Source organism: Molothrus aeneus, chromosome 4 (assembly GCF_037042795.1).
Source record: "Molothrus aeneus isolate 106 chromosome 4, BPBGC_Maene_1.0, whole genome shotgun sequence".
Taxonomy (NCBI): domain Eukaryota; kingdom Metazoa; phylum Chordata; class Aves; order Passeriformes; family Icteridae; genus Molothrus; species Molothrus aeneus.
Window position 1 is genome coordinate 2,311,099 of NC_089649.1, and position 105,117 is coordinate 2,416,215.

The 105,117-nt window shown below is 44.6% G+C and overlaps 2 protein-coding genes across 3 annotated transcripts; both read right to left on the reverse strand.

Moving 5' to 3' along the window:
* Positions 1–19,888: 19,888 nt before the first annotated feature.
* Positions 19,889–24,163, reverse strand: COX18 (cytochrome c oxidase assembly factor COX18). Of its 2 annotated transcripts, none has more exons than XM_066548899.1 (6): positions 23,885–24,163; positions 22,666–22,766; positions 22,292–22,455; positions 21,323–21,435; positions 20,890–21,000; positions 19,889–20,199 (listed from the first exon to the last, which is right to left on the reverse strand). In XM_066548899.1, the coding sequence occupies exons 1-6, from the start codon at positions 24,161–24,163 to the stop codon at positions 20,017–20,019; spliced, it is 951 nt and encodes a 316-aa protein (XP_066404996.1). In that variant the 3' UTR covers positions 19,889–20,016. The 2 variants fall into 2 exon arrangements, with proteins under 2 accessions (XP_066404996.1, XP_066404997.1); XM_066548900.1 differs by having other exon boundaries at positions 22,666–22,770; positions 23,885–23,940.
* A 1,701-nt stretch (positions 24,164–25,864) lies between these two features.
* On the reverse strand, positions 25,865–96,290 carry ANKRD17 (ankyrin repeat domain 17). The gene is made up of 34 exons (XM_066549402.1): positions 95,782–96,290; positions 60,204–60,357; positions 59,460–59,616; positions 58,019–58,166; positions 57,607–57,754; positions 56,286–56,519; positions 55,251–55,345; positions 52,066–52,303; positions 51,731–51,922; positions 51,253–51,362; positions 50,467–50,554; positions 49,784–49,911; positions 49,245–49,388; positions 48,497–48,599; positions 46,241–46,996; positions 40,942–41,090; positions 39,740–39,851; positions 39,467–39,612; positions 38,324–38,466; positions 37,655–37,868; positions 37,121–37,296; positions 36,712–36,874; positions 35,879–35,974; positions 35,568–35,684; positions 34,916–35,087; positions 34,236–34,683; positions 33,995–34,150; positions 33,644–33,793; positions 31,508–33,159; positions 30,371–30,568; positions 29,539–29,787; positions 27,612–27,787; positions 27,357–27,521; positions 25,865–26,457 (listed from the first exon to the last, which is right to left on the reverse strand). The coding sequence occupies exons 1-34, from the start codon at positions 96,148–96,150 to the stop codon at positions 26,398–26,400; spliced, it is 7,806 nt and encodes a 2,601-aa protein (XP_066405499.1). The 5' UTR covers positions 96,151–96,290; the 3' UTR covers positions 25,865–26,397.
* Between the last annotated feature and the right edge of the window lie 8,827 nt (positions 96,291–105,117).

The window sequence follows — 105,117 nt, forward strand, 5'->3', positions numbered from 1 at the left end:
AGTCCCAGGATGCACAGCCTTGGCCTGAGGCATTCCAAAATCCATCTGCATTATTGTACATTACAGCTGCTGCTCCTCTGCTCCAAAGAGCCAGCCTGAGCTGTCTAACAGAGAAAAGTTGCCTTTTTTTGAGATGCTTGTCTCAAAGAACTTTGAGAGAATAAGACACAGCGAGTATTCAGCCCACATTAAATCATTTTGGCAACAAAACTGATGAAGAAAAACACAATAAAGATGCTGCAAAGAACTTTTCCAAATGTTTCTTTGAAAGAATTTGTACACAGCCAAGAGCTGCTGGTTCCACACCAAACTCCTGGGCCAATCTGTTATTTCTTTCTTTTCATTTTCTAAAGATTTTATTGGTACCTCTAAATTTTCAAGCTTTTTATACGGCAAAGAGCATGTCTTGCCAATGACTCTTCCTCTACAACTCTGCAAGTTTCGTTGCCAGTGTTTTACCATTATCTTGAAGTACTTAAGGTTGCGACATCTTCAGATTTAGCACCATTTAACTGTGGCAAGTCTCTGCTAAATGTCTGATATGGCAGTGAAAGAGTTATCAGCTTAATTATTTACACAAAGACTGTAAGGGAAGAATCACCAATTAGAAATGAAAATCACCTACCTCAGAATCCCAGGACTGCTCACTTCCACTCGATACCACGGAAGGCAACTGCAGTTCCTGTTTCTTAAAAGAGAAATGTGTTAAAGATTTCAATTTCACCTTTTCAAGATGGGAGAGGCTCCAGTAAGGTTGATTCATTCCAGACCATCTCACCGATATTATTGCTAGTTGTGACCTATGTCCTTCAGGTTCATTTTAGGCAATTGAAAGAGCAATTCCATGTTTTAAAAAGATAAAAATGAAGCCAAAAACTTTCAGCTGCTTAAATCTTTCTTGGCTGTTCAGTTCCAATGAGAATTTCCTATACCTGGGTTTTGAGAGGTAATAAAACTATCAGGAGTTCATCAGAAATCTGATTCAATTTTGTCCCAATAACACTTGCCTTTATTTCTGTATGAAACAGGACAAAAGTTTTCAAGCTACATTTGCTTCTAGGAAAACTATTTTCTTTTCCTTAGCACAAAATAAATATCTGCTTATTGCTATTTTATCTGAAAAAAATGTTTTCAGAAAAATGCTTGGGAAATATTCAGGTAATGCCATGTAAAGTAAGACTTTTCCAGGGTATCCTGGAAGTTTCAGAAAGCTCCAAGCTGCTCTGGGTCACCCAGCCTCCAGCAGGCTGTGAAATGTATACAGGGAAAGGCATCATGCATGCAGTGCTGGGAAAGGTTAGCCTTTAACCACAGTGCAGGATGAGGACAGGACAAGCAAAATTCATTTCAGAAGCTAAAGAGATGAAGTCACGTCACACTTGAGCTGCACTCAACTTCCTCAGCACTTTTGGGAGCTGTCCTGACCAGTCCCTAAGCTGTGTGTGCCTTCCCTGAAGCAGTTCAGAAGTTCTTCACAGGACCAAAGACATGCTCATACATTCCCTTGAGACTGGGCTCAAAGAAGTGGAATTCTACTCCCTCCCCATAAATCCCTGATGTACAACAAATGACATCTTGCAGGGTTGGGAAAAAATCTTTTTTTACCAAACAAATTCTATTGTTTGTTTGATTCTTGTGGTTTCCTGGTGCTGGCTGGAGTATGGGGACAGCACTAATTCCACAGGCTCTAAATCAGCCAGTTGCCTGGCTTGGAGGCTGCTCTTGCAAGGGCACCAAGGAGCCTCTAACCACATTCTAAAGCAGAAACTCTTTTACACAAAAAAACACTTCAAACATCAAGAATGCTTTCATTAACACCCTGTGTGCTAGACTGAATTCAGGCTCTCTCAAAGATTAGGAATGCCAGCAAAATTCCATAACAAATGCTGGAAACCAGCCAAGAAAACTCCAGTGCTGCAAGTTGATACAGTAAATCCGTAAATTCAACACATGTAAACACAAACTTTTAGTCATGCAACAATACAAGCTGCAGAAACACTTTCTCTGGAAGTGTCCAAGGACTGCTTGGACAGGGCTTGGAGCAACCTGGTCTAGTGGAAGGTGTCCCTGCCCATGGCAGGGGGGTGGATTGGGATGATCCTTCAAGGCCCCTTCCAACCCAAACCATTTTCTGATTCCATGATAGAAGTTACCGCTTCTATTTCCTTGGAACTTGCTAAAAAAAAGAAGAAGCTGGTAAACATTTTAAAATTGGGTCAGCACAATAAATACTAATTAAATTAATAATGGTCCTGTTAGGCAAACATGACACTAACACAGAATTTGAGTACACTACTCCCAGACCACGGCTATTTCTCTAGAGAATTGTTAGTTTTGGAAGCACTTACGATGCCAGTCGTATTTTTCAGAAACAGAACAACATTTCTTCCATCCTTTATTGGAGGAGACAAAAAAATAACAATCCTAAAGAGGTGGGGCCATTAAAAATCATCTGCTATCTTTGGCTAGAGCATGAGGAGGCAGCTCCAGCAATCAAGCCAGGTCCCCAGAGTGGAAAGAAGAATTCTGTCTCTTATCCATTTTCCAGGTTATTCCAAATCCCGAGTTCTGGCAGATGCAGTAAAGAACTGCACTTGATGACACCTGTAGTTTTGAAGCCAAGTCTCCTCTCTCTGCTACATCATAACTCTCCACAGCAGGGAGAAATTCCTGACTCTTCACTGACATCTGCCAATTCCTTGTCACCGATGGGCACATACATTGGTACTAAATCATCTCTAAGGCCCCTTCCAACATAAACCAGCCTATGATCTTAAGAAATAGCTTATTTTCTATACAAATTTACTGCTATTAAAATAAATTTAAAAAAACCCAAAAAAACAGGAAAAAAATCCCCAACAAAATCTCTCACTGAAATCCTCATTTGACTATGTGTTTACACCAGCTATTGGCCTACAAAACAAACATCGCTGAACTTAATTTTAAGTTTTGAACTGAATTCTGAACCATTTTAAAACATTTAAATGATTAAGCTAGTGTCCTGGTTTGAGAGGAAGTGAGTTTTTTTGGGATGCTATGGTCAAACCAATAGATGCTCAGATTTGAATATTGGCACCTGGTGTGGCCACTGAGGACATGGATACACCTCTGAGAACACAGGAGGTTAAAAGCAGAGAACTCCCAGGAAAACTTTCTCTTGGGTTCTGGTGGTGAAAGAGTTCAGACCCGTGAACATTGGAGAGTCATTGGGCAGCCCCCCAGAAGAGAGAGAGAGAGAGAGAGAGAGAGAGAGAGATAGAGAGAGAGAGAGACGGCGTCTGTGCCAGTGAGAAGGTGCCCAGCAGAGCCTGAGATTTTTAACCCTTTTCTTGGATGATGGAAAGCTTGCAAACGCTGATCCTCCTGGAGCTGAATGAGAAGAGAGATAGAGATGAGATAAGAGGAAATGGGCCACGAGAGAAGTGGAGAAGAATTGTGGGTAGGTGGAAGTGATGGAGTGGCCTTTGGCTGGACTTTTCTTGTATAGCCATGGACAGAACCATTTTTCCTGAGACACAGAGACTGCATTTAGGGGGAAGGCAATGGCTTGGAGCCAAGAGAGTGCAGTGATGTTATGTGAAGGAGTGCGTGAACAGAGACAACAGGCGAGTAGGGTGATGGTGCCCTCTGTCTTCAGGGAAGAAGATCTCTGTTCTTGAGACCCTTTGGCCCCAGGGGGTGAATTTGGGGGGGACAGGTGTCCCAAAAGTGAGAGTCTGTGCCTTTTTTTGGAACTGGGCAAAGCATCCTTAAAAGGGGAACCCTAGAAGCAGCTCTGGTCCATGTGCAGTGGTGAGAGCACTGGACATGGAAGGAAGATGTCACGATGGCAAATGATCTCCAGGCAGTGCCACATGTGACAGGAAACACACGAGGTTTCAACAGTGTTTCCAGGGGAAAGGCACAAGAGGGACTCCTCACTCCTTGATGAACTGAGAATTGATTATCTAAAGGATGGTGATGGACTGAGAGTTGATGCTCTGAGGGGTGGATGTATTGGACATTTGGTGGGGGGAAGGAGGAATGTTTTTGGAAGGTTTTCATTATTTCTGTGTGTTTCTTTTTACATATAGTTGTAGGTTAATCATGTTTTTTCTTCTTCATTCCCAAGCTGGAGCCTGCTTTGCTCTATTCCTGGTCACATCCCACAGCAGACACCAGGGAGTACATATTTTCATGGGGGCACTGGCATTGTGCCAGTGTCAAACTGTGACAGCTTGACAACATAATGTATATAAAGAAATACAGAGCACCTTGGACCTGTTTTCTCCCCTTTCAATGTATATCAAACTGTTCTTCATTTGCAACTTTTATTATCTCCTCTCCTTTTTCTTAAAATCTGCACATCTACCTCTCGGGCAGGTTCTTTGTCCTGCTGAAGTCAGAAATATACTGACTAGAAGGTCCTTTCCAAGTTTCTCATTCCCCATTAGCTGCCATAGCCTTTCCCCCAAGATACTCATTTATTTAGAGACATGTGAATCACAGCACTTCACAGTGCTTTAAATAATTGTTACTGCAGAGACATCAGCCAGACAAAGAGGCAGAACCTTGGCTGGGATAGTTCTGACTCGTCAGGATAAGATTTAGTTGCTGTGTTCTTTCTGGACAGTTGTAAAAGCTTAGGGCTGGAGAAGGATGTAAATATCTTGTCTGGCTGGCCCAAGTACTGATGTAGAATACATTTGCTAAATGTTCTAACAGAGGTTAGAAAATTGCTTGGAATGGCTTAGAAACCACCCTGAATTAGAGAAATGTTGTTATTATATTGCAAAAGTTCTATTGTCATCATATTGCAAAGGTTCCACATTGCTAGAGTTTGGTTCCTCCTTGATGTTTCTCATAGGCAGCTCTTCTAGGCACTGACTCTTCCTTCTCGCAGCAGCCAAGTGACTCCAGATCCCCTCAACCAACCAACCCACTCTTTTATAGCACTCTTCTTATCAGCTACAGCTGTGGCCTGTTAAAGTCAGGCCAGCTCCCTGAGCCAGCTCTTTAATAACTGGCTCAGCTGCAACTCCTTAAGGGGTAAGATTACTTTCTATACTACCTTTATTTACATATATTCTATGCCCCTACAATTACCCCTTTTTCTTTTAATCCTGGAGTTGCAGCATTTCTAGAAGGACATGTTCAAATAAATTAACATTATGACACATTCATGTATTTCATTCAGAACTAATAGTTATACAAACGTTCAGACAACACACTATAGCATGAATATATTTCTAAGCGTTAGTTCAGTTTTGTAGCTTTTCTTCAGTTTACAAAGTACTTATCTTCAAAATCTTTTATACTCATGCTTAACAAACATTAATAGCTGCAATTTATATATTTCACCAATCAATAAACACATTGTACTAAATAACAAAACTATTCCTTTTCCAGTTCTTACAGTTGCTTTAGTAAATTCTCTCCTTCCTCTTTCAGTTTTATTGCTTTTCCTCTTTCAGTTCTCTACCCAGATCACCATGGGATCACGTTGCTTAATGTTTAAGTCTTCTTTCCTAAATCACCATGGGATCACATTGGTTGATACTTAAGTCCTTTTTCCAAATCACTGCAGGGTCATATAGTATTTGAGTCCTTTTTCCAAATCCCTGCGGGGTCACATAGTTTAGTATTCGAGTCCTTTTTCCCGAATACATGGGGTCATACAGTTTAGTATTTGAGTCCTTTTTCCCAAATCCACAGGGTCATATAGTTTAATATTTGAGTCCTTTTTCCCAAAGTCATGTTGGGGTCACCATTTGTTGTCATTATATTGCAAGAGTTCTATTGTCACTATATTGCAAAGGTTCCACAGTGCTAGGGTTTTGTACCTCCTTGATGTTTCTCATAGGCAGCTCTTCTAAGCACTGACTCTTTCTTTTACTCGCAGCACCCAACTGACTCCAGATCCCCTCAATCAACCAACCAACCCATTCTTTTATAACACTCTTCTTTTATTGGCTAATAAAACAGCTGTGGCCTGTTAAAGTCAGGCTGGCTCCCAATCTTTAATAATTGGCTCAGCTGCAACTCATTAGGGGATAAGATTACTTTCTATACTATCTTTATTTACTTATATTCTATCCCCCTACAGAGAAACAGCTTCATGATTATCAGAAAAGTGTTTACATCCTTAATACATGAAAATACAAGAAGCATGACTTGTTCAGAAATAAAGCCTGCAATTTCAATTCATTTATTGACCTGTCCTGTAAGAGACTATTTTTTATTGCAGCATTCACAGCCAGGTGACACATAAAACAAGAGCATGTGTCAGTACTTCCCCTCCAGCTGTTTTCTGTCCCTGTTCACCTCGTGGCTGGCTCCCTGCCTATCTCCTCGATCCCTCCCACCTCAGACAGCCTCTCCATGGCTTTCTCCTCCTGCTGCTGCACCTTCTGCCCACCCTTTTGCCACCTGAACAAACACAGTTTCTTTCCATCCTGCAAACTGTCAGAATATCTCCTGATTTCTCTACTTGTCTAGAGCGACTCAGGCAGGAAGCTGATCCTGGATGCCCCAAATACATCCAAAGAAAGGCTATAAAATCATGGTGCTGCTTCCACAGATACAGAGCAGCCAGCACTGAGGCCTCCTGGAGTGAGCCTGTTCTCACCTCAGCATGAGGGCTTAAGAAACCTGGGTTAGAGCTGGGATAACTGGGTAGGCTCCTGAAAATTCCATGTGAAGTGTAAAGTGGAGTTTTCTGGTGGTGGATCTTTTCTTTCATAAATATTATACACACCTGATCCTGAAGAGGAGACTCATGTCATCAAAAAAACTAGTACATGCCTAGAAATTGTCAAATTTGTGATTATCCAGGGACGTGCAGCAATTCAGCAGTTGGATTTTCTTCACAACTTGGCAGCAAACACAGACTACTCAAACATGATGTTTCAGGATCTTCCCCCTCCCCTGAAAGATTCACCACCAGGACCATCACTTTGACCAACCAACTTTTGAAATACAACAATGACGTGTCATTGCTGGATCCATGGGTGGGGATATCCTTCTACTCTTATCCTTTCTTTCTCTTCATTACATATTTCATTTGATTATGTTCTTATGCTTTTATATTGCTACATTTCTACAGATAATAAAATGGCTACACATCTCCTTCCCACTGCAACCAAACTGCTCTAAAATAAACCCCACATATTTATATTTATATTATTTATATTTATAGTTACATTTAACACCAGTCATTTCACTCAAATCCACCTCAAGGGATCTATTAACAACTTGGGTTACTCCCACCTTCAGGGGCAGGTCATAACATTAATAGTGGCTTCACAGACAGGATTACTCCAAGAGTGATGAGGAGGTTTTTTTGTGGGGATAACAGTGGTGGACAAAGAAGAACTGATTTACGGTCAAAGCTGGAATCTTGAGCAGAAGCTGAACAGAACATCTGTATTAACGGGACTTACATTTTTGATTACAGGAATAGCGCCTGTCCGCTGTAGGACAGTCCTTTCCTTTTTTTCCTCTTTCTCCTCTCTTTTTTCTCCGTCTTCTAGGTTAGGACCAGCATCACAGACAAAAAGGCCCCATCACTGAGGTCCTGGTCACTGCTGAGAGTCGTGGGCAACCAGAGGAATGGCTGAGTGGCTCAAAAAAGCCAGGTGGGAAGCAGGGCAGGGGGGCACAGGCCAAGCTCTCTGTACATAAGGCAGGCCCAGCTCCACCCCGCACCTCTGAGCCACTGTCAGCCTCTTGTCCACACCAAAATGGCTGAGGCTGACTGCATGGCCTGCCCCAAAAAGGCAGATTCATTTGTGACCTGCCCCTAAATGGCAGTGACTGACCCACAGCCTGTTGAGAGACACAAAATGGCACCAACCCACAGCCTGCCGAGAGCCACAAAATGGCAGCTGCTGACCCACAGCCTGCCAAGAGCCACAAAATGGCTATGACTGACCCACTCTGCTAAGGGCCACAAAATGGCGGCTGCTGACCCCCCAGACTGCCACAAAATGGTGGAAACTGACCCACAGAGACTACTTAGAGCCCCAAAATTGTGGGAACCAACTCACAGACTGGCAAGAGCCCCAAAACGGCTGTGAATGACCCTCAGAGGGCCACAAAAAGGTGGCAACTGACCCACAGACTGCTGAGAGCAACAAAATGCAGCAAATGACCCAAGGCTTGCCAAGAGCCACAAAATGGCGGTGACAGACCCACATGCTGCCAAGAACTACAAAATGGTATTGAGTGACCCACAGCCTGCTGAGAACTCCAAAATGGCAGGAACTGACCTGTGTCCTTATACAAAATGGCAGTGACTGACCCACAGCCTACTGAGAGCCACAAACTGGCGGCTGCTGGCCCACAGAGACTGCTTAGAGACCCAAAATGGCCATACCTGACTGCATGGGCCCCACAGTGAATATTAAAGTGCATCTGTGCCTGGGGGAGGCCCCAGGAGACCAGAGCAGATAAAAGAAGTGACACATGGGTTAAGGTACTCCACTGCCATGGATTTAGAAGCAGCTGAGACCACATGGGATCCTGGGGTGATCAATATATATCTTTTCTCTTTTTCTTTCTTTCCCTCTTTCATCTCCTACCTTCTTCTTCTCAAAATAGAATATAATAAAATACAATGTAAGCCAGACAAAAAAAATCCAGTCATTACCTTAGCAAGTGCCTTGTTGTGTCTGGATAAGTTAAAGTTGGCTGAGTTTAAGTTTGCTAAGTTAAAGCTCGTGAAGCATCTTACCTTTGTCTGGATGTTGTTTTAAAATTCGCCTAGTACCTTCTTATACCTTTGTAAGCTTGAAAATAAATTTGTTACTGAACCTCTCGAGAACTTGCCTTTTTCTGTGTACTGCCAAGAGTAAATCAAACTACTTTCCCCTAAACACAATGAGCAGGTTAGGGCATAATAATCTTAAATTCCAAATTAGTTCCTTAAAAAACACAACAAACCAAACCAAACCCAGACCCCACTGAAAGGAGATCTCATTTTTTATATGGCTCCTGATAAAGAATTGCCTTTTATCCCACTCTAGTGCTACCAGGTGCATTTTACTCCTGGCTCACTTGTAGCATGAAGCACTTAGAAGATGGGTTAGTGGTGTCCCTGTCAGTGCTGGGGGAATAGGGGGACTTAGACCTTGAATGGCTTTCCAATCTCAAAACTCTATGAGTCCATGACAGAAAAAAAGCAAAATTCCCATGTACCCCTTGGGAACCCACCTGAAGGCTCCTTTGGACAGGGTTGCCCTCTCCTGAGCACTGACTTTGGACTCCAGCTGGAGTTCTCTACTTCAAAACTTCCCCAAACAGTACTGCAGGAAGAAAGAAAAGGCAAATCACCTGCAGCTGGCTCAGAGAATTCTATGAAACAGTAAAAGGCACTTCAGACTACCAGCTTTGGGAGAAAATAAATAGTGTTTCTGAGAAAAAGCAGTTAGAAAACACTTATAGGGAAAAAAAAGCGTTTTGAGGTACCACAAAATATTTGGAAAGCTGCTTGTTTCAGTGTGAAAACTCCTGAAAGTGACACAGAGTCCAACAGATGTGCACATGTGGCAACGTGTGAGCTCACACCTGTGCCAGCATAGCCCACTTCCAGTGGATAAAAACAGTGCAGAAATGAGGCAGCAGCATCTTAATATCATCAGCCAGGAGCATCAGCAACTTTCATCCACTCCAAAAAGATGTAGGTTGATTGTGTTTTTTTTAAGGACCCAAATTGTCTCACTAGAGAGAAAACCAGACTCTGTGATTGCTTCAGCAATAATTTCTCTACCTCATTAATAATCTTAGGAGGCCAACTAATCACCACCCGAGGAAGAAGCTTTAAGCACAATGTGTACTTTCCTCCCGCCTATCACTTACCACAACACTTTGCTGCCTAGGTTTAGCTCAATTTCAACAAAGAAGTGTCTGAAATTTGGAGGTCAAGCACATAAAAGTCTAAGCTAGAAATCAAATTTTTTATTATAGCTTTATATTAGGGGCTCAAGTCATAAAGGACCATAAGAACTGCAGTTTTTCCAATACTCCAGCAGTATGGAAAACTTTTTAAAAATTCAGGAATGCTTACTGAAAATCTGGATTTGTTTTTTCTAGGCAGTAAAATACTTGGATCAAGTGTTGCTTACAAGACAAACATATTGAAAACAAATCTGAGAAAGCACTTGAAAGTCATTACAAAAAAGCACTTAGAAAAGGCTTGAGAGCAATTATCAAAATTACCAAAATTTTAGAATGAAAAAAAAGGATAAATGTATGAAGTATTTTGAAGCTGCCATTTACCTTTCTTTACAATAGCAGTTTTCCCTTGCAGTTCTGATTCGAGAGATGAGTTTCCACACCTATACAGTTAAAAATCACATTTTTTTCCTGTTACAGACAGAAAACCACCTACTAGATCAGCAGCAAAACTGCAGATTTTCTTAAGGCTCACACATGTAAAAGACAGAGAGACAAGTGTGTGTGTACACGTGTATGTGTTTAGGCACTAGAATATACTTAGTATGCCAGTGTTTCCAACCTTCATTTAAAGCCCAGTCGTGTCCCTCTCAGCAATGAGAAGCTTTAGCCACCCTCCCAGGATGTGCTATTAAAAATGGTGACATCTCTTTGCACAAAAACAATGTTGGAATGCTCGCCCAGCTGAGGGATTAATTTTCCTGAGCACTCAGACGTAGCTAACAAAGAGATTAATTCACCACCGGTATAACTGCAAGGACTGCAGTACGACAAAAAAAGCTGAGCACGTTTCAAGGTCAAAATAGTTTTTTTTCAGGACTTTACAAAACAACTTTTTGTCATCACCTGGGGTTTCTCTCACATGAAATTATCACATCCACTGTCTTTTTTTTTTCCCCAAAAAAACCTGCAAAACACAGCAGCTTTAGCAGGTAACTTTCCTGGGATAAGGGACAGAACTGGCTATTTTCTGGCCATTTCAAACATGCATCATTGCTTCTCAGTTTGGAGCAGTGGGAATGTTCTGATGTCACTGAGGTACCCAACGAGTGGATCCTAATTTCTCATAATCATAAAAATCCTGTGTGAGTAAAAAGTACTAGTCCTGAAAAGCAGCAGTGGAGTGACAGAGCTGCCACACAGTCATTTTGAATATTACTCCATAACTACTCTCTTCAATGCAGGCATCATTTTTTTAAATTTTCCATATTCAAATTCCCTTTCTTATGTCATTTGCCTCACTTGCCCAGGTGATGTCTCCAGGAGGAGAGCCCACACACTGACACATAATTGTTCACCCTGGTTCTTGCCATGTCAGCTATCCCTCTACAGAATAATGTCCCAGCATGATTCAGGAAACCTCTCCTAACAAGACAGCTTTGACACATCTCCATCAATCCACAATAAAACACACTTTTGTTGTTAAACCAGGGTTCATATTTGCAGAGCATAGGATCTGTCAATAAACAGGGTGATAAAACAATCAGTATCATTCTGACCCCAAGGAAATGGTGAGGAGGCAAATAAAGTTAAGGGCAGATTCCCTTCAAGTGTTTCTATGATAACTGAAATCACAGGAATCAGCAAGGGATCTCCCCCCATGTCTCAGCAGTGCCCCTGATTTTCCTCCTCCTTCAGCTTTACATAATCTCAACATGAATTTCGTGCCCACACAATCAAATAATTGCATATGAAAGGGCAAGAAAGAACATTTAATGTAAAAAAAAAAAACAAACCAAAAACAACCAAACCAACACCTCTCTGGAGAGATATTTCACTTTCCTATTGCTTGAACTGACATGAGGCAGCCCAGGAAAATCAGCCCTCAACCTACCTTGCTGGATCTGGCAAGAGTCTGTCTGCCTTTTTAGGGAAAGAAATCAGTACAAATGTTTCCTAACCTGATGTTTTAATGTGGAATTTACAAAAAAGTGAGGGGGTTTTCATGGACTTGAGAGAAGATAAATGCCTTTGAGAATTTATTTGCTTAGCAAGTAAGACAGAAACCACCAAATTACTGTGGAATTTTCAGTGAAGAGAAATAGCTACACACAGAGAACACAGAGCCTTCCCTCACACCTGCCATCTCCACCATGTCTGGATGCCTGAAAAATCCCAACAGCAGAAAGTCAGAGTGTGGAAGCTCAGCTAAATGTTACCTCTGTCTACCTGAAAACCTAGTGTGCTGGGGTTTGGGATAACCCTCATTAATAGGGAGACAGGGCCATCAATGGGAACTAATCCATACTGCCTGTCTCTACATGATGCTGTATCCAGACTTTTAAAGCAGTTTTACTCTTTGGAAATTAAGAGGATCAATGCAAAAATTTTAATACTCCAAAGAGAAGAAAAAATTGGTGCTGTGCTTTTTCAACTTGCCAAGTTAAAGGAATGTTGTTGAGGACTCTCTTACATAAATGTTCCTCGACCTCTGAATGAACCAACAGGTCTTAAAAACTGCATTAGCCAAAGAAATTCCCACAGCAAATGAAACATTCAGCCGAGAGTGCACTGGACTTTCCTACGAGGAGCACAAAGAAAACTCCAAATGGCAAGTTAGCGTTTCCTGTTTGGGTCTAAAGGAGCCCAACAAGCTCGTGAGGAGCAGCTGCCAGCACTCAGACAGTAAAACCACACCACACTGACTCTTCCTAGAAGATGAAGCTGAAGCTGATGGGAGCAGTTTAAGGCAAGGAATGCAATGCCTGAAGGCCAGATGGCTGCTAAACAACCTATGGCTCCTCAAGGAAGGCAGAGAGCATTAGGACAGCCATCCTAGAAACCTAACAGGGGGGTCTCATTCCAACTCCATCTCCCACAGCACATTCAAGAGCCTCATGCAGTCCCCAACCCTCTGAACATCCATTACCCACCCTGTGCACTGAGGCACAGCTGCCAGCACTGAAACTTCTGTGGCCATTTCACAGTGCTCTGTGACACACAGCCACAGGCACGAGGAAATAAATGGCAAATAAATGTACATCCCTAGGTCACATACCCTCTTTGTGTCTGCATACAGACACACATGTAGTCTTTAAATAAAAAAAAGGTATAACTCTACAGAAACCAAGCTGTAGCTGGTTATTAAAGAATCTTGCCACCATCCAGATGCACTGATCCAGGGTGATGGTTACATGTCTCTGGAGGTGAATTCATGCCACATGTAACACTAATGAGGTTCCCTGAGTAAATTCCTTAGAGCAAAAATGTCTTCTGCATGCAAGAAAACAGCTCTTAGGAGTCAGGTCCTGTTGTTTCCAGGGCTCAGTGAGCTCCTATGACATGCAATAGAAAAACCTGCCTTTTGGCTGTCCTCAGGGTGTGAAGGAGCACAAAACCCATACACAAAACCTGCATTTCCAAATTCCTTCATCAGTTTTGTTTATATTTCCCTACACAAAGCCTTTATGGCTTGAGAATCAAGCCTTTGGGGTGGAATATCCTTGGGTTCACAAAGATATTCAGCATTCCAGCATCAAATTTTAGTAATAAAAGGCAACAGAGGCTGCAAGCTTGGAATAGTAATTAGGCTTGTTCCCAAAAAAAAAGCAAGAAGTCTACATAAAATAAGCTGAGGGAGGGGTTTAGTCAGTGATAAACTTCAGACAGAGCTCACACAGTTGACCCCTCTGAGCTTTTCTTTTGCAATTTGAAAGATATTCTAAACTTGGAGAGACCTATGATGAGGAGCAGTTTATTTGCTCAGCTTCCTTTCATAAACCAGAAATATTTAGATGGAAACAGTCAGAAAGGATCCTACCAAGCATGCTGGAATGCTCAGCCATAACCCATACACTGTGGAGAGAAACAAGTGTTGGGTGCTAAATCATTTCAGTATTTTTGGCAGTCATGTTACAGATAAAAAAGGAGACATGTTCCTTGTCCGCTCATGTGTCCAAATCATGGCACAAGCAAAGGGTAAAAAAGAAACAATCTTTGTATCATTCTACTCTCAGGAGGAAGGAAACAGAGAAAAGAAAGAAATCTTTATTCCACTGAAATCAGTCACAGAACTGCTGGCAGCAGCAGGTTTGAGACTTCAGAGACTCTCTGAAAGGGTGAACTTAGATGGATTCACTCAAATGAAGCATAAAAATAACACACTTGGCCAAAACTTGGAAAAATTTTGGCCCACAACAAGTCCCAGTGATGCTCATCCAAAGAGCAATGAGGAAAGACAGAAACCAACCCAAATCCACAGATGCTGACAGCACAGGAACATGACAGCTCCTCAGCTCAGCCCTGAACCACAAATCTGTGTTTTGCATAATTTAACAGCCTTAGAACATCCTCTCACCTCACAGAACCTGGGGAGAACTATTATAAAAGGCTAAAGCACCAGACAGATTTCATTTGGCCAGAGTAGTGGAGTTACTTTTCCCTGTATTCAGTATTTCCTATCTTTAGGGTTTTTAGAACCTGCTTAGTAGTCAAGGCCTCACTTATGCAGTGCAGCACCTCCCAGATTTCAGTCTGATTTTCCACCAGTATCTTCAATCCAAATTCTGCATTGCCACAAGAGCAAACAGCTTGTGGCAGCAACCACCATGATCTAGACCCAGAGCCGAGCCAGACTATTCTTGGAGGCAGTCCTGGGGGAGCTGGCAGCCCTGGAAAAGCACACACACTGCAGCTCCAAGCCCTCATGGTCTGTCAGCTGCACTCTGCTCCACTCTGACATGCCACAGCAACCCTGCCACACTGCAGCAGCAACGGGAAATGCTGGGAAACAACCAAACACAGCTCAGGGAACTGCAGTTACCTGCAGGAGCAGCTCTCAGGGTACAGCTATGCTGCCTTAAAGCAGCTCAAAACATCTCCGCTCCTCCTCTCTCTCAACTTCTACCATCACTTCACTCGAAACAATCTGCATCTGAAGGGGAAAAGGTCACCATATATTTTTTTTAAGATTGTTGTCATGTACATAAGTCAGTCTCTGGGGACTTGCTTCTGAAATCATGACTGTAAATATCTCCAAATAAAGCTTATCTCTCAGCCTTCCAGAGAGAGCATTTAAAGTGGAAAAATGCAAGACTAGCAAAAGTTTTATTAGCAAATTAATCTGCGCTTGTTTACTTTGTAAAATACAACAGAATTATTGGTTGCACTCTGGAGCAAGCACTTAGGCAGTAATGAAATAACAACCATGAACTGCACAGTGATTACAGAGGAAAATCAGGGACTCCAGGCAAATGGCCCCACCTGGGAATCCATGGACCCACTTGCAGTCCCTCTCCATTTCCCTTCTGACAAAGCTGCACCTTCTCCACTTACAAAAGTTAATAAGGACCTAGTGCTCAACTGTAACTCTGGTGATGCATTAAAGGAATTCCTAAAAACAAGAAACAGAAATATTTCCAAACAGCTAAGTGAGTATCAAGTACCTCTTTACAGACCCTTCAAAAAAAAAAAAACCCAAAAAACCTTTTTTCATTATGTGGCCAGCTGGACTTTAACAAAATGCACAAAGAACTTGAGTTCTAAACTAAACCTAAACTAAAATCCCTTTAGTTGTACCTACAAGGTTTAAGCTCCATTGATATGAAACCTCCAGAAAGTTGCTGTCTGCCAACTTTCAATCTCCAGCTCTTCCTGAAAGCAGAAATTACGTGCCTAGAGAGTACCACCACTATTTGTATTTTATTAGCTACATTTCTAAGCAACTGATTTCCCCCAGTAGAAGATTTTATCATTTATTTTCTAGACAGAGAGGGCTCAAGGTCAGGAATTCATCCAGAAGAACGTGTTCCCTGCCTGCAGCAGCTCCCACTGAGGTATGCCTGATAAACCTCTGTCAGCAGGACAGAGGTCAGTTTTCTGTTCAAACTCAGGTGCTGAAAGAAAATCACTGCACTTGAGTGTTCTGGTACCTCCACTAGACTTCTCAAATCAAATCCAGCCTTTCAAAATTTCCAGGAAATTCATATTTTAAATGCTATCCTGTCAGATAAGGTTCACAGTTCACCATTTTCCTACACACATTCCCCAAGTGAAAAGCACACACAAGGACAAATGGGAATCCATCACAGCCCTAAAGCCAAGCAGATGATCTGCCCTGCTCAAATTTAAGTATTTCTAAACTTACCATGTCCCTGCCTGAAGATTCCTGGCCCATCTCAGGTAATCTTAAAACACCAGAGTGGAAAAGCACTTCCTGGCTTGCTTTACTTGCCTGCCAAGAGCATATTGTAACTACAATCCACAGACCTTCTTCCCCTCTTGCACTTCCAAGGATCCATCACTCACCATGGGCTGGCATTCCACCCTCTCTGGAACAACTGCACACCCCTGACCAACAGCTCCCCAGAACACTCCAGATAAACACACTCAGCCCCAAACTCCTGAGTCCACAGGGCCATTTTCCTCAGGAATGGATGATGTTGAAGGCTGGCATTTGTTTCCAATTAACATTCTTCCCATTACTGCCTGTGTGGTAGCCACTGATATTCCAAGTGGCTTTCCAACCTCTCTGTCCCCTCCATTTCACACATTTGAGCCTTGGACTCCTAAAGCCAAAGTCAATCTTGTGACAGCATCCCAAATTCTCTGCTGTTCTCAGTAGCAAGTACCAAAACCACCTTTCTACTGCTCAAGTGAGAACACAGGAGTGTGACTGCCCTGCAGGAAGGAAGGCAGGGTACTTGGCATAGGGAAATGCTCTCCCTACCTCTCTCCAGGCCTGAAAAGGCCAGGTAATATTAAGCCTCAGAGCACACAGCACAATCCCTCTTATTTTCATGAGGGATTTGAGTATGAGAGCTGGAAGATTTCCTCCAGAAGCCCAGTCCCTACAAATAAGGCAGTAGTGGTCTCTTCCACTTTCAAACAAAAGCAGGGGATTATATTAAGTAAAACAGGCTAAAAAAAGTTACTTACTATTACTCCAACTGCAAAGTTAATTAAGGCAATCAAATTATGAATAGGTATCTTGACAAATGAATCCACAGACCTCAACTGCTTAAATAAAGAAACATAGGGATGTGTGCACTCACCTTAATGATGAACCTAATTTACAGAGGCTTCTTCAAACATCCCTACCCAAACCCAAAGCCCATAATCACAGTTTTGTGCAGCAAAAAGGGATCAAAATCATCGAGGCACCATTGATGTGAAGCACTAATCCCTCATTCTCAATTTTTCTGTGATCCCTGAAACTCAGAAAATAGAACAGAACACCTCACTCAGGAAAGCAGCAGCTGCTGTTGCTTTTTAGCACTATGCTGAGCTTCAAAGGAATGGCGAATACCTTATTTACCATTAGAAAGCAGTCGGATTAATTAAATATAGGTAGGTTAATAACACCAAGTGAAAAAGGGATCCTGCTGGCAGCTGGCCACACGGCTGCAAACTTTGGAGGGCTTTGCAAAGACAACCAGAGATTGTTCCAGACATCTGCCTGCTTCCCTTGGGCATCCTCAGCCACAAAGAGGGAGCAGCAAGAAATTCTTCCCATTATTTTCAACTCAGCAGTGTTGAGCACTGGGTTACTTCAAAGGGGCACAGCAGTGAGGTGGAAATGCAGTGTACACTGTGAAGGACAGCCTGATTAAGTTGTGAAACAGCACCAACATGAAAGACAGAGGAGGAAAAAAGTTTTAGTCCAATGCTTGCCTGTCTGTCCTGGATTTCAGAACCCAGCAGCCCTGCAGCTGACAGGAGCAGGAGCACCCCCGTGTGTACAGCAGTGCACTCAACAGTACTTCAAAGATTTTTACTTTCCAGAAACCATGGAACCGTGCCAGAAATGACACTCAGTCCAGGAAAACAAATTCTTGCACTTCAAGGAATCCATCCTAGTAACTGAGCTTTGGATGAGGAGTTTGGATTCCCCACTAAAACAACCCCGAAGAACCACCAGGTGGACTGGCAAGGTGTCAAATTCTCTGGCAGACAGCAGCATCCCCTCCACCTGCCTGTAAAAGTTGTTGGATCATACTGATATCTCATTCCTCAATGGGACAGGGGCCAGCTCATCTCATTTACAGTGTTTCAGGCTAATAATCAGAGGGGGGCTAAGAAGGAAACTGCCCTCCTTTCTAAAACCACAATTATTTTTCACTACTGGGTTTTGCTCATTTGCTTACAATCTCTTTGTTTTCAGCAAAGCCAGAACAGGAAGCAAACAGGAGAGGTGGAGACACAGTTAAAACAGAGCTATAAACCATATTACTTAAATAATAAAGGGTCATTCACAAAGAATGTATTGTACAGGCTTTTTTAAGACACTTCAGCTGGGTTTCTGAGAGAACACAGCAACAGGTTTTTCTGATTTCTTCTCCAGAAACCTCCCTTAGCCCTTCGGCAGTCAAGGAGCATTCATTTGACCTGACACACATCATTAAATGTATCTTTGCTCCATCTTTGTCTCATCGACATGGACTGACAACAGAAAAACTGCATTACCATAAAAAGGCAAACAGCAAATCTCCGATCCTCTTTCCTAGAAAGAGCATCTAACACTGAGACAAGGATTTTAGTCCAGACAATGTATTGGAACAGAGTCATTACTATGGCTGGGAACAGAGGTAAGCTTTTGTGTAAACAATGTCTTTTTGCATGGCACAACCACAAAGACAACAAGCATCAAGTTCTCCAAGTTCACACTGCATCTTCAGCACAGAGGATGAAACAAGTATCACCCAGCCAGGATATTTCAGCACTTCTGAACAGAACCCATTCAGGGAATCTGGATTGCCTGACTTCAGTTCCTTAAGCTTAGGGTCCATCCTAAGTCCATGCAGTATTCCAACAACCCTCTTCCAGACCTAAAATAATGCTGTGATAAATCCACCACCAAATACACTCACTGGAGAAACCTTATTCTCTTTTATCTCGCATTGGCAGGTCTTGAGTGTAATTTTATAAGGTTAAAATGGTGTAAAACAAACGTAAATAAATGGAGAACTGCAAATCTAGCAAAGCCAGTTTCCTGCATTGAACATATGGGGTCCCAACAGAGCTGTGAGGCATTTTTTTCAGTGACCAGTTTGACAGCCCTCTTTATGTTTCCCAAAAAATATAATTTTATTTTTTTACTGGACACAAGACGTAGCTGTTGCCAGCCTGCCCTGTTCCCAGGCTGGGAATGTGAGCCCCTCTCAGGTGAGACTGCTGAGCAAGGAGAGCTGACTTCCCTTAGCACTGCATGGAGCACCAGCTCCCTCTACCACCAGCTTGCCAGACAAAAACTCACTCCCCTTTCCACAGTCTTTTCTCAACACCTTCAGATGAGAGAAAATGACAATATTCATTCAGAGAAACTTCTAAGACCCCTTAAAAATCTTGAACATTATCTTACCTGTAATGCAGACCTGGAAAGGGCTTTATCATATACCTTCTCATCTCCTTACCTGTGGGTTTTGAATTGTTAGACACCATTAGATGAGATGTTTTTGGCTGCTTTGCCTTCAGTTTCACACCTGTTTTGGGAAGTTTTTTTGGTACAAAAACATCCTGGCAGCATTCAGACATAACTATCACTGATGTTGTGAGACTCCTAACAGTGAAAACAGTGGAAGACCTCAGTGAAACATCCCTACAGGTAAAGTGCAGTGTTGTGAGTCCAATGACATCTGCACTTTTTCTTCTAAACTGTTGGTTTTAGTCAGCCCTATCTGTTAAGTTCCACTAGGTTATCACAACAACTCAAATAAATGTTTACAAGTCTGCATTAAAAATTTCTGCTTCTGAATTTTTGTTAGTTTACATCACAGTAGTAGCTTGGAATCTTGAAAAAAGTTAGGGTAAATAATTAATTCATGATCATTTTAACAAAAAAAAACCAAACCTTTTCGCCTTTAGGATTTAATATTATAAGAGAGGAGCTGTACATGAGTCACAGCTTTATTTAACACTCAGCTGGCCAATTTCTTATGATAATTCAGGAGACCAACCTGGATTTCTGAACTACTGCAGCTACAAAAGGACTCCCTTGAAACAAAGCTTACCAGTAAAGACACATTTTTGCTGACCAATCCTTCCTCGTGGCCAGCCAGCATTTTATTTGGAAAATAAATATACAGCAAATAAGTACATCTCACTAGAACAGCATGAATTCACTGCTGATGCAGCTCCTCCTGGAGCTCAGAGGTGCTGTTTCCTGAAGCTGTACTTGGTGGCCAAGGCAGCCAGCATGTCCCTGTAGGGTGTGTCCGAGTGGGACGGGGTCCTGGGGATGCGGCACAGGCGGCGGAAGGCAGGAGAGCGCAGCAGGAGGTTGTGGGACAGCCCCACCAGGCTCGAGGACAGCCAGTACAGCGCCATGGACTGCAACAACACAAGCACACGTCAGCTCCCTGGAGGCAAGCAAAGCACCAGCTTCAGGCAGCTCCTCCTGAACCACAGCTGTGGGCTATTCCCAGGGATTGATTAAAACAACTCACCTAAACCACTCCTCCTGCTCTCATCTGCAATAATGGCTTCCATGTGAAATGTAACTGTCTGTCTCTGCACTCCTCTGGGGAAAAGTGCCATCTACACTGATGCTTGACAGCTCTTAAAATAATTCATATTAAGCTTCCTTCAATTTCTGTGTTTGAAACTATAATTGAACCAAACAACCAGACACTTTATTTTTACTAAGAACACTCTGCAGTAGAAAACCTGGTAAAAATGATAAGCGTTTGAAGAAAGGAAGATGTGGAAAATTTCCTAATTTAAGAACTACACTGGTTTCCAGTGAACAAATATTCGCCTGTGTGTCTTGACAAAAAGCTTTCCTCTCCTTTTGCAGGCTACATGAAGGACATTAACACCTTTCAAGTTTGCAAAGTCTTCCTCCTTGAACAAAAACATCCCAAAGGCAACGAGATTTAAGCATACACATAGACAGAACATGTGACTTTTCTTAAGCACACAGCAGTAGAGACATGAAACACGTGAGGCCTTTGGGCTGTCCTTGAAGCACCAGAACAGCCCAGGCACAGGTGACATCCCAGAGGTCACTTGGGTACTTACAGAAGGCACTGTGGCAGCAATAGGGATCATCACCACGGACACCGCGCGGAAGAAGTTGGTGACAAGCCTCTGGATCCATGAAATTGGCATTTTTGTTTGGGAAGCAAAGATCTGAAAGGGGAGAAACTCACAGTTACAAACAAACTCTTTTTGAAACTGCTGTACTGAGGATTAACACCCAGAAATCTCATCAGAGCAGCATTCTAAAAGAAACTGCAGTCAAGACTAATATTACTGAAGCTCAAATAGATCTGAGACATGTCCCATCCGACCTGGAGGCCTCTGAACAAAAACACCTAACACATTAAAATACACAGAGCAAAGAGATTGTTTTTCACTTCTGCCCAGTGCATTTGAAGCAGTGATAATCTGCAGCCACCTTTACGTGTTAGCCCTCTGCAGTCACTGCTGCTCGTTTATCCCACCAACATACCTCCACCACCAGCAAATTCACCAGCCCCAGGGACACTGGCAAAATCCATGTGGAATCAGGTGTTGTGAGGTCTGTGAACCACAGTGCTCCTCCTGAGGAAAACTGTTCTTGCACTACAGGGAAAAAATTGAAGAAAATACAGAACTCAGTGTAATTTGCTGTCTCAAGTGAGCCAGAACTGTACCATATGTTAAATCAGAGACCAAAGTTTCTAGGTATGTTTTATCCACATGGTAAGTACAATTAAAGCCAAAATCTTTGGTCTAACACTCTGCTACCAATATAAGTAAGAAAAGTGAGAGATACAAGCTGAGACCTGGCTTAGCTCATGACAGCCACAGACAGGTAAATCTGCAATAAAAAATACTTCAATCTCAAATACTTTACAAGTCAGTGAGGAAAATAGGAATGCAGTAACCTATAGCGTTTATTTCCTGATTTTGTGAAAATGATATTCTTCTTAGTAGCTGTATAACTAGCCATATCTTTGCTTAAAAGAACAAAGTATAAACTCTTGTCTAAAAAATCAGTATATTTCTTTTTAAATTTAAAAGACCCTCACACATTCACCTTGTCTACAGTATTTCACATGGAAAGAGAATGGAAAGAGAAGAAAAACAGATTAACAGTGAGTGTAGTGTGGCACGTGTAATAGGATTTGCTAAACAGGATTGTCAGACTACATTAAGTTTAGAACTCATTTCAAATATTTATTACTTATTATTGATATTAATTAATTAATTAAGTTTAAACTATATTAGGTTTAAAACCTGAGTAGCTGACTGATTTTTATATCAGCTTGTACACCAAGCTTGGGACATTGGGCTCTTTAACCAACAAGGTGCCTGTGAAGGCAGCAAGTGGATAAGAGGTGACAGTGAGAGAAGATTTGTGTCCACGTACAGCACCTATTTGTGGGACAACACCCTTTTTCTGACCCCAAAACCCTCCACAAGTGCATTTCCCCACCTTCAGAGCCCAGGGCACCGACGCTGCAGTTGCGCAGAGCCAGGGACACGCACACCCACATGGGCACCTGCACCCACAGCAGCAGGGTGGCCTTGAAGGGGTGGCAGTTGTCCCGGATGTACAGCTCTGTGACAATCCTCCGCATGTTCCGGGCAAAGTGGGACCTTTGGGAGAGGAAAGCACAAGTCTGAGCTTTGACATGGACAATGGCTGAAAGGCAACAGAATAAATAAATAAATCACAGGCAGGGAAAGAAAATCTAAGCTGTGGGCCACGGCAGAACCTTGCTGCCAAAGCGCTGTTTGTGGGATCTTCCTTCCTGCCACACCCCACTCCAGAATGGATTCAGGAGGTGTGGGCAATCCCCCTCGTACCTGGCCACCTTTTCAGACCACCCCAGCTGCTTTCCACGCACTGAAACTTCATAGCGAAGGCGCTGGGCAAGCTCCTTAATCTCAGGCTGCAGGTTTTCCAGCTAGCTAAAGAAAAGGAGAACTGGTTGGGCACAGTGGCAGGTAACACTCCCTCCCTCCCTCACCTCTGTTGTTACTTATCCCTAGTAACTCGACTCCTGAACAAGTATTAGACTTATTAATTATCACTGTAAAATTTAATATCTGTACAGGAATTAATACATATTAATAATGTACAGGAATTAATACACATTGCCACTGTAAAATTCAATACCTCAATAGGTATTACACAAATTAATCACTTTCTATGGTTTAATACCAGCACAGGCATGAAACGTATTCATTACCACTGTAATTTAACACTTGTAGGGGTAGGAAACACCTGTGAGGGAAAAGGCATCTTGTTAACGGCTCGCTCAACATCAGTAAACACCTTTCATCCTTAAACAAAATAACCACGCGAAGATAACAGTGACAAGTAATTGCAGTAACAATCAAAGATACTCTCTTACTACTGCATGAAATGAAGACAGAATTTTAATCTTTTTAGATTTTATACTTTTTAAAGAAGAAAGTGATTTCTATTACAGCTGAAACCAGGGCAATTCTTAACAAGCATCTTTTTGCCTGCATTCAGGACTTGTAATCAGCTACTCCACTTAAGAAGACCCAGCTGTAATGGCACTTCAATGTTAAAAAAAACCCAAACCGACAATTAAAAAAACTAATAATTACATACAAATATAAATATATAATAAAAGAAAATACATATATGTTTAAGAAAAATCTTAAATTAACAAAACAAAACCACTACAATATAATATAATAGAATGTCTCATTTACAATATACTGTACGCAGTTTACAAATATATTGTGTTACATATGATAAAATTGTATATTTATATATATATAAAGTGAAGAATAATAAATTAAAGGCCATGAGGACACAACTCGGCAGTGAACAAAGTCACCACCCACAGCATAAGAGACCTTACTACATGAGAGTGCAACACACGCTCACTTCTACAACCAAAAAAAACACAAACCGTAAAAATTCCTTAAAAAAAAATCCCAAACGAACGCCCCCAAACCCGCTGCAATAAAGGAATTGCGATGTTCATTCCACGGCCCCCTCAGCCCCTCCACCGGTCCTTCCCTCAGAGTCCCCCAGCGCTCGCACCTTAGCCAGCAGCCGCCCCTGCTGCGCGGCCAGCGGCAGGGTCACGGCGGTGCGCAGCAAGGCGGCCCCGCCGGCGATGGCGGCCCAGCAGGGCAGCCCGGTGGCCTCCTGCAGTGCCGCCAGCCCGCTCTCGGCCCAGTGCACGGGCGGGGACCGCGCCGCCCACTCGTACCAGCCCTCGGTGCCGCCGTGCCCGCCCGGCCCCGGCCCCGCTCCCGCCGCCGCCAGAGCCGCCAGGGCCGGCGGCGCCCGCGCGCCCGCCCGCGCGAGCCGCCACATGCCGACTGGCTCCGCCCCCTCCGCCGCAGCGCATGCGCCGCCCCGCCCCATGGCGGCTGAGGGCACTGGGAGGGCGGCGCCTGACGGCGTGCCCTGCGCTGGGTCGGAACCCGGCTGCCCCGGGCCGGGACACCTCCCGCCACATCACAGAGTGTGTGCTGACTTGGACAGGAAACACGGAGTCCAACAGCTGGCCCTGCACCGGGCATCCCCAGGGATCACACCGTAGGACTGGCAGTGTTGTCCAAACCGGCTTTGAGCCCTGCCGGGGTTGGGCCACTGTCTCACCCCTCTTCCAGTAAATACTTTCTCCCAATAGCTAGTCTAAATTTCCCCTTTTTCCACTGTACCCATTGCTTGTGGGCGTATCACTGCAGTTCCTGACAGGAGTCCCTCTTGGGCCACTTCAGATACTGGAAAGCTGCGGTGAGGAGCTCACACAACCTTCCCTTCTGCAGGCTGAACAGCCCCAACTCTCTCAGCCTGATTATATTCTACAGTAATTAATCATAACCAAACACTTCATCATTCCACATGAGGAATGTTCTCCTTCCCAGCCAGGTTCTGACCTGTCTCCTTACCCCTTTCTGTGGCAAGGAGAGGTCAAAACATCCCTTAGACCATGCACTGCACTGTGTTCTCTTCCTGTTCTAACCCTGGTTCTGCTCCTTTCCCCCAAATAAACAGCACCTGCCCGCTCCCAAAAGAGTGCATTGCTTGGTTTACTGGACAAACAAAAAGCATTACACTGTGGGGGAAAAAAAACCCAAAACTATCTGGAAATAAAAATGGTCCAATTCCCCCCACCCAGGATCTCCTGTACCCAGCCCACTGCCACAGTGGTGGCATCAGGCCTGTTACTGCCCCAGGCATGGATGTAACTCTCAGGTCAACAAAATACTCTGGAATTCATGGTGCTAATAAATATTGAGCACTATTTCTCAGTAGGATTAATAATTAGTAACCCTAAACAGCACTAAAGCCTGCAGCAAATGACTGCAGCAGCAGAGGGGAAGGGCACTCACCCACACCTTGATAAGGTGTGAGATGGAGTTTCTTTTTCCAAGCAGTTCCTCACTCTGGCATCCATTTTGCTAGCACCAGATCTTCACAGGATGTATTTCAGGAGATCAGACTGCTGGGAAAAGGAACTTGCTTTTATTCAGAGCAGCACCTAAGGACAGGTATAAAGCCTTGGGTATGCCAAAGGTTTGGGGACACCTCAAATACCACAATAGTTAAAAGGCAGTAGTTTCTGTGGCCAGCTGAGGTGTTTGCTTGGTTTTCTAAGGAGGAACGATAATAAAACCATATAATACTTCCTAAATCTGAGCAGTAGATCTCCTTTGAGTGCTCTCTAAGGGAGCTGTACAGGGATCCTGACTGGATCTGTGTCACTTCTCCACAGCCCGGCCTCACAAGACCCACCCTCCTTCATCTCCTGCTACCTCTGCCCACAGGTGACAGATCTGAACAATGTACACGGGAATTCGCACTTGGACTCTTCCAAATAAACCTACATGGGCCTGATTCTGGAAGAGACCTGCCTCTGGAGCCTTCAGCAAGGAAGCTCTCCTCAAATGTCAAACAAAGAATGTATGTTTTCTCAAAAAAATCCAACACACATTTGGAAAAGGCCCTCTGATAATGCCTGGGGTGTTTTTCTTTTTATCACTTATTTAAATTACACAAGTAGAAATGTTATGCTTATTAATAGTTTAATGTATGAAGGAAACATCCAGATTTCTGAATATGAAGGTACATATCTCACATTAATTTAAGTCTACATAAAGTAGAGCCTCTATAACTGACATATTGAAATTTACTTTCTGCTTAGCCATTTGTTATGTAAACAATTGTACATTTATTTGCCATTCTAAAACTTCAGGATCAAGTTTACATAATTTTGCTAAATTTCTGTGTTTGCTCAGAAGCAGTTTACAGTACTAAAACCAACCAGCCAAAGAACAGCTTCAACAGAAAGTTATGTCAAAAAAAAAAAAAAGAGGAGAAAAGGAAAGAAGAAAGTCTAACTAAGTTGAAACATATGATGGTGGGGAATGGGTGGTCACAATGTTCACAGAAAAAGGTCAGTTAGTAAGTTCTTCTGCAAAAAGCCTACACACTTCAGTCAAGCACATCAGTAGAATGATCTGGGAGCACATAAACTGTTTCTGCCAATTGTGGTTTCCTCTGCAAAAAAAGGAATCTCAAGGCCAGCACGTTGATCCCACTCAGCCCAGTTGGTTCATATGCACACTGTTCATGTGAGGTGTCCAGGTTCCAGTCCACACCTGCAAGAGAAACCCAGGTTAGCACCGTGCTTTGGGCTGCTCCAGGAGGGCACAGCTCACAGGGGCTGCAGGGTCACACTTCTCCTGGCCAGGACCATGAACAGGGCTCTGGGGGTGCAGCAAATGATTGCTCAGCCCAGCTCCCAAATCCCTCCACATCCAGAGCAAGGGATGTGCACTCTTCTTGACCCTAAGTTCAGACAAACAACAAATTGATTCCTGCCACCTTATCTTCCCCTAACAATTTCAGCTCTGGGGAATCCCAGGTCTAACCCAGTAAAGCTTTCTTTGGGGGACAAAGTTTCCTCATGAAACCAGAAATCACCTTGCAGGGACAAGAAGCCACCTCAGAGCAATACCTAAACTGTGGCCAAATCCCCTCTCCTTCACACCTATGGCCTAGCAGAGCTGGGAGTGCTCCCCACAGCTTGAATCATTCCCAAGCGAATTCAGCCCAGAAACATCTTTATTTAGTAACACTGTAACAGGGATCACTGTCCAATTAAACGCAATCACAGGATACAATCTAACCAGAGCTACTGATGTTCCATTATAGTATTAGTTCCTGAGTAAGAACAAGAGGTTTAGGGGAATTAATCCTTCTGCCTAAATTATATTCAGTGGACAAGCCAGGCAAGATCAGAGCAGCAAAGAGCTACTTACTCCCTTCCTTGGGGTGCTCCTAATGCAGTCACAACATCCTCAACTACAGAGCCCAGCAGCAGCCCTGTTGTTGTGTCCCCTTTTTGGGAAAGGAAAGCTCAACTAACAGCACATAAACTGGCTTTTTTGTATGAAATTTTGCCCCAAGATTTGTCTTCCCAAATGTCTAACTGCACAGACAGGAATCATGATACATTTTGAGTGAAATACACAGTGCAAAAAAGCGGAGCAATTACCGTCTGAGGCCCATTGTTTTCTGTGGAATTAGAAACCATCTTTATCAGCGAGTTCCAAGATGGGTCAGCAGCATGAGGCCCGTTAAAGATGGGGCCTCCAGTACCATCTGTGATGGGGGCTACAGGAGGAATTATGGCATTCCCATACACAGAAAAAGGCATTCCCTGGGGGGAAGGAAAGGAACAGTCACAGGATGATTTAATGAATGCCGCTGCATGGCCAGCAGGATAGAAAGGAGCCAAGGAGGTCATTACCCCAACTTTTGGGAAGTCCATGTATCCTGCAGGGACGGGCTGATGGAATGTACCGGAAGGCGCTACGATGCCCGCACTGTCTCTCTCCATGGCTTGGTGCGAGAAGACGCCTGGGTCGGACATGGGCCTGTGGATCATGTGGCTGCCCATGCCGCTGTGACACCAGTCCACTTTGTCTGCCAGCAGCACAGAGACACGGCGTTAGCCACAGCACCCCTGCCCCTGCCAGCCCACAGAGATCAGCCCCCACCCGCTCCACAGTGCAGGAGCACATGGCATGGATGGACGGATGGACGGACGGATGGACAGCACCAGGAGTGCCACCTGCAGGGCCAGGAGCCCTGAGCCGCTGCCAGGAGTTTGGGACAGTTACCTGCAACCAGAGCGCTGCCCCTGCAACTTTCCTCCATTTCAACAGCAAAGCTGGAATTTGGGCTAACTCTCCCTCCTCCAAAAACCTCAGATCCTCCAAAAACCTCAATTCCTCGTGCCTTTGGTGCTGTGGAGAGGGTATGTACACTATGAAGACTATTTGCTCTACTTCACTACCATTCTTCCATTAATTACTTCGTATTCTAATGGACACAGAAGTATCTGCGCAAACCAAAACCAGGAAAGGCCCAGCTGCAGATATGTGCTCATGTACTTATTCTGTGAATTCAGAGGCAGCTTGGTATTGGTGCTACAGTTAAAACTCCAGACATTCAAAAAATCCAATTTTCAAAACAAAACATTAAAAAAAAATTATTTGGAGAAGGGGTACAGAAACATTTCTGAGGCACTCCAATACTCAAGTAGAGAAGAGCCAATCCCAATGTGAACTGAAAATCACAATGTTGAAGTCATTGACCAAAGCAGAAAGAAAGCAGCATCCCAAAAGCCAAGAGAGGTACAAAGGACAACTTTCACAGCTACACAAGGCAAATAAATAGTGAATTTCTAAAGCTTTATCTGGGAAAAGACCATCAGTGAAGTAAAAAAAGAGTTTGTATTTGGGGAAAAATTCCAGCACAGTCAGTCAGTTAAAACCTTCAGCTGTCTGGATTCAGTCAAGGAGCAGAACAGATTGCTCTGAACGGTGGAGCAGTTCCAGTCCTTGCAGGTTTTCCAGAGCAGATTGGATAAAGCCTTGAGCAATACAGGCAGAACTCATGGCAAACCCTATTTTGTGCAGGAGGCTGAGAGGACATCCAGAGGTCCAATCCACAGCCTCAATATTCATACCCCCCATCCAAAGCAAAAAAACCCTAAAGAAATTAAAAATAAAACTTCCCACAAAAAAACCCCAATTAATATGGGAAAAGTTAATCAGTCTCCCAGAAATTGCATCCAAGACTCCTGACAGGTTTAGTAAGAAAAGCTGTAAGATCACTAACTGAAATTGTTAATAAAATCAAAAATACTAGATTCTATGTGACTCCAGGAGAGCCAAGAGCCTTGCGCTAGTAGAAGGTGGATGGCTGAAAAGAATAAAGGAAACTCAAATGTGGAATTTTATCACTTTATAAAAGCACCATCCTCAGCACAAAAAGTTCTACCTTAGCTACAAATTAAATATTAACTCCTACCATACAAACAACCTCTTCATCAACAAGAAACTCCAGACAGTTATCTTGTGACACCTCCATTTCCCCTCTTCCTCAATTCAATGTTCCTCACTGTGTTCATGCCTGGAAGGCCTGTTTATATTTTTCCTGCTCCTACTTGGGAGTACCAAATCTTCATAGCCAGGACATTTCAGAACCCCCAAGGGCTTCAGAAACCTTGTTAAAACAATTAAGTGGACAGAAAGGCTAAGAAAAGTCCTTGTTCCAAAGCCTTTGGAAAGAACATTTCTGTGTTTTCAGGCACTCACTTTGGCATGCTCCTGTGCTGAAGACAAACACAATGGTGTGATCAACTCAAGTGCACCTATAACACCACATACCTTGACTGCCACCTATACCTTCGAAGGACCAGATCCCACTGTGGCCCACCGGAGCAGCCAAGTTGCTCCCAATTACAGAAGGAGTCGACGTTCCAGTTTGTCTAATGCGTGCAGACCGTTCAGTCCCAATGGGAACAGGAACTTTTCTGTCCTGAGAAACGTTACTGGGCTTTTCTGATCCCAAGGACACTGCTGAAGGGGTGGGAGAGGGTGCTCGTACTCCAGAGGACACGGACTGAGCAGGAGATTCTGCAAGGAGAGCAACAGGAGCACTTAGTGATGGCAGCCAGACCCCACAAACCTGCCCTCCATGTCCAACAACTGACAAGGGGAGCTGGTTAATGCCACATTCATCCACCTCAGGATCATTTTATTTCCAGAGCACAGAGATATTCACCACCATATAGCCCCTTATATAAAACACTTATCATGCCCTGGTAGCTCAGCCACTGGAGGACACACACCACAAAACCTTAACTAAGCATCACTGCCTATCAGAAACAGAGGATTTGAGGATTATATCCTGAACCAGAGCTCAAATAAGCCCACATAAACCTGCCTTTGTTGTGTTTGTTTTTTCTTTTTCTTTTTGATTTGTTCCCTGGGGTTTATCATTGTTTTTGCCAATAAAACAGATTAACACATTCCCTAAATTAGCCAGCACTCCACAGCTTGTTTTCTGTCCAAAAAATTCCTAACTGCAGGGGCCAAAGGTAGAGGAGGAACCAGAACCTGCCCTAAGGATTTTATCCTGGAACTCCTTATACAGTTCTGCCAGACAATTTTATTTATACAGCAGCTTCTCAGCAGCTCCCTGCTGACCAGAACTCACCATTTGATGCTGATGAACATGGAGGCAATAAACTAAGAGGGGAAAAATGCTGTCTGTTGAAATTAGCAGCTGCAGGCGCGCCGCCCAGCGGTGTCCCGGGCGCGTAGATCTGCCCTCCCGACAGGTTCGAGGCAAAGGTCCCCAGGTGTGTAGAAGAAGGTGTTACAGAAGCATAGGGAGAATCCATACTGACAATACCTATGAGAGAAAGTGGGCACAAGTGACTCCCACAACTCCAACACTCCAGCAAGAGGTCCCTGGTAGCATGGAAATAGAAAACTTTTATCCAATCCATTTTTAGGGGCATGTGTTACAATTTTCCAAAGGCAACTGGAGCATTAAGCTTCACACTCCACAAGTCTGTTCAGTGTGTGGCAGTTGTGCTGCACACCTAAATCGAGAATGATATCCCAAATAAAAGAATTACTGCTCCCTTCGTGTCCTCTTCAATGAAGAAAGGGAAAAATAAAATCTTAGGGATCTAAGACTTATGCATTTCTATATCTTAGGGGCATACAGGGCCCTAGTAAAAATGCTGACTAGCACATCAAGGTGAAAAAATTAAAACACCATCATATTCACAAAATAGGAAAGAAAGTGCTACTCTATCTCTCAATCTATTAGCACCTCAGTGCTCCGACAAAAACAGGCAGAGATGGTCCAAACTATCTCTGGACTTTCTGGAAGCTCTGTAACAGGTTCTGTGACAACCTCTTGGCTTCTGTTTTGGGCAGAAAGCAAAACGTCTTACTAAAAAATGCAGGCAGTCAAGGAAATTACATTTTTTGGATCAAATTTAGTAATTAAGAGAAGACACCTCCTGTAAGTTACAAGTTCACTTTTTTACCACCCTAGCCCTTGGAAGATGCTGCACATTTTTCTGCAGCCTCAGGACAAGGTATCACAAACTGGAACAGTCACTATCTGGTAGGGAAGGGGGGTGGAAATAAGAGTGTTTTATCATCTCATTTATTGGGAGAGGAACAGACTGGAATGGCAAAAACCCTCTTATATCAAGCCCATCAACTGCCAAACAGTTACTAGATTTGACAGGGCACTTAAAATGAACTCCACTTGACTTAAACAACACAAGAATGAACTGTATTACTATGGAATGGACACATGCCAGAGGCTTACCTGAGGGACTTGGAGCTGGCCTCTGTAACGGTGGCCTAAAACCTGGGGCTTTGGAAGTATCAGACTGATGTAACGGATCTGAATTTGGCAAAAACGAGGACTTAGCTGAGAGCATGGACTCCGGTGTTGACTGAGAGGAAACAACGGAGCCGCCCCAGAAGGCATGAGCAGACGTGGGGCTGTTCTCGAACAACGTACTAAAGGGCCCGAAAGGCAGGGTAGCACTGAAGTTGTTCCCCATGGGCTTGTTCGCCGCGTGGGCCGAATTCTGAGAAGCACTTTGTGTACTTAAGGTAGAAGGAAGCTGCACTGAAGAAGGAACGCTGTGGGGCCTTTTGATGTGGTTAACGTTGAGGACTGCGACGGGGGAGTTCTGCACGGGAGCTGGATTCTTGGGGACGCTGCCAGCGCTGTGGACAGGTGGTCTGATGGCTGGGGTTTCCATCTTGGCTGCGGACTGAGCTGAGCCCATGGCTGGCTGGGACACGGGGTAGGTCATGGGAGTGCCGCTCGCACCGACTGCCGGAGTGGATGAGCTCGTCGCCGCTAAACTCGGAGGCACGACCATGCGAGGATCTGGTGCGGGAACCTGAGGTTGCTGGAGAGGGGGCCTGGCCTCTGGCAGAGGAGCTCCCGGGGGCTGCTGATGAGCAGGATGCACGGAGGAGCTGCCAGTCCCGGGATTGGGCTGCCTGCTGCCGGTTGAGCCGCCCGCATCCACGGCGGGCGGGCTCCCCGCGTCCGGCTCGGACGGAGGTGCGCCTTTGTTGGGAGAGGCGGCCGTGGCGCAGTCAGGAGGACTGCTCCTGGAGACGCCCGCTGGCTGCGCAGGAGGAGAGGGAGATGAGGGGGAGGATGCAGGGTAGTGTTCTTTGGCAGTAGGAGTCGGATACGTGGTGTTGGTGGGCGCCGTGCTCGTGTTGCTCGCCGTGGTCGTCACGGTGGTGGTGGTGGCGTTGGATGTCTTCACCACGGTGACGAACAGCTGCCTCCTCACCGAGGGGGAGCTCGGGTTGCCGCTCGCTGAAGATCCAGGCACAGTAGAAGCCACTGAAGTCGTCGTGGCCGTGGGGCTCGTCGTCAAAGAACTCGCTGCGTTGGCCTGAGCGCCGCCGCCGCTCTGGCTGCTGTGGCGAGGCACCATGTGAGGTTTGGGCGAGTTGGTTGCACGGGCGGGGCTCAGTGGCCTGACGGGGAACGGGCCCCACGTGGACTGGGCCGGCGGGAAGGTGCCTCCGAAGTGCGTCATGGGCAGCCGCGGGGGACGGATCTGCTGGAAGGTCTGAGCGGCCAGGAGCGCGTGTGCAAACTGCGGAGGAGGATACGCCAGCGGGAGGGAGACCTGGAAACCGGGCCGCACGTTGTTCACGGGGTTCTTGATGCTCTTGTGAGTGGATGCCGAGGAGATTGCAGGCACAGTGAGTGCGGAGGCCGTCTGAGATGTCGACGAAGCAGCTACGGTGGTCACTTTGATGCCCACGAGAGAACTGTTAGCAGCTGTAGTGGTGGCAGGTGTCGAGGACCCTATCTTGGAATTTACAGTTGAGCTTTTCAAACGGTTCTTTGGAATAAGTTCATCGATTTCCTTGTCTGGATCCTTAATCAGAGCATTGATCAACTGCGTGGCCTGTCTGGTTGATTCTGTGCCACCCCTACAGAAAGGAAGGACAGGGAAAAGTGTATCCAAAGCATTTACACACATTATACCCAAAGCCCTCCCACACAGGATCCAGCCTGTCTTCTATCACCCTAACACAAACAGGAAAATAACTCTCTGTTCAAAAATTGAACCTAGCACAGTCCTGCTGCAGACAATTACTCAAGAAATAAAAGTTTAATACTCCAAATCCCAAAAAAAAATCAAATGGTTAAAATATTTGCTTCCCTAAATATTCTTTCATATTTCACCATGTATTAACAAGCCCAAACACAGAATCCCAACGTTTATTTTCTCACAAGCCGTCTTGTGTACCTGCTGGTGCTTGTACTGTTTCCCCACTCCTTTCATCTTCCCTGCTTTCAAGGGATCTTCCAAGGAACAACCAGATCAAGCCTTTAATTTTCCTATGCAGACCAACTTTCTAAAAGGAGAAAATACCCACAGGACAGAGCCAATGCAGGATCTTGCTCACCCACCTTATGGTGATGATTCGGTCTCCAGTTTTATCCTTTTGTTTGTCAATGTCTATGTGTGCTCCCGTGCACTCCCGGATCGCGTTGATGTTACACCCTCCTCTGCCAATAACTCTGGAAATCACAGTTGATGGGACAGAAACCTTCTTGGATCTACACAAAAAGAGAAACAGTATTAAGTAGGAAACACTTGCAGAGCAAGAAGCTGTGGGCAAGCTGGTCAAAAGAACACTGTATTTTCTAATTCAACTTAGGCAGCAGCAGCTCAAACCCACTAAGAAGGCCATTCAGTAACTCCAAGGAAGGCCACACAAAGACAGCACCAAATGGAATTAGGGGAATTATTTTGCTTACCTTCTCACGACTTCCTTCCAGCCTTCTTCCCTTTTCTGACCACGTTTAGGACTAGCAATGGTTAGCTTTCCATTTGGAGAAGAAAGGGGAGAAGGAGCGGATTTTGTGCAAGTAGACAAGGAATTACTTGTCACTTCATTAATAACTTCAGACAACCTGCAAAAGAAATTAAATGCTACCATTATGTGGGGGAGAAAAAAAGGATGACTTGCACTTAGCATTTGTGGTCACATGAACTCACTTGATGGATGACTTGCCAGGCACTGCTTTCCTCTCATCCTTTGGACAAGTGACGAGCACCGACGGTTGCTTTTTGTTGCTCTGTGTGTTGGTGACAGCTGTGGAGGAATGATTGTCACTCTTGTGGCTGCTGTTGCTATTGCTGCTCTCATCGCTGCAGCTGGAGATCCTCATATTGTCACTGTCACCACTCTCACTAGTGCTGCTGCTCTTGGATTCCCCATTCACCTTCTCAGGCTGGCTATAGGAAATGGGAAGCTGATCATCAAATATAATCTGAACGTTATCAGGGGTTACTTTGTTTTTCCTGTTTTTCCTCTTTGAGCTCGTGGTGGTGATGGTGTTATTCCTCTTCCCGTGAGAGCCTGCTAACGTTGTCCAGGTTGCAGATATACCTATGGTGGTGGTGGTGGTAGCACTGGGAGGCTCCATTGGGACCTCGGGATCATCTAATACAAGAGGAAAGAAAAAGCAGGAGTAACTTAACTGGTTTGAGGAAACCTGAGTGTTTTGCTTTCCAAATCACGCCTGTCCTATCAAAAACCTTTAGGACTAACTTTTTTGCAAAGCTCCAAGAAACACCCAAAACCATTGACTATGAGACATCCATAAATCTATTACAGATGTCATACCAGCTCATACCAAATTTCATTCTTTTCTTGGAATAATTGCAGTAATCACCTTCAGCTTTTAACTTCTCCTTCTCCTGAGCAGCTTGGAGTTCGAAATTCTCTTTATTTTTTGCTTCTATTTCTTCTAGTTTTCGTCTTTGTTCTTCTTTTTTCTTCCTCCTTTTCTCTTTTCTCTTCTCTCTTTTGGCAGCCAGAGCCAGTCTCCTGCTTTCTTCCCTTAACTACAAGTTAAGCACATGGAACAGCATTACAAGATGTCCCATGCATTTCAAGAAATCCAAATGCTTTTTATTTCCTTTGATTTTTCTGTTTTATTTCTACTACAGTACCACGGCTTTTAGTAAATTAGTTAATTCTTTTACTATTTAGGACACCAAATTTGGTTTAGACCTAAAATCCATATGAGTGTGACTAGAAAATGCCACATTCTTTTTTTTTTTTTGACAAATCACATTCAGAAATCCTTCTTTTGGTACAGAGAAATAGTTATATTGGCATTTCCTGATCCAATGTCTCTGAATAACAGCAAAGTCCAAAGATGACCTGAACAGCAAGATGCTCAGCTCTGGACACTCCAATTATGGTCATTACACACACTCCTGTATCCCAATAACTACTTTTACTGACCTTATCATCTTGAAGGAACATGAAATAGGAATTTTAAGAGAGAAATATTCCCAGCTGCAACTCTTTGCACTTGCCTTCTCCAAGTCCAGTTCCTCTAGAAGAATGCTTGCATTTTTGTTGGCCTCTGCAGCCTGCCTATCTTTGGCTTGAACAATTGACTCCATGCACAGGTGGCACTTCTTCAGCATCTCCTGAAATGACAAAGTGCATTGAGAACAAAGTGCCAGTGTTCTCATTTCCTGCTGCTTTTCCCGAAAAATTCCAATGGGACTCATGCTGTGGCTGAAAGCTGGTGGCCAATGCGCTGAAGACAGGTCAGATCACTGTCTCTGAGACTGAGACAAAGTACTGTTCCTTGTCAAATGTTTCCTTGCCCCCAGCTTACCTTATCAGTGATGGTTGCAATGTATCTCATGCACTCCGAGTCTGAGGGGAACTGGTTCACCTCTTTCACCAGGTAACGCACCACTTTCACATGGCCCTGCAAAACACAGTGCAAGGACAGCCCTTTCCATCAGACCAGCTGCCTCTGGCTTACTGAGAAACACTTCAGCCCAGCACTCCTTGCAAAATATTCATTTCCAACTCCTCACCACATGAAACTCTCAATGCTTTTTCTGAGATCTTTCTCACCTTCTGAACTAGTGAGGCACATTTCTGCCATCAGAGAAGGCAAGTAATGACCTCTCATCAGGCTGCCCTTATTCCAGAAGTACTTGAAAAACTTCTGCCTTTTTAGGGCAGTTTTCAGATGCCCATCTCTAACAGCTTAACAGCTACGGGCTTCTACAGTCATCTGCAATTTTTCCAGTACTGCAACACCTCAACTACACTCCCTTACTAACAGAAATCATCTGTAGACTCAAATCAGGCTGAACTGCACTTTTTTTGACGAAAGTCCTCACCCTCTCTTGCTTAAGGAACCAATCCTATTTCCCCCCACTTCTATCACACAGAAACACTGCAAATTTCACCCCTCACACACACGAAAACCAGACTCACTACATTGCCTATAAAGCAAATTGCAATTAGAATTGAACACAGGCATTACACAGGTGACACATGTACCTGTTTCTGAAGCTTCAATGCCAAATATTCAAATTAACTGAGATATATTATTAAATATGTAGCTTCTGTCAGTATGTTCTATTTCTAACAGCTATGTAGGGATGAACAGGCCAATGCTAGCTAAGAGCCAAGCTGAACTCCACCACCTACCTTTCGGAAGGCTGCCATGAGAGGAGTTATTTTCCTGTTATCAGCTGCATCCACGTCAGCTCCAGCCTGGACCAGCAGCTGGACCACATCAAGATGCCCCCCATTTGCTGCCAGCCACAGGGGAGTATTACCCTTCTTGTTCCGCACATCGATGTGAGCTCCCCTACAAACCAAACACATGCCATCAAAACCCTGTATTTAGGCAACAGGAAGCACTCTGACCCCAACAAGAACTTCATTTGAGTCCTTGGGATAAATTAAATTATGTGATAGCAGTCAACAGACACGCAGAACCTTTCCCATTTCCTGACCCCCTGCTGGCTATTTGGAAATATGATTGTACATGGGGACAATGGAGCCTAAACACAGCCAGGTTTCCCTTGAAGCTACTCACATACCAACACCATACCTGCTAATGAGGAGCTCACAGAACTTGTAGTGCCCCTTGTCTGCTGCAATGGTTAAAGCTGTGTCTCTGGATGAAGGGACTGGGGGAGCGTTGACATCTGCACCTTTGTCCAGCAGGACCCTGCCCACCTCTGCGTATCCCCCAGAGGCTGCTTCCATCAACGGAGTGAGACCAGTCTGGGACAAGCAGACAGAAGCCATTAGTGGGGGGGAGAGTGGCTTACCTGAAACACTGTTTATCTGACTCACAAACACCATGGGTTACTGTCCTTATGCTTGTAAGCACCACAAGATGAATCAACACTCATTTGAAGAAACACATTTTTTGATGAGCTTTGCAACCACCAAAATCTTACCCCTTAAATGTAGCCTTTTTTTTTTCTATATGATATCTGGTTCAGTTCAGTTAACTGGACTGGAGAACTGAACTAGAGAAGTTGACTTGCACAAAGGCAAGAAAATCAAGTACCAATGCAGACACCATGACTTACAAGCACCTCCTTTCTGGAGCCCCCTCCAGCTGTTTGCTCTTTACCTTGGCTCTGTGCTCCACGTTAGCTTTTCTATCAAGCAGCAGGCTGACCACCTCAGTTCTTCCCTGGAAACAGGCAAGCGTCAGAGCTGTATTCCTGTTGGTCTCAATCTGGGCGTTTATATCAGAGCCCATGTCCAGTAACAGCTTGACAGCAGCAGTGTGCCCATTCATGGCTGCCAGCATCAAGGGAGAAATGCCCAATTTGCTACCAGTTCTGAAAGAGAAGAAAGAGAAAGAAAGAGAAAGAGAAGAACCACAACTGTTTTAAAGGTCATTTCAGAAATGTGACTATAATAAACTAATGGAGGCAGAGAATTCACACACTGAAAAATCAGCTGCATACCAACTTCTACTGAACCTACAAATGGTTCTCCACAGCAAGTATGGTTTACGACAAGAGTTTCTACTTTAGAGACTCCACTTTTACTTTCTGATGGCTTCAAATTGAAGGGCATCTCTTATGAGGTGTGCTTATGACTTACAGCCTCTGCTTGGCCCTTTCCTTGTACCCCTGCAGCTCACATGTGAGATGTTTTCTACCTCCCAACAGATGCAAAAGCATGGCATAAATGCACATACACAGAGAAAACTACACAGGGAAAACACACACACTTTCCTCACATAACTCACAACCAAGCACACGAGATAAGGGCTGTGAAAGGAACTTGCCTGGAATTGATTTCTGCCCCAGCATTCAGCAGAATCTTGATAATGTTCACGTAGCCACCCGAGGCGGCGAGGCTCAAAGGTGTGTAATCAGACACATTCCTGTGCTCCTTGTTTGCCCCTCGAGCTAGCAGCAACTCCACCACCTGCAGTGTTTCAACACACAAGATCTGGTTTGCTCCCAAACTTGCAAATCTAGCCAACACAAATGCTTTTTAGACCTAAATGTTCTGTTGGAAGATGTCAATGGTAAGACAGGCGCTTTAATCAGTTGCTTTGCTATACCCCTTGCCTTCATGAGGCCACACTTGTGTCCCCAAAGCCACTGTAAAACTTTCTTTTAAAAAAAAAAAATCTATCATGGCTGCTCATGAATCTACCAAATTCAACAGCAGAGTAAGAAAAAGCAGATCTCCTCATGATTATTTCAGCCATCTTTAAAGCGTGCCAGACCCAGAGATTTAGTTTCAATATGGAGTACAAAGTACTCCTGCTTTTTGTCCTCTCCTGCAGAGGACATGACCAGAAACTGAACTGTCTAGCAACTTAAAATCACAGTGTACACTGAGGTGAAAACCCATGGTGTCACTTCCAGTGCAATATTACATTTGCTTCACTTTCAGGTTTTAAGCATTAAAAAAGTTTAGATCAGACCTGCACAATTCTCAATCAGAATGTTTTCCCATGAAATCACAGAACAAATACACTGTCAAACCCAAAATTTGGGCAGGAGGGTGTTCTGACATCATCTCTGCCACCCAAAGCCCAGCTTTTTCCAATTTCTTCCTTCAAAAACTATAATGCTCATATATGTAACCCATTTGTGTCTAACTCCTGATTCTCAGCAAGAATACTCATGATAGCGGTCACTTTCATATCTACATTTAATTATGCTGATAAAAGTCCCGTAATGGGGCACTAATGACTGCACTCATGAGGACACCTGCACAGCACCAGTCCAGTTATCAAAAGAGAAAAAGAGTCTAGATGAGACACGTGGTAACGTGTAAATTGGAAAATGTGAAGCTCTTTGCCCATTTTTTAAACACGCATCCTGTGTGACTATCTTTTCTGGAAGATTCTTGTACTGTACTGACACAGTATGTCATTCACACACTGCATCTCAAGATGTAAGGTTTACTTCACCTCTTGCCTCCCTCCTGAACAAGCCAAAGACAAGGGAGTGTCCTTGGTTCTCTCAGACTGGGCTTCAATATCAGCTCCATTATCCAGTAAGATTTCCACAACCCCCACATGGCCAGCTGTAGCAGCCAAAATGAGCGGAGTAAACCCTGAAACAGAAAACATGACACGAGTTACAGCACCAGAAGAGCAAGCCTGAAGGTTTACTGGGGATTTATTTAGTGGGACACACAGGCAAAGCAGACAGGGTTCATACTGCCATGGTGAGACACCCACCCTTCTTGTCCCTGTGCTCAATGTTAGCTCCTCTCTCCAGCAGGGTTTGTACCAGTTCTTCATGGCCACCAGCACAAGCCAGCGTCAAGGCTGTGTCATGGTTACTCTCAGTCTAAACCAAACAGACATACACACAAGATAAATACTTGCTTTTTCAAGTACAGCCCCTGTTATAGCCAAAACATAACTGTACCCATGCCAAAGGAAAAGCTTCCATAAGCTAAGAGCATGTTTATGGATGCACCCCTTGACAGCTGTGTGCAAGTTCATGACAGGATTCTACCTCTCAAGGCAGCTCTGCTGGGAGGTTTAAGAAGAAATCCTGACAAGAACTGAGATTCTTCAAGAACTGAGCTCTCATCTGTACTCTGCTAACCAGATTAACTTCTTTACCACTGCTTGACTGTGACCTTTACATGGTATAATGAAGGTAAGAATTCTGTCTTTAATGCTTGGCACTCCAGCCAAAGGCTTTATCAGGGCACAATCCAAGCCAAGTGCCACAAGCAACTAAGTAGCAAGGGCTGAGTTTCCAGAACTTTCTCTCCTTTTCTCCCCAATGATCTCATGCCTTTGCTCTGCTCCACGCTGCCCATTCTCAGTCACGTTATGTATAGCCCAGAGCTGTGCATAGATATATGCCAGTTAGTATGTGTATGCTTTTTGCTGATGGCTAGCTAGCTCCAAGTCAAAATAAAGTTGCCTTTTTAACAGTTATTTTCATACAGAAAAGCCTTTCCCTTAGTGGAAACGAGAGCTTGAATTATTTCCTCTTGCTAAAAAAAAAAATCACAGCAATTATTACTTTCAAGACTTGCATACATCCATGATCTCTGGCAAACAACTTGGAAGCACAACCAAAAACTCTGTGTGCAATGCTTTAAGGATTATTTTTGTCTTAGGATACCAGGCCAGAAAACATTCAATTTCTGTCAGTAGGCAACTCTGCTGTTTCTCATGCCACTGACAACAAAGGAATAAGAAATGCAAGTGTTTAGTCATTCAGAGACCTTTTTTTTGTTCAGTGTGAGCACAGAGGAAAGTGGGTTGTGACTCTCAGGGGCGTTGCTCTGCCTTTCCAAAAGCAGCAAATCCAGTCCCCAGAGCCAAATCCATTATACAGCAGAGCTGTTTGCCACCAGTGAATTATTCAGGATGCAGGAAAAAGCGGCTTGGTGCATCTGTGGGAGTGGCAGGCTCACCTGGGCATCGATGTCTATAGCAGGGTAGATGGGTAGCATAGCTGAAGGAGAAATGATGGGACTCGGAGTCGGTGTCTGAGGTTGGGACACTGAGGTTGCAATGCTGTGGGTAGGAGTGTTTGACATTGCAGATGCTCTTCCACTCACTGCTGTTGGACAGAAGAACCACACTAAGTCAAAGCAAAACACTTCCCAATGTAATGTGACAATAAAGGGACAGCGGGATGAATTCCCACCAACAGATGGAACTCCTCAAAAACTGTTGTTTTCCACAAATATATGTATTCTACACATTGAGCTCAACCTTTGATACTTTAACTCTCAGAATTTGAACTATGAAAAAGGTTTACTGCATTCAATCAAAGAAAGAGTTAAGTATGAGACTGACATGTATTCTAAAAGCCCACCAAAAGTTTTTTGTTTTTTTTTTTTAAACCCAAAGATCTTTCCTACAACAAATCAGCCGTAATTTGGACCTGGAGCTCCATACCTTTGGAAGCAGGGCTGCAGACCAAGTCCAACCAACGGGTACCTACGCAATTTTTCTTAAAACAGTTTAAATGTTTTCATGTAGAAGTCTGGTCAGCCTTCACCCCACCCCTCCATAAACATAACAAAAAAGCAAGAGGGCAGGATGCTCACATGGCAGAATTTGCTGAAACCAGGGAAGTGGAAGCTTTGGAACAGCAGGCTGCAGAGAGTTTGGTCCAGGTGTTAGGTAAGCAAAGGTAACACCAGTGACAGGGATAACAGTGTATGGACACGACACAGATAGCACCGACTGCCATGCTTCCCAAGGTTCATTCTGTGCATGGCACGTTCAGGAGTACACAGCAAACCTCAAGACCCTTCTTCCTACTTTTCCTCAGAAGAACTCACTGTTTTTTCCCTGTCACTTCTCCAGTGTTTCTCCAGCTGCTTCTCAGGTGTAACAGCAAAGAAGAAGGTGAAGCACCACACACTTCTGTCCAGCTGACAAAAGCAGTATAAACTGCAAAATGGAACAGTTTCCAACTGATGCCACAAAACCTGTATCCTAACAGGCCCAGTTGTGTGCTCCCACCTCTGCAAGGCAGCTGTATTTTACACCCAGAACTAATTTAATTTCTGGACTTCCTACACAAAATTTCCTACCAAAGTCAGAATTCAGAATTCCAAGCCCCTTGATCTAGATCTTTGAGTGCCTTTTGAAAAGTTATCTCACAAATCACACTAAGGTATGGATTAAAATTAACATACTGAAGATGTGCCAAAATGTTTTGACATAAGGTCAAAAACTGCACATGTTTTAAACAGCTTCTAAGAATTCCTGCTCAAATCCCAAAACGGAGACTGGGAAGCATCTTCACTATTACAGGAGACATTAGTAAATTCTCAGGCAAAAAAAAAAAAAAATCAAGTCAGTTAAGAAGGTCTCAGTTCAGATAAAGTCTACTTTTTACATTTGTAGCAAGGGGAGAAGAAACAACAAAAACCCCCAATTACTGCCCCCCTCACCCCCAAAATACAAAACAAACCAACCCAAAAAAAGAAAGACGTGCTCCAGCAATAATTCACAAATTTAGTTCAGATACCTACAGCACAGTTCATTGGACACAATATCCACTTTTATGGGTAATCACTTTGATAATATTTATTTCAACATCACCTGAGAGGAGTTCAAATTTCTAATGAACACGCCAAGGGTGATTAGAACAGAATTTTTATGGTGCCCAACCTAAAATATTCAAAGTTTTCAATAACCCAAAAGGTTTTCAGAGCAGTCTGGAGCACTGAGAGGAGTAACCAACTTGATTCTACATGCTAAACACACTGACACAAATATTTATCTCTGCACTCTGCTCCTTGCCCTACTCTAATGGCCTAGTGGCAAAGTGAACTCAAGTCTGTACCTCACCGTGGAAACATCCTTATTTCATGCCTGGGATAACCAAGTCTTCCAAGTTAGGTCACTATTGGAATATTTAGTATATACAAGACTTGGTATAGGAGCACCTACACCTTCATCAAGCTTCTTGGTCAGAAGACATCACCAAGCACCATTTGACTACTCCAGTTCCAGTCCTGGACATTTGCTGGGCTAGCAAGACAATCAGTTTTGTGCTTACTGATATTTGGAACAGACCTGCTCTTCATCCTGATTTTCTTCTGTCCATACCTCAACTCTCTCTTAGCTTGGATGAAGAGAGGACACCCTCAGAGCAGCTACCTCCTCCCCCATGCCCACTGGCCTCACCAGAGTGACATGCCCTTGTAATCTCACTTCTCCTCATGTGGCCATCACATGTCCCACAAGTGCTGTCCTGTTGTGAGCACAGCATTGGTCTTATGCACTGATTCCTTGTCTCCCGCACTGTCAACAGCAGACAGATAAAAACTGTTCCACATTACACAGCAATGAGGCAAGATGAGGGACGGAATAAAAAAATACTTTACAAGAAATGTACGAGACATCAGCCTTTTCCAGCTGGTTTCAAGCCAGCTCTACAGGCTTGTTCCACATCAGTTCCTTCTCTACCCCCAATTCCTCTGTAGTACCTCAGTTATCACAAACCATGTTGGTGCCACACAGGATTAAAATCACTCTAGAGCACTTGAGATGCAGAACATGCCTTGGACTGTAACAGTGCAGGTTATGTTCTGAATTCCAGCACCAACACTGGGCTGCTGCTGTGCAAGAAGGGCTCCTTGGATGGAGCCTGAGAACCACTGCACACCTGCAGTCCTGGTGGTTATTAGTTAACAATGTGCAAGGCAGCCTAAGGCAGGCCAACCCCATGTGAAACCACCTCTCCTGCTCAGGCCCCAAGTGGGACACAACCTGATTTTCCTGGGATGCTGGCACTCTACTGTTTGGTTTTTTTTTTCGGTATTGAGTCTCTGTGAAAAGCTTACAGCTTGCTTTCTAATGTTTTAATTCAAACAGCTGCATTTCCAACTGACTCAACCCACAAGGTAGCTTCCAGGAATGCATTTTAGCAAGAGCTTCAAGATTCCTGAAGTTCTTTGCAAAGCTCCGTGACTGGACACAATCCTTGGAATGGTTCCTACTTTGTAAAAGGCTTGCTATTAAAAACAAGGTGATTTTTCTCCCGAGATCTTTACCACACCACTTAACAGATGCAATGTTTCCATACAAGCCTTACCCAACTAACCCTAAAAAATACTACTTTTTATGAGCCTCACAGCAAGCAAAAAACTTGCCTGACATCTGAAGCTCAAGAGCAAACCTTTTGCTTGTCCTCAACTCCAGCAGGATCATAAAGGAGCCCAAAGGAAAAAATTAACTATTATTTACTACTTAGCCATTGTTTTCAACTAATAAAGCACAGAGCTGCACATTAAATCAAGTTTGCACAGCCAAGGTGAAGCTTTGTTTCTGCAACTGGTGCTGCAAACACAGCTCTGCAATGGAACTAAACTCAAGGCATCTCTGAAACAAGAATTTACATCTCTAAGAATACTCTAGAAGCGTCTTTTAAAGCAGTACATGGAGTTATTAACCAAATATTTAGTGGCTACTTAAATGTTGTGTGCTACACTGAGCCCATTTCAGCTCCACATTTTAAACTGTGATTTGTGGACTCACTACAGGCTAGCACTGAAGCTCTGTACTCAGGCCTGTGTCTGTTCTTGCTAAAAAAAAACACCCTATAATCACAGGCACTTGACAGAAAATTAATTCAGACTTCCTTCTCAACTGCATGTGTGCATGCATTACTAACAAGTGGGGCTGAGCAGAACCAGAATATTCCCTCCAATTCCCACTGGAAATACCTGACTGCTCAAAAAGGCACAAACAGGCATTCAGGTATGCAGCAGGTGACCTGGAATCACACCTGCTCAGGATGTGACATGCAGCTAAACATAGGTCCCAAACGTCCTAACTCCAGGTTCAACTTGCATTTAAACACAACTCAAGTGCATTGCACAGATTCTTTGTAAGTTACCAACAACAGCAAACATCCCAGCTTTTAAATTCATGTTGTCCTGCACCCCAGCACTTCCACGAGAGAAACTGTTACTGTCAGTGCGTGCTATATGTCATTTTATCTATTTTTTCATGCCTACATTTGTGTTTTCATCCACTTCCAATCTTTACACCTATGCTTCAATTCTAACACGAGATTTCCAGCAAAGAAGTTTTTGTCACCTTTAATGAAGCTTTGCCTGGACACAAGGTCACTCATCAAGTGTCTCACCTCAAAAGTGGTGTTCCAAGTGCTTTAAAAAATCACCACCTGGTAGTTTTAATCAGTTACCACACCTTCCACGACTCTGTACTACTACTGTGCTCCAAAACTCTGGCAGTACATGTAGGACCAGCTCTGGGCTAACACCTTCTCTGAGACCTGCCTTCCTCTGGCACACATCCCTCATGCTAACAGCTTTGCAAAGCAGACTTGTTCAGATGGACAGCACTTGCAAAAATGACAGTGCATCAGCTTAACCAAGAGCATCTGGTACCTTTTCATCAAGTGACCTTTTTTTAAGACTGTGTCCTACCAGTTCACCTGTGTTCAGCTAAGGGGTATTTCAATGACTGCTTTAGCATGGAAAGGGTTCAGATGAAGCACAGCTGAGTGAGGTGTAAACTAAAACAGCAGTGACAACTCGCATTTAAAAACTGCTTCATTCTCCTGTTTTACTGCTTAAGGCCTTAGAGCATTCATGTCACCGGGCAGAGAATTCTCTGAAGCAATGACAAGAGTTTGGTAGGGCTAAACATGCTTTCTGCTGGCAGCCATTTTTATGAGGAGATGTTTCAGAAAGTCATAGGATTATCACCTTTTTTTTTTTTCCCAAGCAGAAATAAAAGCTTCCAATAAGTAGACTACATAAGGCCAAGTGGAGCAGCTCTTATTCTGAAGAATAACCCATGGGTCCCTCACATTTTACAGGCTAGTTGTGGTGCTGCAGCTGCTCAGCCTCCTACAAGTCAGCTCTCAGCTAGCCCAAAGCACTGCCCAGCACCATCATGGTGCTACTCCTGAGCTACAATCAGGCCAAAATAGAACTGCCACATGAACTTTAATATACCCTTCCCCAAACTATGACGAGTTAAAAATGCCCCTCCACCATACCAACCTGACCAACAGGCATGGCTCAGCTCACCCTGCAAACTGAAAAGTTAAAAGCTACTTTTCCCAACTCCTTGAGACAGGGATCAGAGGACGAGTGGTGCTTGCCGTAGAGCTCGTGGGAATACACAAACACACACACACATATAAAAAGAAGTGGACATACCCTCGACTGGTCAAAGCAAATATTATACCTGCTCATAACAATGTAAACCCACCTGCCATGATGTCATCCAGCGTGTCATTGAGCGTCTGAGCAGGGCTGGCTACCATTAACCCTTGCTGTGTTTCTGTCAGTATTCCTTGCCCCAGCCCTGCTAGTTGTGCTTGGCCCAGCACTGGCTGTCCAACTATAACACCTTGCAGTTCTGTAAGATTTGCGATGGACCCTGGAGGTAAGGAACCTGCTGCCAGAGGCAAAGCTTGTGGCATGGCCAGAGGCTGAACTGGTGCAAAACCCGTCTGCGCAGCAGCTTGCTGAGGGTCATCTTTGAGCAAGATGGGGTCCACTTGCTGCAATCGTGCATAGTCTCCCTCTGAGAGTTGTTCTCCTACCCCAACGGGAGTCAGTAGTCCCAGATGCTGGCAAGACTGCTGCTGCTGCTGCTGCTGAAGCTGAATTCTTTGCGCTTTTACCTCTAGATATTGCTTTTTTAGCTGCTGTTGAGTTTTCAGCTGTAACTCTCGCTCCACTTTCTGCAGTTCCTCCAAAATCTTTTGTTTCTTCTGAATTTGCTCCTCTCTCGTTTTGTTCAGCTCCTCAATCTTCTCTTTGGTGAGCTGGTCGGCGTGTGCCAATTCCAGGGACTGCAGCTGAGCGTTCTTCTCTATGGCTTCTTTTATCCTCTGCTCCAGCTCTGTCAACTTGCCCTGAGCCTCTTCTACAATGCTCTCTGGAGACTGATTGGTGATGTAACCCTGTACATCCTGGTTGTTTGTTGGCAAATGACTGCTGGACTTTTGTTTAGAAGCAGCTGTGTGAAAAAGAAACCCCCTCAGAAGCAATGGAAGTGCATACCAACGGCATCCTCATTACAGAGCTACTGCTGGGCCGCTGTGTGGCACGGCACCCGTGGGAGGTCAGCGTGTCCCCAAGGCCCTCCAAGGACACCTGCCAACGGGTACCCAGCAGTCAGACTGCAATTTAACAGGCCACACCAGTGCACATGCACCCCACAGAGCCCTGTGCTACGGTGACAGGGCTGCTCCAGCAATCGGCACGCTTTTGCCAAAGGAAGCGATTGTCTTGAGCTGCTGCTACCGAGTGCTGCTACACGGAAACTGGGAACAAAAAGCAAGGATATGCTGCCTCTTTACTTGGTGTTCTGTGTCTGGTATGGTGTTGGGACATAAACAAACGTTTACAGCCCTCAAAGCGCAGCCCAAGGGACACAAAAACACCTCTAAGACTGGGACTAGGCTGCCGGCTTTGCGACCAACTTGGTAGGCTTTAACAAGTGCTAGGCTCTCTACAACTAGGCATCCTTTCACTCCAGGTATCCAGCTCTGCTCAGGTGACAAAGAGTGCCAGAACCCAGGACTGTCATTTACATTTAGCAGGACCTAACAGGGTGTCTTTAGCCACTAGGTTTTATCCATAGCAGACACGATTTTGCCTGTGTCAAAGCTCAGCTCTCTGTCCAGGCAAGGCAAGTATTTCAGCCTTCCTGCAAGAACAAGCGATGGACTAATCCAACTGGTGTTTTATGCAGAAGTCCCCACTAACACAGCTGACATGCTCTGCCATACCAGGTGGAGAAGCAACAATCGGTTAATTTTGAAGGGCGAAAGGCAACTCAAAACTCAGGATCTGAGGCAGTGGAGGTGCCCAGTTTCTTCCAGCCATCCTCGCTGTATCTCCAGAACAATACAAGTGTACACACAGGATTAATTTTAGGACATGCACGCCTGTATTTGCTACTGCTGATGCTTGATAAAAATTGGTTTTTGACGAGAATTCTTAAGTACAGAAAGCATTAAGTGTCAAAATGGCGAGAGCAAAATAGATGCAAATTTAGTCCTAGGAGGACCTGAGCCACATCAGACTAAAGATTTTACTGCACAAGAAATTCCGCCTTCAATCCAATTAGTCAAACCCACTCCCAGACTACTACCCTAAGGAAACACAAGTTATCAAATCAACTATGATATGGAGATTAACATGGGTTTTGCAAGTTCCATTATCCAATTTCTAGATTTCTGGGTAACATTCTGCATTAATTCAGTGTGTCAGACTAGAGATTTTAACATATTTACTTAGGCAGATTTCTTGATGTTTTATGATTACAGGCTTAGATGACTGACTTGGTGGACAAGCAAATCCTTAAAAAAATAATTAAAAAAAAATCAAAATTGCAGTTTCCTTGACTGAATCCATAAACACTCTTCATAGGAGCTACTCTGCTACAAGTGCAAGCCTCTATCTTCTACCTAGGAAGGATATTTAGAAAATAAGCTGCAGAACTAGGACTGACCTTTGTTTCTGATGGGAAGGGTTGTGGCGACATTAGCAGGGGGTTTGTCAGGCTCCTGGGGTGGGACGACCATGGGCAGCGCCTGCACTGGTACTCGAGGAGCCTAAAACATCAGATACGAACAGATTACTTTTCTCATACTCTGTGCTAGTTACAATTCAACAGAAGGCAAACAAAATCTGTTAGAAAAGTAGACTGTAATGGTGACTAACAACATTCAATATAGTTTTTAATATGCACAGTTCAATAATTAACACCTGCAGATCACGTGATCTCCACATACTTTGCATTTTTAACCTAAAAAATTACTTGCAGAACTATACTCAGCCTGGTACAGTGCTGTACTGTAGTACAGCAAATACAAGCCACAATGGACCATAAATTCAGTTCTGTTGAGTTTCATTTAAGCAGATCTTTGCACTTACTGGTTTTGTCCACCCTCAGTGTTTTTTTCCAGCATACTTAGAGAACAGTAAGAATGATGAGAGCACTACATCATAACATTGAAAAGTCTTCCCCAAAAGTAAAAATCAGTTTACCTCCATCATCTTAATTCCATTACAGCACACCAAACAGACTGTCAACTATCTGATACGTAAGGAATAGAACAGATTTGCAGCTCTAAGTAATTTTAAGTGTGCTCACCTACAGTTTATGATAGGACATGACTGACTCTTCTCTCACCTTTAAACTCCTGAGTAACCAAGTGCAAAAAAAACCATGCGGACCATGAGCCCTGGAATCTTACCCTGTTGAGGTCATGGGATGGTGGGGTCAGCTGAGTGGCATCAGGTGGAGGAGCAGAAAGCAAGTTGTTTGGGTAATCTAGAAGGTAACAAACCACGCTGGTGTGACCGCCTTTGGCCGCCTCGATCAGCATGGTCGATCCATCCTGAGAGGGAGAGAGCACACAGTTAAAACAGAGCATCATGAAAACAGCACTGCAGCATTTTGGGACACACAACACACTACCTATGGGACTGCTTTCTGTTCTAGTAAATACTCCATCTCCACAAGCTCACATCTAAACTTACAGGCTTGATGAAGTATTAAAAAAAAATAAATAAATAATACTTTAAATTTTTTCCCCTTCCACAATCAGCACTTCATATTCATGATTGATCAAGAGACCTGCACTACAACAACACATACACGAGCAGAACATCTGCTTGTGCAAACTTCCATTTAAATCATCACAGGCTGGGTGAGTTGTACAGAACACAAAAGGAGACAATCCAGCTGGGTATCCTGAATTTCAGAGGAAAACAAGTGAGGTGAGGGACAAACCTTGAGTCTGTGTGTAGGATCAGCACCATGAGCGAGCAGTAGCTCCACCACCGCCAAGTGACCTCCGGCACAGGCCAGCGACAGCACTGTGTGATCGTTGTTCGCTGTGGTCCTGTTCACGTTTGCTCCTGCACAAACACAAGGGCAAACATCAGCTCAAACTGACTTCAACAGGTAGCACCTCTATCAAATGTAACACAATTAACTGCTCTGCAATCTACACAGGGAAAACTCCATCCTGCCAGATGTCCTACTCCATACAAGGTAGGGACAAGATAACTCATGACAATCAGCCCAGGAGAAGGAAAATGGAAATTCCTGGTTTGTACTGAAATGTCAAGCAAACTACAGTCAAACTCTGGAAACCAAAAGGGACTTGTAGTTCAATTGCCAAATACAGTGCTCCAAAGCTGCACCATGGGGCATGGAGACCCCAGGGATCCCTACTAATGCTGCTTTTACTAGGAATTACAGACTGAAACACACTATTTTTACAACTACATGCAGTTCCACTAATCTCAGCAGAAACCACAGATAATCATTACATGCCTAGTTGGAGAATCAATTGCCTACTGGAGCTAGGACATTTAAAACAAGTCCAAGGAAGTTACACTAGCTCTGACATGTTCTTAACTTGAAGTATTTCTAATGTCAGGAAAACCCAAACCATTCCACATTCTTACCTTTGCTAATCAAGAACTGAACAGTGCAAACATGACCTGCCCTGGCAGCTTTCATGAGAGGGGTTCTTCCACCTTCTGATTCATGCTCCTAGAGCAGATAAAGAAAGGCTTCAAAATCCAAAGTGGCATGTGAAAGAAGGCAAGCCAGCCTCCTGAGTTTTTGAATGGAAAGATGCTAGACATGGAACATCCTTCTGTACTGTTTCACACAGCCATAAATATTCAGCTAATGTTTGAACTGAAGGTATCTTGAATGCAGGTGAACCATTCACCACCTGTCTCTGCACAGGTGGGACTTCTGGACAAAAAGCATTCAAGGCACATGAGGGGGATTTTCGTTAAACAGGACATCTTCTGACATGCTTAACATCACTTTTTGATAACACACTGGTGTACTGAAAAGGAAAAACCAGTTTACCTCCATCATCTTAATTCCATTACAGCACACCAAACAGACTGCCAACTATCTGATGCATAAGGAATAGAACAGATTTGCAGGTACAAGGACTAACCCAGAATCAACTCAACAATTTGAAGCTGAGTACCACATCAAAAGAATCAAATTCCCTATTTTCTTGTCCAGGCAACCTTGAATGGCTTGGAAATGCTTTAGACATCAATCACCAGAGGACTGTAACTGACCTCTGTACTTTGGGGTAATCTAACAGCCCAAAATACATTAAAGAACGTGCAAATTTTCATCAATGAACACAGAAACAGGAAGAATATCAGATGCTGATCATTTAATATCCTACTGACACTTTTTAAGGAAGGTAAATGACTTACCAGATCTGCACCTGCCTGAAGTAAGACATCTGCTACATCAGTGTGACCATTCTCACAGGCGTACGTCAGTGCCGTGTCACCTGTTGCTGTTGTTGCATGCACATTAGCCCCTGAAACAGAAAGGACAAAACACTGTAAGCTTTATGATGGGCATTACAGAAAACATACAAGCCTCCACAATCTTTACAGGATCGAACAGCAAATGAAGCTTCCCCCTTCCAATCCAGCATCTATTAAACTGATAACCTGACTGTACTCTAAGAGGAATAAAAACAAACCGCAAGTTAACTCCAAACAAGTTTACATCAACTCAATCTTCAAAAGCTAAATTAGAGTCCAACCAGTAAATTACTTTGGGCTTCAAAGACCTTCACAGTCAAGTTCAAGAAGCTGCTAAAGAAAATGTAATGACTATCGGACAAAGTATTTTTCTCTTTAGATTAAGCATTTACAAAGCATTAACAAAATGACTCCATACCTGCAGCTAATAAATATTTGACCAGCTCCAAATGTCCCTCTTGAGCAGCCTCCATCAAAGGTGTGGAACAGCCAAGTTCTATGTCAGCTCCTGCTTTAATGAGAAAATCGGCCACCTCCAGAAACCCTCCACAGCAAGCCAGAGTTAATGCGGTTTCCTGCGTCTCCTCTGTCTGAGCGTTGATGTTTGCTCCTGCAAACAACACAAAACACCGGTTACAGAGGGCAGGATCACCACACAAACCACCTCCACATGCACAAGGCATCTTATAACCAAAGAAAACAAAAATCCAAGCAGCTCAGAGCTTCTCCCCCAGCCTGCTGAGCAGCAGTTACCTTGCCCAAGTAACAGTGCCACCATCTCCTCGTGGCCTTCCCGAGCTGCCTCCATCAGCGGCGTGTATCCCTCATCATTGACCTCTTCCAAGTTAGCTCCACGTTCAATCAGCAGAGCTGCCAGCTCCACGTGCCCACCACAGGCTGCCAGGGTCAGCGGGGACTCGAAGGAGTCCGCAGGCATGTTCACCTGAGCTCCGCTGTCCAGGAGTAACCTTGCCACTTCCACGTGACCATCCTGGAAAGGCAAAAAAAAATAAGATCAGAAGACTGACCAAGTGGAAAAACTGCTTTTCTCTATGGTTTTGCCACAGACTCAAATTCCCTCAAAATACACAAAAAGCCATGAGGGAGTAAAATGAGTCCAAAAATATAATGAACAGTTTTTCTGAATATTTTCCCTAAGTATTTGGATAAAGCATAAGGTCTCCTACTGAACAAGCTCCTGTAGAAACGCTGAGCACATTTTACTAAATATGTGCTGTGAACCTCATATCAGACCTCTCTGTCAATGGTGTAAGCAACAAACTGGACAACTTCGTATCAGACTCCAGTTCAGGTGTTTGGGATCTACTTCCTTGGGGCAGGGGGGAACTCCAAAATAAGGCCCAGAAAGTCAAGAGGGAGCTCACAACTATTTTAGAAGCTTGTCTCCTCCACAAGAACAATAGTGAGATTATTTTGCTTCCTCCCTTCCTTAAGAAGCAGCTATGCACACTGACCTGACTTGCCTCATGGCTCCTGCAAAACTATTTCAATGCTCAATTTAACAGCACAGTCAAGACTTACTTTCTCCCTCCAAGTGAAAAGCCAAAATGAGACCACTTGTCAGGGGTTCCTTACACATCCCAGGAGCCACCCACCCGAGCAACAGCTTTCCCTTGGCAGCATTCTGGCAGGGTTTTCCAGACACCGTGATCATGCTCCACTGTGATCAAACCCCTTCTACCACAAGGCAGCTCTTAAATTTGCTTTCTTCCTCGCAAAATACTTCAGCACAGGATCTCCGTCACATTTTCAGTATTCCATAAAGTCAGGAACTATTTGAAGTGGCTTTTCAGCTCCATGTTTACACTGGAGGCCTGACAGTGACACATCCAATTGCCATTCCACGCTGCTTTGTTCAGACAGAAGCAGTGCCTGGCTGGGTCGCTGTGCTCCAACAACAGCAAGAAGTCTCCAAGCTGGTTTTCTCCATGAGGAGATGGCCACCATTCCAACTTGAAGGAACCAAAATCTGACAAACAAAACACTGGAGGGCTGCAGCAAATAAACAGCCACTCACCAGGAACACAAGACATTCCCAAGGTTGTCACTGAATGAGGTAAGTACACCTTGATTTCAGATTAATTCCTAAGAGGCAGCAAATCTCATCCACAGCCATCCTTGCCAAGCTGGAAACCACAACTCCAAAAAGCTCTTTTCCAGACAAAACACCAAACTGCATCTGACATTTTTCCGCTTCATTTTCTCAAGTGTTTCATACCTTATTCTGATATCCAGGGAGCAAAGCACGGCTTCCTCTTGGAAAAATATCTAGGACATTAACTAGGACATATTCACCTTTTACATGAAATGACAGTACTATTTTAGGGAAAAACTCCAAGCCTCCATAAAGAATCTTTCCTCAGGGAAATGCAGAGACGGTGCCTCATCCATCAGGCTCTGGCAAGACAGCTACCTGCTCACCCCTGCTCCACGCTGAGGATGGCACGACACAGCACCCAGGCTTGCTTCAAAGCTTCCTATGTGGGCCAAGCAGCCTGCAGGAGAACTGCTGGAGCCCCACCACACAAGGGAACTGGATCCATGCTTTAATAAACCCTGCAGTGGGGTGGGGCTGCTGAGCTCTCCTACAACAGCCAGGAAAAGCCTTCCAACTGCTAAGGGATCAGGAAAAGTCACCTGAGCAACCTTCACAAGAGCATCAGCTGCATTTTAAAGCTGAAGCTCTGTGGGCAGCAGTCCTTCAGCAAGAGGAAATACCAACTAGATCACCCTGCTTTTTGCTCCCACAAGGCAACTGCCACTGTCCAACACCTCCTGTGCATTAAATCAGTATTAACTGCTGTCTGAAAAAACTCTCAGGCACCAGTCTTCCTGAATCCACAAGGCTGCAGAAGGGTTTAAACCTGCACTGGCTACGCCACAGACAGACAATTCTGTGAGCACACATTCAAGCTCAAAGCTGTTCCAGAGAAGGAAGTTTTCTTGTGCCACTGAAGAGCAGTAACTGTTTCTGCACAAAGAACATGCTGAGATGGAAGTCCTTGCTCTGCTTCATTTCACACTGCAAGGTTTTTAAATACTGATAGAGAAAGCTGCTCCTTCTGTTGTCAACAGAGCTGAAGGTATGAGACTGAACTATCTGCCAGTTCTGAGCACCAGCGTGGAACTGCCTCCCTAGGAACAGTTTCCTGCAGGAATAAGGGAGAAGAATATTTTCCTACTGCTCAGTAATTTTTAACAAAAATTAGGTCTTAACATCTCTGTGGGTCTGATAGAAATTTTTTAGTCTATTAGAAGAGTTAAAAGGGCAGAAGAGAATGACAAGGAAAGGAAGGCTTGATCCATAGCTTCACCACAAAAAACATCCTGATGAGAAGGCAACTGCAACATTAAACAAGGTCATTTTACCATCAACTCCCAGGAACTGGCTGCAAGGCCATGGCCAAGGATATTCATGTGGCTGCTCTAGTAAGATTTCAGGGTGAGATAAAGGACAGCTTGAGTTCTGTTTACCTACGTGACTTTCTTTGGAACAACTTTCAAGAAGTGTAATGGTTTCTGTTAATCATTCCCCCATCTGAAACCATTAACTTCTTTCAGCAGACACAACTGGCTGATTTAGAACCATTGCAGCTGTTTCAGGGAAGGGCAGACAAAACAGGGATTTACTGCCCTCCTCTACAGCCACGGGTTCACAGAGTGACATTACACAAGTCTAATAATGCCATGAAAATCCCAACACATGAGGAATCTATTTGGAGAGAAGGATAAAAAGAAAATTTAAGAAAATAATTCTCAGTTTAACACTAAAGTTAACTTCCCATGAAGCAGACAAGAGAACCAAAACATCACAGTTAGATTCTGTACCAGAAGGAAACTCAAAGGAACCACTTTCTCCATCTTCAGCAAGAAAAGAGAGCCCACAGACCTCACTGCTCGAGCCTTACATCTCTTACCATGCATGCCTCCATGAGAGCAGTGTGCATCTCATCTGTCTTGTGCTCCTGGTCTGCACCAGCTTCCAGCAGAAACCTCACCATTTCCAGATGGCCTGTGTGGAAAAATAGTTAACAGAAGGAAACTGCTTGACAAAGTGCATTTCAACACTCATAGTGTTCTAAAGCATATAACGAAGGTCATGGATGTCTGTGATACCACATAAAGAGTCCACTCTGGAAAGGTGTGTTTGTATCTCTGCCATTTACGTGCTTATCAGTGTAGCTGGTAAAAAATATACATGAAAGACTAAGACCAACTTCTACACAGGTGCCACACAAGAACCTCTGTTCCCAATATCAACTACTCCATAATGGCAAGGGCCTAATAAAACATGTCCTAAGTGACTATAACAGCAGCTGCTGGCCTGTAGGATCAGATTTTGCCTCTTAATTAAACATCTTCATCCCTTTCTGGGGGGCTGCAATTTTGCTGCCTAATGCTTTAAGGGAGGAAACAAAGGCCTGTTGTCCTCAGCACTGACACCTAAAAGGCAAGGTCCTAAACCTTCTGTGATTTGCCAGTGCCAGTCCTTTAAAACAAAATATCTGCTGTATTTAAGCAGAGGTACCTGGCATAAAACAGCTGTAATACAGAAAGTTTAGCTTACTTTTTCTGTAATCTAACACATTAGCTCCTTGTCTCTTCATTTGTTTAACAGAGTATCTTCTAAATAATCATACCTCAGACCAAAGTTTTAGATCTTGATACTCAGACTCTGCACACAGATGATTTTGCACATAGCACAGGCGTGCTGTGTGGTATCACAGCCAGGACAAGAGCAGCACAGTGTGCTCTCACACCCTTTCAATTCCGCAGGTGGTGGGCAGCAAGGCTGAAGGAATCCACGCTGGCCCTGAGTGGAATCACAGCCAGGACAAGAGCAGCACAGGGTGTGCTCACACCTTTGAATTCCCCTGGCCATGGGCAGCAAGGCTGAAGGACTCCACGGACTCCTCGCTGTCCCTGACCCCTGTGCCCACTCAGCACAGTACCTTTGTAGCAGGCCAGCGTCAGGGCGCTCTCCTTGAACTCGTTGGAATGCGTGTTGATGCCCGCCCCGTTCTCCAGCAGCACCCTGGCCACCTCCACGTGCCCGGCGCTGCCCGCCTCCATCAGCGGCGTGTGGCCGTTCTCGTTGTGCTCCTCGATGCTGGCGCCCGACTCCAGCAGCACCTTCACCACGTCCACGTAGCCCCCGGCGCAGGCGTACGTCAGGGCTGTGTTGCCTTGGGCCAGAGAGAACAGGGGTTGGGAACACAACCTGATGGCCTTCCTTCACCCAGAACTTCACCTGCTGCTCCATTCCTTCCCTTCTAGCTGGATACCTGATGGAACAGGGCTTTTCACACTACAGATGAACAACTGTAGGGAGGGGGAAATCAGTAGTGGCACCAAGCAGCCTGGTGCTGACAGACTGAGTGTCTGACCTCCTTGTGCCTGCACTGATGCACCTCTCTTCCCATTTCTAGCCCAGTCACAAACCCCCATCCATTTTCCTGTTAATCAGCAGGAACACGCAATGCTGTAAAATGAAAGCTCAAAACCAGGAGTAGAATTAACTGCTGCTTCTAAATCAGGTCCTAAACACCTGCAAGGGGCTGGTTCCAAAATGTTCCCAGTCTTTACAAGGAGAGGAAAAAAACTTCGGTGGAAAAAATACAAAAACATGGATCTGCACATAACAGCCAAAGAATCTGCCTCTGTGAAAGACACCTTGAAAAATGTTACAGTTCAAGGCCATATTACCACTGAGAAAACTGCTTCACTGAAAAAAAATTTAAAAATAAATAAGGTGTCTTCTGGTATCCCCCTCTCCCCCTCACTCAGGGTCAGCTCTCCATTCATCAGGTACCGCTGACTACACACCAGCTCTCCACTTCCAGGTTACAAAAACTTACAAGATTTCCCAATCTGGTCCCTTCAACACAAATTGCTAGTAAATTACCACGGGAAGAGTGGAAGGGGAGGCCCTCTTCTCACTTTTCCCCTTGGGTTTCCTGATCTGCCACCAAATAACTTTTCCACATATACACAAATTTACCAAAATGTGCTTAAAATGTGACAACAAATCCTAGGTACTCAAACCCCTTCAAGTTACTAACTGACCTTATCCACCTTTTTATGTCTCCATAATACTTGATCTGCAACCAACAATACTTCAGAGTTCCACTTAGAAAAGAGAATTTAAATGGCAAAACCATAAGGAAGCATTCTGCCTAGCTGGGCTGAGAGCTATGGCTCCTGAACTTGCACACCAAGTTGCCTGCACAGAGCAAATCCCAGCTCTGCAGTGGTTCACAAGAGTCCCTTTACCTGTGGATGACTGTGCGTTCACATCAGCACCGTGAGCTAGCAGCAGCTTGACAATTTTGACGTGCCCACCGTTGGCAGCAGCCATCAGAGGTGTGATGTCTCCCTTGATTCCCCGGTCCTCCACATTGGCATGCATTGCCAGGAGAACCTGCCAAGAGACACTGATCAACAACACCGAAGGACAAACCCTGCCCCTGCACTACCAACCCCCACCTTCACCCCAGTGCTGGGTGAGCAATCCTGGCACAAAATAGGCACCCAGAATGCATCAGCAACATTTAGTGTATGTGTGAGATCGTCTGCCATTTCTCAATACCTTAACACCCCTTCCAGGTGCACAAAATGCTAATAGATTGATTTAACATCTCTTTATGTACAACACACACATGGTACAAACAGCCAGGAAACCAACCTGTGCAAGCTCATAATACCCCGCTGAGCAGGCCAAGCAAAGGAGGCTTTCCCCTTCCTCTGTGTGCTCGTTCACGCTGCGGCCTTCAATGAGCAGCTTCCGCACAGCATTCACGTCTCCTTCGGAACAGGCCTCGGCCAGGCTGCGGCTAACAAGGGGAAAGCATTCAGAGTGGCAAGGGACTCTGCCTCAGCTCCAGTGTGCCATGAGGACACATCAGCAAAAAAGGAAACACCAGCTAAAAACGTGCCAACTGCTAATTAAACAAGTGCCAGCTTTACACTTGAGGTTTCCCAGCTAACTTGTCTGAAAATTAAGCTGTGTCCATATCCACTCCTGCTATTAATTTTTAATAGAAGTTTTCAAGAAAAATAGATGCAGGATATCCCAGGACCAGAGGACATGGAAATCACCTGTCAATCTTGAGAAAACTTTATTTACTCAGCACTGTAACTATTAATTAAACTAAAACAAATCACCAACATCAGTGTTCTTCTGTAGGAAACTTAACCACTTCCCTTCTCTCCTGTGCTGAAAATACCAGACGAGTCTTGTAACCAGACATAATTTTAATACATGGAGAATCAGTTCTGAAATGTGTCTCTTCACTACGTGTTGACCTTCTTTTTTAATTTCCAAGAACCTCTGTTTTTATAACAACTTTGGCAACTACCACCATTCCCAAGAAAGAGGTGCAGAGGAGAAGAGGGGATGCAGACAGAACAGAAACAGACATAACCCAAAATTATACAGCTCTTCAAGCTGTTCCTATAGCAAGAAATCTTTCTTTAGAGTTATTCCGTATAGAAGGAACAAACTTCTGACTAGCACAGCACCCTTGGTTGTCCCTACTAACACTGCTTCCACTGCACTGAAGCCTTATGGCAGCCTGGAAGGAAAAATCCTTCTTCTTTCCCTCCTGAATACCCCAGTGGAAAAAAATGCACATGTGAAGCCACCAAGTCCAGTACAAGACCAGCAACTCCCTGGCTGAGGCGACACTGACTACTGTGGAGCTCCAATCCTTAGCGGCTGTTTCCCTTCCTCAATTAAAAAGGCACTCTGAAATTCCCTAAAAGATTTTTTTAATCTGAAATCTTGTTTCCTGCTATCACTGAATGACCCATGTGGGGATTTACAACTGTCTGGAACAGTTCTAAGGCCTATACCATTGAAGAGCTTAGAAATGTTTCTACAGCTGGTCACTATAAACTCCTTGGAGTTTCATTCCATAATTCTGAGCAGCATGAATTGCTTCACTCCCTACTGCAAGACGTGCCAGTCCACAAATATTTAAGCAGGAGAAGCAAAGGTGATAACTTGGCACCAACTCCACTTGAGTAAGAGTTTCATCATGCCCTCAGTGCAAGTGCTAGAACAAGAAAAACTGCTTCTAGCAGGAGCAAAGGGCTGAGAGGCTCCAGGCCTAAGGCTGCCTTACTTGTCTGTCTGTCCTGCACTGGCCGTGCTCTCGGCTCTCATCCGGGTCAGCGCGGCGGCCGCTTCATCCAAGGCGCAGCTGACAGACGAGGTCAGCCTGCGCAGCACCTCGGGGTCTGCAAACGCCTTCCCATCCGCCGTCGACAGCTTCCCTATGCCTGCCATGCCCATCCGCAGCCCAGGGGGACGCGTGCCAACAAGGAGAGAACACACAAGGTCAAAGTGAGCCTCTGAGAGCTGTCGGCAGGAACGTTCCAAGCACCATCAACTACAGCTTCCAAAACAATGGCTTTAACTGTTCACAACACTCATTCAAAGCTGCACGTGACTGAAACCCTCCAATCCACAGAAGGAATCAGTTTTCAGCTACTGAAACTACGTAATATACGCAACTATGAAAGCTTTTCATACAGCAACTACTACAAAATAAAACCTATTGAGTCATTCAGGGTTTGACATAATGGAACATGCCAAAGTCAGGTGTCAATTTTGATTCAGGCTTTTAAAATGCCAACATTGGAGAAGTCTGACTGGAAACATCTTCACGTGAAATTCTGATTTCCCAGACCTTGGGAGTACTCAAAAATGAACTTGTTTCTCTTCTGTGACACCCTTGCCAAACCCCACCCTGTCAGTCATTTCACAGCTGTATCCTGCTCCCATGGATTAGCCTTACGCAAGCGATTCCAGTAGGGACTCCTGTAAGGGCTTTGGGGTTAAACCTGTACGGGACACGAGGACTTACCCGCAGCTTCAAGCAAAGCTTCTAATCTCGCCTGGGTTTCAGGATCTACTGTTCTCAGGTCAGCACCATCAGCAGTACTTGACAGCAGCAATTTAGAAGCTGTTTCCAACATAGGGTTTTCGAGATCATCCTGGTCCAAGATAAATGATTCCACCTGAAAAGTAACAGACCTGGTTTAAGAATGATATCACTGACCAAAACAGACTGAAACCAGAAAAAAACTACAGCTGAAGTTATTATTTAAGCATTTTATTTTTAAATACTTTGTTGGCTTCAGGTATCTCACTTCGGGTCTGATGTCTCCTAATCCAACATCCAAAGAAAAGAACCACATGGACAAGCAACACCTTCCACATAATTATCAATGCCACTATAAAATTACTTTATGTCACAGCATTTCTCAAAAAAACATTTTCTCGAACTTGATCTATAGAATATGCAACTGTTTATCTGCCTTTTTTAGAAAACAGATGCTGAGCTGTCTGAATTCTTCTGAAGACCCTACTTTTCTGTGCTGTCCATCTGTTTTTGCTGTGAAATAAGTAGAAATTTGGAACGAGATGAGTGCTTTAGAGAAGAAAGCCCTAATACTCATTTGTGTTATCCTGCCTGCTAGAGGACAAGTAGTGTAGAGAAGACAGTTCTCTGAGAGTTCCATGAGCTCACTCCACAGCCTGTGAACTAGTCACCCAAACAATTACAAAGCTCAACAGCTTCCAAAATTCCTAGTTTCAAAACCCTAATCCCAATCCCAATACAAAATCAGAATCAATTTAAATGCCACTCTGCCCCTCAGAGAAACCACATGTGCCACCCCTACAATAATTAAAAACTGCAGTCACCTCTGGATAAAAGTAGCCACTCTCTGAATCTGTTTCCACATGGAATATACCTCGTTGAAACAGAAAATTATTTTATTCTTAAGCTTCATTTATGTTTCCAAAATTTCAAAGCAGTCTCATGAGCATCACAAGTTCAGATTCCTGCAGATAAATTCCCCAAGAACCCATCTATGTGGGCAGACAAACCAGAAGAGCAAGCAGGTCATCTAAGGACTCCTGGAAGGTCCCTCCACCCTCCCCCATCCATTCTCTTGTCACAAGCGGGGAGCTCGCACCACTTTTGCTTTCTGTCTCCCACTCCACACTTGCAGGACACATTCAGCTTCACCCCAAATCCCTTGTTCGCTAAGGAAGGCAGGCTGAGCACTACTTCCCCATTTTCTTCATTTTATCCCTTTAATACCACCATTGAGAAACAAAGCCTCTGGCCAGCTCTTGGCAATACCCAACCACACATCTCAAGGGCACCTCTAAAGGCTCCCTCTGCTCTTTTGCAGCCACACTCCCCTCCTCCTCCAAATCTGAGAACATCAAGCTGAAAGGGAGGACTTCCAGCTCCAGACCAAAGTGGCTCTGATGCCAAGAGCAGGGCAGTCCAGCAGCACTGCCCATCACTCCTCAGCAATGTTTTCTCCAGCCATACTCACACGGGCTGCTCTCTGCAGTTTGGCAAACTGGTGAAGGCAGCTCCAAGTTTGCTCCCCAGTCCTCGGGAACCCTGTCTTGCCAGGGTCCTCTGCCCAGCACCGCTCTCTGCACCTACACAGGTATTTCAGGCCTGCTGTGGTTCATCTGAGGACATGCCATTTGTGTTCTTGCAGAGGACAGGCAGCCTGCTGCGGCAAGCCAGAGGAACCGCTGCGCTGCTCAGGAGCCCAGCGACAGCTCTCACCCCTGGAAAGGCAAACTTCAGAGCTGTGCAAGGATTCTTGGCTCACCCAACACATGCAAAATCCCAACTGCTCAGACTGACTGAAAAAAATCTCCTCCAAGTGAAATAATGAACAGCTGGTCGTGGTTCCTCCTAACACTATGAAATATTTGCTAAGAAGAAAGTCAAAATAGGAAAACTAGTCTCCCCCACACATCTCTCCCCAAAATTAGGTCTCTCACGCAGTTTAAGTTTCAAATGGAAAAATCCTCCCATCTTCCTTCCAGCTAAGAATATGTGCATGGTGTGATTAAATAAACAACCCAAGGAGAACAGGGAGAAGCAGAAATCCACCCACAAACACAGCACCGAGACCCCCATGAGGGACCAGCAGAAAACATCCTCACAATAAAGTTTGGGGAATGATTATACTATGTGCTGTCACTGAAAACATTTCAGAACAGAACAAGAAATTAACTAACTGGAAAAACACTTGACACTATTTTTAATATTAAATACAGAGTAAAAATCTTTTCTATTGCAAGGTAGAAGAGATCCACCTTCAGCCTGCAGCTTCAGAACTTCTCATCTCCTCTGCAGTTTCAAAACTGTTATTTACCTACAGGGTTTCATTACAGTCTTGTCTTTTTAGTTTTTCTACACAACACCAAGTACCATACAGGGACAGTGATAAAGACATGGTGTACCAAAGCAGGGAACAAAACCCTATTTTGGTAGAAGGGAAAACTCTACTTCTGCTTCTCAGAAAACCCTGCCTTCTCCACAGAAGCTGCAAATGAAGACAAAGCATTTCCATGTACCAGGTCAAGTAAACAGACATTTCCTTTAAAGGGCTTCAGACGTATTTTATTTCCCTTGACTAAAAAAAGTGTAGAATAGCATACAAATGCTCCACCTTACATATCAGAATATTTCATCTGCATGCTCCATCACCATTGCTCCAATCCAACAATACTCTGACATAACCCAATTGTTCAGGGCCCCAGCATCAGCCCTTTTACAAGATTTCTCCTACCCTCTCATCCTGCAGTAAGAATCTCATGTTCTGTCCTGGCCTAGCCTTACTTTGTTCAAAACAATTTTTAGTATATTTGATACTTCTACTATCAAAAAGGTGCCAGGAGAACAAAACTCCCAGGTTCTGGCTGCTCTCAAACAGGACTCATGTCTGCACACCCTGATGACAGCCCTGTAAGATGCCAGTAAGTTTGTTGTGACTGACAAACACCAAATTCTGAACATGCATTTGAACAAATGCCAGGTTAGGACAGGAAGACAAAGCACACCCGAGTTGCCCTAGCTGGTGTGCCTCTGCCACCACATAGTGCTGAACCAAACAGAGACAGAATTCAGCTCTTGATCCTAACTCTGACTTCATCCATCTCTCTCCATCAAGCCACCCACACACAGAACTGCCATCAGCACAGATCCCACGGTGGACCCAAGCCTCCACAACATTTCACACAGATGTAAACTAAAAGGTCAAAGAATCAACTTCCTCTCAGAGTGTCCCTCAAAGTAAGAGACACAACAAAACGCCAAGTAATTACACACACATAAAAACTCCAAACAAACAAACAACAACTCTCTAGCATTAAGGACTTGAAGAAAAGGTTTGGGTTATCTACTGATTTCAAATTTGCTGCTTTTAAGGCTAAACATGGATTAGCATCTTACTAATTTTATACCAGGCCAGGGAGGGAGGGAGAGGGGAAAGTACATCCCACCTACAAACAACTGTCTCTTCACACAATCTCCTCCTAGGAGGAAGAAATGCAGTACCCAACACCAAGCAGCTCCTCTAGAACCACACCATCAGCTAAGGTACCAAGCTAGGTAAAGTCCCAAAATGAGTATACAGTACCTGAATTAACACTGCATGTTTAAACAACAGCAACTCCAGCCTTACTCCCAGCAGAAGAACCTGCCACCAAGTTCCATTACCTGAGAGCTTTAAAATGAACTGAGCTCTACCAGAATAAAACCACCTCTCAAACAATCACTTTAGGAACGAGGCAGAAAACACTTGGTTTTCAGCACCCACCAGCCTCACTGCAAATGCCACAAGCTCAATTTTTCATCCACCGAATCAGTACATGGCTCTGCTCATTTACAGAGCATCTCTAGCATTTGGTTATCACTGAGTTACAGTTTTCCAAAAATGACATCTTTGCTCTAAGGACAACCCCGAAGCATTGAGAAAAGGCTGTAAAAAAAGCAATGTTCTCCTTCCCATCTCAGGTTCCCTGTCTGATTCCAAGAGCCCATTTTGCTGATCCCATTCCCTGCTCCTTCTCCTTCAGGCCATCCTGCATGCACCCAGTGCTGATGTGCTCCTGCCTTCCAGCACTGACTTGGAGCAAGCCGGGTAAATCCTGTGTAAACTACAAAACTCTGTCTAAACTACAAAAGCTAAAATCACCTCTGTTACGTGCCACGTGGAGGCAGAGCAGCAACAAGTGTCCCAAATGGCACAATTGGGCACTCAGTGTCACTAGCCAGCCCAAAGCCTTGCTCAGAAGAACTTGAGTGGCACCTTGGGACAAACACTCAGTGCCATCTCACTGGAAGCTGCCTTTAGCCATCTGTGAGACAGCAGGGTCTGTTGACAGGGTCAGAGCATCAGTGTGGAGCTCCTGAGGCAGCACCAAGGCAGCAGAGCACTGCAGTGAAGGTCTGGCAGCCAGGCTGCACACAGCAGCTCTGCATGGTTGGGAAACAGCCAGTCAGGCTCATTAACCTAACAGGATTTACTTTTTAAGCTTCAATGTTTTTAAGTACCGCAATATAAAACAGCAGCACCTGAAACTGCATTTGGATAAACCACACCAGCTCAGACAAAAAAATTCCACCTCTCAGGAAAAAATTATTTTGCTTATTTTTGGGGCTGGCCCCTTATTCTCCACATACTTCATGTCTCAGCTTTTCTGAATGAGGACTTTTATCTTCTATTAGGCAAGGAAAAAAATTTAGAACTTGCTAAATTTTTACCTTGGCATTTGGGCCTTTGGTGTTTGACACCTAGAGGGTACCAAACAAATCCTAAGAGGACCAGAGCAAAGCCCTTCAGAAGAACTTTAAGGACAAGAAACATCCAGTGGCCATTACCAGGCAGCAAACTGTACCCCCTAAGACAAACCTCACCTGACACTCCTTTAGGATCAGTTCTTTGTGAGGCACTTACTGCCAGTTAGCAAGCACTTGAACAGTTGATTTTTCCAAGCTCCAAAACTTCTGGAGAGTAGCAGAAGGTTTTTAAAAACAACAATAAATTTAGCAAGAATTGTCAACTCTGTTTGGTGTTGCAAAGCCACCTTCAGAGCAAAACCACAACTATGACCAGGTCATACTTAGTCCTACTCTGCAGACTTCAGCCCCGCTTCTCTGCTTGAAGAGCAAGGAAGTTTCAGATTCTTTCCTTACTCAGCTAAAAATGATCCCTTCCAGTGAGCAGTTTTAATCCTGATTTCCAGGAGGAACTCCTCATGCCTGACCTACACCCACACTGCTTTCCCTAGTGCTCCAGCAACTCCCATCCAAGATAATCTCAGCTTTCCCTCCAGAACCATTTCAGCTCTCACACCTCCAAGACACTGCACTGAAAAACAATTTATCTATCTATCTATCTACACTTCGTACATTACTGAGCATTTCTTGACAGCGTATTTTCCACTGTTCACTTCAGGACTACACTTGAAGTCTGTTTCACACAGAAATAGCAATGTTTATACTATTACCTTGCAAGGGGAACACACAAAGGAAATAAACCCCCATTCCCAGAGCAAGAACAAAGTCCAGCTCTGACTAATAACAGGCTAAGTTCACTTTGCAAGACACTGCTAGGGCTTTTTCATGCTTTATATCTAACCATTTGATGCACATCAAGGGATTCATGAGGCAGGAGTGAATAAAAACAAAGCAAGGATCATTTGAAATGTGACAAACTGGGCCAAGTATTTTGAGCACCAAGTTTTCACTTTGGATCCAAAACACACTATTTAAATTGGCAACCCAAAACCTCTGCAAATTGCAAGATACAACATCCCATACTACAGCAAGAACTTCATGTTTGCTCTCCCACACCCTGCTACCTTTTAGCCTTCAGAATACCAACTCTGATATTTTCAAAATACCTAAGCCCATCACAGTGTAAGGACAGCTTACTGGAAAAAATACTTGGATTTGAAACATCGAGACAGAGAAATTAACTTACACGTGTCTTCAAACACAATAGTGAGAATGGATTTTGACTTTCACAAACTAGCTACTGAGGCAAACTGTAGGTTCTGCCTTTTCACCTACATGTTTTCAGGTAAAACCACCACTTAGTAACACAGGTTTCAAGGCCCTTTGCAGATCTTCACAACATTAATAATGCATTATAGAAAAAATTCCATCCAAGGCTTTACTGAAGCCAAGGCTCTGGCAGTGCCTGTCATTTCTATGGGTCAAACCCTCAATACCATCCCATTTGGATGACATACCCTGAAGTGTAAGTGATGGTTTTCTGGCTCCTTACACAAGACATAATTTTTTTTATTAGATAGAGATCAGCTCCTGGTCACTGCAAGGGAAAGCAGACATGGAAGCCAAGTGCAGCAGATGATCAAGTGCCCACTCCATTTCAGCTCTGCAGATTTTGTGTGTTTTCCTCAGATGTATTTCCTAAGAGGAGCAAGCTGTGCGATTCTCACTTGCCCTACCCTGCTACTACAGCAGCACTGCCAGCACAGACAAGTCTGACAGCAGCACCCCTTCCCTGCATGGTGAGGACTGCTCCCCCTGATCTCGGATACACAATCACATCCCTTGTCTTCTCAACGTGCACTGACCCTCCCCAAACCAAAATGCCTCAATCAGCACAAATCCCAAGGCTGGCAGATCTGGAACATCTCAACAGTGTCTTCTTTCATTTTATTCCTTTGACTGTACTCTCCATTTCTCTTGCTGCTGCCACAAAAATGGAAAGGGGGAGAGGAGAGGAGAGGAGAGGAGAGGAGAGGAGAGGAGAGGAGAGGAGAGGAGAGGAGAGGAGAGGAGAGGAGAGGAGAGGAGAGGAGAGGAGAGGAGAGGAGAGGAGAGGAGAGGAGAGGAGAGGAGAGGAGAGGAGAGGAGAGGAGAGGAGAGGAGAGGAGAGGAGAGGAGAGGAGAGGAGAGGAGAGGAGAGGAGAGGAGAGGAGCCTGCTGCTGAAATGGCATAACACAGTCCCCAGGACTGGCACCAGCCGAGTCTCTGCTGCAGGGACACCTGCATTAGGACTGCAGTGTGCTTCTGATGACGAGACAGGTGCTGAGGTATTCACAGGAAAATTCCCTCCTCTCCTCCGCACGCTGCATTCCCAGCAGCATACACAGCAATAAAAACACAGGGACAGGCATACTGAAAGCTGGAGCTATGAGAAGGTTGTGAAACTGCAAGGAATAATATTCTTTTCCCATTTCAAACCCTCATTCCAAGCACTTGGCATACTTCCACATGAAGCAAATTCATGCATTAACTGGTATTCAGCTGCAACCGTTCATGCGAGAAAAAATTCATGCCAGTGTAAAAATAGCAACACCTCATCTCACTATCATTTTAACTTCCCTGCCCAAATTTCACATTTATGTGGGGGGAAAAACACACATTTTAGTCTCTGACATGAATAACAAGATATAAACATCTCTATAAAAAAGCCACTGAAACACACACTCATGTGTCTGAAAGCTGAGCTTCAGACAACACTGTTACATCAACAATATAAAGCTGCCACATTTTCAATCCAAGCCCTCAACACAAGTTCGCATCTTCACCCTCCTCCCAACCCTCCCTCAACCAGAACTTCTGACAGAAACCCCTTCTTTTGGAGCAGCTTTCAAAGAACTGACCTCAGAAGCAAAGCTTTGACAGTGTATGCATAACTCCTGTGTATCACTGGGGATGGATGTGGTGGTCTGCATCAGAGCCACAGACAAACAGCAGCACCTGTAATAAAGGTTCTTCCCATGCCATTGCAGAACCAAAATGGAAACCAATCCCTGCAAAAGACCCAACAGCTGAGGGCTACTAAAGGGACAGCTTGAGCCTATGCAGGCATTTTTTGCCATCCTGAGCAAGTCACCTGTCAAGTCTTCCTCACTGTTACATCTATTTAGCAGAGACCAAGTAAAGGGATCACATAACCATGAAGAAGGAGATGGTACCATTGAGCTTCCCAGAATCACCCTCATTGCCAAAATCCCCAAATGTCACACCTGAAGAACTGCAGCCCCTAAGACTCTCCCTCAAGTACCTGAGGTAAGCACCACCTAAGCTACTTAACAAATTACTTACAGGGCCACTCAAACAAGAGCTGCCTCACCACAGCCCTGAAAAGCTTAGAGGGGTTACGTTCCCTCTGACCCCCCAGACTGTGCCACAGGCTCGGTAACAAGAGCTACAGAAATAGCATTCTGGAGTTTTCCTGAAGGACAGCTCAAGGACTCTAAACTTCCTTTGTGGTGGTTTGACAGGAAATGTGTTTTTTGGGATGCTGTGTTTTTGGCCAATGGATATTCAGACTTTAATATTGGCATTTAACCTGGCCATTGGGACATGGACACGCCTCTGAGAACACGGGGTTAAAAGCAGAGCTCTCCCCTGGGAGGGTCCTCTTGGGTTTCCGGCGGGAAAGAGTTCGGGTCTCTCCCCCGGCCCAGCTGCTGGCTGGGCAGGGGGAGGGGAAAGCCATGAGGCCGAGAGAGGTAGGCCTGAGCCCGGGGGTGGAAGGGTGGAAGAGAGAGAGACCGGGAGCCATCGGGCAGCCCCCCCCTGAGAGACACAGAGACACAGAGACACAGAGACACAGAGACACAGAGAGAGAGAGAAAGAGAGCCGCTGCCTCGGACTGTAACCTTGAAGCTTGATAAACATGGGCCTGTGCCGGCAGCACGGCTGGGACGGAGAAGAGGGGGGGGGTTCAGCCGGCCGCTTGTAGGAGCTTTTAACCCGTTTTTGGAGAATGAGAACTTTACAGATCATTGACCTCTCCTGGAAGATAGAGTGGAAAATGAAGAAAGAAATGGGCCAGTGTGAGAGAGGTCTGGGCGAGTGAGAGATAGTAGAAGAATGGAGAAGAATCCTAGTGGGAAGAGATGATGGAGTGGCTTTTGCTGGATTCTTTTTGTATAGCCATGGACAGAACCATGTTCCTTGTGATACAGAGACTGCATTCTAGGGGGAGGCAATGGCCTCAGAACCAAGAGGGTTCAGTGTTGATGCCCCTCGGCCCCAGGGGGTGAAAATATGGGGGGGACAGGTGTCCCAAAGGAGAGATTGTGGGGACAGGTGTCCCAAAGGAGAGACTGTGCCTTTTTTGGATCGGGACAGAGCATCCTTAAAAGACAACCCTAGAAGCAGCTCTGGTCCGTGTTCAGTGGTGAGAGCACTGGACATGGAAAGGAAGAAGTCACGACGGCAGATGTACTCCGGGCGGTGCCACGAGTGACACGGAAACACACGAGGCTTCGACTGTGTTTCCAGGGGAAGCCCATGGCACAAGAAGGACTCCTCTCCTCTTGATGAACTGAGGATTGATTGTCTAAAAGGTGGTGCTGGACCGAGAGTTGGTGATTTGAGGAACCAAATGTATTGTGTTGGAAATTTGGTGGGGGGAGGAGGAAATGCACTTGTGAAGTTTTCATTTTCCCTGTGTGTGTGTTCCTTTTTATCTGTAGTTGTAGAGTGTTAATAAAGTTCTGGTTCTTTTTTTTTTTCCCTAAGTAGGAGCCTGCTTTGCTTATTCCTGGTCACATCTCACAGCAGAAACCAGGGAGAAGGTATCTTCATGGGGGCACTGGCATTGTGCCAGTGTCAAACCATGACACCTTGTATAAGCACATCCTGAGGATCATCACCAGACTCAGAAAGATCCTTAAACATGACACAGCCAGCTCTGACTGATTCAGCAGCAAGAACTGAGGAAGACAAAGAACACAAGCAGTACAGGACAATGTAGTTCTGCAGTAGGTGCTACATGAAGTTGTTTCAACTTGGTCAATTCAGTAATTAAAACCTGGGAAGCACACGAAGCATGACTCTGCTCTGAACAGAAGATTCTAGCCCTCTACCTGAAACACAGCTCACTGGCAGCAGCACCAGCATCTGCAGACAACCCGTGCACTGCTGAGAAAGGACTGGAGTCCTGCTGTGCACTGCTACGTCCTATTCGTCGCTGCCCTACTTTCAAGGGACTAATTATTCTCTTAAGCCTTGTTTAAGGAAGGTGAGCTCCCAAGAAAGAGAAAATCCTTCTCTAACAGTTAATCACGTTCCTTGTCCACCGGACTCACCTTTTGCCTTGACTGTCCAAGGATAGATTTGGCTAATTCTCAATACAAGACACTCGTAAGCATGCCATGAAGCACCTACACTGACAGATCCACAGGGACTGGCTTGGATCCTTGAAGCATCTTCCTTTAAAATGACACCTAAGGAAAAGGTGAAGACCTAAAAGAAACCCCAAAACCCTCAGCTCTTAAAAACACAAATGCATTGTTTCAATCTTATCTCTACAAGAGTCAAGGTTGAAATCCCAAAGATAATTTATTATCTTTATCAATGATTAACTTGAGGGGGCTTTTCCACACGTTACTTGCCAGCAGAGTCTTCAAGGAGAAGTATCTTGAGCCCTCTTCTCACAGCTCAATAAGCAGCCATTTCTATGTCACACTCAGATTTTGCTGCAACAGACCTCAACCCTTCACTCATCTTTTGAAAAGGGAGTTCAGCTTTGCACAACTCAAGGTGGAACAACTTCTCACAAATACTTTTTCTGGAATATTTCCCCCATTCCATTTGCCCAGCCTCATGCACTGTGTCCAAGTTTCAGCTCAGAACTGTGCACACCCATCCATTTCCAGCTGAAACAAGTTGTTTTTCTAAGGATTGTAGCTCAGCACAGCTGAACAATGGAAACACCACATCCCAGCTCCTAAGTGGACAAAGCCAGCAGCAACAAAGCTCTGGGCAGACTGAGCTGTGGGGCCTTGCCTTCACCCACATTTCCTAACAGCACAGCTGAAGTGTGTCCATGCAGGAGCAGCTCTCTCCCATCTGAGCACATGATCCTTCCTTGCAGTGCAGCCAGCCCTCGGATCAAAGCAGCTCCTCCAGAGCCCACGCCAAGCAAGCTGCTGAACTTAGCAACCATGCAGATCCAGAGGAAAAAGAGGACAGGCATTTACAGGTCATCATGCCAGTCACAGGCAAGACCACCCTCCTACCCCTCAATCAGGATCATCTATGGCCATCCAAACTCAATTTCCCAAAAGGAAGCCTCTGCATGGTGAGTTTTCCCTGACAAAACATGCTACATTTTTAAGGTTAAGAAGAGACAAACCACAGACTTTTCCAGTCTTCAACAATAAATGCTCTAAATTTTTACACTGAATGTGCCAGAAAGCATTTCTCAGCCAGCACAGACCTTCAGCAACCAGCCTGGTCAACTTGGCTGCGTTCCTCCTGCATCCACAAGTGACTACAGCAGAAGTACAGCAGCTACAATTCCCATAAGGAGCTTACTCCTGGTTCCTAACTGTTGTCAGATGACTTATTTCTGTCTGTTTCCCAATTCTGATCCTAAAGTCAAACTCATAGTCAAAAGAGAGGACAGCTCACATGCTCATTTACACCACAAAGCTTTCAAACAGAAGACAGACCTCCATTCCATGGAAATCTGACAGCAGACAAGCTATCAAGTCAACAGTATTTCACTTCAACAGTATCAGAAGGCAAGTAAGTAATCCATGTTTGTCCACATTTCATCACCACACACAGATATTGAGATAAACAGATTGGTCAGACCACAGGACAAGAGAAACAACGGGAGCAGAAATAAAGGATCTGGTATCTTGTATAATGAAGTCATTCTGATTCCGAATGTCCTCTCCTATGGACTCAAACACTGCATCTTAAAAAGCTCTAAGGAACTCCTTGCCCTCCCCACACCTTCCAAGGTAACAGCTCTGTTTTCTCCTGGGATGAGGCCCTCCCTACAGCATTTGCAGAAACCCACCACCAGCACCCAGTGGCACCCACCTGTGCAGGGCCAATTTACTACTCAAACTGGATGTGGGGTACACACAAACCTGATGCTTCAGGGAATTCCCCTTCCCAACCACAAAGCCATTCAGTTACTAGCAAAACTAAGAAAAAACACCTTCACTGCTTCATGGACAAGTAAATTTTATTTTTGTAGTAGCTCTTTGAACATTTTCTCATGCCCAAAAATCACCTGGAGAGCTTTCTCTACAAGAGCTGTCACCCAACACTGTGGTGTCTCAAAGCTTTAACAACTCCTGTACAACATCAGGTTAACATCAAGCAAGAAACAAACACACATCCACTTTTTTTTAGCCACTGAAAGGATGATATACCAATCCCAGGATAAGAAAATGGCATTTTGCAGTAGGAGCACAGTGGGTTAATGCAGTGCTGGAAATGAACTGTGGCAAAAAATATTGTCACCCAAGGCACTCACATGCCCTGTCTGTCCCCTCCATGGCAGCAGACTGCCTCCCTGCCTGTGCTCAGGCAAACTAAGATCTACTTGGGAGGAAAAGACATGTCAGTGGCAGACATCCATCTCTCCCAGCATTGCAAGGAAGAAAAGCTGTTCTCCTCCCACTCCAGTCTGCCTGCTTTGCCCACTATGTATAACCCACACTCCCCCTAGAACTGTGTTTCTCCCCCACAAGACAACACTGCGGATTAAAAGCCTTCAAACACAATACTGAAAGCACACCCAGGCAGCATTTCTTCCTCCTTGCTCCTGCAAAAAGAAAATCCTCTCAGAGTCTCAATTCTGATCACTCCTGCGCACACCCTGCCATGGCCGTTTCAGGCACCAGGTCCACAGTCACCCTTAGGACACACAAATTTATTCAACCATTCACTGTGGCCACTGAGCATAAAACACAGCGAGCAAGTGGCCTCAACTGCACAGCACCAGCTGGGTTTCAAACAGAAATAGTTTGAAGCTGCCCACATGTTTTCTTACACAAATTTGGCAGGCAATCTTTCCCTTCTGTAAGTGGTTTTGGTCGGCTGCTCCTCACAACAGCAAGCAAGTGCTCTGCTCTGAAGGATGAGGCAGCAGAAGGGAAGGAGGACATGTGGAGGAGGGACAGGATGAACACACAAACAGCTACTCTGTTCCAGTCCAGCTCAGAATTCCCTTTGGCATGAATGAAACACTGACGTGTGCATGGGCTTCTCACAGCAATACAGCATCTACTGCTGAGCAGATAGATTAAAAAATATAAAAAAATGGCAGGAATGCAAGAACAAATTTTTTCATCAAGCAATGCCACATGTAGCTTGGCTTAGTCAGAGCTTTCCTGTGCCATCATCAAAGCAATTAGGAGCACCAGTTCACTGAAAGGACACCCTAGGAGAGCACTATCCCTCTCTTCACAGTCTTAATGCCAAACACAATTCCAAGGTCTGAAAAAGCCAAACAAATGTAGTTTCTTTGCCCCACAACTCATCTTTCTTGAGACCAGGCTCCTTATCTCAAGCCATGCTATGCTAGGTGACTGATGGACAGGAGGTGTAGACTCTAATCCACATCAGAAACAAAAAATACAACACAACATGGCAGAAATTATTGTTACCAGAAGGACTGAGATTTCAAATATCTAATAATAAAAAAGATGTTGCAGACATGTGCATTTTGCTTGCAGCCTCCCCAAAACTTAAGTGAAACTGTGAAAGCTTCCAGCGTATGAAGGTTTAGCTACCACTTCCCTCACCTTTACTTCCCAAGCCAGGAAACAGCAAAGACACCAGCAAAGCTGCTACTGCCTGAAATTCACCATCACAGCAGAATCTGGAGATCAAACCCTACGTAAGATTCAGTTTATGGCAAACTACAGAAATCCCCTTTTTCTTCCTGTGCCGATGACTTCCATCAGAACTTGCTTTTATCCTGCCTCCACAAGTTCTGCCGCTCACATCCAATTTAACCTATCAGGATTGGGGAGGGGACAGGAGAAACCAGAGGTCCTTAGAGGACATCTACATTTCTTCATGTAATTATCTTGCTGAAATAATTATTGATATTAAAAAGTGCTGATATCCCTCATCATGCAGCATAACCAAGTTCACATATTAAGTAGAGACATTAATAATGTTAACCAAATATAATTTGGGAAGATATGGCTAGTTAGGTCAAGAGCTTTGAAATTACTTCAAGTTATTCCACTTTAATTCATTTGTATTTATTCCTGTTCTATAAAGTCAAATGAAGACATGGCTGTGCCACTGTCCCAAACCACCAACCACACTCACACACACAAAAAATGAACCCAACAAAGGAGTGAAATGAACCAGCTGAACCGTAATGCAGATTTCCTTCCCTTTTTTGGCATTTACAAGGCAAGTATTTTTTTCAATGAAGGAACCAGTATGGCCTAGTTCACCAATCTTCTCTTACGATGAGAAGTGAAAGGATAAAGTTACAGCAGGAGACAGTTGGGTTCAGTATCTGATTAGAATTCCTATTGTTACTGCCTGGGGAACTGAGCACAGAAGGAATTATTTCTAATAATTTCAACTCATTTGGTTAAAATTCTGACAAGCTTGACAGTCCCTGAATTCTTCCTTCAATACAAACCACTGTTAGGCATATCTAATAAATGAGTTACAATTTTTTTTGCTCTATTTGGCACACCCAACTGAAAGCTGCAGCATGTTGAAAGGGTTTGAACAGTTTCTAACATATGGTGAATGAACAGACTTGTGAAGGTAGTTAAAGCAAGACATGAGTATGACTACGTCCAAATATATCTATTTTTCCCATCTTATCAAAAAGAGGTTCTATTTAAAAAAAGTAAATCAATGTTTAAGGGCAAAGACAACAAGATGAAGTGGAGTCTTGGCTTTTCAGTGTTTGCTTCCCATGTTAGATATAAACATCACGTGCCAATTTCCTTGCAGTCAACACAACAATTTTCATTTCTAGTCTCTCTTTAATGCTTCCCATCACATCTGTTCCATGAAGATATTTAATGTTATTTATTCCATATTTACATGGCCATTAAGTGACACAGAATCACTATTTATACCAGGCAGTTCCCTGGATTTCCTTCTTGCAGGATTCTGATGCCAAGGCAGTGCAACAGGTTGTTTGGAGTGTGGATTTCAGCTTTAGAGCATGTGACTTCCTATCAGTCAACACAGCCAGCAAATTCCAGGGAGGCAAAGATCTGAAGAGATTTCAGGCACATGCAGGAAAAAAGTAACAAGCACCTTGGCCGTGGAAACAACCTCTTTAAACATTTCTATGAACATTTAAAGACAGGATGTATGAAGAGGTGGGAAAAACCAGAAAAAATCTAAATAAATCCATCTGTCTGAAATATCCCTCTCAATTCTCTCACTGGTTTTTGATTAAGGACTTCATTTGAACCAAGAGCTTAAAAGATGAAGAGCCTGGGTCCAAAGAGACCTTTGCTGATCAAATGATCCCATCTGCTAGTCAAGTCCTTGGCTAAGACTTCCCAGCTACTAAGACCCTCACTGGCAGACAACCATGGAATGATACTGATCTTTTAAATAGTTCCCCTGTATGAAATCAGTTACTTACAAGTTTCTCACACAATAATTGCATTTTCATATTACTGTTACTGAAAGAGATACAGCAATAAAGCATAAACAGCAAGAACAGCTTCAAATTATACCATTAAGTCTGTAACCTCTCCCTGCAAGTCAAGAAGAAACAGGTTAAGACTCAGAGGAATTCTATCCATGAGATTTTCTGTCCCATTTGGGGCTGGGACTAGATGTGGCCCAGACTTAGTAATGGTGCCTCAATGAAAGGGTTACTACAGCAGGGCTCCAACTTACTTGGAAATAAGGCATAGAGAGCCTGTCCTGACAGCGCATGAAAAACTGCAACAACTCAGCTGGATTTCCAGCTGGACTTCAGAGGGGAACCTTCTGAGTCCCTTCCAACTCAGGAGATTCTATGATTGAAATCACCAGGAAATACTGGAGCACACAGCAGCCAACACCGACTTCATATGGGAAATCTCTTTTTAAAGACAAGAAAACAGGTAAAAAGTAAACCAGACAAGATTACTAAGAGAAACTGTGAGAAAGAAAACAAGGAAAGGGTTTGCCTGTTTAAGAGCTGAAACATGGGAAAGCTACTAATGCCCAAACACAGCAATATAATGCTGATTTTAATCTTCAGACCGAGAGACTACAATGTTCATAAATATTAAAAGACTTGGCCTGGTAAAGAAAAGAAAAATTGCCTTGAAGAGGCCTCCCTGACCTCTGAATGTGCAGTGCAGACACGACTCTGCTACTCAGTGTTTGCTGTCCCTCCCAGCAGCGTTCCATGGAGCACCTGTGTGCTCAGGCAGGGCAGTCCCTGCTCTGTGTAAATCCTGTGGTCACCACCTGAACTGTGCTCTGCTGTCCTCACTGTGCTTCAGCTACACAATCCAAGGTCTAACACCTGATCCTTTCATATCACCTCACCTCTCACCTGCACCATTGGCAGCCACATACAAAGCAGGATCTTGGGCATTACTAAATTATCCCCATGACTCCAGTATGAAATCAAATTAAAAAACCCCTTCTGCAGTCAGGAAATACTCCCAATATCACAGTAACAAAGAAAGTTTTCTCACAGTGATTTTAAGTTCCAGTTCAAAGCAGGTGAAAGATATCCACCTTAAGCTAGAAAGGTGAAGGACACAAAACACCGAGTAAGGACACAGAGCAAGCCCCACGTGTGGGCCTGTGCTAGAGCCCAGCCTGTCTCCCTAAAGCCAAGCACAAATGAGCTTTCAAAGGACCTGAAGGTCAGACCACATGGCTGCTGCTCTTGAAAAAGTATCAAACCAACACAGGGAACATAAATTTACCTCTCCAATGTCATAAGCTTCCTAAGTGGATTTCTGAGCTATGAGCCTCACAACACAGACCACATCTTCATCTGTCAGCACTGAACCTCCTATTCTCCCACCCAAGTACTGATCTTGACTAATTCAAGCACCAAAACCACAACTACAGGTGTACGCCATACCAAGGTCTGCTGTCATGTCACTACTCCTTCCTGGCACGTGCAAGCCAAAACCTGAAAGCTTCAACCCATGCAAAAAGCCTTGTGTCAGTAAAGCCCCACATCACCACACACACATGGTGAGGACACAGGAGCCAAAGCACCAGGTGAGCAGCAGTGAACTGCAGGGTAACCCCACAGTGCTGCCCTCTGATTCACCTGCATCCCCACACAAAGCTTTCCATGCCAGATTCGAGTGACAGAGCTGAGACAATGCTATATCTGCTGAGAGCAGCAAAGCCAGCTCCACTAGTGCACCACCTGCACCTTCTTCCAAGGTGGCCTGAGCACAGGGCAGCCAGGACACTGTGTGAAATCCTCTGGGCTGACAGCCACGTCTGCCTGCAGCTGCATTCCATTTGCTGAAGACTTACTTTTGTTTTAGCATTCACAAGTGATTTTGGCCTCAGAGGCAGCCCTTGCAGGAAGGACCTCTAACACCATCTGAACCTCAGTCTCTTTGGCAACTGAACATACCTAGCCCACTACAGCAAACACCTTTTTTCTGGTTTTAAATTATAAGCAGCTTAGAGGGAGAACATTCTTAAAGATTTTATGAAGACGCAAGGCCTGATGATCACTCCAAACTGAACCAAATACTAAGCAGCACCAATTATTTTCAGAACAACAGAGATGACAGATCTGCTGCCCAAGCAAGAGCAGTTCTCTCCATCTCCACACTGCTGCCTTTGAATGAGCACCAGAAACTGCTCCATGGGAGAAAAACAAAAAAAGCCCTGAAATGGGAAAATAAGACACTCACGGTAAACACTGTTGGAAGTCACAACAGAAACAAGCTTGGAGGGAATTATAAATTGTACTTCAGGACATGGCTTCCAGTGATGTGCTAAGAAACCATCAATAGACTGCACTGGTACCAGAGTACCTGGGAGATTCATGAACTGACTCAGCCATACATCACACACATCTAAAGCCAGGCAGGCCATGCCTGACTCCTGAGGGTGTTTTTTACCTGGATCCAGCTGGTGTTGAGAACAGGAAGTGAATGTGTGATAAAACTGTCAAAAAGAAAAGCCATCACATCCCACTGGGGAGCAAGATGTAATTGCTCATTTCACGCAAGTCCAAATTCTGTTATAGTGACAAAATTAACTCCCCAACTGCCCTTCCAAACTGGACTATAGATAAGCACCAGGTACCTTATTAATTTGACATACTATGAAGTTGCATATGGCAACTGTGGTTAAAATAAAGAACAAAAAAAAAGGAAAAGCTTTCAGTATGCAATGAGGCAAGTGAAGTACTGAAACATTTATTTGATGGCACAAAGCCCAGTTCACAATTGTTCTTCCTACCTCCCCACACAAACCCAGCCACACACACAGATATTGGTGAAAATGTCTTGCTCATACACCTGTGCCAGTTTATTCAGCACAAAGTGAACAGCTGAGTTAATATTCTGGATGTAATTATGTTTAAGAGTTCCAAAGTCCACACCGAAGTTAACAGCAGTATTCCTATTGATCAAAAATTTTAGGGTAACCTAAGTGTAGCTACTACAGGAAAAAACCTACAGGAGAAGCACTGGTGGAAGCACTATTTTGTCAGAATTCTGACAGCAGCTAATAAGGTTGTGGCTTCTCGTTTACAATAAAGAACGCATGCAAATATTCTGACAAGTCATCTGGCAATGTTTTTGCTTGCAAAACCTGAAAAACCACAGGAACAAGAAAAAGGTATTTCATAAAATGGTTTGGAATATCATCTCGCTCCAGCCCCTGCCATGGGTAGGGACACCTTCCACTATCCCACGTTGCTCCAGGCCCTGTTCAACCCAGCCTTGCACACTTACAGGGATCCAGGGGCAGCCACAGCTTCTCTGGGCAACCTGGGCCAGGGAACATTTCCTTGAACTATTACAGCAAATATAACCTGTAATACAGACCTGCTTCACTCTATGACTTCTGGGCTGGTCCCTCCATTTGGCTGAAAGGTTACTTCCAGCCTACCCTCACAGGAAGAGATTATGCCATTTATTTCATAATAAATTACTGCTGCAGAGGGAGATCTACTTCTGTAGAGGAAGCAAGAACAGGCTACATTTAGACAACTGGAAATGCAGTAAGAGGAATTATATGCTGCAAGAAACATGCCTCTCTGCTCTGCTGAGACCCCACCTTGAGTCCTGCCTCCAGCTCTGGGGTCCTCAGCAAAGGAAGGACATGGAGCTGCTGGAGAGACTCCAGAGGAGGCCACCAAGGTGATCACAGGGATGGAGCCCCTTTGCTATGAAGAAAGGCTGAGAGAATTGGGATTGTTCAGCTTGGAAGAAAAAGGCTTCAGGGTGACCCAATTGTGGCCTTCCAGCACCTGAAGGGAACTTGCAGGAAAAAGGAGGAGACACTACTTACAAGAGCGTGCAGTGACAGCACAAGGGGGAATGGCTTTGAATTGACTGAGAGTAGATTTAGGTATCAGGAAGAAATCCTTCCCTGTGAGGGTGCTGAGGCCCTGGCACAGGCTGCCCAGAGAAGCGGTGGCTGCCCCTGGATCCCTGGAAGTACCCAAGGCCAGGCCGGACAGGGTGTGGAGCAGCCTGGGATAGTGGGAGGCGTCCCTGCCCACAGCACAGGGCTGGAATGGGATGATCCTCAGGGTCCCTTCCAACCCAAGCTATTCTGTGATTCCACAATTCTATGGAACGGAAACACTGGCAACAAAGATTAAAAGAGAGAGAGAGTTATGGCAGGCAGTGGCTGAAATCACCGCTAATGTGACCGCAATGTCACCGCCGGGGCTGCGCGTCCCGCACCCTCCCGCCGGGGGGGCAGCGCCGGTGCCCGGCCCCGTCCGCCCGGGCCCCACCGAGCGCCGCAGCCCCAACGGCCGGGCCCGGGGTGCCGGCCCCGCGGCCCCCCGCCATCCCCGGGCCCCCTTTGTTCGCGGCCCGGCCGTACCTCCAGGATGTCCTCCAGCACGTACGCCTCCATCGCGGCCGCCCGCGCCCCGCCTCACCGCGCCGCCGCCATGCCCCGCCGCCCCCTCCCTCACGGCCGGGCCCCCCCCCGCCGGCGGCACGGGAACAGGAAATGGACCGTTCCACCCCGTGCGCGCCCGGCGCCTACCACCGCGTGCGGGGGGGCGGGGGGGGGGGCGGCTGCGCGCCGCTCCCCAACGCCCGCGCCGCGGGGACGGACACACCGAGCAATTGAACGGAAAAAAACCGAGCAGAACCAGCTCGTTTTTATATGTCCCGTGGATCATTTCACCTCCTTCCCCGCCGCGAACTCGCAGAAACCTCAGCCCTTAGGTTAGGCAGATCCGTGGCATGCCACATTTGTTTCTGTGCTGTGACCTGGCTTCCCATTAGACCAGACCCTCCCGGAGCTCTTCCAGTGCTGCTCCATCAGCTGCACGCACCCCTCCCTCCTCCGGCCAGCTCCCGGCTGGCAGCAATTCCAGAAACTGGCTGTGACACCGGGAGAAAAAGGTGCTGACCGCACGGAGCAAGGTTAGCACCTCTTCCACAATGCAGCTTTGAGAAACATCATCATCTACCCACCCGGATGAGCACCTACTTCTTACCTACACATGTCTCTGCCTAACCCAAACCATGGGCCAAAAGATAATATCTTACATATTCCACAACCCTAGATGACAGTGAGACCAATTCTGTACGCTGCAGGTCAAAATCACTGAGCAATCATATCTGCAGCTCTCAAAATAACTAATTTTCCAGTTCAAAACATCCAGCATAATAATCTTGTCAATCCCCCAAAAATCTCCTCTCTCATGATGTCATTTCAGCAGAGCACAAAGGAGTCCAACGGCCAAAAGAATTAAATTCCCATTTTTACTTGAAGAAACACTCATAGTAATCACTCAGTTAAACGATCTTTTTCCAAAAAATACTAATTGCTAAAAATACTTGCCTAGCAGCAAGAATATTCTCACCTGGATTTAAAAAGCTGACCAGACTGGCTAGTAACATCACAAAGAGAAATTCCACTTGATCATTATAAATTTTAGGCATAGCTGCATTCTTCCATTTCAAAATGTTATTTAACCACCAAAAATGGGAATTACATCCTACTTGCTTATTACAAAGGCCCTCATTTCACACAAACTCAACACCTGCCCAGGCTGTCCATTTTTCCATTCTTTTTCCACTCATTTTCCACTTCAGAGAACAGCCCAGATTCTACAGTTTTACTAAGAACCAATTCAAGGAAGACTCACAGAACAATATTCCGCTGTTCCTCTGGAGTCATGCTTTTAGGGTGGCATTTCCAACATCCCCAGGAGCCCCTTGCAACTGTTCCAATGTACATGAAATCCAGCAATAATGCACAAACATTAGCCCAAGTACAAAGCTGTCCCTGACAGCTTGAAGGATTTCTTTGTATATATATAATAAAAAGGAAAAAACCAGCCACCACCTCCCACATAACACTCATGTCTCCAAAGACAAGTTATTCAGTCTTCTGAGCCTCAGAAAGAATTAACAGATACCTTATATACCACCAAAAAAAAAAAAAAAAGGAAAAAAAAAGGAAAAAAAAAAAAGAAATAAGCTTAAAGCACACAACTTAGCATGGAGCTAGAGACACTTCACACATGACACCACAGAAAACATTTTCAAATGCAAAGGCAGCATTACACAGGAACAAAAGCAGCTGTCTGCTCCACACAGGGCAAACTGCACAGCATGGGCTCCCCCAGATCCAGAAATTAAGCACCAGATTTTCAGGAGAAGAAGGAACACCATCACCTTCAGAGCTGAACCATTTCCCCTTCTGCTGGGGAAACTGCAGAGCCCTGCCTGCAACAGCATCACTTCAGTTACAAACCCTAACTCAAAGAACAATTCAGAGCTTCCCTAGCACCATGAGAGATGGGAGGACTCTACATGTGGGCTGTGTGAAAAACCTTCCTGGCACTGAAAGCAAGTCACCCTCAACATTTGTTCGAGGGCAGCAAACAAAACATTCCAAATTTCACACTCAGAACCTCAATACCCAATCCTTCCTCCTCTCCCCTGGCCCACCTGAATCTGCAGCTCTCTGGTGCTGGCTTAGAAAGATGCAATTGCTTGCAAAATGAGATCTCAGACTTTCTTTCATACTTCAAAAATATTTACAGTATGGAATACCAAATTCTAAAAAGCCCATCCCCAGCTCTTGATGTTTTACTGAAGATCTCATAGTGGTGTAAAATAAAGGCTTTAACACATGCTTCTGTTCCTGAAAAATAAAGGACAAAAGAAAAACAAGCCAAAAAAATTCGAGGGAAAAAGCAAAAAAATATTTAGACCCTTATGATTAATTTCTACTATTTAATTTTTCTATTTCTACTGTGTGATTTTGGGTTTCACACACAGGTCAGGAAATACATCTTCAATTCTGCACAGGTAAACACAAACCCATTTCGTCCTCACCTTCAAGTCCAGCTCTAGGAATTACTTGAAGCGTTGATTAGGAAAGATAAAACACATTCTCTTCAAAACATCTCAGCTCCTCCTTGAAAGCTAACAATCTTTATTTAGCCTTATGCTGAAGGGCATGATCCACTCAGTGTCCTCATTGTCACCATCCACTACTAAAACTCAGCCTATTCTCCTGATAAAGAGGAGCCCAAAAACCACGTAGCTGTCTGAGGTGTGTCCATCCATCACCTCTCCCATACACTCTGTGAGCCTAAAACACACCAAACCCTCCTGTTCCCCACAGAAGGTGGCAGATAAAACATCTGAAGTGCAGCTTGAGGAGATAGATTTAAAAACAGTGAACAAAAGCCCTGTTTGCAGCCCCATGAAGCGTGTTAAGCTAAGGGGAATCCTCAGAGTGTTCCGAAGGATGGGTATAAACCAAGGCTGGTTTGCTCTGCCCTGTGCTCCCCACACAGCACTGGTAACTCTGTGGAAATGAGCAAGGGGAGAAAAAAACCCTCCAGAGAATCCTGCTGCTCATGCAGAGCAGAGCTGGGCATGCCCAAGAGCTCACAGGCAGTTTTTAGGAAGAACTTCCATCCCAACCTTGTGGTAGCACGCAAGCCACCAGCAATTCTGAGCTGGCATCATGTCACCCTGAGGCACAGGCATTTCAACCACTGATCCCAGACAGATTCTGGCACCCAGAAATGTGAGCATTCAACAATTGATCAGACAATTCCCACTCTCATATCACAAAAGCACATTGTTATCTGGTTCCAGCTGATCGAGCAGTACTGGTCACCAACTGGCCCAAAGCACATAAACACACTTCTCTGTGTGTGCTTTCAGAGCACAGTGTCAAGGTTGAGCTCTTTAAACCCTGTCCCATGCAGCTGCTAACACCTTACTCAGCAAGATCACGAGGTGCATTAATTACTAAAAAAGCCAAATCATTCTGAGAAGAAAAAAAGGAGAGTTGCAGACGGGCCCTCAATACAGTACCAATGATCAGTTATACCCTTCAGCAGGCATTCCCCAGTATTTCCCTCTCCAGAAGTAGGTACACAGTCAGACAGAATCATAAAGCTCCCGAGACAATTAAGATCAAAAACCAGAGTGGGTTTCCAGCTGAAATTTTGTGTCATTCTGGTTATCTGCTACAGTGCCAGGAAGAAAACCCCCACAACTGTCACATGGAATACCCTGAAAACTGAGGTACCTATCACAATGAAAAATCCAAACAAGATACACAAGACGGCATTTCACATTAATTAGAAATACACTTGAAATCAGAAGACTCAGTTAATTCACCAAGGGAAAAAATGCATCATTAAAACCATCAAATGACCAAGTTTGCTCTTCTAACATTAAACAAAAAATCATGACAAGATACAGGAGCAGCTGTTGGTATACAAGAACAATACTCAGTGCAAGGAATATCCACACAGATTTTTCAAAGGCTGCTTCAAACTTGTGTTTGAAGCCCAATTCTTCCATTTTTAGAGTGCTGATAATCCCACCTACATTCATTTTGCTGGACTGAACCCAGTTCTTCATAGCTGCTCTCCCAATAAAAACAATTTTTCAAACCCCTTTACAACTAAGCCACAACTGAATGTTTCCCCCCACAGATACCCCTAAGGGTACTCACTGCTCTAGATAAATGCACTAGGATTTATCCACCTTCATTAGGAAATACAGCCTATAACTTGCAGCTCTCCATCATATCAGTATAACCACCAAGACACTAAAAACATTATTCTCTGCTTCTTCTGTTCTAAACACAAAAACCTTGTTATACCCCAAAAGCATCACCTCTGCTTTGGGGCTGTTCGCATCAGTCACCACCTGGTGCAATTTTTAAGGTCCCTTAGTTCTATGTCACTACAAAACAAAATGAGTTTTAAACCCACTGTTTCAGGTTCTCCCTCCAGAGAGATTGATCCAACTCTAGATCCTCGGTGAATACATAAAAACAAGTCAGCCCAAACCCAAATCTCAGGCACCACCTGAAGTCATGACTCCCATCTGTTTTTCCTATTTTCACATTGTATATTGGTTTCTTTTACTCCACTTCTTGCAGCAATCACAGCTCTGCAGTTGTCAGCCTGGCTAAATTTCCAGCATCCTTCAGGCAGGTGCTTTAGTGAATTCCAAATAAAAGAAACCTACTTTCTTCCTTTCATTTTTATTACTGTGGTGGGGATGTGCAAGGATGATGGGCTTCAACCTGATAAATACTGAAGACATACTTTTATTCTGATTTTTTTTATTCCCTCAGCCTAATAGTTCCATGTCTCTCTGAGCATTTCAGACTTTGCTGCCAAAAGCTGCAGTGGAGCTTTCACACGAGTTTTATAGTCATAAGATGATCCTTGCTGCCCATTGACATTATCACACCCCCCTTGATTCAGCTCCATTATCTCCCACAGACAAGGAAACTTTGATAACCAAGCCACATATTTTTCTTCTCTAACAAACATGTAACAACTTTTTTTGACCATCCAAGATGGTTTCCCACTCAAAACCTCATTTTCCTGCCAAGACACATCTTTCATTTCTCTCCAGCCTATTCTTCCCTTGGCCTAGGGCAGCATTCCAGACCCTTCTGACACATTCAGAGTTTGCTGTTCAGTTAGTGCTACTCCTTTGGGTCAAGGGACAAAGCTGCAAAGGATGGAATTATTTTTCTTATGCTATCCATGAAATCTAGGTTTTCGACAGCTCCAGGAAACTAGAATCTGGAAAAGGTATCTGACATAGCTACCTTTGAAAGCACCACAATTAGCACATCCGGAGGTTTTTATGCCCATTTAAAAGATTGCATACACAGAAAAGGTTTCAAGCCTGAGTTGAGAGACTAGGATGGTTATGACCTGTCTGATGGAGTAACTTCCACAATTCCCTGCATAAAGTCCTCCTCCAATCTGCTCTCCCTGAACAGAAGCACTGTGCTGGGGAAGCTGACTGGGCAACTTGCATGAACTGTCAGGATGGGATCAGGGGATAGAAGGACTGCATGCCCAGAGAAGCCTCCTCAAAGAGGTGGAGCCCTCCTCCCGGTTACAGCTGGGCTATAAGGAATTTCAGCATTCCAGCTGCATTACCATTTCATAGAGGATTTCTCATTCAAGGGTTAATAAAAAAGGTGATTAATTCCACAACTGAGTTAAGAGTTAGCACCATCACACCAGGAAGTTAATAGAAATACAAAGATTCACTACCAGACCATACAAGCTCAGCCAAAAAGCACTCAGTTCATAGCACTTTTCCCAGGAATCTGAAGACAGGGAATGCCAAAAGCAAGCTCTGCCTGGAGGCAGACTGCAACACTGGTCAAGAGTTGTGAGCTCATCATCCCCACTTTATCAGCAGCCTCTTATTGTTACACCATCCATCTTGAGCCAGGAGCCAGAGGCACAATATAAAAACATTTCTGAATTAAGTCCTTATTTATCTCTGCCTAAATGCATCTGACACCTGGGCAGAGTTTTACAGCCCAGCAAGCAAGCAGCACCCTGACACAGAGAGAGACAAACCCTGCTCATCAGCCAGGAGCCTTCCACCCTGGTCAGTGCTTACATCAGCCCCGTTCTTCTGGATTCCAACTCCCTAAGGCAAACCTAAGCATGAAAAAAGGAGCAAAGAAAGTACCTTTACTTATCCACAGCACTGCCCTGAAGATGAACTGAACTACAACATCACTGAAAAAACAACCATGGCAAGATAGCTCCTATGATTTTGCTATAGAGGAACTGCCCAGCGCAAATCCAAATGCACCTGATAAGACCTGAAAAAGGGAGACAAAAATCACACGAGCATTTTGAAAGGGTTTTTTGGCAGAAATGCAAGATTACTGGTGGACACTCTCGTGTCTTCCTATTAGAGATCTTCCTTGAAGTTATCCATAGAGTAAAGCCAGTAAGTTTTCACTGGGTAATACAATGCTCCAAGTCCTCAGGCCAAGGACTATGAACACACTCAAGAACCCTGGTTTTGGGAAAAACACAAGTGAAATGAGCGACATGTTCAGAAAACACAACTTGGGACATGGAAGATCCTTCCTCAAACAAATGAACTTCTATTCCTTTCTCATTCCACATGTGAAATACTGGTGACAGAGAAGCTGTGTGTAACCAAGCAGCATGTACAGTCCAACAAGATTCGTACTAACACCTCTCAAATCCTAAGGCAGGTACTAATCCAAGGTATCTCCACATGAGAACATGAAAATTTGAGTGCAAGTTCTTAAAAAGTTTTCAAGTGCAGACACGTTCCCTGCCAAGGATAAGGAAATCTTAAACCAGGAAAAGCCACTATTTGGGACCAAGTCTCCTACTCCTTTTTAAGTGACCTCATCTAGCATTTACTTCCATACATAAATTCTAACTGAGTGAATATTATATCAAGTATTCTCACATCAAATTCCAATCCGGGACCTGCAGGATCAGGATGTCCCCGTCTTCCTTTTCCTGGCTATGAACTGGATGGTTGTTTCAACAGCTCTACATCCAGGCTACTCATCATGAACTTGGACTGGGTTAATACCAGATTTTGAAACCTATTCCAAAAGCAGGAACCATAACAATGTACTTGAGGTTTCTTTCTTTTACAAAACTATCAATAATCAGAGTTACTCAGCTGGCATCTTCAAATTCACAGACTAAAATGGCTGGAAAACTGACTCCATTCACTGACAGCAATATCAAGCCTGGAGTTTAACAGAACAAGCTGGATTAGGCTGAAGAAGGAAAACCACATAAACTGAATAAAAAATGAGATACTAATGTGATCTCTGTTTTTGTTTAATATGGTTGTTCATTACCTTTTACATCTGAGGTTACCTGGAAGATCAGCACAGCTGTGTGGGGACCACACAGCACAACTCCCAGCATTTATTACCAGTGCAGTTGGACTAGCTGCCAGACAGAAACACTTCTAGCTGAACTCTGGAGCTCAGGACCTCCTGTTCCTCACCTCCTCTTTGCTGGGCCTCCAGAAATAAAATCACACATTCAGTTTATCTCACATTATGAGAAGATAAAACTATTAATGGCAAACACCTGCCCTCAATTCAAGATGTGCTCACAGTAAGAGCCTGATTTTAGCCCAAGACTAACCCTAAAGTCTTGGGCTAATATCAGAATCCAAACCAAAAAAACCTTAAATGCTCCTCAAACCCCTCACTGCCCTAGCAGGCAAGCTGAGGTCCCCTGTCAACCCAACACCCCCCTCCCACAGAAGAACTTCTTCCTCTCTACCACATTTAAATTACATCATACACACAGAGCCTGACAGAATTATTTTACTATGACCAAGTTTAATAAATGCTGGGGAAGTTGACAAAAAGTTTTTTAAAAAGCTAAGTATCTTCTGGACAATAGTTTTGTTATAAAACCAATTGCTTGAGTTATTTCTATTAACAGGTATTCCAATGGTTTTTGGAAAGGCTGCGTGCTCTCTAACAGCCAATTCTGGATTAAAATGAAAGGCACCATTGAGGACATCTGCCTTTCTTGAGAACACTTTGGCAATTTTTTTAACATAATTTTTTTTAAAAAATAAAGTTCTTTGAGTTCTACTGGTAACTTCAAATCTAATTTGCTCAAGCAAGTGCTTATTGGGTGTCACTTCTTCACCCACTTTATTATTAAACCAGTAAATTATTATTATTATTATTATTATTATTATTATTATTATTATTATTATTATTATTATTATTATTATTATTATTATTATTATTATTATTATTATTATTATTATATTTTTCTAGGTCTAACTGAGGTTTTGGCCATACTCTGATGTAACTGAACACAGTGCTGGGCCACAACCGCTCCAAAGCACAGGAGGAATCAGCATCCATATCAGCTTTGATAACAGACAAGGCCCCTGGCACAGCTGTGCCAGCAGTGCTCAGCTCCAGAGGGCAGAGGGAAGCTCCAAAGCCAACCCATCACACTGGGCCTTTCTCTAACCCAAGGATTTCTGCAGAACCCAGCTGTGGTGCAGGTACCAGCATGTTTCTAAACCCACCCCAACCTAAAGACACTAGTAAATTTTCTAACCTTGAAGACACGAGTGCATTTAGAGAGTGATTTCACACAGAACTGTAACATTTCCTCCCTCATGCAAGCTCCAGAAAAGGCCTTTTCTGAAGTTCAGCACAGAAAGTTGCCCACTATATTTATCCTCGAGGAGTTCTTTGATCAAGCCGATTCTCCACAAAAATACCAGCATGCTGTTATGCCAGCTTTCACTTCTGCTAGTGACAGAGATGGACAGAAGGCATATGTTCATCCCTGGAGCAGACTGTAACATTCAAAGTGCTTTTTTCTGTAAGCCAGTTTGGTTTTTTGTGTTGTGATTATGATCATAATTGTGACTTTTTTAGTCAGTCTCCAAAGTGACTCCTTTGCTGCAGTGCACTAAGTGACACAAAAGTGATGGTGATAAACCAAAAGGCTGCAATATTTTAATAAAATCCTGCTTAATTCCTCTCTTTCTCCCTATTCTTAATATGCTGCTTTCAAGAACTTGAACAAATACCAGAGAGAAAAGTCAATGCTGATTTTATCTGAAGAAGCTCTAAGTTTTTAAGCTACACATACACACACAAAAAAAAAAAAAGGAATCGGTGTGATTTATCTGTTCCAGTCACTTCCAAACAGAAGATCCAGAGAAAGCATCAAGAAGACTAATTTCTAATTTGCCCTTGAAGATAAAAATTCCCACTGATCTGTACCATCCTTACCAACTGGAGTCCTCAGAAACAATGCAAACGTTTTCCATGACAGGGATTTCAATGAATTATTCCACCAAAAGAGGCAGTGCTCACCCTCTCACCCTCCTCCCTGCCTGAGCTTCTGCTCTTCGCTGTGTCAGCACAAGCTCCTGTGCCTGACAAACTGGATCCAGGAACTGATCAACTGGAAATGTGTTTTTTCTCTTACTGAGGTTTTTTTTTTCAACGACATCATTTCCCAAGTGGCTGGGAGGAGCACTGAATGCCTTTTTTTTTGCCTTCCTCCAAGCCCAACTCCCCCAACTTCAGTGGGATTGATACCCACGCTGGTGCAGGGGCTGAACAGCACCAGGCAGTTGAGGAAAAAAACTAAAGTCACATCATGATTTGAACATTTCAACTTCATTAAAGCATTGTTCCCCATTCTGTGGAGGAGAACAAATCACACCTGCAGAACAGCATCAAGAGGAAAATTCCACTGGCAAAGCATTTCAGGACAAGACTGAACAAAAGGCAAGAATACCTGAAGTCTGGAGATGGGAAAGCTCCAGGACAGGAAAACATGTGAGTCACCTGCCAGACACAGATGCACAGGGGAGCTCCAGCCTCTCCTTCAAGTGTTTGGTTTTTTCCTTGTGTGTGGGAAGGACTGGGAGGTACAGCTGGGAGGATAAGAGCGACCTTCCTCCTCTTATCCCTGAATCATTCCCTGCCCGAGAGGGGGGGTTCAGATATTCCCCTGGGATTCTGCTGGGATTTCAGTCCCCAAAACTGCTCCTGCACAGCTGGACAGATGTACAGACTCTGAAAGAACCATTCCCTGTACATCAGCACAAGGCAAAGCAAACCCTAGACCAAATATGAGGCAGCCCCTCAGCAGCAGTTTGGATTACTGAGTGCAAAATCTCTTCAGTTTTAACCTAAAAAATAAAGAACCTAGACACTTTCTGATTGTTTCAGGTTAAACTCGAGGAGAATGGAAGTCAAAACCCCAACGTGATATTCTAAATAGCAATATTTCATCATATTTCTTAATGTTCCAACATCTTTCTAGCTGTGAGCAGCTGCTTATTTGGACACATTATCCACTCTTGATGATTAATACCACATAAGATATTGGGGTGGGGCAGGGAAAAACATAAAATCAAGGTTTACTTCAGCTCATTTCCTAAAATATACCATTATGCTCCAGGAATTTGAGGATGCAGGTAAAATACATAAGAGGAATGACTCCTGTACATCAAACACCAGTAATTTGAATTTCTCAAAAACTGCTTTGGGTAACACCAACAGAATCACCCTAATGACAACATGCAGCCCAAAAGAAAATACTGCAAGCACAAACAAGGATGTATTAAAGGATGTATGCTTGGCTTCGTGGCTGATTTTTAGCCTGGTGTACGACTATTACCTCATGTGAAAACAAGGTGACACAACAGTTAAGTAATACCTCCATGTGGCTTCAGCTCTCTGCACAGTCATGAGCTTAGGACAGCCTAAGGGGGATAACCCAGCTGAAAAACATCTGGAATGCTGAGATAACCTATCCCAGTACCCACTAACACAAAGCACTGCCAGTGCAAACACAGAGGAAATGCTGCCCTTCATTGGCCAACAATGGATTTTTTCCCTCCAGAATTCCTGTGGACTCTGCACAATGCCTGGATGGAGGTCACCAGAATTCCCACACTAACACCAAGACACACTGATATTCACTGCCAACTTCACATTAAGGAAGACCTTTTCCCTAAGTACACAGGTTAGCTCAATGAGCTTACCCAAACCATCTACCAGCATTGGTCCTTCCTCACCAACAGCTTTCTTACTCAACAGACCCAAAGTTATGGACAAGACAAAGGAAGTCCCACACAGGTGCAGGAGCTCTACAGACACAGGACATCTTCAGGATGTCATCTCACTTGAGTCACCTACAAAGTCACACCATCAAGAAACCAAAAGCACAGCATTTCAGAAAAAAACACACAATGTCTCCCCAGGCAGCCATGGATTCTGCTCAGATGGCCCAAAGACACTAACAGCAAATTTAGGCAATTTTTATTTTACACCAAGTTAGAAGGGCTTGTCCCCTTAGCCTCCAAACAAAGGCTTCTTACTTATCCTGGATCTGCAGCATTGATTTTTCAATTCCTAAACCAAATTGCAAATCAGCTATATCATAAATAAACACCAACAGTTTTGGTTTTAAAACACATATAGAGGGGAAAAAACAAAACACACGTAATCCCATTTGCCTTCAACCTAGACAGATGAGGAAATTCTCTCAGCTAAACCCCTTCCAGAGAAACCATTCTCTTTACAGAACTGAATTACTGGCTTAAAATGTGAGGTGTTTGGCTCCAGCCTACACATGGGAATTGTGTTTATACAGACATTTCCTGAAGAAATATCTAAGGAAGTAAACAAATTCACATGGTGCCACCAATATTGAACTCCACCTTCTGCAGTGGTCACTCTCTGCTGGGGGGTTCTTTTTCAACCCAGATATTCACTGACTACTTGAATTAAATAAAGCACATAAAAATAGAGTAATATTTAACAATTAAAAAAAAAATAAAAAGCATCAGGTCTAACCAACCTGATTTTGCTGGAAGCTAGTCCAGGAACAGTAAGGAAGGGATGTTAAGCAGTTTTGACCAATGCTTCCTGGGGTCATCTACAGCAGGTTTCACTACTGTGAAACCTGGTTGTAGGATTCCCCTACCAACAGCCCTGGGATAAGCCCTGAGATTCCAGGGATTTTTGAGAACCATCCTACAGTATTTCTCTCTTATTTCATCTTTTGAGTGGAAGGAACTAAGTGGTACAGGCAAAAGACAGCTGAAACAGACAGGGAAAAAATAATTACAAGATAAACACTGCAGCAGAATGTGAGACTGAAGTGGAGGTCAGGATGTCACACACTCACAAGGACAGGGCCCATCAGCTGCAAGCTCAGTCACATTTGTGAGGACCCAAGCACATGAGAGCAATGGCAGTGAAGGGAACACAGCACACAGGGGTCAAGCCAGGCATGGTGGCCCTGCAGAATCCAAAGGCCTTACTCCAGGACTCTGATGAAGACTGTCAGGGTTAAAAAAAAGGAAACAGATTGCTAAAATAAATTCTGTGCTTCAAATAAGCTCATTTGAACACTTAAGCTCTTCAAGTGTTTTCCAATTTAAATATTACAACCATGTACCTGTGATGCTCTCGAAACCACACCAGGACGCCCAAGATTTCAGATTAACTTTGCCTTAAATACACACAAATCCAAGGTGGATCTACACCTTGGATCACCACAAGGTTCATGGGCAAGATGTAACTCACAAATTCCTAAGATGGATATAAAGGGCAATTATAAATTCCACTGCCAGCAGCAAACATCCTCCAAGTTCACAGACTTGAAATAAGCTTGTAAACAATTTTTATTACACAACTAAACCTTTCAGTGTTAAATAAGAGAAGCCCTAATGCACTCTGGACACTCAGTTTCTAAGCAGCACCTTACCACGAGGACCTGCTCATTTTTTACACGATTTCACTATGAATGGAAGTGTTGAACAAAATTTGCGCATACAAGAACACTCGGAAGGAACCCGCAAGCTGACCTCCCCTGCTATGTAACTCCTACTGTCATTCTTGTCATACCTCAAGATTCCTCTTCCTGTATACCCAGAAAAGTTCCCATTTTTTAACAACTTCTTTTTAGGGAAAAGGCAATTTACCTTTTACAGACAACACTGGACCCCACTACCTAAAATCTTGGGGTTTTGCAGTAATTTTCTGCAATTTGAAAGGCCAACATTGGAGGTTGCCATGAACTCATAAGGCCGTTAGTATGAAATTCCCATTAAACTTCTCCCAAAGCTCTCCACAGTGCCTGTGTTGCCACACTGAGATCTGATGGAGTTCAGACATGGAGATGAAAACAGCTGATTTTAACTCCTGATTCCATTCTGTCAGCTCAGCAACAACTGAGCTGAACAATGTCTTTCTGCTCCTGGGGTTTCTGTGACTACTCAGGATGCACCAGGTTTCCCTTCAGAACCCCTTGGACTTGTTGCTACAGTACTCCTGATTTTTAGAAGCAGGCTCATTAGCAGTCCAATCTAGAAGCACTTTGCTTTGGAGATTAGAGAAGTCTTAATGTATTAAGCATGGGAAGGGCAAAAAATAGCCTAAGACAAACTATCTTAAGTTTACAGAGATAATGAAGGGAACGGTTGGGAGGGAACACCAGCTTCTGCAGCATTCCCACAGTAGTTTCCGTTCACAGCAAAACCAGCAACTTGCACTTCTTTCTGTTTTTCACTTGATGTGCCTTCCACACCGCCCGTGGTCAGAAGACCACAATCAAACTGAAGAACTGGGCACAACTCAAGAATATGTGAAATAAAATGAAATTTTAACCCCCAAACAACTAAAAAGCCCTTTGTTCCTACAGTGGGATTTTTTTAAAGCTTCTAAAAGCCAAAACTAACTATCAGGTTCCTTTCAGACAAGGAAACCTCCCTTTCACTGAGAACACACAAACACTTTTCCTTCCCAGGAACTGCTAGGAACGATGTTCAAGTTGGATGCTCTGCTCCAGTAATCAGGCCATCCTCATGTTCACATTCCTAAAAACTGTGACTTCAGCTGTGCACATTCTACAAGCTGCATCCTTTCATCCTGAAGTCACTAGGAGAAAGACTAGAACAGATTTTTGCAAGCAACCTGCGTGACCAAGAACAATTATAAATGAAGCACGTGGCATATATTTTGTTGTGAATCCTGAATTTCATGCTCTGAGTATTATTCACTTGCTCAATTAGCCCTGCTTAATATTTAATCCCAGACCACCCAGCCTGGGAAAGCCCTCACGTAGGATAAGATGAAACCATTGGGGAAGCTTCCAGACAGCCAAACTGCCTTCCCAAATTACCCATCTCAGTACCTATGGCACATGTCACTCTGTCAAAGAAAAAAAGTGAACTATTCTGCTGTCTCGTGATATTTAATGATCACTGCCATTTCCTCCTCTCTGGAGGTCCCAAATAATGGGAAATAGATGCCTCTGAAGGCACAGCAAGCAGGCCAAGGCTCACCTCACCCACTCCCTGTACTCTTCAGCTGTCTCTGCCCTTCTCTGCCACACACACAATTCCACCTGGAAGCTCCCAGTGTAAGGAGCCCTTGGGAAGAATGGCTGTGGACCACTAAATAAAAACCTGCCTGAGGCTTCACCAGCAGGTCTGGCTTGACACAAATTCTGCTGAATGTTTCCACCACACACAAATGATCTCGGGGCTTGTCAACCAATACACTGAAGTCACTGCATGGCCTCCGTCCCTTCAACATACAGCACCAGCAAATCCCAAAGGCCTGTGCTCAACAGAGCCCTCCAAGCACCCATGGGACTGCTGGACAACATAGTTCAGCAGCAAAGCAGTTATCCTACAAGTCTTACATCATAAAAACTTCTACCTACACAATGATATTGACTTTGCTGAAAACCAACACCACAGAAAGCAGAGTACCAACTTTGAGACATGCTCACTGCGTGCATTTTATCTCAAACAGCTGGATAAAATGCTTCTTGTATCAACTTCAGCAGGAATGATATGCAGAGTGCTGCTTAACTGTGGAAAAAGCTATCACCAGCCCAGCCCTTCCTTGAACCTATCAGACCCTTCCTTCCTGCCCAATTTCTAACAGAACTGTAGCTATATCGCTCAAAAGCCAAACCGCTTAGAGACCAAGTTCAAAGAAAAGCTAAAAACTTCAAGAGAACTTTTCTGTGGCCACTACTTAAAAAAAAAAAAACAAAGCAGAAGTGAATGCTCAGCTGGGGAGGTTACAGAATTAACACCATTCAACAAAGCAACCCTATGTGACTACATATGCAAATAAGGGGCTCCTAGCCTTACAGGCCTTTTCCAACCATACCTACCTGAAAATCCCAACACCAGACAAAACCGACTATTAATGCTTCCTGTTTCTGCATTGCATGGAATCAGGGAGGCTTTCAGGTTCGGAGAAAACACCATTTAACAGTTCAACACCCTGGGCTCTCTGGCAGCCCTCGCCTAGCTGCACCTTCACCTGCTTCAGCTGCACCTTCACCTGCTTTCAAGCTCTCCAAGAGGATCTATTCCCACCGCTGGGCGCGCCAGCACCTTCCCAGCCCCGCAGCCAGCGCTCGGGCCTGCCCCCGGAGCCTCATGCCGGCCCTGCCAGCTAGCAGCATTCCCACCGCTCGGCTCTCCCTCTCTCGGCTCCCGCGACCACCGCGATACAGCACATGGCACACAGCACCTGCGGCGGCCCCTGGGCCTTTCCCTTCGGGATAAAGCCACACCAGGGACGAAGGCGGCCGCTGGCTGCGGCTCGCAGGGAGCCCCCGAGCCCTGGGGAAAACCGGGGGGCGCTGGCCCCGCATCCCGGCGAGGAGAGGGGCCCGGGGCCGCTCCTCGCGGCGGGGGTGACCGGAGGCCGGGATCGGCCGTGCCCCGCCACGAGGTGCTGCCCCTTCCCGGCTCTGCCGCAGGGCCGAGGGCGGGGGGAGCCGGGAGCTAGCTGGAATTATGAAAGCGGATCAGTAGGGAAACCCCTGGGGCCTCCCCCGCGCCGTACCTCGGAGACCTCCTCTTCCTCCTCCTCCTCCTCCTCGTCTTCCTCCTCCTCCTCCTCCTCTTCCTCGTCGTCGCTGCCGTTGTTGCTGCTCTCGCTACCGCCGCCGCCGCTCTCGCTGCTGCTGGCCGGCCGGGCCGCCCGCCCGCCGCGCTTCGCCTTGCCCGGCACCGCCTTCTTCTTCAGCAGGAGGTCGCACACCCGCACCAGCCCGGCCGCCCCGGGCCCGCACGGCGACGGAGGCGCGGCGGGGCCGCTCGGCCCCTCCGGGGGACCGGGCCCCGCTGTGGCGCTGCCGGCCTCGCCGCCGCCGCCCTCACCGCCTCCCTCCTCCGCCGTCACCGCTACCGCCGCGCCGACCGCCTTCTCCATGGCCGGAGAGGAAGGAAAAGGAGGAGAAGGAGGAGGAGGAGGAAAAAGAGGAGGAGGCGCCCGCGGCCGCCGCTGCCTCGGTCACCTCTAGCGCCGGCGCCGCCGCCGCGGCAACTCTCGCGATACTTCCGGCGGCCGCCGCTCGCGCCGCTCACGCTCCCCTCACGCGGCGCGCGCTCGCGCTCCCCCCTTACGCCGCCCGCTCCCGCTCCCCTCACGGCCCTGCCCCGCTCCCGGCAATGGAACCGCGGCGGCGGCGGCCAGACACCCCCTTCCCCCCCGCCTCCTTCCCTTCCTTCCGCCCGCGCCGCCGCCTCGGTCACCGCCCCGGCGCCGGAACCGCAGCTTGCGTCATCACCCTCAGCCTACGGCCCGCTGCGCCTCCGTAAGGGCAACGGGTGCCTTGGCCTGGCCTCTGTCGGGAACCTTCCCCGAGAGCCCCCTCGTGGGCACGGAGGTGCCGAGTTACCCCCTCAGGGCCCGGCGGGGCCCCGCGGTCTGTGGGGGCAGTGCCGCCCTCAGAGCGTGAGGGAGCGCGCCTAGGGCGGCAAAACCCCGTGAGGGAAGACCCGTGTTGAAACCCCACAGCTCTCAGAATTCCGCCTAAAAGTGATGGTCTCTCACACCGTGAGGACAATATGCATTAAAAAGCAACCTCCTAACGCCTCTGATAATAGAAATTGCGGGGGGGCGTCGTTGAAAGGGTCAGAAAATAAATTGATAGAGTATCGCTAAAAGTGGTGGTCAATGAAACCACAGAGGACAGAATTCCAGTTAAAAGCAATGTCCAAGGAACGACTGGACATGGCAGTCTGTGGTGATCTGTCAAAGGTTGAAGTCGGAGGTCTTTTCCAGCCTAAGTGTCTCTGGGATTCTGTGTTGCACACAATTCGTTCCCGCCAAGCATTCTGCATTCAAGAGTAACCTCCAAATCCCTGTTGTACAATAATTTTCTTACAATATCACTAAAAATGACCAACATTAAGATGCCCATGCCAATTTGACCATATTTCTTTAATGAAACCCTTTGAAGATGTCATCATGCCCTGGCTCAGCCCTCAGGCCCCCCCAGCCCAGATTTTCATCTCTAAAGTGTACTTGGGTTATTAATACTGTTGCCTCCATTAGGGCAACAGTAAAAAGACCAAGTCTTTTTAGACCTGTTGGAAATAAAAATTATTTTCACCACAGAAACACGTGATTGTAAAGATCAGTAATGGCTCTATGCACTGGTACACTAGGGGTGTTTTGGAATTGGTGTTCCAAACCAACAATGCCTGTTCTGGTTATATTTTATAGAAATGAAAAGAGGTTGTTCTCATTTGAGTAATTAGGTGTTTTCTCTTATTTGGCTGATGTTGGATAGCACCGGTCAGGTGTGCAGCTCCTCTGAAATCACACATTCCTTTTTAAATAAATCCTCAACTGGCGCTCATCGTGCCTTCCAATTCAGAAGATTAACTTCTAATCTTCAGGTGCAAGGTCTATATATTATTATATATATTATCTATCTATATATTATTACTTATTCCTTTATAAATATCTCTGCAGATGATAGTTTGATGTAATCCAGGAGGAATAAATTGAATATTCTAAGCCAACTTCCAACTTCTTGGTGTGACTGTGCAGAAATCTCAAACCATACCAGCATGAGATGTGTGATGGGAGATCAGTTACAATAATACTTTTGTTGTCCTCTTATAGATATAGGTTTCTTGCATTAAAGTTAATGCAAATGCTTTGATTTTACTGGTTTCTATTGGGGTGCAAGCAGAGATGAAACCTTTGTTATTTGTTACAGTTACATATAATATATATGTTATTTAGCATTTATGCATTATTTGTTGTCATCACAAGAGGCAGAAAAGAGACCTGTATGTAAATACAGGTAATCTCAGCCCTACCAGCTGAGATTTGTGGTGTGACAAGGATGACACTTCAATGTTTGATGCAAGAGGTGGGTGACTTTAAACAAAACACACCCGAAATGGCTCTGCTGTACGAGCAGCCAGACAGGTCCAAATGCACCACACTGACCCACCTAGGTCCGGGAAGGGTGGCTGCAGGGCTGGTTTGGAGCTGTTTTCTGCCCTCTCTCTGTCCCTTCTCAGCCGGTGTGAGGCGGGGAATGGCCTCCAGTGAACGGCTCTGCCGCAGAGCTCGGGCTGCGCTTACTCGGGGCTACAGTGTATCACAAATCTATCTGCCTGTGAGACCAGCTGCATTTGCACCCTATTCCAAGTATCCATTCAGGCTGTTAGACTTGGAAAGGCTCCAGCTTCTTGCTACCGAAGGCAGTAATAGTATTTAATCTGTGCGTGGTACGCCCCAGCCCGGGGTCAGATGGAGAGCAGTCAGCAGCACCGCTTATGTTGGCACAGGCGGAGTGGCCTGGTAGAGACTGTTTGTGCCGTTTCTTTTATGGCGGTGACCTCTGTTCTGATCAAAGAGTGGCGCCTCCTCGTTCGGCACTGCAGGGCAAGTCCTTTTCCTCCATTTCACAGCTCTCCCCGCCAGCCCAGCTTGAGCCTTTTGTGCTAGAGTGCAGCAGGGGAAGGGTCTAGAGAGGAAATCATGAGGAGCAGCTGAGGGAGCTGGGGGGCTCAGCCTGGAGAAAAGGAGGCTCAAGGAACTCCAGAACTCCCTCTAGATAGGAGGGTGCAACCAGGTAGAGGGTGGGCTCTGCTCCCAGTTCACGAGCAATAGAAGAAGAAACAAGCCTCAGGTTGTGCCAGGGGAGGTTCAGGTGGGAAATGAGGAAGAATTTATTCACAGAAAGGGTTGTCAGGCATTGGGACTGCTCAGGGAAGGAGTGGAGTTACCATTCCTGTTATAAGTAGAAAAAGCTACCAGCACGCAGTGGGAGAGACCCCCGTCACCAAACCTAGCCAAAAACCCCTAAAACAACGAGCCAACACAAAATTGACGAATCAAAAGGATGACTAGACGTGAGGAACAAAGTCCAGAGCCTGCAGAGATGCTGAGACCCTTTATTGCCCCTCACCCTAGCCAGAAGGACCTGGGCCAGAGGCAGGACCTTGGCGGTCAAAGCAACAGACAGAGGGATTTCCCAATGCTCTCGTGAGGATAGAACCCCCAGCTCTGCCCACAGACCGGGGACAAAACTGCACTCTTCCTCCTCCTCTAAGAGCCTCCTGGGGGCAGGGGCAGTGTGAGTGTGGAGCCATCAGCTCTCCCCCCAGAGCTGGTCACTTTTAATAAAGGCATTATCAAGGAGTAAAGCCTCCTGCCCGTGCTAATTACAATTCCGGGGGGTGTTCAAGAGATGGCTGGACAGGGCACTTAGTGCTCTGGGCTGGTGACTTGTCACAGCTTGGACTTCATGGTCTTGGAGATGGTTCCCAATCTAAATGATTCTGAGATTCTGTGAGTGCAACAGCAAGCAAAGCTCTTGAGTTCTTTAGAGACAATCAGTTTTAGACCCATGAAGCTTATAAGATTTGATATTGTCATAGGCAAAAGCTGCTAACACAAGTCTGCTCCTAACCATTTTGGTTTGGATGGTTTGAATGCCTTGGGAAGGTGTGACACTTCTCCAGCACTTTATATTTTAGAAACCCAAACTAAAACCTTGTTGTAAATACTATGATAATCACCAAGACATAATGAAGGAGTAAATAATCCAGATTTTTTTTTAAATTAGGGTTTTTTCTGTGTCCCATTTTCCACAAGGGTGTATGACCCATAGCTGTGTTTCCTGTTCATAGGGCTCTTAGGGAATGGATTGCACATCACTGAAAAGTCAATGTAGGTTCTAAATAGGGCAGTAATTCCTAAAAACCACATTTCCTTCCCTGGCGAGTCTGTGAAGTTGGTTAACTTTGGGTGCTTGTGATTATTGGTAGCATAAAGCTGCAGGAAATCATACCATCATAGAACCACAAACCGGTTTGGGTTGGAATGAATGTTAAAGACCACCCAGTTCCAGCCTCTGCCATGAGCAAGGACACCCTTCACTATCCCAGGTTGCTCCAAGCCCTGTCCAACCTGGCCTTGGACACTTCCAGGCATGGGGCAGCCACAGCTGCTCTGGGCAACCTGTGCCAGGGCCTCACCACCCTCCTAAATACTGAGAAAAATTTTGTTCTCTTTTTCATCTGTGATTTCTGATTCTGTACTTATTCATTTTCCTCCAGGTTATTGATCATTCCACTGAGCACTTCATAGGAGTAGTGGGAAAGCTTGGGGTCTGGATTCAGTGAATACTTTCAGGAACTGTCTCCTGTGTGCCAGATTCCTTAAAAAGTTCTACAGGACAAACAATGCGTTGAAACCTCTGCTGTCGTATAATAATTCTCATGGATCTGCTTTCAGTTTCTTTTACAGCTGCTGGAAGCAGTGTCATTGTCAAAGTCAAGGGAGCGAGGGAGCATGAATTTTGTTTGTAATTAATACAGGGGCTGAAAAAAGTTCAAAACTTCTTGAATTTTTAACCCAAACTCAGGACTGCTATAAATTCCACAAGGCTACCAAGTTGACCATCCAAATTAACTTCAATCCAAACCCCAATCCTGCCATTCTGACTGGTGAATGCTTGTGTTGTCTTTGAGATGTACAGTTTTGCCACCATTGCAGCTTCTATATGTGCTGGAATGTTTTTATGGGTATCATTCAGGGAACTGTGAACCCCAGCCTGTATTGTTTGAACACACACACCAAAGGGACTCGCTCACTGGACCTCCTTGGTGCCTAGATGGACGATCCATCTAGGAAATGGGTGGTAAGATTAGCCACAATTACACCACCATAACTGATTTTAAACAGAAGTAACAGAACTGAAGTTGTTCAGCAAGAATGCAATACCTGCTGTCCAAGGCAAAGGGAGAAAGAAGGAGAAGAACACAAATGTTTGAACATTCAGAGAAGTGCAGTTTTCCATGACAGGCATTTTAAGCCTTGTCTAAACCACTCAGTTTTATAATCCCAGTAAATTGCACATGGAAAAGAATGATTTAGAACAGATTTTATGGAGCCATATCATTTGCTTTAAATTACACTTACTAACTATCTGCGTTTCTTCATTACAGTGAGTTTCCTGTGAGCATCTCAGGTGGTGTGGCCTTGTGAGTAAAGAAAATAAAGACAATCCAAACAGGTGGAGAATTGAAGAGGAGCAGTGCTAGCCCAGGAGAAGTGCACAGAGGTACAACAGAAGGTAAATTTACTTTACTGTTAACTCCCAAAGTGCACTGACATCACTGTTCACACTCAAACCCCTGCAGTGTGAGAGCCCCGTTGGGACCAACCTCAGCCTCTGTGGTGCAGTAAGGCAGGTGATTTGCCTTTGGCTGTCCTTACCCATGATCCATGGCACTGCAAACACACAGACACATCCCGCTCGAGTGCCTTGCGAGTCACTCCTGTTCTGTGCCAGACACTGATGATGCATGTTCTTTGAGCTGCTCTTAGAACATCAGGCCAGCTGTGACCACCTCCTCACAGGGAGAACTGTGACAGGAAAAACAAATACAGAAAGCAAAACCTTTCAACAACTGATTCAATTAATAAATCTGCAAGTGCTCTGTTAAAATACAAAACATTGGTTCTGTAATATATGTAGCAGTTAGGGGGTCTTAGTTAAGAAATAGCTTAAGCACTTGAAATCCTAAAATGCATTAGTGCTTTGTGAGCCTTACATTTTAACATGCATAAATTATTCCAAAGGTGTGTTTTAGGCTCCTAATTTGCTTGATAAGCTTTCGAAATGATCATCCTTCGTGAGTATAACCCTGAAAAACACCATGGCAAACAGAGGCAAAGGGCATCTGGAAAAGATTCTGGATTCTTTCTCATTCTCTTTAAGCGTGGTCACAGGTAACATAAAACAAAGACAAGACAAATCATAAGATGAAGTGAATTTTTTTGTGTATTTCATGTAAAAGGGATCTGTAATCCAAAACTCTAAATGAGACCTCTCCAGCCAAAGCCGCATCACCTATATTTGAACCCTAAAGCTTACTTGTCAAATAAATGTTTTGCGGGTTGTTTTTTTTTCTTTTTATATTATTTTTTAATTGCTGACATTTAAGGCAGCATGAGCTGTGGGTTGCACACTAGTCAGCTAGAAGGTTAAACATTTCTTACACTTAGTGTTTTGCCTGGGTTCAGCCAATCCATAATGATAATTTCTACAGTAACCACTTTTTATAAAGTCAACAATTGATTAGTTCTGAAATTAGTCCTTGAAACAGATTCTCCTGGGGCAGCTTGGAAGATGTCAATGCAAGCAGCCTTCTGCTGGCATGCAGAACAACAAGGCTCAGGCTGTTTTTTCTCTCCTCATATAGAGTGTGCCTTGACAATATTTATCCTCCCAGGGTAGTTTTATCTCTAGATAAGGAAGGGAGTGGGAATCTCCATGTAAAACTCAGTAAGACCTTGGATTCAGTGAAGGCAGTGTATGAAATGCCTTTGCTATCTCAGAAAGGCACTTAAAATGGAAGAAGAACATTTTTACAGAGTTCAAATTAGAACAAGAAAAAACATCTACAAGTTTTTGATGGTCTAAAATTCCCTAACCCCCAAGGTCCCGTGGAGCCTCTGTTTTCAAGCAGAACCTGCCCGCACTCGCTCACTGCATGCTGTTTCACTTATTTACTAATATTGTGGGTTCCTGCTCTGCTTTAGGGGCCCTTGGGACAGGGTTTTTAAAAACAGAGGAGAGCTCAAGCTTGCTGTTATTTCAGTTGGACTCAGCAGGTGGAGCTAAAAGCCAGCAGCACACCTGCAGCTAAAACTAGTCTGATTTTAAGTCTTTCTAATGCTTTGTAAATTAATTTTTACTAAAGCATTTGATTCTTAAACATCTATGTCTTGATTTTTTTTTATTTGACAGTAAATATGAAGTGATTTTTTTATGTGCAATTTATCTCCAGTGGGCTAAACAAGCATTTCTCTGTGTGTGTGTGGCATTTACAATGCCATTGACTTTATTGTTAGCTAGTTACAAAGTCAGGGGCTGCCTTGAATAGCTCTGTGTTCCTCAATTAGGAATCTTTTCAATAAAGAGAAAAAGTGCTGTTGTGGTGAATTTTCTTTCTGTCACTTGTCATTCTCTTACTTTCCTCTTTATGACTCTGAGTTAATTTAGATTTTTTTGATGAGGAAATATCTCAAATGTCAAACTTCTAACTGTCCAGTGAGTAGGCCTATGAGCGTCTTGAAAGGTAAATCTATATCTTTTATATTCATTCATGAATCTTGATGCAAAGCCTCAACTCAGTTCTCAAGTCAGCAAATTTAAAGACAATATATTAATTTCCAATACTTAACTTTATAGAACTCAGTTTGAATATAAATTACCAGGCTTACCTTCAGACATCACTACAGTCTCTCTATGTACACCAAAACTCTTAAATACTGCTTAATTTCCGTGAGTTTTAAACTTGGATTCAGCAAAGCACTTGACATGTAACATTTATGTACCCTAATGCCAAATCCTGTGCATCTCTTGGTTAGATAGTGGCTGTCACAAGCCAGAAAAGGAGTCCAGAATTTGTAGAGTGCTCTATCAGCAGTACCTCATATCTTAAGGAACTTCTCACATTCTGTGTTTCTTTAATTTAAAAGGACTCCTGTAAGGACAATGCAAACACTCTCCAAGAAAAGTGCCTCCGTAAGGATTACACAAATAATTTGCAATAAGAGCACCAAATAAATCACACATCATTACTAATCAACAAGCTGAGTTTTCTCTCCATTACTAATCCACCTCCAGTGAGGGCTGATCTCTTTTTTAGATACATCATTTTGGCAATTCTCTACAATTGTCACTTTCTTTGCCAACAGGAACATGAAATTTTTCTCAGTTTTGAGGTCTACGGCCTCTTTGAGCAAATAGTTATGTTAACAGTAGGTGGCAGATTGCTCCTGCCTGAGAGCTTGGAAAATGCTTCAGGGGGCAAGTTCTTATGGAATGCTGATACCTGTTTAGTCAGGACACACCGAAGCTTTCTCTGTCAGAGCTCTCCTTTCCGAAAAGACTGAACATTATTTTTAGAGTAATCTCGGTATTACCTGAGCTAGACCTGCTTTTGCAGGTACATCCTACTCGTCCACTAACCAATCTAAACACATTGCTGTGATTTGCTGTGAAATAACTTCCTTAAAACATTGTAGGGAGGGTTGAAAATCTGCCTGTAAAGATCCAAGATACAATCTGCCTTTTATCTAGCTCGCTTTCCAGAGAAATCAGGCAAGTTTTGGAACTGACTTCAACATGACCAGAATTAGGTCAACGCTGAATATATTTCAAAATCCTGCACAGAAGACCTGATAACCTTAGTGAGTTGCCAAAAAGCTCCTTAAGCAGTATCAGTGCCCAAGAGACAAGAGTCTCTGCCTAAAGTGCAGTTATATACTAAAAGCAGGAAGGGAAAACCTGATTTCCCTTTCAGAAGGGGAAGCAGAGAGGTTGCCTAGCTGATAACAAAGAATCAAATGAAATAATCTTGCTTTTTTTGCAAACTAACTAACTAACATAACACACAGAAGTTCCTAGGCAAGCCTAGTCTCAATTTCAGTTTCTCTACACAATTTTCAATTCTGGTGTTATGTTCTGGATTGAATTTTATGATCAGCTGGAGTGTGAAGTTTTCCTCTTGTGGGTGGACAGGCAAAATAACCTAAGCCCATGTCAGTGGACTTTGTTTTTGTGACCATGGGATAGTGGGAATGACATGGAACATTCTAGACCCATGAGTCTCTGATGGCACACATCCCAAGGTCCTGGGGGAACTGATGTGGTCTCCAAGCCACTGTCCATCATCTTGGAACAGTCACAGCCATCAGGTGAAGTTCCCAGGGACTGGGGACAGGGGAACTTTTTCTAAGAGGGGTAGAAAGCAAGACCCATGGAACTACAGACCGGTGAGCCTTACCTCTGTGCCGGGGAAGATCTTGGAGCAGATCTTCATGGAATCAGTGTTGATGCACATCCAAGACAGA

Excerpts from the sequence above, each read along its gene's own strand:
- ANKRD17 (XM_066549402.1), bottom strand. The coding sequence starts at position 96,150 with ATGGAGAAGGCGGTCGGCGCGGCGGTAGCGGTGACGGCGGAGGAGGGA. Across the intron at positions 35,975-36,711 it reads TCATGGCAGCCTTCCGAAAG|GGCCATGTGAAAGTGGTGCG; the intron begins GTAGGTGGTGGA and ends TGTGTTTTGCAG. Across the intron at positions 35,088-35,567 it reads AGGAACTGGACTTGGAGAAG|TTAAGGGAAGAAAGCAGGAG; the intron begins GCAAGTGCAAAG and ends CTTAACTTGTAG.
- COX18 (XM_066548899.1), bottom strand. The coding sequence starts at position 24,163 with ATGTGGCGGCTCGCGCGGGCGGGCGCGCGGGCGCCGCCGGCCCTGGCG. Across the intron at positions 21,436-22,291 it reads CGGTGCCCTGGGCTCTGAAG|TGCAAGAACAGTTTTCCTCA; the intron begins GTGGGGAAATGC and ends TTTTCCCTGTAG. Across the intron at positions 21,001-21,322 it reads TGAATTTGCTGGTGGTGGAG|ATCTTTGCTTCCCAAACAAA; the intron begins GTATGTTGGTGG and ends CTCCCCTTTCAG.